Source organism: Phycodurus eques, chromosome 9 (genome assembly GCF_024500275.1).
Source record: "Phycodurus eques isolate BA_2022a chromosome 9, UOR_Pequ_1.1, whole genome shotgun sequence".
NCBI lineage: Eukaryota > Metazoa > Chordata > Actinopteri > Syngnathiformes > Syngnathidae > Phycodurus > Phycodurus eques.
In genome coordinates, this window is record NC_084533.1 from 4,330,676 (window position 1) to 4,474,854 (window position 144,179).

General features: G+C 40.7%; 3 protein-coding genes across 8 annotated transcripts in view; 2 read left to right on the plus strand and 1 right to left on the minus strand.

The window, feature by feature from the left end:
* Positions 1–14,902, plus strand: part of csnk1a1 (casein kinase 1, alpha 1) — a 64,065-nt gene extending 49,163 nt beyond the window's left edge. For 4 of the 6 annotated variants that reach the window (XM_061686071.1, XM_061686074.1, XM_061686075.1 and 1 more), the window contains 6 exons: positions 1–65; positions 303–381; positions 7,999–8,073; positions 8,185–8,291; positions 8,474–8,622; positions 14,165–14,902. The exon at positions 1–65 is cut by the window's left edge and continues 75 nt beyond it. In XM_061686071.1, coding sequence (XP_061542055.1) covers positions 1–65; positions 303–381; positions 7,999–8,073; positions 8,185–8,291; positions 8,474–8,622; positions 14,165–14,172 — 483 coding nt within the window. In that variant the 3' untranslated portion in view covers positions 14,173–14,902. Of the gene's footprint in view, positions 66–302; positions 382–7,998; positions 8,074–8,184; positions 8,292–8,473; positions 8,628–14,164 lie in introns of those variants that run through there. The other 2 variants (XM_061686073.1, XM_061686072.1) reach the window with 2 other exon arrangements.
* A 34,986-nt stretch (positions 14,903–49,888) lies between these two features.
* Positions 49,889–118,744, minus strand: fbxo38 (F-box protein 38). The gene is given in 22 exon segments (XM_061685696.1): positions 49,889–51,220; positions 51,307–51,420; positions 51,550–51,653; positions 64,513–64,658; positions 65,854–66,020; positions 66,239–66,341; positions 75,699–75,799; positions 77,194–77,832; positions 78,072–78,233; positions 78,704–78,874; positions 87,873–88,119; positions 89,135–89,277; positions 89,356–89,526; positions 92,774–92,904; positions 93,123–93,216; positions 93,687–93,962; positions 104,705–104,870; positions 106,538–106,564; positions 106,566–106,702; positions 112,351–112,484; positions 116,955–117,179; positions 118,609–118,744. Coding segments are annotated over 21 exon segments (3,582 nt in total). The 5' UTR covers positions 117,125–117,179; positions 118,609–118,744; the 3' UTR covers positions 49,889–51,041.
* Positions 118,745–129,183: 10,439 nt separating this feature from the next.
* The window catches only part of magt1 (magnesium transporter 1), a 16,314-nt gene continuing 1,318 nt past the window's right edge, over positions 129,184–144,179 (plus strand). The window contains exons 1-9 of the mRNA XM_061686234.1: positions 129,184–129,375; positions 130,129–130,298; positions 130,488–130,605; positions 130,702–130,842; positions 132,440–132,580; positions 142,049–142,138; positions 142,236–142,299; positions 142,525–142,599; positions 142,882–142,972. Of these exons, the coding sequence (XP_061542218.1) occupies positions 129,295–129,375; positions 130,129–130,298; positions 130,488–130,605; positions 130,702–130,842; positions 132,440–132,580; positions 142,049–142,138; positions 142,236–142,299; positions 142,525–142,599; positions 142,882–142,972 (971 nt within the window). The 5' untranslated portion in view covers positions 129,184–129,294. The remainder of the gene's footprint in view (positions 129,376–130,128; positions 130,299–130,487; positions 130,606–130,701; positions 130,843–132,439; positions 132,581–142,048; positions 142,139–142,235; positions 142,300–142,524; positions 142,600–142,881; positions 142,973–144,179) is intronic.

A 144,179-nucleotide genomic window follows, 5' to 3' on the forward strand; every position in this document is an offset into this window, starting at 1 on the left:
GACAAGAACCTGACCGGCACAGCACGTTATGCCTCCATCAATGCACACCTGGGCATTGAACAAAGGTCTGTTCACACAGTAACTCAAATGAGATTCCATTGTAAGAGGGGCCTGCTTTTTTCAATAATGTGGCGTAACATAAATTAAAATATGGGTTTGCTATTAGAGGAAAGTTTTGCAACACCAGCTTTTCATGTAGGATTTCAATCTCCAAGAAAAGGATGAATTATCACCTCCATCTACTTGCACTTGTTTGTTAAATAATGCTTCATCTTATACTAAAGTCAAATTGTTGTTTACAGTCGCCGTGATGACATGGAGTCACTAGGCTATGTGCTGATGTACTTCAACAGAACCAGTCTACCATGGCAAGGACTGAAGGTATGAAAATGTAGCGAACACCTTCCTCAGCATACGATTAGGGATATTTGGCTTTCGGGTGAAATGCCAGGATTAACCTACACCATGTGCAGAATTATCTGGCAGCTATTTTGACCATCTGATCACGTTTAGGCATATTTCCTCTATAAAGGTGGGTGTAATTATAAGGTGTTAAGTTGTATAAGTTGTTGTATTATATAACCTATTCTTTAGGTGAAAATGGGCCAAAAAGGAGATTTAAATGACTGAAAAGTCTAATTATCAAGTCTGTCAGAGGGATGCAGTACTCTTGAACTATCTAGGAAATTGGGGAGTGATCACGGAACCATCAAACATTTTGCTGCGAGAAGTCAACAGGATTGCAAGAAACGTGTTGAGAGAGAAAGATGCAAATTAACCGCCAAAGATTTGAAAAGAATCAAGCGTGAAAATACCAGGAACCCATTATCTTCTGTGATATTTCAGAACTGCAACATACCTGAAATACCTTGAAGTATAAAATATTCAGTGTTCAGAGACCTGACCAAGGTGTAAGAAAGGCTGGAAAAAAGACCACCATTGAACAAAACATAAGCTGAAATGTCTAGACTGGGCCAAGAAATATCTGAAGACAGGTTTCTCAAAGGTTTTATGGACTGATGAAATGAGAGTGACTTGACGGACCAAATGGATGGGCCGGTGGCTGGATCACTAACGGGCATGGAGTGCCACTTCGACTCAGATGCCAGCAAAGTGGAGAGTGGGGAGCTGGTATTATTAAAGATGAGCTGGTTGGACCTTTACGGGTTAAAGATGCACTCAAAATGAATTCCCAAACATACTATCAGTTTTTAGAAGACACATCAGTCAGTGGTACAGGAAGAAGTAAGCATCTTTCAAAAAGACAATGATTCTGATGCAGGACATTGTTCCATCACATGCATCCAAGTACTCCTGCGTGGCTGCCCAGGAAAGGCTTGAAAGACGAAAAACTGATGACATGACCCCTTCCTCACCTGACCTGAGCCCATTCGAGAACTTGTGGGCAGTTCTTAAATGGGGAAATAGACAGTGAAGGAAAACGGTGCACTTCTCGGAACATTTTCTGGGAGGCTGTGGTTTCTGCTGCACAAAATTTTAATTGACTACAAATCAAGAAACTGACAGAATCCATGGATGGAAGGCTTATCACAGTTATTGAAAACAAGGGTGGATATATATATAGGTCACTATCTCAGTTTGTATTGGAAAGTTTTGTTTGTTTTATAATTCTCACTTTAAAAAAAATGAAAATTAAAAAAAATGTGACTGCAAATGTTTTTCATTTAGTTGCATAATAATTCTGCACACTAATAGTTACCTCAGAATTCTCCACTTATTGATATTCTCCTAAGAGCCTAAACCTCACTTGTTTAAAGATTCTTGTTTGAGGTTTAACATTTTGGATTAACCTAAAATACTGTGGTTGGTGATTAATAAAAAATAACCCTCAAAAATGAGATTTGTCGAATAATTCTGCGCACGGTGTAAAATGCAGTTAGCAATGTGACAGTTGTCTGTCATCTTGGAATTTTCTTTAAAAAATGTAAAGAGAACTTCGGACTCCTAAAACCCTCCATAACAAATTTATTAAAAAAAAATATTAGTGACTAAATACATGACCAATTCTACTGCCTATCCTGCTCTTCTGACAAATAATGTTCCATTTGCGCTATTTAAATTCTTTTTAGGGCAAAATGTGACACAGAAAGGTCACGATCATTTTCAGGGTGTCAGCTTAGAGAACGCTTTGGAGTATGACCTTAATGTTGGATACTATATGGATATGACTGAAACTTGTCAACCAATCGGGGAAGGGATCCGAGTAGTAAACGAAACAAAAAAATCGATTGTCGCTGTGGAAATCTGTACAATGACACAAAAGACGACGTAAATTTTCTTTTCTGAGTGAGTACGGACATTCCGTGCCCATTTAGTATATTCCCTTAAACTGATAGCCACTGTTAATATTCAAAAAGTCAAGTATCAAGTTTTTAGGCCGTAATTGATAGTAGAAACAAGTGCTTTTGCAAGCAGACGTGTGTGCAACACGTATTTGACTACAAAACTTTGCTCGTGCTTTCTCGGGGTGAGTTAAAAGAAAAAAAAAGCACTTAAACTGAGTGATTGATTTTTTCCTCAGTTTGTTTGCCTCTTACACTAACAAAGCACACAATCCTTTTTAATACGGAAAATAACATACGTGATCCTCCTCACTGTCCCTAATGAAATGGCCATCCCACGTTTGCTACTTGAAGGAAAAAAGCAAGATTTTTGCCTGATGTACTGTAGTTTGCTTTGCGGTTGCTGGTAAATTGTCAATGATAGTGTAATCTTTTAGTTTTTACCAATGATTAAACATGAAGTAACATTAGCTGTAAGCTATGAGGGTCCACATTGAAGGCCGAAAACAGAAATGATCAAACTTTATTTGTAAGCGCTTTTCATACAAAAAAATTCAACATAAAGTGCTTTTCATTAATGAAAATACAGAAAAAAAATCTAATCCCCCAATTATTAATTATAAAACTATACCAATTTTTGTAAAATTGCATATATGGCTATGAGTGCAAAGCTGCCAACCTAAAGAAATTCACTTTCAGGACAATTTTTCTGAATTTCCAAATTTTTAAAATTGTCAAGAACATTACCACATCACATCCATCATTGCCATCTTTACTGTGCAATACACCATTTACAAAAAACAAACAAAAACAATAACAGTCACAAACACCTCACAATTAAAACACTATGTATTTAAAAAAAATGTGTACTGTTGAATTTCACAACATAATTATTACTCAATAATCGTTAAATTATGGGTTCAATATTTATTTTAATGCAGTTATTGCAGCTGGCACATTTGCAGCCCTATGCCTTATCTTGCATGCTCTTTGTATTTACTCTATCCACCATTGCTGCTAAACTTATGCAGATTTCCACATTGTGCAACTAATAAAGGGTATATAAAAAGATCTATTAATGTACTTTTAAATTATAGGTCCTTCCCCCCTCTCTCTCAAGTGACGTAGCCGAGGCAACATACTAAATCGTTTCCGATTCCCGATCCCTGTACAGCTGTCTAGCATTGTATATAACAATATTTTCCTCTATAAACACGTACTAATTTGCCTGCTATTTATTAGTTGGCTAATCTCCTCTATAATGCTTTTCCAGCCAGACCAATGTGACAAGTGTAGTGTAGGACCCAATCACTTTTGTTTGGCATCATGTGATAGCTTAGCAATTTGCATGGTGTTCCTGTCTTTCTCTTGTCTTATCCTCCGCCTGTCCTTCGTTATTACAATACATGTCTAAAAGTGTAGTTTATTCGCTGTCATGTAGGCGATTATTAGTGAGTAATGTTGCCCTTGGACGTGAGGCACACGTTTGCCTCTGCAGCTCGGCATCATATTTACCTGCATTAGTTGTAGCTTGTAGGTAGCTGGGGCGGCTGCCTCAAAACGGCATGCAACAAGCATTCCACCCCTGAATAACGGAAAGCAGCGACATTGGGCAACTATAGGGACGATGACGACTGAAGAGCCACGCTTCCCATAATTCATCACAACATGCAAATTTTAATTATTACAGTGAAAAAAGACGTTCATCTTTGTTAGTGTTTGTTACCAGTAGTTTATTCAATGCATGTTATTTAACATTTATGCTTATATTGCTGTGAAAATGTATTGGCCCCCTTCTCAAATTCTTGTATTTTTGCATAGTTTCCCCACTTAATGTTTAAGATCATCAAACAAATGTAAATATCAGACAAATACAACCCAAGTGAAGTTAAAATGCTGTTTTTAAATGGTGATTTAATTTATTCAGGGGGAAAAAACTATGGAGTTACCTGGCCCTGTGTGAGTCATCCTCAGCAGTAACAACTGATATTAAGCATTTTGCTATAATTGGCAATGAGTCTTTCACATTTCTCTTGAAATATTTTCGTCACTGTTCCAGAGTTTCTCACTTTGAAGTTAATGGCTCTCCTTGTGGTTCACTGGAATATTAAAGCTTTAGAAATGGCTTTTGTTACACTTTCCAGAGAGACAGATGTCAGTTTCATTTTTTGTTAACTGTTCTGGAATTTCTTTCGATCGTGTCATTTTATTGCACCTTTTTTAAATCTTATGTCAGACTTGATTTTGTTGGGATATATTCTGTTTGATTTCTTGATTGAACAGGGCTGGAGGTAATCATGCTTGGGTGTGAGTAGTGAAATTTAACAACAAATTAATTCATGATGTCATAAGGGGGTAATTACTTTTTCACATAAGGCCAGGTTAAGTTGGGTAATTTTTTCCCCCTTAATAAATGAAGTCACCATTTAAAAACAGCATTTTAAGTTCACTTGTTATATTTGTCTATTTACATTTGTTTGATCTTAAACATCAAAGTGGGGAAAATATAAGAATTTGAGAAGGGGCCCAATACTTTTTCATGGATTGTGGTTCACATTTATGGTTGGTTGATTGGCAATATGTCATTATCAAAACGTGAGTGGAGGGTGTGTACAATAAAGTGACCTCCCAGTCAATTCAACTGGATATTCAGCAAAGCTCTTTATGGCATTTCTTGTTAAGAGTAAATGATTCATTACTCTGTAGTTTGTACACACTTGCGTGCGCCGGCCATCCGTCTCAACATGTGACATCAGGGGTGTTCCTCAAAGTTAAAAGGGGGGCACATGGAACAAGAGTTTGTAATGCCTTAGCAGAATATTGCAGGCTATTTATGAAAATCAAATAAGACTTGCCCTAAGGACGCCAGGAATTGCAGTTTTTTGCAAAGGTGCGAACCGTTTGCTTGGTTGTTGATGGGAATGATAATAAACCTACAATTTGTTTGTGCCCAAATTGCACCTTTTTGTGGTCACACATTAGTATTTTGTGTGAATGTCACAACTATATTGTGGGCACAATAAAAGTCTCATGTCATGCCAGGAGCTCTTCAGATGTTCGTGGATTTATTCTCTAAAACTGTTTTGTTTTCAACGAAACAGTTGATAAATTGTTAGAATGTGGTCCACCTCACATTCTCCAGCCATAGCATTGCTTCTCTACCTTTTAATTTTGACTATAATAGCTATGCAGATGACACACGGGTATATCTAGCAGTCTCCAGATGACTACAGTTCAATGGAGGTGTTGTGTCACTGTTTAAAACAGATGAATAACTGGATGAGCCAAAATGTTCTTCAATTAAACCACAATAAAACTGAGCAAATTTTTTTGGGCAATAAAGAAAAGAGGATTGTTGTTAGTAAATACCTGGAGTCACTCTCTTTAAAAACCAAAGCCCAAGTCTTAAACCTTGATGTTCTGATAGATTCCGACCTGACTTTAAACAGTCATATTAAATCAACTACTAAATCTGCCTTCTCCCATCTGAAGAACATATCCAGAGTGAAGGCTTGCATGTGTCAAGCAGACCAGGAGAAGCTCATCCATGCTTTTATCTCAAGTAGTCTTGAGTATTGTAATGGTCTTCTGACTGGACTCCCCAGAAAGACCATTAAACAGCTGCAGCTCATTCAGAATGCTGAAGCTCGGGTTCTGACCAGAACAAAGAAGTCAGAGCATATTACTCCAATTCTTTGTCTTTACACTGGCTTCCAGTCAGCTTTAGAATAGATTTTAAAGTTCTGCTACTGGTCTATAAATCACTAAATGGTTTAGGTCCTGAATATATGAAATAAATGCTAATAGAATATAAACCCAGTAGGGCTCTGAAATCGACAAACTCAGATCGAATAGTGGAGCACAGAGTCCAAAGCAAACATAGTGAAGCAGCATTTAGCTTTTATGCTGCACATAAATGGAATAAGTTGCCAACACAAGTGACGCCAGCCCCAAGTGTGCTTTTAAATCCAGGTTCAAAACTCTTCTGTTTTCCCATGCTTTTTAGAGCATTTCCACTTTTAAACATTTATTTCACTGTACGCTGGTTTAATTATATATTTATTTTCTTTGTTTTACGTTTATAAGCCGTTTTCTTTTTCAGTGTTTTTAAATGCTTTTAATCATGTAAAGCACATTGAGTTAACTTGTGTATGAAATGCGCTATATAAATACATTTTCTTTGCTTTACCTTGAATTACTTTGTAATTATATTATTTTGTTTCACACTGCAAAGTGAGACACATCAATGAAGCACCTTCTGCAGGTAAATAAAATATATCAATACATTGATAGTACTCCTGACCTCGACTGAATTTACCAACTCATTATAAAGGAAAAATTAATTAATGAGGGTTTCACGTCTACGGAGTTAGAATACAATGACATTAAATCAGAACTGGCCAGATAAATTTCCCATGATGACACAAGATGGTAAGAACGTGAAAATGTATTGAGGCATTTTAAAAATATAATTTAAAAATCCAAATCCTCAGATTTTCAGGCCAACTCGGTTATGTTCTGATTTTCTAAGTCCTCCATAAAAGCAAACAAATTACCTTTTTTTTTTTAAGCAAAAAAGACATTAATGGGTTTCAGCTTTTGGAAAAGTGATCGCCAGTTTTCCCTATTTTCTGATGTTTTGAATCAAACACTAACCCAGTCATTCCCAAAAAGTGCCGGCTCAGAACCCAATTAATAATCCTGAGGCCCATCAAAACCTTTTAAGAGGCTGTAGCATTAATCATATTCATAACAATGCTACATAAATAGGTATCTGCAAAGCAATGAGTGGCTTTGCTTAATGTATGATTAAAATAGCTAGCAAGTAAGTTAATATACTGTAGGTAACAAGATCAGTCTTTCCTCAGGGCTCCGATTTGACTTTATGACACAAAATAGTGAATCAAAATGCTAACTTGATTTAAGAGCTGGATCACTTTGTCAGACATCTCCTTGTCGTTCGACATTTCACTCATTCAGCATTATCCACTCATTCAGCATTATCACTTAACGTTAACATGTCCTAATAATTTGTCATACACTGTCTACATTAGCATGTAAAAGTGTTCAACTTATATGGCTTGTTTGTTCTATTTTGATCAGCTCGTGCTCCCTCAAGTCCGCGCCATAGCTTATGATGCATTCAAGAGCAGCTCTAAAATGCGTGTAACGACATGTTAAAAATGAATTCAAGGTATATACATGTAGTGTGAAGAACGCCTCTGGATCCCCCCGGTAGAGCTGGATGAAGTGGCTGGGGAGAGGGAAGTCTGGGCTTCCCTCTCCCCAGCTACTACCCCTGCGACCTGACCTCAGATAAGCGGAAGAAAATGGATGGATGGATATGCTGCATTGTGCTCTGGTTACAGTGGCCATTCGAACAAGACTTTGAATTTTGACTGACTTTCGTTTTGGGGAAATCTTGTAACATTGCTTTTATAACATTCGCATGTGAAATTATTTTGACCTTTCTCTAATCTTTTGATATTCCTAACTTTTTGTGAGGCGTCTATATTCTTGTAGTGTTGATTGCTTGCTGTTTATCATGGTATGATGTTTGTACTGGAGTATGATTTAAGAACAGTGACACGCAGTATGAATTATTTTTTATGTAATTGTTATTCAGAATAGATAGTGCTTTCTTACTGCACAGTGTGATTATGCTTTTAGTCACACTGAACATTCTTTTTGCCAGGCTGCCACAAAGAAGCAGAAGTATGAGAAAATCTCAGAGAAGAAGATGTCTACCCCTGTTGAGATCCTGTGTAAGGTAAGAACATGATAAAGGTGGAACTGCTGAACATTCTTATCCTCAAAATACATTCTCATGTATTTTGCTATTTACATCAGGACACCTTACTGTAATAATACATGCTTCCAGGGTTTTCCAGCAGAATTTTCCATGTATCTGAATTATTGCCGTGGCTTACGCTTCGAGGAGGCTCCAGACTACATGTATCTGCGCCAACTCTTCCGCATCCTCTTCAGGTACTTTTGTTATCATGAAAGGAAAAAGTGATCTGAACCTTGCATACATATCCAGTACTGGTTCTTTGAACTTACGACCCTTATTCCCATATTCTTCCTCTTGACTGTGTAAGCTTGCTACTAAACTAGTTCAAAACTTAAGCTTTATGGAGTATTGAACAGCGTCTTTTACTGTGTTTTAGGACTTTGAATCACCAGTATGACTACACATTCGACTGGACCATGCTGAAACAGAAAGCAGTGCAGCAGGGGGCCTCCTCCGGGGGCCAAGGCCAACAGGCGCAAACCCCCACAGGCAAGCAAACTGACAAACCCAAGCCTAACATGAAAGGTTAGTAGCAAACAGCCAAGCGACGTTTTTTATAGACACCAATTGCTCCTTGTCTCAGTATTGTACCTAGGCCTTACCTATTGTTTTTCTACAACCCACACCCCATTGTCCCTTAAATCTCCAAAATATCCAAATTGGAAAAATGGCAACACTAAAATATTATTCCTTTTGGAATAATGATGCCATGGAGAACTTAGAGGAGGAACCTTTTTAAAAGAGCCAAAAGTCAAAGGAATGAGAGTGATACAATTGGTCTGTCTTGCTATAGCTAAGACGTCCTTGGGAATTTGACTACTAACTATGTCACATTGATATGTTCCTTTGTTGGGGCTGGACAATGGGCTCTCTTTCTCTGTTACTGTTGGCTAACTCATTCTGATGACTTTACTCTTGACTATTCCATTTGTCTCATTACCTATATTCTTTTTCAACATTTGTTTTCCTATTTGTGAAATTATCAACACCTGTAAAAATGGTGGACAGGTTTCTCATTAGCTATTGCAGAGCAATTCAGGTGCCATTTGGGGAATTTTTGAGTGATGTAAAAGTTCCAACGCAGTCACTGTCCACAGCCCTGAGGCATCCACAGCAGTGATTTCCAACCTTTATGGACCCAAGGGACATATTTTACAATTGAAAAATCTCACGGCACACCAACAAACAAAAATGTCACAAAAAGTGGATACATAAATTACTGTTTGTACTTCCTGCCATCTAATAGAATAGCGTTTATTTGTTCTTTCTGTCACTGTGCCTCACTGGCATAAATAGATCAACAAAGATACATTATTTCTTGTAAATAATGTTTTGAGCAATTACATAAAATTTTATAATTTCCCACAGCACACCGGAAGAGCACTCACAGCACACTGGTTGAGAATCACTGATCTACAGAGATAAGGCTTCAATCCTATGTAGCCGTTTTCCAAAGTTTTTTTTTTTTGCCATGGCATTTGAATAGTGCTGGATTAGGCACAGTTTCAGTCTTCATATACTTTCTATGCAAACTTTATTGTCATGTATAATGCTTTACCTGTCAATAGGGATGGGTGCCAAACTTCAGGTCTTTGATGGCACCAACCGAAATGCTACTAGTTAGGGATGGGTGAGAACTGGTGCCAGGTATCGGGCCAATACCGTCCTCATTTCTAAATATCGGGTACTTGTGAACGCTTCCGATACTTAAGGCAAAAGAAATCTGACGAGTGCGTGCTCCTCCCCAGTAGTTGGCATTAAACTACGGCGGTTTGAGACATCGGCAAATTATCATGTCAGAAAGAAAGAAAGCTCTTGGTTCACAATTATGTGATTGTGTTACTGAAATTGTACTTATCAAAATTACTCTCGTTATCGGTGAGTACTCATGAGTTAATAATTGCACTGGAAAAAAGTGGCATCGGACATCCCTACTAGTCGTACGAAGTATCAAAATATACCTCATCTCTCAGTGCCAAGTTTCGATCCTTAGAGGTTAATCACGTGCTCAAGCTCTGATAATGCTGCCAGTAATTGGCTGTAACATTACATGTATTTGGAGCATGCAGGGAATATAGACACTGTGTACGCTCACAGACTTGGGTACACAATTTGTGAACTATATCTTTAGTATAGTTGAGAGTCGTCAAACCAGTAAAAATAAAAATACCACTGAGGTCAAAATCGTGGCTCCTCTTTTGCGAAATGGATGCTACTAGGAGGGCGGTGCAATATATGGTGGGGAGGACAAAAAAAAAACTGTTCCTAAAGCTGTCATAATTTAATGAAGTAACTGAATGGAATAAATATAAGAGCAGAAAGTTGCTCTGTGTTTTACTGCAAGGGTAGCGGAACGTAGCCATCCACCACCTCTCAATATTCAAGTCCAGCTGTGGATGTTACCGAGCCAGAACGGCTTGATTCAAAATCTCCCACGCCGGATTCCGCTTCATCTGATTACAGAGGATGGCGCAGTGTCTTGAGATTTCAACAGGTAAGTTTACATTCTTTGAAATCTGGCCAACATATTTAACTTAATGTTACTGCAAGTGCATCGCGCCGTAAGGCAAACGGGTTCATGTAATGCGAACTTATTTGTGTACCTTTATTTTATGTGTATGTAACTAGCTAAAACAAAAGCTAACTAAAGATTGACAGTAACAGATAAGGCGTGTAAAAAAAAAAAAAAAAAAAAATTTGCTCATTCATTGGGTCTGCCAGTTTAGCACCTCACATTGTCCACTGTTATGTTGAACTTATCATTGTTGCCTCTGACTCTGGTAAACCCAAGAGGGCTCTGACATCAACAGACTCAGGTCAGATAGGGGAGCCCAGAGTTCAAACCAAACATGGTGAAGCAGCATTTAGTTGCTGGGCTGCACACAAATTGAACACACTTCCAACAGAAGTGAAGTTAGCCCTAAATTCAAATAAAAAATTTTTTAAATCGAAGTTAAAAAAACCTCTTTTTCTCATGCTTACGATTGAGCTCCTTCAAAGGATTTTAATCTTGCCTTGCACTGTATGTTCTTTTAGTAATTTTGGTTAGCTGTCATTTATTCCTGTACTTGGTTTATACATGTATTTTTCCTCATTCTTTTTAAATGATTTTAATAATGTAAAGCATTGTGTATGAAATGTGCTGTATAAATAAAAATGCTTTGCCTTGCTGGTGTGAGGAGGAAAAGGTCAGATTCACACTGGCTGAAAAATGACATGAGTTCCAGTCACAAGCTTTGTTGTTGAAGGTTTGCTGCCCTTTTCTACATTGAAGGCTCCATGATGGAGGTTAATGAGTTGTAAAGAATATTGTTGACCAGTTAAGACTCTTAGCAGAGATGGTTTTTTTGAGCAATACCCAATTAACACCTTATATCAGTCCCCCAGTAGAGACATGCTTTCAAATACACTGATGCTGGCATTGTAATGCAGTAGAGAAGGGAAATGTCGAGAATATTGCAAGATGTCAGAAATGTGGCTGTGACCTCAGATGGGTGAACCAGTATGGCACAGGGTTCCCACTACTTGTCTATTTTAGTCTTTTTTGTGCGAGAGGCTACTACGAAGGAGATAACCCTGCATACTAGTCTCCGGCACATTCATGGCATGCAATCTTGATTAATTCAATAAAGGAAAACATTGTGCCCACTGTAGATAACAGTGAATATATAGCAGTCAGAAATATGAGCCTTAGAAAAATGGGCTGTTTTACTTATACTCAACGTTGCTGTTCAAAATCTGTACAATACACAAGAGGGTAGCTCTTGGGCAGGCAGAATCCAAACTATGGTGGTGTGGCAAAGCGGTGTAGCTTGGCTAAACTAGGGTGACCCCAAAATTATACAAAATATGTTGCATACTCTCATATATTTCTGTTAATTTCTCAGTTCATTAGGTATGCTCAGAGATATAATGACCATTGTGGTTTTGTCTTGCAGGATGAAAGCATACTTCTACGACTGAGCACACCAGAAACGAGGTTTTCTGTCCTGAGAAAGCAGACATTTGTTGTTGTTTTTTTGACAAATTGCAAAGTGACAATGTATTCAGTGTTGTTATGTAAGAAAACTGCTTGCAATGGAAAAATAAAGCTGAAAAATAAAACTCAAACTTTGTACCATAAATATGTAATGAAATTATCTTTTTGTTAGAATTAATCTTATAAAATTGGTGTCAGAAAAAAAAGTATTGTTTAGGAACTGGTATCAAAGTGAAGGTTATGTGTATTGGTACATGTGTAAAAAAAAATTTATGATTGCTACCCAGCCATTAGCAATACCTAGGTATCAACGCCTAGATATAGCTAAGCATCAATTTAGTTTTAATTCATTTTGAATTGTATAGTACCAATTATCTTCCAGTGTTAATCTTGATGTTCTCCGTATTTGTTTGAACCACCAGTTAAAAAATTTGTTGCATCTCCTGAAGGCAAAGATAATTCTGCAACAATTGAATTTGGATAAAGATAGCAAGCTCGGCAATCTTTGTTTCTTATTTTTTCTGAGGAGAGAAATTGGGGGGCCGAAACATGCTTGTTTTTAGTTGGTGATAGAACGTACATGTCAAATGGTTAAACATTTTGATACTGTTTTGATTATATAATTAATGGTTTAAATACATGGATGGCACTCCTGATGACAACACAAATCCAGTGCTGTGAAAAAGTATTTGCCCCCTTCAATTTTGATTTATTTTCCCTTAAATAGAATTATTTAGAAAATGCATTTTGTATTTTTCTCTTTGCAAGGTACTAAAATTGACTTGTTCGGAAACATTTACGTATATGTAAAAACTAAATTTAAAAACTAGGGATGTTCCACTTATTTTGGTAAGAATGGTCACTCGAGAACTCACCAATAGAGATACGGAGTTTTGATGCGTAAAATTTCAATTTACACAATGACAGATAATTGTGAACAAAGACCAGTTATTTCTTAACATGTTTGATTCGGCATCTGTAAATCCACCACAATGTATTGTCAGCCACTGGTGAGGACGGTGTACTCGCTCAGATTTTTTGAAATTTTTTTTTTTTTTTTTCCCGTTACGTATCGTGGCTGGTATTGGCAGCCATGAAGGGGCAAATACTTTTTTTTTATAGATTGTATATATCAATAGTCGACCTAAATGTTGAGTGATTTTAATCATATTAACTAAGCCAATACATGACCAATTGTCAAGGCAACAAAAACACAAAATCCGTCTTATCAATTAGTCATGTTTGGTTTTTAACTGTGGTTTGTCAGTCACGGTCAGTTTTTAACTTGCGCTGTGCTCACACTTGAAGCGGTAGGAGGGATCGATCACAGTTGACCTGCTGTGTAACACATGTAATGTGTTTTGAGTGCAGGGAACCTATACAGGAAAATGATCCAACTCTGGCCCCATTATTGACGAGTGGAGTTGGTCTCAAGTGACTTACCTCTTCAATTTTGAGCTGCTATTTTGTTTAGTTTTAGAGGCATTTATTTTTTGACTGGGGTGTTTCTGTTATAAAGTCTCTTAGCGTATTTGAACTGTAGTAAATGCAAATTCAAAGTCAGCCCCAGGTGGATTTCCAAAATAGGTTGCGTCTTAAATCTTTTGGAGTCGTACATAAAGTGACAAAAGATCTGTCACTTGGAGTGCATTTAGCTTTTTGAAATAGTTATTACTAGGGATGTGTGAGTACTGATACCAGGTATATGTATCGGGCTGTTACCGGCCTTATTTCAACCTATCAGGTACACGTGAAGGTTGCCGATACAGCCACCGATACTTACGGCAAAAAAATCTGACATCGGCTAAGTCCATCTCGCCAATAGTTGGCGCTACACTGCGGCGGTTTGACACATTGGCGAATCATGTGTGTCAGTAATAAAGAGGTCATTGTTCATAATTAGATTGTGTTAATTGAAGTTTTATTTATCAAAAGTACTAGTGATATCGGTACTCTGTATGAGTGACAGTCACCTTTGCATGTTAACTTTGCCGAAAGCTCCACAAAAGGGGCGCCTATCTGACTCACACTACGGTCTTCAGGTTGTCAGCATTGTACTAATAATGGGACTTGTGTGTGTGTCTACAGGTTTCTGAGTTGTCTCCTGCCAGAGCAGTCGGAGGACAAACGAAGCTGGCTTTCCCGGACAAGTGACAAAGAAAGTCTGTCCCCCCCCCCCCCCGCCCCCTTCCATCTGTCTGTGTAATGGAAATATATAGATTTACACACGTCGGCTGTGTTATCTCTATATTAAATGTGTATATAAAGAAATTCTCCACTCTGAAAGAAAAACGATGGAATCGAAGCTCCTTTGGATGTGGAGGCTGTAGTTCCTTGTCCTAACCATGACCCTACATAGCTTCTCATCCATCCCTGTCTGTCTTCCCTTTCACTGTTGACTTTTTGTAAGGTTTCGTTGGAAACAGAATTAAAACATTAGTCAGCTCTTGTTTTGCCTCACTGTGGGAACATCTCAAAGCATCTCTTCCGTTTTTCACTACTTATTTCACTCACTGCTTTTACCAAGCAAATGTTTCAACATGTAAATCTGAAAACTCTTCTCCTTTTTGTTTTTGAAGAGCTGAATGAGAAACCCATTGAACCCTTATTTACTGAAAGGTGAACTGTTGAAATTTTTTTCCCTATGGTGGTTAGGAGGTTGCCTGTTGACGTTATAAGCAGCTGATGGCAACAGTCTGTTGTAGATTGATACTCTGGCTCTCTCCCTCTCTTTAGAGCTATGACTTATTATTAAATCTGTTGTAAAAACCCATGGTCTTCTCCAGAAATACCAATAAAAACATTATACAACTCGGATATTGAAAAGTATTTTTAACCCACTCTGTAAACATGCCCTTCACATTCACTTCCATAAAAGTCACTTTCATAAATTCAACTGTTTTTGACAAAGGTATTCATCGCCATTCCACGATCATCAAATGCAGCACGAAACATTATGAGGGCAGATATTACTTTGTTTTAAAATCATAGAAACTTCAGTTTGTGTTTAAGCCACAATTGTCAGTTGTAGGTGGGTATGTTTTATTTATTAGGGTGTGGCTGTCATTTAGCTTTCCCTGGCATGTTTAATGACTGAGAACAATTTACAATCTGTTGAACAGACATGCTTTCAGTCGCTAAACAAAACTACTGTGCAAAAGTCACCAATTAGTTAGCTCTTTTAGCAATGCAACAATGACCATACTTTTCAGTTGTGCTCATAAATTTACCTATACTGGCAGAATTTAACTGGCTGAGAACTTAATGCATCTTTAGTACAAACAATTATGAACTCTGTAGTTGACACGGGCTATGACACACACATACACAGTCCAAAATAATAATAAAAAAAAACAAAACTGTCTTGTCACTCTGGAAATTTTTTTTCAGCCTTGAGTTACTAGCTATCCAACCGGTAGAACTGGCATGTTTAGATTGCCCTCCGTCGTATTGAGGAAACAGAATTAGTTTGAGGAATCCCTTGAATGCATGTAAACTTTGGACAATACTGTATGGTATTAGTGTCGGTTCATACCTTTAGTTGTATGATAGCCGGATTTAATAAAACAGACAGATTATTCTGTTTGGAAGACTATCCACGGATTTCTACCCATCGCATTTGACCATATTACTGTTTAATGTACACAAAGTCCCCTCAAAGTATTGGAATGGCAAGGTCAATTCCTTTTGTTTTTTGTTGTATACTGAAGACATTTGGGTTTCATATCAAAAGATGAATATGAGACACAAGTTCCTAATTCCATCTTTTATTTCATTGTATTTCTACCTAGATGTTACAGAACTCAGGACAGAGCACCTTTTGTTTGAAGCCACCCACTTTTCAAGTGAGCAAAAGTATTGAATTAAATTAACTTTTAATATTTGGTGCAATAACTGCATCAAGTCTGCGACCCATTGACTTCACCAAACTTTTGCCTTCTTTTTTAAAAAATGTTTTTCCAGGCCTCAACTGCAGCCTCTTTCAGTTCTTGTTTGGTTCTGGGGGTTTCTCCCTTCAGTCTCCTCTTCATGAGGTAAAATGTGTACGCTATTGGGTTAAAGTCCGGTGATTGACTTAGCCGGTCTAAGACCTTTGACTTTTCCCCCCGACAAAGTCCTTTGTTGTGTTGCCAGTGTGTTTTGGGTCATCGTCTTGTTGCATGATGAAGCCTCTCCCGATTAGTTTGGATGCATATTTCTGTAAATTGCCAGACAAAATGGTTTTGTAGACTTCAGAATACATTCTGCTGTTACCATCATGAGTTACATCATCAATTAAGACTCGTGAAGCCAGTTCCAGAAGCCATGCAAGTCCAAGCCATGAAATTACCTCCACCGTGCTTCACAGATGAGCTTGTGTGTTTTGGATCATAAGCAGATCCTTTCTTTATCCATGCTTTGTCCTTTCTATAACTTTGATTGACATTAATCTTGGTCTCATCAGTCCATAAAACTTTGTTCCAAAGGTTTCGTGGCTCATCGCTACTCCTTTGCAAGATACAATCTGGCCTTCCAACAACAGACCTGTTACAACAGGTCTGGACGCTGTTGTAACACGTGCAGAATGGGGTTTGGCATTGTCTTGCTGAAATAAGCAGGGGCGTCCATGAAAAAGACGTTGCTTGGATGGCAGCACATGTTTCTCCAAAACCTGTATGTACCTTTCAGCATTAATGGTGCCTTCACAGATGTGTAAGTTACCCATGCCATTGTCACTAACACAGCACCATACCATCACAGATGCTGGCTTTTGAACTTTGCGTCCATAACAGTTGGTTCTTTTCCTCTTTGGCCCGGAGGACACGACGTCCACAATTTTGAAAAACAATTTGAAAGGTGGACTCGTCGGACGACAACACTTTTCCACTTTTCATCAGTCCATCTTAGATGAGCTCGGGCCCAGAGCAGCCGGTGGCGTTTCTGGGTGTTGTTGATAATTGGCTTTTGCTTTGCATAGTAGGGTTTCATTTTGCACTTACGGATGTAGCGCTGAACTGTATTTACTGACATTGGTTTTTTTAAGTGTTCCTGAGCCCATGTGGTGATATCCTTTACACATTGTCGGTTTTTGATGCACTCCCGCCTGAGGGATCGAAGGTCACGGGCATTCAATGTTGGTTTTCGGCCTTGCCGCTTACATGCAGGGATTTCTCCAGATTCTCTGAACCTTTTGATGATGATATGGACCGTAGATGATGAAATCCCTCAATTCCTTGCAATTGTACGTTGAGGAACATTGTCCTTAAGCTGTTCAACTCTTTTCTCACGCACTTGTTCAGGGAAGCGCCTTATATACCCAGTCATGGCACCGATCTGTTCCCAATGAGCCTGTTCACCTGTGGGATGTTCCAAACAGGTATTTGATGAGCATTCCTCAACTTTCTGTCTTTTTTGCCACCTGTCCCAGCTTTTTTGGAATGTGTTGCAGCCATAAAATTCAAAGTTCATTATTACTTGCTAAAAACAATAGTTCATCAGTTTGAACATTAAATATCTTGTCTTTGTAGTGTATTCAATTAAATATAGGTTGAACATAGTTTGCAAATCATTGTATTCTGTTTTTATTTGTTTAACACACCGTCCCAACTTAATTGGAATTTGGGGTTGTATATTACATGGGATACATTCGATTTATAGTTGACACATGCTAATCTCTTTTCAAATTGTCATTTTTGCTGAAGATTTCTCATTCAAAAGACACCGGTTTCATTTGAACAGGGCTTAAAGGAACCTGACAAATATGGTGAATATACAGAACAGTTGCCAACAGTTTGAGGATGCTATGATGGGATACATTGTGCTGATCTAAAACTATATTTTTCGTTGTGTTCGGGCACATGCTTGGACCCCAGGTGGTACTTAAGTACCGGGGGGAAAAAATGCCCTTTTTGCTGTAGCGCCTGCCCTTCGGGCCAGGACGAACAAAGTGTCCTTTTATGCTACAGCTCATTTATTGCCCCAACCTGTCAGCCGTCATTTTATATCTATTATTATTATATTAGGAAGAGTTTTGACTTTGTGCTGCATAATGCTTACTCAGACAACAATGGCAGAAGAACACCGCGCCCCAGCCCCCATCAGGGCCTATACACTGGGAGTGGTAGAGCCAGCCCTGACATACCAGACACGAATAACAGGTTGAGATGGGAACAATGATGTTACCTTTAGTAGATCTGACTTACATTAGGGATTGGGCAAAAATATACGCTCATCACTTGCACACTGTAATGAGATCCAGTACAGGAAAATATCTTTGAAAAATTAAGCCATCAGACATTATAATGCTCTGTTTTGATGAATGTTGAAGTATTCATTGAATTTGGATTTTTTTTTTGGGTGTGGTTTCCAATCCTGTAGAGCTGCACTGCATCATATTGTTTCTAAAACGTGTCCTTATGTAGCTCTTTGAGATAACTTTGATTTCATGAAGTGTGCAAGTTTACCTAATGCTGTGATAGGTGGTCACCAAAAAACATTGACTTTTATTTGTCCTGCCTCTAAATTATGTTTTTGAATTAAATAGAAAATTAGGCGGTTCAGAAAATGGATGGATAGAGAATTTGAATATAAAAATGGTGTTGTCTGGAAAGAGACCTCAATACAACTAATTGGTGTAAATATCAATAGTGTAAGGGTTGTTGGTGGCTTGGTAGTTCTTTAAAATGTAACAGTACAATTCATATTTTCAGCAAACACAAGAGAACGCCTCAGGTGACTGTTGCACCCCCAACTAATTGAAAGACCTGTAGAAACCAGTTGAACAAGTGCAACCAGTCCTTCAACTTCAAAATCACGAAAGCACACTGGAGATGATAGATGGTGATAAAAAGTAATGTCCATTTATATCAGGGGTGGGAAATGTGTGCACGTTCTCCCCTGCACAAAGAATGTGCCTTGTTGACAGCAAGTAGCTTCAATACGCAACATATTGACCACTGAAGGACTGACTGAATGATGACAACTGACCTGGTCAGCAGTCAATGATAAAAAAAATATTCAAGGAACAATCAAATGACTATTCGGGAAATATATATACACACACACACTGGCTGAGATTAGTATTGAACACGTCACCATTTTTCTCATTAAATATATTTCCAATGGTGCTATTGACATAAATATTTCACCAGATGTTGGGAACAACCCAAGTAAACCATACATACAAAGAAAGTAGAACAACTTTGCTCAGAAACTTTGTGTAATAATGTGAAATGACACAGGGGAAAAGTATTGAACACACCGACTAGTATTAATACTTTGTACAAAAGCCTTTGTTTGCAATGACAGGTTCAAGACACCTCCTGTATGGGGAAACTAAAGCAAAGCAAATGTATTTATTTAGCACATTTCATACACAAGGTAACTCAATGTGCTTTATATGATTAAAAGCTTTTAAAAACAAAGAAAAAAGCTTTTTGACATTTAAATCAAATAATCAGAATCATCTTTATTTACCAAGTATGTCCAAAAAACACACAAGGAATTTGTCTCCGGTAGTTGGAGCCGCTCTAGTACGCCAACAGACAGTCAATTGACAGAGAACACTTTGGAGACATAAAGACATTGACAAAAAACAGTCACTGAGCAATAAAGGGTTGCTAGTTATCTGGTAATGCCGGTACATTTAAAAACAAATATATATATATATATTTTTTTTTTGGACAAAAAGATGCAGAGTCCTCTAGCACTTAGAGCAGTTTGAAAGACTAATATTGCAATAGTCCGGTGCAATGACCATTGTGCAAAGGGTGCCGAGACTTCAAGCGAGTAGTGCGATAATCTGGGACAATGTTAATTGTGCAAATGTTGCAGATACTCCTCAATCAGTGTGCAAATGGAGCAGATGCTACTGTGGCATGAGTGGCCAGTATTGGTCAACAACAGATATGCAAATAGTGCAGCGTGGCGAGACTACTCCAGTGAGTGGACGAGTAATGTATAATTGGCCCCACAGAAATGTGACAACAAACTCAAGTCAAAACATTGCCAGCATGTTGTAATGGAATTGTAGGTTAGGTGTTTAAGAAGTTGATTGCAAGAGGGAAGAAGCTGTTGGAATGTCTGCTAGTTCTAGTTTGCATTGATCGGTAGCGCCTACCTGAGGGAAGGATATGACTGTTTAAAGTCAGGTTCAAGACACCTCCTGTATGGAGAAACTAAAGCAAAGCAAATTTATTTATAGAGCACATTTCATACACAAGGTAACTGTCGCTACACCAAGGTTTCAGACTTGGTCTTTGGTTCTTAAAGAGAGTGACTCCAGGTATTTGCTAAGCGCAATCCTCTTTTTATTGCCAAAAACAATTCTCAGTTTTGTTGTGGTTTAATTGAAGAAAATGTTGGCTCATCCGGTTATCTTTTATGGACCTTGAGTTTCAGTTCTTTCCATAGATTTTCGATTGGATTCCAGTCAGGTGATTGGCTGGGCCATTCCATTGCTTTATTTTTTTTTCTTTGAAACCAATTGCGTTTCCTTGGCAGTATGTTTTGGATCATTATCCTGCTGCAATGTCGACCCTCGTTTCATTTTCATCATCCTCGTAGATGGCAGCAGATGTTTGTCAAGAATGTCTCGGTACATTTGCCCATTCATCCTTCCGTCAATTTGAAGTTTACCAGCACTTTTTGCTGATAAGCAGCCCCACACCATCATGTGACCACCTCTGAACTTCATTGTTGGTATGGTGTTTTTCGTGTGATTTGCAGTGCATTTCTCCTCCAAGCGTGGTGTGCATTATGGCAGCTAAACGATTAAATTTTTCTCTCATCCGACCAGACTATATTCCAATATTTAACTGGCTTGTCCAAATGTTATTTAGCAAACTTTAAACGAACTTTGATATGCCTTTTTATTTTTTATTTATTTTTTTTCTTTCTTTTCTTCCTTGTGACAACAGTACCTGCAAATTCCAGGTCTTTTTTAAGATCTCCAAAGGTGGTCCTGGGCTCTTGGACAACTTCTGATTATTCTTTGCACGCCTCTGTCAGAAATCTTGCGAGGATCACCTGATCGAGGCAAATTTATGATGGTATGATTGGTTTTCCTCTTACGTATTATGGCCCCAACCGTGCTCACTGGAACATTCAGAAGCTTAGATGTGCACCTGTAACCAATGCCATCATTATGTTTTGCAACAATTAGTTTCCGATCGTCTTAAGACAGCTGCATTGCATCACGTGACCGACGAATTGGCCCGTGCGGCCACTCTGCGTAGCTTGATGCGCACATGGCAAAAATTGTTGCTGAGCGTTGAACGCAGTGATATCTCTCGTGATTGGTCCCTTTTAGTCACATGCTTTGATGGTTCTACATACCATCTACGCCACCGCCTTCTCGATCGATTTTGCTGCGTAATTAAACGTATCATCTGGTCATCGAGGTCCATTTGTTCTAGCAGACACTGTTGCACGGTCGCCATTGTTGTTGCTTTGTTGCTTGTTACTGAAAGGAGAGGCAACTCCTAGCCAATACCAGCTGTAGCGACACCCCCGACTTGGAGGTGAACTGCAGTACATTTTCAAAACTGCAGGGGGTCGCGCTCGATTATAAAGGCAAACTACGCACGGGACAGCCGCGGTAACGTCAGCGCGGTCGATGCCCACGTGAGTATAAGGAAGCCTTTACCCATCATGAGATGTCTTGACTCACACCTTGGCAATGTGACCTATTTGTAGGCCATTAATTAGGACTGAACCAGTTGATACTCATTTGCACTGACGGGCTGAATTGCTGTTTGGTTATTGATAGATTTTAGGTGTTGTCTTGGCTTTCCATGCCTTTTTGCACCTCCCTTGATGTGTACAATACTATTTCTGTGTCATCTCACATTTTTATACACACCTTAATTTCTGAGTTTATTTGTTCTACTTTGTATGCATGGATCTGGTGAAATTTTCAGGTCAATAACACCTTTGGAAGTATATTTAGTGAGAAAATGTTCAGGTCTATTGCACTTTTGGAAGTATGGTGAGAAAAATGGTGACATTAAACTTATTTCGGCCATTTGTGCGTGTGTGTACAAATTCCAATAAAGTTGGGAAATCTTGTGAAACATGATTTGCAAATCATTTTCACCTTTATATTCAATTGTTCTTCAAAGACATTTAATGTTCAAACTGATGAACTTATTTATTTATTTATTTTTTTTGCAAATATTCACAAATTTCAAATTTGATGCCTGCAACATGTTTCAAAAAAGCTGGAAAAGGGGTATGTTTACCCACTGCGTTACACGACCTTTCCTTTGAACAACACCCAATAAGCATTTGGGAACTGAGGATACTAATTGTTGAAGGTGTAATTCTTTCCCAGTCTTGCTTGATGTGTACAACGTCAGATGCTCAACAGTTCAGGATCCCCGTTGTCGTATTTTGCACTTCATAATGCGCCACACATGTTCAATGGAAGGTCTGGACTGCTGTCAGGCCAGTCTTTCGCACTCTTACTATGAAGCCATGCTGTTGTAACACGTGCAGAATGTGACTTGGCATTGTCTTGCTGAAATAAGCAGCAATGTCCCTGAAAAACCAGCGTACAGACCATTTCCCAAACATTTGAATATCCATTTTATTTCCATAATTCCATTCAAAAAGTTACTTTCATTGATTTTAGATTCATGTCCCACAACAATTTGAAGTATTTATTTTTACATAATTTGGGCTTCCAGCTCATGAAACCTATGAAAGAAATTAGAATACTGTGAAGGAATCACCATTTACTTCTCAATTTTTGGAGGAAAAAAATAACACATGGTCACATGAAATCAATAAAAATATGGTACTTACTATGGTTACTTTCAAAACAATATGTTAATCTTCAATACTTGGTTGGGAATCCCTTTGCTTTAATCACTGGCTCGATGCGCCGTGGCATTGAGGCAATCAGCCTGTTGCATTGTCTGGGAGTTATGGAAGCCCAGATTTCCTTGCTGTCAGTTCTTCTTTGTTTTTGGGTCTGGTGCCCCTTATTTTCCTCTTGATAATACCCCATCGATTCTCAATGGGTTTTAGAGCTGGCGAGTTGGCTGACCAGTCAAGCACTGCGATGACATGGGCATCAAACCAGGTTTTGGAGCTTCTGGCAATATGGGAAGGGCCAGGTCCTGCCGGAAGATGAAATCTACATCTCCATACATAATAAGTCCTCTAAAACATTCTGGTAGACTGTTGTGATGATCTTGGCTTTAAGAAAGCAGAGTTTTATCAACATCTGCACTGGACATTGCATCCCAAATCATGACTGACTGTGGATATTTCACACTGGACCTCAAGCAGCTTGGGTTCTGTTCCCTCCAAACCCTTGGACCTTGATTCCCGAATGAAAGGCACATGTTACTTTCATCGGAAAAGTGGACCTCTGACCACGAGCCAACAGTCCAGTCCTCCTTCTCCTTGGCACAATTGAGACACCTCCTACTTTGGCTCAGGCTCAGAAGCGCCTTGACCCGAGGAACCCGACAGTTGTAACTCATCACCTGTATGCGTCTGAATGTTGTGGTAAGGAGAGAGGTAAAGAAGAATCACTGCGGCTGAGCTCAAGGGATGCAATCGGGAGATGGGCGAAAGTTCTAGAAAGTCAACCATCACTGCAGCCCTCCACCAGTCAGGGCTTTATGGCAGAGTGGCCCGACGGAAGCCTCTCCTCAGTGCAAGACACATGAAAGCCCACATGGAGTTTGGAAAAAAAAAAAAAAAGACCTGAAGGACTCCAAGATGGTGAGAAATAAGATTCTCTGGTCTGATGAGACCAAGGTAACTTAACTTTTTGGCCTTAATTCAAAGCGGTGTGTGTGGAGAAAACCAGGCACTGCTGTCCAATACAGTCCCAACAGTGAAACGTGGTGGTGGCAGCATCATGCTGTGGGGGTGTTTTTCAGGTGCAGGGACAGGATGACTGGTTGCAATCGAAGGAAAGATGAATGCGGCCAAGTACAGGGATATCCTGGACGAAAACCTTCTCCAGAGTGCTCAGGACCTCAGACTGGGCCGAAGGTTCACCTTCCAACACGACAATGACACTAAGCACATGGCTAAAATAACATAGGAGTGCCTTCATAACAACTCGTGACTGTTATTGAATGGCCCAGCCAGAGCCCTGACTTAAACCCAATTGAGCATCTCTGGAGAGACCTGAAAATGGATTTTCACCATCCAACCTGACAAACTGGAGAGGATCTGCAAGGAGGAATGGCAGCGGATTCCCAAATCCAGGTGTAAAAACCTATTGCATCATTCCCAAAAAGACTCATGGCTGTATGAGCCCAAAAGGGTGTTTCTACTAAATACTGAGTAAAGGGTTTGAATACTTATGGCTGTGTGATATTTCAGTTTTTCCATTTTCATAAATCTACACAAATTACGTTTTTTTTCTGTCAATATGGGGTGGCTGTGTGTACATGAGGAAAGAAAATACATTTTAGCAAAAGACTGCAATACAACAGAGTGAAAAATATAAGGTGGTCTGAGTACTTTCTGTACCCACTGTGGGTACTAAAATAAGATGAAAGTCTGCATTTCAGCACATCTTGTTTCATTTCAAATCCTTTGTGGTAGTGTTAAGAGTCCAAAAGATGAATTGTGTTGATGTCTCAATATTGGACACTTGGGCCACATGGTTACAGTGTGTACAGGAAGTGTAAATGGAAGAAAATCAGACTTTCTCCAAGTTGGACTGATAACAATTCCAAGAGGTGGTACTGTATGGCGTTATTTGTGGTATCCTTCACAATTTTTGTCAATGAAATCTCCACGTAATGGGCAAAATACCAAACTACCACTTCTTGGAAACGGGTGAACTGATTTTTATTTATTTTTTTCATTTTTTTATTGAAGCTTGTTGAGGAGCTGAGGTGGTGTAATTATTGTAGCGGGGAAGCCTTACACGGCATCGGTCCTGCCAAAGCCTCTGAGGTCAACGAACTTCATTGAGGTATACCTTGACACACACGAATACACTAAATGCACTAAACATGGAACAACTGTGCTATCCATCCGTTTTCTGAGCCGCTTCTCCTCACTTGGGTCGCGGGCATGCTGGAGCCTATCCCAGCTATCATCGGGCAGGAGGCGGGGTACACCGCGAACTGTATGCCAGGCAATCGCTGTGCTACCCACCCCTCACTTTTGTATTTCTTATTTGAGACAATTTCCCATGGGGAGATCCATAAGGTGCAATGCTACAACAGTGAAATACTGATGCAAGAATACTTCCCAAACCTGTTGTGGTGAGTGTCATGTCCAAGTATGTTCTGGTTCAACTTTACATAGGTGCGTCTAGGAAAAAAACATCGACTGCATGCATTGACAACATTATCACATTGAGTTATGTCTATAAATCAAATAACTAATATTTCAAAAGGAAATGAATCTAAATGTGTCCTGTGTGCTCTCACCCATGTGTGCGTACAACTTGGAACACCTCAGCAATTCTGTTCTTATCACACTGGGTGCGCAGTAACACAACTTAATAGCTGAGGAGTGAGTCATTTCAGTTCGCTGGAGACACACCCTGTAAAGTGTCATTGTACTTGTTTAAACACACGCAACACTGAAGCCGGATTAATGTGCCACTCCTTTCAGAGGTGAATGTGTGCTGCCGCAGGGGAATGACATTCCCAGCGCCCGTAGACAAACACTGATTGCAAAAACTCTTCCACTTCAACATTTATATGTATTAATGGGCACCTTTGACCTTTAATCATTGCGCAAATGAATCAGCATCGTCTCTCCTATCAGTGAGTAAAATGACAGTATGCTAAATTATTTGGATGGACGTTACTCATTTGACCTGGGTAGCTTTATTCTTATGTACTTAACTCAGCATGAACATAAAATATTTAAAAGAGCATCTTCATTCCTCACTATATAGTCAGAGCAAAGACTGACCTGAGGTTCCATTGAATTATTCATATTTGGAAAGTCAACCAAGTGGGGAGGACATGTGAAACTCAACCAGCAGGCAGTTTACTTGTGAGCATTACTGCTTGACTGTCGAGACCACAAATGTTCAATGCTGACATGTTGAACATACAAACATACAATGGCAATTGGTATTGTGAGTTTTTCATGATCGAATTTGCAAAGGGAACCTAGTTTAAGATACATGTGTTCATATCTAAAGTACGTAATTCAGACACAATAATCTCACCACCTTAAATTCCAGGAAAATGGGGGGGGGGGGGGGGGGAATAAATACATGACAAATTTGAAATAAATAATAATATAATACTAATAACGAGAGCTGCAAGCACCTATGACGCCGGGCCCTGGCACCCATTGGCACGTTGGGGCACTGGTGTATTGGGGATCCATTGTAAATGAAAGGAAATGGCAATTAATACATTCCAGGTCCCCAAAAAACAGCAACAAAAATTTGTGAAAGGTGTTTTGTATTAAGAAAAATATCACAGATTTGTACTTGCATACAGGAATAAACTAACAAACCACTGAGGCCTTCACAGAACAGGCGTATTATTTAAATTACACACAGGTGGACCCATTTACTCCTTTGGTGCCTTATGAGGGTCATTGATTTCACTTGAATTGTATTCTGGGTATTGGAGTACAGGGGGCTGAATGCAAATGCTCACCACACTTTTCAGATTCCTAGATTTCTAGACCATGAGTTGTTTTATAAAAGGTACATCAAGTATATAGATCCACTGTGATCTGCAAGTTGCATGTGCGTAAATGAAAGCTCTGATTCATAATATTGTTTCAATTGCACGCATTTGAAAGAAATGTCAGATTGCTCATATTTGAAACATATCAACAAATGTGAATATTTTCCAATTGTACTCCTAATTATTTCATGGTCTACTTCATTTATAACGTGAAAAATCGTAGTAATATTAGCAAGTCTTCATAAGTATCGTAGGACTAGTAAACTTCACTACTTTATTGTGCCGCCGCCTCCCCACCCTTTGGTTATATATATAAAAAATAATAATCATAATCCTTCTTCCTGGCTTTGTGAGAAAACGCACAGTTCTTACTGCTTTCTACTGGGGCGTGTGCCAGTGTGGTAATCTACCTGGAGGAGGAGGGGGGAGGCCGACATTTCTTTGTGTTGGCATGTGCTCTAGGTCATGACAAAAAGCTGAGTCAGCAGATGACTGTGTGGCACTTGAAGATACAACCACGCCACCTCGTGGCCAAAACAAGGACATTTATTTACACAGCTATACTGTTGTGGAGGGCTGTCAAACTCATTTTTCAGGGGGCACGTTCACCCCCGTTTGATCTCAAATGGGCCTTACCAGTATATTCATGGCCTAATAAGCTATAAATAATTCCCAAATTTTTGGGGTGCAAATAATTTGCAAAATATTCACATTTGTCTTGTTTCAAATCAAATCAAATCAGTGTTTTCATTTACACGTGCAAATTAAAGTAGTGGATCAATATAATCTATGTACCTTTTTGTAAAACAATCATTTTAAATTTACATACATTTCCACATCCATCTGGAAATATTGACAACAACTGACTCATCACGCCATGCAAACTAAAGTCGGAGCTTTACAGATATGCCTTGTAAATGTATACATACATAAATACAAGTTGTGGCAGTGCATGAAAAAACGTGTTCCACCAAATAATGAAGCTGTTGACTGATATTTTACAATATTCAGTCTCAACATATTCCTACAGGATGTATTCATTTTCACAGAACTGTAATCTTCACGGTGTAAAGTTGGCACATTTTATAGGAAATAGACTTGCTTTGATCCTGAAACATGGCATCTTTTCGCCTTCACATGTGTATGAATATCAGGCGTGAAATCTTGAGTAACAGCCAATTTCAGTCATTTAAGTGGTCGTCAGTGCACCCTCCAGGGGACAGAATTTGTGACAACAATTACTTTTATTGAAAAATTGCAGTTAATGTCTTCTATCGCCACAGGGCAGATTGGACCCCTGATGGGCCAGTTCTTGCTCGCATGTTGTACAACCCCTATTCCGATGAAGTTGGGATGTTGTGTTAAACATAAATATAAACAGAATACAATGATTTGCAAATCATGTTCGACATATATTTAATTCGAAGAAGTCGAAGCAGAGGTGGGGTTTGTTGGTTTTCTTCGGCAGAAAGGAAAGTAAAGCAGAGAGCCTAGAACTGAATGTGGGGACTGTGAATGTTGGGACTATGACAGGAAAATCTCGGGAGTTGGTTAACATGATGATTAGGAGAAAGGTTGATTATATTGTGTGTCCAGGAGACCAGGTGGATTAGTGGCTATGCCCTACAGGTAGGATGTGGCCTAGAGGTGAAAGAGAAATTCTGGAAGGAGCTAGAAGAAGTAGTTCTGAGCATCTCACACAGAGAGAGAGAGTTGTGATTGGTGCAGATTGTAATGGACATGTTGGTGAAGGTAATAGGGGTGATGAAGAAGTGATGGGTAAGTACGGCATCCAGGAAAGGAACTTGGAGGGACAGATGGTGGTAGACTTTGCAACAAGGATGCAAATGGCTGTAGTGAACACTTTTTTCCAGAAGAGGCACATACATAGGGTGACCTACAAGAGCAGAGGTAGAAGCACGCAGGTGGATTACATCTTGTGCAGACGATGTAATCTGAAGAAGGTTACCAACTGTAAGGTAGTGGTAGGGGAGAGTGTGGCTGGACAGCATAGGATGGTGATGTGTAAGATGACTCTGGTGGTGGGGAGGAAGATTAGGAAGACAAAGGCAGAGAAGAGAACCATGTGGTGGAAGCTGAGACAGGACGAGTGTTGTGCAGCTTTTCGGGAAGAGGTGAGACAGGCTCTCGGTGGACGGGAGGAGCTTCCAGAAGACTGGACCACTGCAACCAAGGTGATCAGAGAGGCAGGCAGGAGAGTACTTGGTGTATCTTCTGGCAGGAAAGGAGAGAAGGAGACTTGGTGGTGGAACCACAGAGTACAGGAAATCATACAAGGAGAATAGGATCTATACAGGCTGGCCAGACAGAGGGATAGAGATGGGAAGGATGTGCAGCAGGTTAGGGTGATTAAGGATAGAGATGGAAATGGGTTGCCCGTAGTGTGCTATATAGATGGAAAGAATACTTTCAGGAGTTGATGAATGAGGAACAAGGGTGATGTGCAGAGCTGTGGGAACTATCGAGGAATAAAGTTGATGAGCCACACAATAAAGTTATGGGAAAGAGTAGTGCAGATAGACTCAGGACAGAAGTGAGTATTTGCGAGCAACAGTATAGGTTCATGCTGAGAAAGAGTCAACCGTCCAGAGCAATGGTCAGTGTGGTCAGGAAGTGAAGAAACGGGTCCAAGCAGGTTGGGACGGGTGGAGGAAGGTGTTAGGTGTGTTATGTGACAGAAGAGTCTCTGCTACGATGAAGGGCAAAGTTTATAAAACAGTGGTGAGGCCAGCCATGATGTACGGATTAGAGACAGTGGCACTGAAGAGACAGCAGGAAGCAGAGTTGGAGGTGGCGGAAATGAAGATGTTGAGGTTCGCTCTTGGAGTGACCAGGTTGGATAAAATTACAAATGAGCTCATTAGAGGGCCGGTCAAGGTTCGATGTTTTGGAGACAAAGTTAGAGAGAGCAGACTTCGATGGTTTGGACACGTCCAGAGGAGAAATAGTGAGTATATTGGTAGAAGGATGATGAAGATGGAGCTGCCAGGCAAGAGAGTGAGAGGAAGACCAAAGAGAAGGTTGATGGATGTCGTGAGGGAAGACATGATGGCAGTTGGTGTTCGAGAGGAGGATGCAGGAGATAGGCTTACATGGAAAAGGATGACGCGCTGTGGCGACCCCTAACGGGACAAGCCGAAAGGAAAGAAGAAGAAGTTAATTGAACACACTACAAAGAAAATATATTGAATTTAATATTTAAATATTTAATCCAATGAAGTTGGGACATTGTGTTAAACAAATAAAAACAGAATACAATGATTTGCAAATCATGTTGAACCTATATTATATATTTAATTGAATACACTACAAAGAAACGATTATTTGATGTTCAAACTGATAAACTTTGTTTTTAGCAAATAATCATTAACTTAGAATTTTATGGCTGCACCATGTTCCAAAAAAGATGGGACAGGGTTACGTTTACCACTCTGTTACATCACCTTTTTTTTTTAACAGCACTCAATAATCATTTGGGAACTGAGGAAACTAATTGTTGAAGCTTTGGAGGTGAAATCCTTTCCCATTCTTGCTTGATGTACAGCTTCAGCTGTTCAACAGTCCGGGGTCTCCGTTGTCGTATTTTACTCTTCATAATGCACCACACATTTTCAATGGGAGACAGGTCTGGACTGCAGGCAGGCCAGTCTAGTACCCGCACTGTTTTACTACAAAGCCACGCTGTTGTAACACATGCAGAATGTGGTTTGTCATTGTCTTGCTGAAATAAGAAGGGGCGTCCATAAAAAAGACATTGCTTTGATGGCAGCATATGTTTCTCCAAAACCTGTATGTACCTTTCAGCATTCATGGTGCCTTCACAGACGTGCAAGTTACCCATTCCATTGGCAGGAACACAGCCCCATACCATCACAGATGCTGGCTTTTGAACTTTGCGTCCATAACAGTCCGGATGGTTCCTTTCCTCTTTGGCCCGGAGGACACGACATCCACAATTTCCAAAAACAATTTAGAATGTGGACTCATCGGAGCACAGAACACTTTTCCACTTTGCATCAGTCCATCTTAGATGAGCTCGGGCCCAGAGAAGCCGGGGGTGTTTCTGGGTGTTGTTGATAAATGGCTTTTGCTTTGCATAGTAGAGTTTTAAGTTGCACTTACGGATGTAGCGCCAAACTCTATTTACGTACATTAGTTTTCAGAAGTGTTCCTGAGTTCATGTGTTGATATCCTTTACACATTGATGTCGTTTTTTTGATGCAGTGCCACCTGAGGGATCGAAGGTCACGGGCATTCAATGTTGTTTTTCGGTATTCCTGCTTACATGCAGTGATTGCTCCAGATTCTACACAGTTCTACACAGCGGTCATCGAATCAGTCCTGTGTTCTTCCATCACAGTCTGGTTCGGCGCTGCTACAAAAAAGGACAAACTCCGACTGCAACGGACAATCAAAACTGCTGAAATGATTGTCGGTACCCCCCTACCCACCATTGAGGACTTGCACGCTGCCAGAACTAAGACAAGAGCGTGCAAAATCCTCTCGGACCCTCCGCACCCCGGTCACCGGCTCTTCCGGCTCCTTCCCTCAGGTAGGCGCTACCGATCAACGCAAACTAGAACTAGCAGACATTCCAACAGCTTCTTCCCTCTTGCGATCAACTTCTTAAACAGCTAACCTACAATTGCATTACAACATGCTGGCAATTTTTTGACTTGAGTTTGTTGTCACATTTCTGTGGGGCCAATTATGTATTACTCGTGCACTCACTGTAGTTGTCTCGCCATGCTGCACTATTTGCATATCTGTTGTTGACCAATACTGGCCACCCATGCCAGAGTAGCATCTGCTCCATTTGCACACTGATTGAGGAGTATCAGCAACATTTGCACAACCAACATTGTCCCAGATGATCGCACTACTCGTCACTTTAAACCGCATACACTCCTTGAAGTCTCTGCGCCCTTTGCCCAATGGTCATTTCACCGGACTATTGCAATATTAGTCATTCGAACTGCTCTAAGTGCTCGAAGACTCTGCATCTTTTGGCTTCAGTAAGACATTAAAAGCCTTTTCTCACTTCTGGGTGCACACCAGATTCATGTTATTTTGTGTTACTGGTGATCGCTAGTTACCTTTTAATCATGCGCTGAGACATTATCTTTGACAGACAAAATCAAAAAGTAAATAATCATCTTGAGAGTTTGTGAAACAATTTTTATTATTATTTTTTTTTTAAATGAAAGAACAACTGTATTTTGGACCATTTGTTTCAGTCTGTTTCAGTGCATGACATTGTTCTTATGGTGACAAAGAATAACAGTTTTAGGCACATTAGGCTAATTCCAACATCTTCTTCCCTCTCGCCATTAAACTGCTAGAGGCTAAGTGACTCTCTGTAGTTTGTTTTTATGTCTCAATTTATTTATTTCTTTTGTCAAAATGGCTGTCCATTGTCGTAGTGGACCGGCTCCAACTACCAGAGACAAATTCCTTGTGTGCTTTTGACATATTTGGCAATTAAAGCGGATGCTGATTATATTCCAGTCAGCACCGCATTCTTTCTTTTTTTTTTTAAATGCATGTCAATGCAAGTCTTGCGTGTTTGACCCTCATAGCACATGTCAATACTTAGCGGGTGTGTTTGAACTTACTCTCCTCAGGCATCATTAGCAGTCCCACAGCCCTGAAGCTTGACCTCTTACAGTAAATTGATCCTGGATTGTGACCCAAAACCAGATGTTACAGTTGTAAATATGGACTTAAATAGGCGGGCACATGGCCATTACCCCTACGAGATGTAAAAATATGATAGTCTGTTTATCCTTTGCAGCTATAGCAAAGTACGTTCTGGTAAAATGTTGCTTAATGCACAAGGCTTAGAATGAAAAGGGCCTTCCCCAAATCTTTCCCACAACATTGTAAATGGTCTAAAAGGCTTTGCTTTGCTGATTGAGTGATTGAAGGATGGACTATATTTCACCAACAAGTTGTCTTTGTATATTTTTTACTCAAGAAAATTAAACTAGCAGTAATTTCCAATCATATCAATATGTTTTGTATGTAAATAAGTATTGCCTTGGGAACGTTCCTTTTATTTTGCCCAAATCGATAAGCCGTGGTGGTGTGGCATCAGTGACGGAACTGGAGACCAACTTCGCTGCATAGCTGGTGTGGGAAAAGCACTATACTATAAAGTGGCAGTGTTTACTCATATTTTCCATATCGTCGCTGTTGGATGGAATTCTTGCACCTCCCCCAAAAAAAAGACATCTTGCTTGAGTTTGTCATCAGAAAACAAGCGTGGTTTTTAAGTCCAAACGATGCAATAAGTGCCAAATGTTCATAGCAATAGAGAGGTCCTTGAAGTGCAACTTAATATTTTGTCTGTGGAGTGTGAGTCTAGTCTGTCTAATTTAGTCTGTCTAAATTACGTCCAGACAGTTTGTTTGTTACAGTACAATGTAAACAGGTACAGTACTATATATTCTGTAGCCATTTTACCTTTCATTCTCACACTTGGAAGACTTTTGACACTCAAACAACCCAACACAATCCAAAAACATGACACAGACGCATGAGGTTCATCATCGTGTGGTTTATTATACAGTGTATTCTAACAACCTCGCCATAAAACATATAAAATATAAAAGTGCCATATCCCTTATATACATTATTCATTCACTCCACAGTCACACCCTAGTGGTGGTAAGCTACTTGTGCAGTCTGACGGAAGGGTGGCTGCCATTCTGTGCCTACGGCCCCCCACCACCACCACCAAACATCCAACCGCATTCATTCGTAGGCAATGTGGGTTAAGTGTCTTACCCAGGGGACACGATGACGACATGCGCTCAGGCGGGGCTACGACCGGGCGACCCTCTGGTTGAAGGGCGTACACTTGATTTGACCTTGATTTGATTTTGACACTAATATTTTATAAGCCTTCGGCTCTCGCACAATTGTCGCTTGGCCTCGCCCCTAAGAACAGTATTTCCAGGAATCCCCCTTTTGGACAGGTCAAGGGATTCCTGGGAAAACTGGACCCCAGGAGAGAGGAGAATTGGGGGGGGGGGGCATGGAAAATTCCAGACTACGTTCTTTCCATGGAATAAATGGCAAGGGACAAATTATGCAGTAAATAAAATTTAAATTGACAAAAAGGAAAGAAATTTGTAACACATTTATTGAGAGATATCTATCGGGGAAAAGTTCATTTATTTCAATAGTTAAATTCTAAAAGTGAACTATATTTGCGATGCACCTGTAAACTTTCTAAATGTCGCTACTCTTATACTCTCTTTGTCGCCCTTTAGTTCTTAAAGTAGTCCATGAGGCCTGTGAAGCAGTCCTCCGTCCCGAGCTACAGTGCTTCATCTCAGACTACCAACTGACCAGAGATGCAGCACTGCACCATGGGCCGCAGGGAGGGAGAGAGAGAGAGAGAGAGAGAGAGAGAGAGAGAGAGAGAGAGGGAGGGAGTCCTGCAAACACACTTTTACATGAGAGCGGTAAACAGGAAATGACATTAACCCTCTGTGGACATAATTCAAACTTCCTGTGCTGTTCCCTCTCATGTTACACACTCGGATACCTCCACACGCATACACAACGTTTGAGATGATCTTGCACAAATGCTGGGAGGATATTTTAAAAAAATCACACAATAGCGGACAGCAAAATGAATGGTTATTTCGGAGATATGTATACATTTGTGAAAGTGTCGGAACTATTGCATGTCTTTGCTGTTATTATGATTGTATAACGACAAGAGTGTTATGGGTGTAATGAGTAGTTAGGATCATTTCGGCACTTGCATCCGCAGAGTTTGAAGGTCAACACATACATTGTGCAACTCGCACAATTTCTATGAAGCTGTTTATGTCTTTACTGTTATGGAAGAAGTGTATGATAATTGGGCCACCGCGATTTGATCTGTCAATGAGGATTGCCTTTACTATGAATGCTTCAAATTTTAAATCATCAATACGCTTTTCAAAATAGGACTTTAAGTGTGGCCGTTTCCGCATGGGAGGCATTAACCCATATAAAAGCAAGGCAGCATAAAAAAATGCCTAAAATAGTTTTTTTTTTTTTTTTTTTTTTTTTTTACAGAAATGTCTTTACCGATCAAATTATATGAAAATGATCCATAACTTGGACACCGAAACACCTGCTAAAGTAAATGAATACTTCTCTGTCAGTGGCAAAGAAAACTGAGCATTGGTCATTTTGAAAAGGCAGATAAAGCTTTTGTTCAAGCCTAATGTTGTGGCCTATGATTGCACTGTATTAGAAAATGTCTCCCAAGTCACAAGCCTTACCCAAGCCAGAGTGAAGTGTCTATCAGTGAGCGGCATCGCCTCATCTCCGTGGCAACCCCTGAGAAAACAAAATAGCATTTTAAATATAGCCTGACCGTGGCGTTTCTAATAAATAGGCTAGTAGGACAGACAGAGGAAACATGGTGTTTTGCTGGAATATTCGAATAGACTGTGTTAGACTGGAAACTCTCTGCCGCCCCATATAAGGCCTTAGTGGCCCTTTTTATTTTTGGGATCATGGAAAATGGGATCACTGCACTGGATAAACATTCCCTCTTTTCAGACTGTGTGATTGCTCCCACAGATAGATTGTCACCCCTCCCTCCGACCCAACCTCCAACCCCACCCAACCCCCTTTTTCAGCTGCCATACATTCCCTTTTCTAGTCAGGGGGGGGGGGGGGGGGGGGGGGTCTCACTGGAAGGGCAGCAGAGGGAGGGGGAGCTTCATCTCCCGCTGCCCGGGCTCAACAAGTCCATATTAAGAAGAAAGGCCTCTCTCGCACTCTCTCATGGTAGGCCAAGTCTCAAAGTCTGTTCTCAGGAAGTGTGATCTACTGTACATGTACACACTACTAATAAACTACCCTCTAACAGCCTCTTTGAGTGTGTGCGCGCGTGTGTGTGAGACAAGTCAAAACCTGCATCCTGTTCCCAAGTGCTTGGGAAAATATGTGGAATGTGTGAAAATATAACATACTCATCGGGCATGTGCACACACAAAACTCCAAGAGGCGTCCAAGCACCTGCCCTTTTGCCCTTGATGAAAAAAGTGACCTTTTTGCGGCAGCCCACTTTTTTTTTTCTTCATTCATCAGTATTAAAAAAGGAAAGAAAAAAAAATACACTCTGTCATCAATTTCACCAGCTCAGTTTTGATACATAAAGCTGCATTTATTTGAGTCATTGGGAGAATTTTACATTTCGCTGCAACCTTGATTTATCTGGGGTTAATCAGAGGCACTTGAAATGGGGGCAGCTGTGTGCTGACCCCTATTTAACATGGGTTTGAATGCAATTGCTTAGTTCTGAACACATTTATAAGAGGGTATGAGCACCTGCCCCCCCAAAAATGTCTGTACAGGTGCCTGATACTCATCAATCTTGATGTTCTAACTTATTTCTGGAACAATTTCACAAGATATACATCTACAATACTGCTGTGCTATACGTGCGGCTAATAATGAGCAGAGCAAGCATAGATGCAAGGTAACTGAACCAAAACCTTTCGGTATTCATCTCAAACGTTTGCACAAGAACAACAGCACAGAGACAAGAGTCTGCAACCATCATAATTTATTTTATTTTTTTTTTAAAACACTGATTATCATTAATATTGAAATCATTTGAATTTTGTTAGAATAAGTGAATACAACTTTGTTTTACTAACATGAAAATAATGTACAGCAATGGTTCTCGAACGTTTTACACCAAGTGCCACCATTAAAATACACGTATTAGGTCAAAGCGAATTTAATTAAAAACTTAAATGAATTGCATATAAAAAGAAAATAAAAATGTATTTCTAATAAAACATTTAAGAGAAACCTTTAATGAATGAATGCAAATGCATCGTGCCTAAAGTTACAAACAACTGAATTGCACTTAAAAATATTACTGTACATGAACAGTAAAAACAAATTACTGTACTGAATATACTGTATGCAAGCTTCATATTATCTTTGATTGTATTTCGTTTTGAGTAATGCGGTTGAGTAACAAGCCCTCGACATAGCTTAATAGATGCTCGCGCACACATAAAAGCACAAACTGTATGTCACAGCAGTCATCCCACATCAGCATCCTATAACACCATTTAGTGTTGCTTTAATGAAATACCGTATAATAAAACTCCACATCGCCAATTTTGTACATGAATACTGGCACAAATCGAATGGGGTCAGCAATAGTAATGACGAACATCAATGGTGTTTCTGCATGAACGTCGAAATGGATTCCACTACTCTACATCATTCGACCACTAAAGTGGAAAAACACACTAAAGCACATTGACACATGACATTATAGTTAACCTGAATTTTCTGTGTGGAGGCAGACTCACGTCAGAGAGAGTGTTTGAGTGTGTTTATACAGGCCGTGATAACAACCAGAGAGCCATCTCTTCTGTTAAGCCAAACATTCCCTTATATGGTCGTATTTCCCCCTCCCCGTTCTGTAAATCTCACACACAGGAAAAACCCACTCCGCTTGACTTTATCCGCCTGTCGTACAAAGGGTCCGTTACACGCACAAGCACACGCGCACACACGCAGAGTTAAGTAGAGAAGAACAAAAGAGACCGTGGACCAAACATAAATGAATCTGAGTGACTTTAAATGTGTAAGTGCCACTGCCATTTTTGGAAGCTGAGGGGAGCACTGTGATGAGAATGGCTACAAAAGCGTCTGTTGGACATTCTTGATGACAGCAAGGGTCATTTTTGTACTTGTTTAAATTTAGATCTTTATTTTTTTTTTCATCCAGGGCAAAAGGCCAGGTGCTTGGACACCTCTTGGGGTCTATGTGTGCATGTGCCTGAGTGAGAGCCTGTTATTGATTTGCACACACCTTCTCATTCAATCCATGAGTCAGTATGCCCAGTATTTTGCCTGCTCCTATATGTGTATTTGGGCCACACTGAAAAGAAAAAAAAAAGAAAAGGAAAAAAAACTTTATATTTTACAAGGGATAGTCACATTATTATTATTATTTATGTTTTTTTTTTTAATTTTTATTTATTTATGTATTTTTACAAGAATAAAGGGGCGGCACGGTGGACGACTGGTTAGAGCGTCAGCCTCACAGTTCTGAGGACCCGGGTTCAATCCCCGGCCCCGCCTGTGTGGAGTTTGCATGTTCTCCCCGTGCCTGCGTGGGTTTTCTCCAGGCACTCCGGTTTCCTCCCACATCCCAAAAAACATGCATGAATTGGAGACTCTAAATTGCCCGTAGGCATGACTGTGAGTGCGAATGGTTGTTTGTTCCTATGTGCCCTGCGATTGGCTGGCAACCAGTTCAGGGTGCACCCTTCCTCCTGTCTGATGAGAGCTGGGATAGGCTCCAGCACGCCCGTGACCCTAGTGAGAAAAAGCGGCTCAGAAAATGGATGGATGGACGGATGGACAAGAATAAAGGTCTCGAGCATAAAACGTACAAGTAAATAAAACCATCAGCATGAACATCCATCCATCTATTTTCGATACCACTTGTTCCCATGAGGGTCGCTGTTGAGCTGGAGCCTCACATGAGTACAACAACACAACTAGTTTGACCTCAACAATAAACAAAAAACCCTTCATAAATAGACGTCAGGCAGAATGCGTGTGCGGCTTCCTCTTATGTGAAATTTACCCTGGGAATGATGCTCTTTTTGGTCCCTGAGGGGGACTGATGTGAGAGGGTGTGTGTGGGGGGAGGGGGGGGGGGGGGTCATGTGAAAGTTCTGTCAACCCAGTACTGCCCCTCACATCCCCAAGATGCTTTACTGCAAAGTAACTAAATCAAGCATTTCCTGCTCTCACTCTCTGACTTTTCTCAAGTACATTCCTCGACTGCGGCTGCCGTGACGTTCCTCACACCTTCTCTGAGAAGGTACCGTGACTTTAATGCGGCGACTGGCTCTGTGTGTGTGTGTGTGTGTGCGTGTGTCTCACCTCTCGGAAATCTCCTTCCATCATCCACCTGTGAGTGAATGAGCACAGGCAGAGTTGAATTGTAGAGAATGCATATTCAGGAGTAAGATATGTGATGATAAAAAAAAAAAACATATATATATATATATATATATATATATATATATATATATATATATATATATATATATATATTAGGGCTGTCAATCGATTAATTTTTTCATCAGATTAATCCCACTTTTGAATTTTGATTAATCACAAGCACCAAATATACCACACATCGTACCATATTTTGCTTGGAGATGGCATTTCAAACGTGTTGTGCTTCAATGAAAAGAGAGTTCAGCGTTGCACTATACGCAGATTAGCTTTGCTTTTCTCGAAAAGTTACAAGTTGCTTCAGAGCGACTTGAAGCAAAATTTACCGCCAATCAGACCAGTCAGAGTGACCTCACTTATCTTTTCACCGGCGTCGGCATTGACCTGATGGCAACCTGCACCACATTTCAGATATCCATCCGCAGTTAAGGTAAAGGTGCGTGTGTGGTCGGTACGGAAGCCGTTTCAAAAGTCTAGCTTTACAAAGACGAGAAGCTCAGTTTTCAGAGACGTATTAATTTTACAAAATATTCCTCATCGTGGTTGTAGTTTGCAGTGGTGTAAGATGTCATGTTCAGAATTGCGTGTCATGTTTTGGTATGAGAGTCCAAAGCTCAGCATTCTTATCTTTGTAATGGCACAACTTTGAATATGGATTTCAGTATATTATTATCATAGCTGTACCTATTGTTGTGGCCGGCAAGTGTGCTATGTCTTAGGAGCTGTGTCTCATTAATGTTGCACCAAGTTGAAAATCAATCGACTATTCACAGCAACAACAACACAAATCTAATTTTACTTCATTTGAAACAAGTCCACTGGTATCCTGAGTCATAGAAATAGTTCGTATTAAATGGATGAGCATAAGAAAGGAGGAAATTATGTTAAGGTTTGACTCTATATGACAGCTACCAAAATTCAACCACACAAAATCAACATTTTCACTATGGAATATTTGTTTATTGGTTTATTTAATATTGGTGTTAATGAACTTTCATTGGAGGCCCGATACCAGTTATGTCCCAATCAAAACAGTTTTATTACTATGGCCTCATCTATGCATTTTCTATAGTGTTTGTCCTCATTAGGATCACAAGTGAGCTGGAGCCCATCCTAGTTGACTTTGGGCGAGGGGCGGGGTATACCCTAGACTGGTCGCCAGCCAATTGCAGGGTCAGTCTGCAAAAATCCAAAATCTTACATCGGGACTTCATCTTATTTCTAATTAAAAAAAAAACATCTTTCTGTACTTATTCTCAGATTTGCTTTGACTTTTTTTTTTTCCAAAATTTACATCAAGACAAAAAGACTTAACGATACTAAGTCTTAGTTTAAGAATCTTATCAAGTCAGTTCATACTAGTTGGCAGATTTGTTTGACTTATTTTAGGGACAAAATGTCTCGTGCAAAGAGACAATTTGAAGATAGCATGAATTGACTTGAGATTCTTAAGACAAGATCTTGTCTCTTTTGAAAAATGTCAAATGGAAACCGTCTTAAAATAACTACAGTGAGATGTTTTCACTAGAAACGAGAGAAATTAACAAGGATGGATTTTGCCTTTTTGGAGCCCACAACGTGAGTAATGTTTTAAATTCACATAAAGATGGAAAGACAAAGATATGGATGGGCGGAAACTGGGCCTAGTAATGTTTCTATCGATGCCACATTGTGTAATACAATTTACAAACTGTTCCCATGTCAAACTCAAACCTGAGGAATTATCAGTGTGAAATGAGTGCTTGCGTAGATTTGGAACCAATTTAATTACTGTATGAGCAAAGGAGGTTGTGCCAGTCTACATCGGCACTCAGTGGACAGTTCATTAGGTACACCTGCCCAGTCTGATGGGATCGAATATAAAAGCTGTATGAAAAATCCCGCCTTTCTAACGGGATCATGTTCATATGTAAGAAACACCTTTATGTAAGACTTCGGTTGTATATATACTACACCGCACTACCTTTGTGAAGTTTCAATTTTTCATACAGCTTTCGTACTGGATTGTACCCAAATACGGTAGGCGTCCCGCGAAAAGATATTCAAAGGCTCAGCAAGCACTTTGCGAGGCTTGTAACTGCCATACAGAGACTGTGATCCAAATTAAGTCAAACCGGCGGTGTCGAGGACGTTCAAGCAGATTTAAAATAACTTGGAAGAAAATAAGGTTCTGTTGTTGTACCTTGTTGGAAGATGTCACGTCACGGTCACTCGTCAGGTCTCTGAGAGGAGGTCTCGTCTGTTTCTTTGAACGCTCCCCGAAAACACTGATCAGCATCAGTGTGGGACCCCTCTGGCCTCTTTGTGTTGTCTTTATGAAGCAGATGAACTTTCAAGCCAGCATTCCTCTGTTACCTTGTATGGTCACTGGAGGGCGGGTCCTGCGCCAGAGAATGGCCCCTCTACACATGACGGATGGTGCTGATGTCAGAAGACCCAAGAGCCTTCGACTGGTGACCTGCGAAGCTTGTCTGGGAAAAGACCGAGGACGACTGGGAGAAAAGCAGAGACGAAGAGGTTAATGGGGGGTTAGAGGAGGACTGGGAAGAGACAGGAGTTGAAAAAACATAGAATGTGAGAAGAAATGTGAGGAGGGAAAATATAGGAAAAGAAGGAGGAGTGAGTTTAGAGGGGATATAGTTCATTCAGTCAATGAGGAAAAAAACGTTTGACATTTTTCATATTTCTTCTAAATTTGGGCTTTTTCTGCTCGGGCAGCTAAGTGGACAGCAGACTCAAATAGCATGTGGAACTGATTACACCGAGAGAAGGAAGAGGGTCATTATTTAGACTATCAAAGCGGGCGCATACACACGCGCACGCACACATAAATGCACGCACGCGCACACACACATTCAAGAAGCATTTGCGCCTTTAATAGTTCCCATCAGGACATTAGTGCATTAAAGTCATTGTTGCGACTCGTGTGTTTGAAGTTCACCAAGCACACAAAGTTAAAAGTCAGCAAGGGTATTGATTTGAAACTTTAGAGACCTAATCCATAGACCTCATTTGCATAGGAAACCCAAATCCCCAAAGCATATTTTCGTGGCGTTTTGATTGTTCAGCTACTAAGCACTCGGCCCCTTGTCGTCGGTCAGCATGCGGCCACAACTATGCCGCAACCGTCTTTTGTTTTCATGACCTTCTCACAGCAGTCATATAAATAAAGGATACAAGTGTGAATGCAGGAATTTGTTTTCACTGTCTGAGTCAGTATGGCATCAAATGGAACACTCCAACCCTGATAATAATAAAGGTGTCCCGTGTCTGTTTGATAGCTGCTAACCAACAAACAGATGGGCAAATAAACACAAATACAACACTTTGTCAACAGTTTGACTTTGGTGGAGGTTTACACTCTACTGAGTGATGATATTAAAGTCATTATAGTATTGTGGGAAAAACAACAAATCTCATGGTGGTTTTGAGTTGCATTTGTTTTACAGTTACCTGCATTAATTTGGTGGATTTCTCATATCATTTGCTTGTTCAAGCTTTACGTCATCGCATCTTAAATGCATTTTGCGGGGTTTACACTGGCTAAACCATGCAATAGACTCGACTAGATTAGACTAGACTCCCTTTTTAAGGGAAAATAAATGTCTTTTAAATTTGACACACCACACGCAAGTGTCGTTTTCAAGCAAAAATGGTTGCGACTTCGTCTAGCATCTGTTTTATGCTGACGTTTGAGCCGTGGAAATGCATCATATTAAAGCCTGCAGTGACTGGAATATATCCCACCAGGTTGTCGCGTGGCTTTTCTAAGTGGCGACAACAAGGAGCTCTAAAGCTGCGACGCCACCCCGAAGACCCTGTCCACACACAAATCACTGAATTCACTTTACGGCGTCTTTACACTATGAAGGACTATTTATAACGAAAGTAGAAGACGTAGATCATTATCCTCTGCTCTCAACAAGCCACAACCCTAAATATTTTTATGGATAACTACGTTGTTTTTTAGCTAGTTCAAAGTTTTATTAATTGTACAAGACTGATGATATTTAAACCAACATGCTTAAGGTAGATGGTGTCAAAGGTCTGTTATTATTAATAACTTTCAACTTCCAATGTGACTGTGTGTATTTTCGGTTCCTTTCCTTCATTGCCAAATGCTGATATCCATCCATACATTTTCTAACCGCTTATCACAGGTGAGGTGGGGGCTATCCAGGTGATTCAAATAAACAAGCAATCGTTAACACACACATTGGAACATATGAACATTTTAGCTTCTTTAATTAACCTACATACAGATATCTGGAATGTGGGAGGAAGCCAAAGTACCAGGGGAAACACGCAAAGACCCGAGCCGAGATTAAAACTCAGAACCTCTTGACCTGAGGCCAACTACATGTGCAACCAATGAGGATCTCATCTTGGTCAAAATACATTGTATTTTTGTTGAAATGGTGCAAATGCAGTTTGAATTTCACGATTGAAGATTAAAAAAAAAAATGTGACAAATAACCTGAGAACACTTACAGCGCTCATGTATTGGGTCCAGCTCAAGATGTTATTCCAACAATAGTTCACACACAAAACATTGCCTTGTAAAATACATGGTGAACCTCTACTGTGTAGCACTGATCCAATATCAAACATAATTTCATAAGGGTTTCACAAAGAGTACAGTGAGTTTATTTTCTGGTAAGAGAAGACAAGCCGTGGAGTAGGAGAGGAACACTGTTCGATGAACATTCAGAAGAGGAGTGGCAATGAAGTGAGAAGGGTGAAGTGGGACTGGAGGTCTGCGTGTGAGGAGAGGGTTTGTGGAGAGGGAAATTCAAAAACAAAAGAGGGAGGATGTGAATAAGGTATGAAAACATTCAAAGAAGAAGACAAGGTATTGGTATCGGGCCGATGCCATCCTTATTTTAAGGTATCGGGTTCTTGTGGAGGTTGCTGATACCAGCTGCTGATACTGAAAGCAAAAAAATAATCTCATGTCAAGCAAGTCCTCCTCGCCAGGAGTTGGCGCTACAGTAGAGTGGTTTCATAATTCATAATTACTGTATCTATTATTGTGTGAATTAAAATTTGATGTATCAAAAGTACTAGTGGTATCAGTACTTGGTATCGGTGAGTGCTCAAAAGTGTTTTTCAGCTGCAAGGACAGGACGACTGGTTGCAATCAAAGGAAAGATGAATGCGGCCAAGTACAGGGATGTCCTGGACGAAAACCTTCTCCAGAGTGCTCAGGACCTCAGACTGGGCTGAAGGTTCACTTTCCAACAAAACAATGACCCTAAGTGCACAGCTAAAATAACGGACTGGCTTCAGAACAACTCCGTGACTGTTCTTGAATGGCCCAGCCAGAGCCCTGATTTAAACCCAATTGAGCATCTCTGGAGAGACCTGAAAATGGCTGCCCACCAACGTTCACCATCCAACCTGACAGAACTGGAGAGGATCTGCAAGGAGGAATGGCAGAGGAAACCCAAATCCAGGTGTGAAAAACCTCATCATGCATAATTACCAAAAAGACTCATGGCTGTATTAGCTCAGGGTGCTTCTACCAAACACTGAGCAAAGGGTCTGAATACTTATGGCTGTGTGATATTTCCATTTTTCATAAATCTGCAAAAATGTCAACAGTTTTGTTTTTGTCTGTCAATATGGGGTGCTGTGTGTATGGTGGCAATATAACAAAGAGTGAAAAATTTAAGGGGGTCTGAATACTTTCCGTACCCACCGTATATGTATATATATATAGATATATATATATCTATATATATATATATAGTTCATTTTAATTCATCTAAGCTTAGTGTGACATGTAGAAGTCAAAGGGGGCCAAGAAAGATGGATGAGGGAGAGCAGAACAAGCTCTTCTCCTCATCTGCTGTCTTTTGTGTCTTAATAAGGTAATGTTTGGACACGGTTCACTGTTTACAGCAGCTTACCAGACTGGGCCATTAGAGATGGCAACCAACCATGGACACACACACACACACACACAGACCTGCACACACACACATACACACACCCAGTCACAAAAAACTAACACACAATGCGGTCTTATCCCTCATATGGACAGAAGTCCAGCAAAAATTTAAGAACAAGGTAAACATGTTCATTCTGTTCATCTGCGACAGGACGAGTAAAAAGCTTCTGAGTCTGACTACTGACGACTCTAAATCCTTTTAGTAAAACAAGAGGAGGTTTTGTGTTTCTCTCAGCGACCTCCGTAAATGACACACTATTCGGAGCAAGGTCCAAAGTTCAAGGCCCTGGCTTGGATTTTGAAATTCTTAAAGGAAGAAAAGGGCCAGTTGGACAACATATTCCTTTAGTTTGATGTGATGGATGCCAAAAGTCACTTTGCAAGACGATACTGTAATCATGTTTCAGTCACAATGTCAGACAGCATAAACTATCCATCCAGTTTTGACTGTTTGTCGTGTTCGGGGTCACTGGTAAATTACAGTATGTTCCAGATGACTTTGGCCAAGTAGTGGGGCGCATCCTGGACTGGTCACTGGTTAAGCTGAAGGTACATCAAAGCACAACTCAGTATGACCTACGGATCTGAAAATTGGTACGCAAACATAGGAAACCCAGACGTACAAAAAAGTCAGTGCGGTCGATATCGTAACCCGAACAGGAAGTGACCTATGACCTTTTGAAGGAAAAAAGTGTGAAATCTTTGCATTTTTTCAGGGTTTATACTTTTGTTTGTTGTTTATACTTTACTCCTCCTACAGATTTCATCCGATTTGCTTCGAACTTGGTGTGTAGCATCTCAAGACATGGTACATTAAAAGTTATCAAAAGCTTTTTAATTGGACGAACTACGTGACGGGGGCGGGCCTGCAAACCTTTCGTTCCACATTTCGAATAAGCCGTAGAAGACAAAGGTAAAACTTATAAAATTGAGAACAAAAGATGCTGAAATGAAGTATAAGCTATCTAAAATCCATCCATCCATTTTCCGAACCGCTTATCCTCACTCGGGTCGCGAGCGTGCTGGAGCCTATCCCAGCTATCTTTGGGCGAGAGGCGGGTACACCCTGAACTGGTCACCAGCTAATCGGAGGGCACATATAAACAAACAACCATTCGCGCTCACATTCACACCTACGGGCAATTTATGGTCTGCAATTAACCTACCTAAAATGAAAATATTATTTTTGCTAAAATTATAGTCAGAGCTAACAAATTTAATTAATATTTTGCCCATGTCAGTACTGACCTCGCAAAAGAAATTCCTGAGCAAAGAAACAAATATGACATACATAAATATATTAAAACCAACTACTCCATGTTCCTTAGTAGGGTAAATGATAAGTATTAAAAATGTAAAAACACTAAGAAACAAAAAGTCGACTGATTGCTATATTGACACGGCATTAGTAAAAACCATAGAACTTTCACATTCAGTACATATGTAACCTCTCACTCCCATCAAAATTGAAAACAGCAAATGTTCTTATAAAGATGGAGAGAAATATCCATTTACCAATTATAGACCAATATCATTCCTTCCACATTTTTCAAAAATTCTAGAAAATATACGTGACAACTTTATTGAAAAACAGAATTTCTTAAGTACCAACTAATACAGCTTTAGAGCAACAAGGACCACCTCGATGGCAGTAACAGAAGTTGTGGAAGCAATAGCTATGAGTATGTATAATAAAGAATTTATTGTTGGGATTTTTATAGATCTAAACAAAGCTTTTGATGCTATTGATCATAGTATATTAATGCACAAATTAGAGAAATATGGAATGAGAGGTTTGGTATCTACTGTAAGTGAATAAAAAGTTACCTAGATGACAGATATTGGTATGTATAGTTTAACAATGTAGAATCAAACGCTTGAATGATCACGCTTGTGGTTCCCCAAGGGTCTGTGCTAGGCCCTAAACTATTCGTTTTGTATATCAACGATATTTGCATTATCAGTGATACTCGGTGATGACACAACGCTTTATTAAAATAGAAAAAAACCTGAAACAGCTTCAGATTATGGTGGAAAAAATAAATAAATACACAAACAAAGTGGTTTGACCTTTAACAAGTTATTGCTCAATCTAAAAAAAAGATAAAGTTGATAGTTTTTGGCACTAGACAAATCAAACACCAAGTCCAAATCATGGTAAATTCAATTGAAATAGAAAGAGTCTATGAAAATATATTTATTTGAGTAGTAATTGATGAAAAACTACAGTGGAAGTCTCACAAAGACAACATCAAAAGAAAAATGGAAAAAAAGATCGGTATCATCTAATAAAAAAAAAAAAAAAAAATAAAAAATAAAAAAAAAATCAAGGATCTCCTAAATGAGAAATCATTATATACTGTACATCCATCCATTTTCTGAGCCGCTTCTCCTCATTAGGGTCGCGGGCGTGCTGGAGCCTATCCCAGCTGTCATCGGGCAGGAGGCGGGGTACACCCTGAACTGGTTGCCAGCCAATCTATATACTGTACATTATATTCTTCATTGTTTCTGCCATACTTGACCTATTGTGTGAACATAAGGGGTAACACCTACGAAACAAATAGTCTGTTTTCAAGCTACAAAAAAGAGCTACCGGTATATGAATTATCAAGCAATCAAATTATATAGAACCAAACATATCCACTATTTATCAAATGAAATACTCTCAATTTCTACAATTTAGTTAAATTCAAAACAGCACAAATAATGTACCAAGTGCACAATAACCTTCGTTTGTACTTTGCCACAGTATTTAGAAGCTATTTGAAATCAGAGACAGTTGTTATAACTTGAGGGATGCAAGTGTCTCATAAAAGGGTAGGACTTTTTATTTTACTTTCCATTGCAATATCTTCTGTTACATTTGTATATGTTCAATAAAAAGCAATCAATCAAGAATCGGTACACCTTGCCACCAACAGAACTAAAAATGGAAGAAAATGTTTCTTATTTCTGGGAAGACTTTTGACATGATCTTGGAATTTCTGTCCGTTCATTGGGAATAATGTTGGCTTAGAGGGCCTGACTCGGTAAAAGTTCATCCCAAAGATGTTTGATGGGCTCGGAGTTGGGGCTCTCAAGTTCTTGTACACCAACCTCATTCAACCAATTCTGATGGAATCTTGCTTTGTGCACTGCACCACAGTCATGCTGGAAAAGTTGCAAACAATACTTGTTTACCCTATATTCTTATTTTCTGTATCGCTTTTGTATCATTTCTATTTAATGAAGGTTGCAGCTTCAATCGTGCTTTGTAAAAAATGATTATGCAGGTCAGATGAGGTGATGTTCAAACTGTGTAGAAATAAGGTGACTGTTTCGTGTCAAAGGAAGTTCAATGACAACCGAGCGCTGTGGGCAGTCTCACTCTGTTTACATTCACTGACAGCAGCGGACCAGTTTGCTACACTTGAGAATGTGTGTGTGTCTTGTCTGTCCTCCCAAATTGTCAAAGCAGGAAGAGCAGCGATGAGTGGCGTCGAAATTACAAAGTGCACAGGTGTCCTATCTCCGGCTGCCAGAGGCCTCATCTACTCTGCTCTGTAACTCGTCTGTCATTTCTGCTATTATTAGGCGTCCAACTTCCATGTTAATGTGCAAGTTCTGTTTGCAGTTTTTGTTCAGTTTGAGCACGTTCGGGTTCAAACCATCACGTCGTCAACCCATAGTTATGCTAGCTAGTTATCGCGGCATACGCGAGTGGTCCGCTAACCTGTTTTCCGGGTTTGAATGCGTGATGTCATCTCTATATCAACATTTGTTTTGTTTTTCAAATGACTTTTATTTAGGGTTTGACTTTTTATTTTAATATGTATAATGATGGCAAAAAACATTGGCACCGCTGTGTTTTTGTCAGATAATACCCCAATTCTCCCTGAAAACTGTAGCAATTACAAATGCTTTGGTATTCACGTTTATTTCTTTTGTTTGCGTTGCAACAATGAACAACAGTATTGCAAGCGTTCCATGCTCCTTTAATTTGTTATTAAACAAAAATGTGGAAAGTCACAGGTGCTGGCAATTTAGACATCACACTTGTAGCCAGTTAAAATGGGGAAAAAGGTGACTCGACCTTTGTGCTGTGTGTGCAAGCAACACCGAGCACGGAGAAAAGAAAGAAGAGCAAAGAATTGGCAGAGGACTTGAAAACCCAAACTGTGGAAATTCATGGACAATCTCAAGTCCATCTCCAGAGATCTGATTGTTTATGTGTCCACTGTCTGCAACATCAATAAGTTTACAGCCCATGGCACTGTAGCCAGGAGACAAAACTTGATGAAAGATTGCAGCGAAGGAACGTTCGAATGGTGGCTAAAGAACCTTGACGCACTTCCAAACAAATTCAAGCTCACCTGTAGACACAGAGTGTGACAGTGTCAGATCTGTCGTCATTGGAAAAGGAGGACCAGGCTTGCAGACATGAAAAATCCAGGCTGGAGTTTGCCAACACTTACACAGAGAAGCCAAAATCCCTCTAGGAGAATGTCCTGTGGACAGATGAGACCAAAGTAGAGCTTTTTAGTCAAGCACATCACTTTGCTGTTTACCTAAAAGGAAATGAAGCAAAGACCATCCTAAGATCAAACATGGTGTATGTTCACTGATGTTTTGGGGTTGCTTTTCTTGCTTCTGGTATGGTGCAAAGCAGGCACAGTGTCACAAAACTGGGTCACCGTTTGAGGTCATTGGTCTTACAGCAGGACAATGAGACAAATCACTGTAGAGTTCTGAGTCCAGATCAAAATTTTGTAGACACCTGTGGAGAGATCGCAAAACAACAGCTGGGAAGAGGAACCCTTCAAATCTGAGAGACCTGGGGCAGTTAGCAAAAGAAGTGTGGGCCAAACCCCCCCCCCCCCCCAGGCAGTGTTACCAAATATTGAGGTTGAAGGTTCATTATGTCCAGTCAGTTTTTGGAGTTCTGTGTGGAATCTTTTTTTTTTTCTTTTCTCCAGTGTAAACAAAATAAATCAACATTACACAACTATAGTTAGCATTGAAATCAAAGTATTGAAAATGCAGTATCATTTCTACTGTTTTTGGCAGAGTTGTTTTAAATGCGCTAGAAATCAGTTGATTTGGTGACAGTACAATAACTCAAAGGCAACAGAAGTACAGCAGAACAGCTAAAGTCAGTGGAAGAATCAATATGGAAGAGTCATAGTGACAAAGACAGAGGGCAAAAAGTTCATTTCCTGCTGATTTTTATTTTTTATAATGTGAAATAGCTTTTCTTATAAACATATAAACAGCATGAAATAACATGACTATCCACAACATCTGTACAATTGTTTAACAAAAGGAGGAGGAAAACAAAACAAAAACAAATCAGGTGGGTTTGGATTTTGTTACTCGGTCAGTTCATTGTTCATGAATTTGTTCACCTTTATCATCCCCCTGGCCTTCCACCCTAACCACAAAAACTAACAATCCATCCATTTTCCAAACCATATCTGACATATCCCATAATCTGACACGTTCGACTGGTTAGAGCAGTGTGCAGAACCAGTTACATGCCAACTTAATGTAAAATAATCTCTCGAAGCTGGAGTAGAATGTAACTTGACACCGACTGGCTAGTGATAATCAAGGTGCTGAAAGTACCTTGAAAAATTTGGGTTGGGAAAACAACAAATCAAATTAAAAACTGAGCCAACACTATTTCTAAATATACCCATTTGGATTAGAGAAACATTGAGGCACAGGACAGGCAGCAGTCAAGTTATGATGTGACGACTTAGTTGACTGTATGAACGCGATGCGCTTATATGCAGGAGTCCACAACTTTTCCCCCCTTTCTTATGCATGTAATACACCTTTTAATAGATCCTTGTCAAGCCACATTAAAAATGGCCACCTGGGTTATTTTCACCTGTAATTTCAGATTGGAACTGTATCTGTAAAGAGACCAAATAGACGATAGGAATCATCTAAGCTTATGAAACTTCCATTGGTTAAATCGCTTAAAAAAAAAACAAAAAAAAAAAACATATCTAATACATCCAAATACGTGGAAGCCATGATTTTAATACTTAAATATAGTCGTAAACATCTTTTTAGGGGTAATAGAATACTGAGGCTCAAATGAGATACGGGTGGGGTGGGGGCTGCAGCATGAACTTGATCCAAAATACTCCAAATTGCTTAATGAAAGCGAAAGGAAACAAGGCGATAAGACAAAAGGTTTCATTATTTGGAGTTGTGTTTCCTAAGGGCTCGTCTAGAGGTAAAATATTATTTGCCAGCGCCCCACAGTTGCAAGTCAAGTGCGCACTGCAGATCCTACCGACTCAGCCGGCCGACACAATTGACGGCACACTGTAATTGACAGTCAGATGTAAGACGGAGTGTCCTAAATGTAGTCGTCATCAACAGGTTCGCCTGGCGTATCACAGTGATGGAGGAAGAGAACCACAACTCTCTGAAACACTCCTCTTTTGCTTTGTCGGCGCTCTGAGATCTCCTCCCCGATGGTCTCCATGCAGATGTCGGCCGAGAGCTGACCCTTGCGCCTCGGGGCGTAGATGGTGGCTAACACACAACGGGAGAGAGTAATAGGCTGCGGTCATTTGGGCACAAATTTTCATTCCACTTAACATCGGAGAGATGACACTCACTGCTCTCGTCGTCCTCAAAGTCATAGCGGGCGTAGTTGTTGGGATCAGCTGCTCTCAGAGTCCTGAGCCAGGGGAAGTCTGTTATCATGCTGTAGGGGGCGCCATCCAACAGTCCTGAGCACGACATGGAGGTTAGTTAAAGCCAGGTGAACATATCGGTACTGGTCTAGGACCATTTTGAGCACGATTCCCCCGTTTCCATCTGTACTGATGCATTGAAGCATATATCTGAGTCCGTTTTACCCTCAAGCGTATAAATGTCTCGGCCCCAGGGGTATTTAGGATACTTCTTCACATCCGCTTCTGTCCTGGTGGCCTCTGGGAAGAACTCATATTTGATTAACTCCCTGCAAAACAGACACAAACATACTGGATATTCCGGCTACTATAAATCTTCTCGTGCGTTGAACATTTAGTTTTTCCAAGTGTGTTTGTTTCTGTACTGAGTCATATTTATATTATGCATTTGTGAGTGGATGTAAAACACAGTTGCGGTCAGACCTTTACAAACACTCACCAGTTACGTGTACGAGTTCAGTGTGCAAAGGTTTATTTAGGAATGTGTTCCACACAGTGCTGGGAAAAAGTATTGGCCCCTTCTGAAATGCTTTTATTTTTGCAGTTTCTCGACTTTGTTTAAAAATAAATGATCAAGCAAATGTTAATATCGGACAAATATAACGCAAGTGAACTGCTGCAGAACGTGCGCTTCAGCTTGAGGTCATGAACTGATGGCTGAACATTCTCCTTCAGGATTTTCTGTTAAAGAGCAGAATTCATTGGTTCCATCAATCACAGCAAGTTGTCCAGGTCCACACTACCACCACCCTGTTTGACTGTTGGTATGATTCAGAATCAGAATCCTTTTTATTTGCCAAGTATGTCAAAAACACACAAGGAATTTATCTCTGGTAATTGGTGCCGCTCGAGTCCGTCAATAAGACAGCCATTTTGACAATAAATACTTTTGATGCATAAAAAAACAATACATAACAACACACCACGGAGAGTCACTTAGCAATAAAAGGTTACCGGTAATGTGGTAATGCTGATACAATTGCAGTTGTGCAAATGATGCAAGCAATTTCATGGCTAGAGGGAAGAAGCTGTTGGAATGTGTGCTCGTTTTAGTTTGCATTGATCTATAGCGCCTACTTGAGGGAAGGAGCTGGAAGAGGTGGTGACCAGGATGTGGAGGGTTCAAGAGGATTTTGCATGCTCTTGTCTTAGTTCTGGCGGCGTAGAAGTCCTAAAAGGTGGGTAAGTCCTGATTGTCCGTTGCATTGGGTTCTTTTGCTGAAATCCTGTGCTACATTTACGGCAGATGTAACGAGACATGCACACCTTCCAAAAAGCTCAACTTTCATATCGTTAGTCCATATAAAATTCTCCCAAACTTCTTCATCATTTAGATTTTTTTTTTTTTTTTTTTTTTTTTGCAAAAGTAAGACGAGCCTTTGTGTTCTTTTTGGTTAGCAGTGGTTTGCGCCTTGTAACTCTGACACAGATGCCATTTTTGCCCAGTCGCCCATTGGTGTATGAATGTGTGTGTGTGGGTGGGTGAATGTGGGGCTTTGCAAAGCACTTCGGGCACTGTGATGATGGTGTAGATAAAGCGCTATATACAGTAAGTGCAGTCCATTTACCATATTTGACTGATATTTACATTGGTTTGATGATCTTAACCATTAAAGTGGGGAAACTACTGCAAAAATTTAATAACTGGAAAAGGGGGTCAATACTTTTTCACAGCACTGTATGTTTGAAGGTACTTTCCGAAATAACACATCGCCAAAAATCTACACAAGGGGGGTTTCGATTACGACCAGTTTACAGTATTGTGTGATAATCGGCATTTGACATTTTTATGGATGGATATATGAGAGTCAGTCAAAAAGTAATGAGCCCAATTTTTCCTCTAGCTTTATTTATTTATTTATTTTTAAATAGAAAGGCAATATACGCGCAGAAATAAAGCCCAAAAAATGGAGAATTAATTGCTACTTTTCTATACAATCTCCAACACCGACTGTCCATTGACGAACAAGGACATGCATGCTACCCTCATAAAATTCAGTAGGCTGCATCTTTAACCATTTATTTATTTACAGCTTGCTTAACTTGCCTTCTTTTAAAGGACCAAAAAGGTGATAAGTCTGATGGTGCCAGATCAGGTGACTTTGGGGGACAGGTTATGGTTGTCCAGCCAAAGGAACTGATGACTTCACGAGCTCCTTTTCTTGTCACGGAGGTTTCTCAAAGCAGGCTCTTGTTCTTTGTCTTTCATGCTGGACACCCACTATTTGACTGTGCTGTAGCCTATTGCAGCTTCGCCAAACACATTTTGCAACCTTCTGAAAATGTTTAGTGGTGGTTCTCCTTCCAAAACAAGTAATAGTAGTGACAGGCATCCAGCAATGGCATCATTTCCAAAATGACTGACAGGGAGAGGACAGACTTAAACAATACGTTTTTAAAATAAACCTTCAAACAAGTATTTCAACTACAAAACATAAATATTTCTGGAAAAAAAACAATTATTAGTAGGTTAAATTAAACTGGGCTCATTACTTTTTGACTGACCCTCATCAATTTGAGAGAGAAAGTTAGGCTATACATTACCATAGCAACTGCTGCAATGGTAATACACAAAGACCTTGACAGTTTCTAGCTTTTGGCTGAAAGTGCCACATATCTGATTTGCTTGTCTTTTCACTGACAGAACACATGAAACAACCCACATGAGCAGATGCCCAAATTGTGCGTAAACAACATCACAAGCGTCAACACCGAGCAGTGAAGTTAACAATAATACATAAATAATACAAATATTATACATTACATACATTTTAAATGGACTGGCCTGACTCTTCCCCGCCTTGATTTGAATAGGGTCAAACTCCACATTACTCCACTTAACACTTTTAATGTAGCATTTTAGGCTACGTTCACGCTGCAGGGCATAATGCCCAATTCCGATTTTGTTTTCTTAAATCCGATGTTTTAATGTAGTCGTTCACATTACAAAAACAAATGCAGCTTCTACTGTGGACAAAACGCCTCCGTGACATCACACGCATGTACAACAAACAGGACGTCACATTGCACATGCACGCAAATACTAGTCACCGGATAGAAGTAAACATGGCCCCTCAAGTAAGTCTTGTCATGACGCATTCGTGGCCATTTCAAGGATTTCGTGCAAACGGAGCCGAGGGTTGGGCATCGAGAATCGCGAAGCGATTGGAACCAGGACTAACATTCCAGGTCTCCTGGGATCGTTTGAATTTTAAAAAATCCGGTTCCTACTTTCGATGCCGACAGTGCGCCGACCCCGAATAAGAAAGTGGCTTGTGCCCAACGACGACAGGGAACAAACGTGTTAACTATGTTAAAATAAATGACCAGTCACCTCAGTGATTAAGATTATATTGTGCAAAGGAGGCTTTCACGATGTGTAGAAGTCTGACGCGTTCCCTCCCGTTCCGAGCCTCAGCCTACAACGCGCGAAACTTCAGTCGAGTCAATTGGGTGACTGAAACAATAAAATACATCTATGCCAACATTGAGGCAGTTGAAAAGTTAAACGCTGGGTTGCACTCTTGCACTGATGGTTTTTAGCGTTTATTTTAGTCTTCAAACCAACGTAAGAGCTGATGACAGACAAAAATAAAATAAATTACTTTACCATACTGGAAATAAAGTAGAAACAGTCGCATTACAAGCTTAACATTGAGCTAAAACTTCACCAAACGTCAAACTAGCAACTTTATATCAGTGAATTGGGGCAAAATTCACTAAAATGTTGTCTCACAGTATCACAAACACTAACCTTGTGTCTCATCGGTTGGTAGGTAAAGGAATCAACGTTTTATAGTGTTTGGTTCCATTACTTTCATTGTCAAAATTCACCGGTGTCACGTGAAGTTACTTTTTGTGCCAAAATGTTGGGTGCGTACCCTTCAAAATAAAAGGCTACATGCTTAAACAGGAAGTCAAGTTAGAACTTGCACATGTAAACCATTTGACATGATAAAACAGTCGCAAATAACTATTTTAACAATGCTGTATTCAACTTGTAGCTGAAACAATAATTAATAAATATTAAGTCAATTGGATTGGTTCCACACACATGGCCTTTTAGTTCACAGGTTTGATATTGATACTGGTTATAAAGAACGCCGAGTCAAATGTTCATTTTAGTTTAGGCTGCAGGCTGCTCAGAAAATGGATGCTCATACTTTGGACACCCTTTATTTAAACCATGCAAACATTTTTGAACCAGCCCCCTAAAAGAATCTGAATCGAGAATCGTTTTGAACCGGAAACAAAATGAAGAATCGGAATCGGAAACGGAATCGCTCAAATTCAAACGTTGCCCAACATTTTCTTATATTTATCAGTGTCTCCTTTTCGCCACTGACTGTTTTCTGGTCCTTCATCCGCCATTGCAGTTTTGTGGTGTGCAGCGATGCCGGTAACGCATTATTTTGTGTTACTTTGTAATGTGTTACTCCAAAATGCGTGACTGTATCCAGGAAAAGTAATTAGATTACAGTTACTTCATCAATCATAATGAGTCAACAATCATCCTTAACAATAGGGTTGGGCACCGAGAATAGAAAACCGATTAGAAGCTAAGTTCCCGGTTCTCCCAGAATCATTCAAATTTAAACATTTCGGTTCCCAGGCGGCACGGTGACCGACTGGTTAGAGCGTCAGCCTCACAGTTCTGAGGACCGGGGTTCAATCCCCGGCCCCGCCTGTGTGGAGTTTGCATGTTCTCCCCGTGCCTGCGTGGGTTTTCTCCGGGCACTCCGGTATACTCCCACATCCCACAAACATGCATGAATTGGAGACTCTAAAATTGCCCGTAGGTGTGAATGTGAGTGCGAATGGTTGTTTGTTTGTATGTGCCCTGCGATTGGCTGGCAACCAGTTCAGGGTGTACCCCGCCTCCTGCCCGATGATAGCTGGGATAGGCTCCAGCACGCCTGCGCCCCTAGTGAGGAGAAGCGGCTCAGAAAAAGGATGGATGGATGGATGGTTCCCAGTTTCGATGCCTACACCCCCCGAAGACGAAGTGGCAAAAACCAACGACGAAGTGGCGAAAACCAACGAAGAAGAACGCGCACGAAGACGTGCTTGTGCCCAACGCCAGTTGGCGCCGAACAAAAGTGCGTCTTAACTTTGTTAAAATGAATAACCAGTTGCTTCAGTGCAATACTTGAAATAAGATTATATTATGCAAAGGAGGCTTTCACAATGTGTAGCGTCTGACACGCTCTGAGCCTCAGCCTACATTGCGTGGAGCTTCAGTGAAGTCAACTCTGTCAATCGGGTGTGTGAAAGAATAAAATAAGTCTATGCCAACATTTGAGACAGCTAACAAGGTAAACGGTTGGTTGCACTTTTGCACTGATGGTTTTTAGTCTTTGTTTTACTCTTCAAACCAATGTAAGGGCCGTTGACAAAAAAAAAAAAAAAAGAAAAAAAGAAAAGAAAAGCTTAACATTGCGCTAAAACTTCACCGTACCAACTTTACGCCACGATGAATTGGGACAAAATTCAAATAGACTTCTCACAGTATCACAAACACTAACTTTGTGCCTCATCGGTGGGTAGGGAAAGGAATCAGCGTTTTATAGCATTTGGTTTCATCCATTAACAAAAACAAAATAAATCAATAAATAATCACTGGTGCACTTTTCGTGCCAACAATATGCTGAGTTCCGGTGGGTACCCTTCAAAATAAAAGACTACAAGCTTTAAACAGGAAGTCAAGTTAAAACTTGCACATATAAAGCACTTGTCGTGATCAAACAGTCCCATATAACAATTTTAACAATGATATATTTAACTTTTAGCTGAAACATTAATTAATGAATACTAAGTCAATTGGGTTAGTTCCACACACATTGCCTTGTGTGATAGTGATACTGGCTGTAAAGAACCGCGAGTCAAATGTTAATTTTAGTCTATGCTGCAGGCGGCTAAGAAAATGGATTCTCATAATTTGGACACCATTATTTAAACCATGCAAACTTTTCTGACCAAGCCCACTACAAGAATTGGAATCAATAATCGTTTGGAACCGGAATCGCTCAAATTCAGTCGATGCGCGACCCCACTTAACAAGTAATGTTTTGTGGCTGATGACTCAAAGAAGCAGCCGCCCATCTGTCTAATAGCACTTCACCAAACAGGCAGACTGCTCCCTTTCTAAAATATTCAGGAAAATGACTGGGAGGTCATTGTTTATCATACAATCCAAAGTGAAGGTGCGGTAAATATATATATATATAATATATAATTGTTGTTTCATTTTTATTTAGACAAAAAGAAGAGAGTTTTACTGGCATTTAGGCCCGCAATGCATTGTGGGTTAATTATTCATACCGTAGTGCATGGTCAGAAATCGTCATGGAGGTATGGACTGACTCAGTGAAGGACTTACAATACTCAGCTTAAATAATATTAACAATAAAAGGTGAGATCTTTCAACGTCGTCTGGAGTCCGGACTGCTCAGGAGCTGGTTTAATGCGCTGCACCACTGACGTTTACTCAACTCAGTGCTTCTCCCCCTGTCAATCACCCACAGCTTTGCTAGTTAAACAGTTGTGTAAACTTGTCACCGGGAACAAAAAAAGTTTTCTCACTCTTCGTCTCGAAATTACGATGGTGGGAGCAAGTGTGTCTGTGTGTGTGTGTGTGTGTGTGTGTGCACGCTGTGCGTGCCTATGTGCATGCGTGCGTGTGTGAGCAGTTGGGGGATGGAATCAGGAAAAGCTATCAACAACTCTATAATACAAACAAAATGAGTTCTGTTGGCCGCAATCACACTTTTAAAACAACATTAAGTGCAGTCCTGTCTGTTTCCCCCAAGCCCAGCATCCAACCACGACTCTCGCTCATGTTTACATAAACGCACGCACACACAGTTGCCTTCATGGACCCCCGCACAATTGGTAACCACAGAACTCGAACAATATGCAGGGTTGCTACAGTCCGTCCGTCTATCAGTTAAGAGTCTTTAGAGAAGTATACTTGAGAATTTTGCACTTGTTTACATGTTTAGGTACTTATTGTATTTGGCATGTCAACTCTGCACTAAGTAGCTCATTTAATGTGGCTTCGACTACACCAACATTTCAGTAATTGGTTCATGTTGATGATGTCATTCTGTAACCCATATATTACCAGGTAATGGGTACGGTTAAGCTAATGCTCTTTTTGTACTGTGAATAAGTGATATTCCTGTCTCTTGGCAGCTGGTAAAAGTCACTAAAAAGTTACTCATAATGTAACTTTAGTTACTTTTGAAACCAAGTAATCAGTAAAGTAACAAAGTTAGTTATTCAAGGTAACTGTGGCAACACTGGTGGCATGTCTGTTTTGTCGAACAATTGTGACATTTGTCGCCTTTTGATGACCCATAGGTTGGATGTGCGCCCCGTGAGCATCCATACTGCACACACGTCGGATACATATCCTATTTATATCCACATACTGTATGAAAGAGGCCTGGGTCGGATATGAGGTTGGGGTGGGGTGGGGTGCGGTGGGGGGGGACCCAAAAACATCGGAATTATACTTGTCACATTGGGCAAAAAAACTAAACAAAAAAATAAAATAAAATTATCGGAATTGACCTTCAGGGTTAACATACAGTGAGTAGCCTTAGCCATATTTGTCCATTAGCTGTTGTTTAAATTTACAGCAGGTGTTTTAAGTGTGTGGTATATACTTCAACAATCTGTGTATTCCGATGAAGTCAAGCTTGTACTGATGAGGTATATCCGATCTGCGCCTTTACGCTGCAGTCGCATTAACATGTATCCGATCACATGGAATTTTTATCCACATTTGGAAGAGGCCCAACTTCAATCTGAAGATACCTGATTCCATGTGCTTTTTTTTTTTTTTTTTTTTAACATTGCCATGACGCATATCTGAATTGTGCCACTTGAGAGCCAAAAAGGGAAATGTTTGACTTATATAATGCAATGTACACAGAACAAAAATATAAACGCAACACTTTTGTTTTTGCTCCCAATTTTCGTGAGCTGGACTCAAAGATCTGAAACATTTTCTACATGAACAAAAGGCCATTTACCTCAAATATTGTTCACAAATCTGTGTTAGTGAGCATTTCTCCTTCGTAGAGATACTCCATCGCACCTCACAGGTGTGGCATATCAAGATGCTGATTAGACAGCATGATTATTGCACAGGTGTGCCTGAGGCTGGCCACAATAAAAGGCCACTCTGAAATGTGCAGTTTTGCTTTATTGTGGGGATCTGGGGGGGTCAGAAATACCAGTCAGTATCTGGTGTGACCACCATTTAACTTACACAATGCAACACATCTCCTTCGCATAGAGTTGATCAGGTTGTTGATTGTGGCCTGTGGCCTTGGTCCACGCCTCTTCGTTGGCTGTGCGAAGTTGCTGGATATTGGCAGGAACTGGAACACGCTGTCGTATATGCCGATCCAGAGCATCCCAAACATGCTCAATGGGTGACATGTCCGGGGAGTATGCTAGCCATGCCAAAACTGGGATGTTTTCAGCTTCCAGGAATTGTGTACAGATCCTTGCAACATGGGGTCGTACAATATCATGCTGCGGCATAAGGTAATGGTCGTGGATGAATGGCACAACAATGGGCCCCATGATCTCGTCACGGTATCGCTGTGCATTCAACATGCCATCAATAAAATGCACCCATGTTCATTGCCCATAACATATGCCTGCCCAAACCATAACCCCACCGCCACCATGGGCCACATGGGTTGACATCAGCAAACCGCTCACCCACACGACGCCACACACGCTGTCTGCCATCTGCCCTGAACAGTGAAAACCGGGAAAATCCGTGAAGAGAACACCTGTCCAACGTGCCAGACGCCATCGAATGTGAGCATTCACCCACTCGAGTCGGTTACAACAACGAACTGCAGTCAGGTCGAGCCCCCGATGAGGACGACATGCACACAGATGAGCTTCCCTGAGACGGTTACTGACAGTTTGCGCAGAAATTCTTTGGTTATGCAAACCGATTGTTGCAGAAGCTGTCCAGGTGGCTGGTCTCAGACGATCTTGGAGGTGAACATGCTGGATGTCGAGGTCCTGGGCTGGTGTAGTTACACGTGGTCTGCGGTTGTGAGGCCGGTTGGATGTCCTGCCAAATTGTCTGAAACGCCTTTGGAGACGGCTTACGGTAAAGAAATTAACATTCAATTCACGGGCGACAGCTCTGGTGGACATTCCTGCAGTCAGCATGGCAATTACACGCTCCCTCAGAACTTGCAACATCTGTGGCATTGTGCTGTGTGATAAAACTGCACACTTCAGAGTAGCCTTTTATTGTGGCCAGCCTATGGCACACCTGTGCAATAATCATACTGTTTAATCAGCATCTTGATATGCCACACCTGTGAGGAGGGATGGGTTATCTCGACAAAGGAGAAACGCTCACTAACACAGATTTAGACAGATTTGTGAACAATATTTGAAGGAAATGGCCTTTTTCGCCTAAAACCACCATCCACTAAGTTGCGAAAGGCCCCTCCTCCACCCATGAAGAACCTTATCTGCGAATCTGACTGATATCTGCGGGGTCTTTTCCAGAATAGGTCAGACCCCTATGGAGATCAGGCATCCCTGTAATTACAAGGGACATAAAGTTGGTCAAAGAAATATGGCACAAAAAAAGTAGAACTACAAACTTAGTGATGATAAAATGTGAATCTATCAAACCAGTGTCTCCAGTTACTGGGTAATAACTCAATGTTGATTAATGACATCATTACAACCTATGATCTGGACTTTTTGTTACTAAATGAAACGTGGTTAACAGAAAGTAGCTATAATGCCATTTTAAATGAGGCAACACCAGTATTTTTTTATTTTATGAACAAGTGTCGAATAGGGAAAAAAGGCAGTGGTATTGCTGTTATTTTTAAGTCATTATTTCATCCATCCATCCATTTTCTGAGCCGCTTATCCTCACTAGGGTCGCGGGCGCGCTGGAGCCTATCCCAGGCTGTCATCGGGCAGGAGGCGGGGTAGACCCTGAACTGGTTGCCAGCCAATCGCAGGGCACATACAAACAGACAACCATTCGCACTCACAGTCATGCCTACGGGCAATTTAGAGTCTCCAATTAATGCATGTTTTTGGGATGTGGGAGGAAACCGGAGTGCCCGGAGAAAACCCACGCAGGCACGGGGAGAACATGCAAACTCCACACAGTCGGGGCCGGGGATTGAACCCGGGTCCTCAGAACTGTGAGGCTGACGCTCTAACCAGTCGGCCACCGTGCCGCCCAGTCATTATTTCAGTGTAAAGAAATTATACTGGGTGATTTTAGCTCTTTTGAATATCTCTGTTTTGCAGTTAAAGGTGACCCAAAGGTTATTGTTTTAATAATTTATAGACCTCCGAGATAAAATAGAATGACTTTTCAGAACTGCTGTCAGTTATTTGTACTGACGACAACTATTTTGTCATAACGGGAGACTTTAAAATTAATGTTGACAATAAAATTAAAAAAAAAAAAAAATCTAAAGAACGCTCTGCTATACTAGACACATTTGACCTCTCAACATATTTAGAGTCCAACCCACACTCAAGGTCACATCTTAGACCTGGTCATCTCTAAGGATGTTGAAATTCTATCAATTGACATTAAGGATATGGCTATTTCTGACCATTTTTGTGTATTCTTTGAATTGCAGATTCTTCCAAAAGTACAGACAACCTCTATATCTGTTAAGAAAAGGTACATAAATGAGAGCCACTAAGTTTATGGAGACCATTGCTGTGCTACAAACTGGGAATGCTGAGACAGTTGAAGAACTTTTGGTTAATTTCACCTGTAAAATCTCAAATGTCATGAATGCTATCGCTCCTATTAAAACTAAGACAATCCTGAGGCGACCTATAACACCGTGGAGGAGCACAATGATGGTAAAGACCTAAGTGTAGGAAAGCAGAACGTAAGTGGAGAAAAACTTAACTCCAAATTGACCATGACCGCTACAGACAAAGTCTTTGTAATTTTAACCAAGAGTTAGTCAGGGCTAGACACTTTTCTGAAATCATCAGTCATAACTGCAACAATACTCGCACTCTGTTTGCTGTGGTTGACAAGCTCACAATCCCCCCCCCCCGAATTAGCTAGCTCAAAAATTCCTAACAGCAGATAAATGCAATGAATTTGCTTGTTATTTTAGTGAAAAAATACAATCCATCAGGTTAAGTATTAGCACAAATCAGCAAAATGATAATACATCTGAAGCCACCCAGGAAAAACTCTATTAATGTCATAATTTGATACAGTTGACCAAAATTGGAGAGAAAACAGTTCAGCAGCTGAAACCATCAACGACCTGTCTTGACTCAATACCATCTGACTTTTTCAAAGCTATTGCGAAGTCTGTGCTAGGTGATTTGCAGCAAATAATCAATTGCTCACTTCAGTCAGCAGTTTCCTAAAGCTCTAAAAGTAGCTGCCATTAAGCTTCTCCTAAAAAATAGAGCACTAGACGCTTCCATGTTAGCAAGCTAAAGACCCATCTCAAATCTCCCTTTCATAGCCAAGATTGTTGAGAAAGTTATTTTTAATCAACTCAGCAATTTCTTGAACTTAAATTGACTTTTTGACAAATTTCAATCAGGTTTCCGAACTCATCACAGTACAGAATCTGATCTTATCACAATGCAAAATTATATAAGGTTGAATACTGACTCGGGAAAGGTGTCAATTCTGGTCTTGTTGGACCTCAGTGCGGCTTTTGATACAGTGGATCATAATATACTGCTGAACAGGTTAGAAACGTGGGTAGGAGTAAATGGAACAGTCCTTAAATGGTTCAGGTCCAACATGGAGGAAAGGAGTTACTTTGTAACCAATGGTAGTGTTCAATCTCATCGAATGGCAATGACCTATGGGGTCCCTCAAGCACCTCCTGTTCAGCTTGTACATGCTACCCTTGGGTCAAATCCGTCAGAGCTTTAATTTTGACTATCATAGCTATGCAGATGACACACAGTTATATCTAGCAGTGTCTACAGATGACTACAGTTCAATGGAGGTGTTGTGTCACTGTTTAAAACAGATGAATAACTGGATGAGCCAAACTTTTCTTCAATTAAACCACAATAAAACTGAGCTAATTGTTTTTGGCAATAATGAAAAGAGGATTGTTGTTCGTAAATACCTGGAGTCACTCTCTTTAAAAACCAAAGACCAAGTCTGAAACCTTGGTGTTCTGATAGATTCCGACCTGACTTTCAACAGTCATATTAAATCAACTACTACAACTGCCTTCTACCATCTGAAGAACATATCCAGAGTGAAGGCTTATATGTGTCAAGCAGACCAGGAGAAGCTCATCCATGCTTTTATCTCAAGTAGTCTTGAGTATTGTAATGGTCTTCTGACTGGACTTGCTAAAAAGAGCATTAAACAGCTACAGCTCATTCAGAATGCTGCAGCTCGGGTTCTGACCAGAACAAAGAAGTCAGAGCATATTAGTCAAATTCTAAAGTCTTTACACTGGCTTCCAGCCAGCTTTAGAATAGATTTTAAAGTTCTGCTACTGGTCTATAAATAACTAAACGGTTTAGGTCCTGAATACATGAATTAAATGCTCATGGAATATAAACCCAGTAGTTCTCTGAGATCGACAGACTCAGGTCAAATAGTGGAGCACAGAGTCCAACGCAAACATGGTGAAGCATCATTTAGCTATTATGTTGCACAGAAATGGAATAAGTTGCCAACAGAAGTCACCTCAGCCCCAGGTGTGCATGTTTTGAAGTCCAGGTTAAAAACTTATTTTTTCCCATGCTTTTTAGAGCATTTCCACTTTTAAATGATATTTCTTGCACTGTATGCTGTTTTAATTCTATTTTTATTTATTTATTTCCTCTTTGTTTTAAATGTTTATAAGCTGTTTTTCTTTGTTTTAAAATGTTTTAATAATGTAAAACACATAGACTTACCTTGTGTATGAAATGCACTATATAAATAAATTTGGTTTGCTTTGCTTTTGTGTAAGTAGAAAAAGTTTTAGATCTTAAGAGTCCAGCTCACAAAAAAATGGGAGCAAAAACAAAAGTGTTGCGTTTATATTTTTGTTCAGTGTAAACCTATCTTTTAACACCATTTCAGAATATATCAGGGATACTACTCACTGGCTGATGTTGGCTATGGTGTCCATCCAGCTGCGAATGCGGACCTTGTTGCGTATATTTGGTGGATTGCTGAATTCGTGAACTATAGCGATGTGATAGGGATAGGGACCCTGGAAGAGCTGACGTTCCAATGCTACAGAGTCAATCTGAAGAAAAAGAGTCAAAAAATCAAGTCTAGCTAGAATACCAGCTCTATAAAACACAGGAGCAAAAACTTAAGTAAATGACAACAACTACTTAAAATGTTGTCTGTGTACATTCTCAGTGATTCAGGTCATGATAATCTGTAAAGATTGAATCAAGGCAACTGGACTGTTCTTGCTTGTTGAAGACATTTCATCCTTAACACAAAAGGCTTCTTCAGTTCAAGATTTTCAGTGTGGAGTCCCTCTAGTTATGCCTCAGTGTGTGTTCCTAGGGGGTGGTCAACCATAGGGTGTTGCTGTTGTTGCCCAGTGTTGTTTGTTGAGTACAATGACCTCTACATTGGAGAGACTGCACAGCATTGACAGGATCCTTCTTCTGATGCAGAATAAGCAGTTAATTCGCATCTCAAGGAGAAGCGACATTCCTTGGAGGACAACATTCTGGGTAGGGAAGGACCGCTGCTTTGAAAGAGGTGTAAAAGAAGCCATCTATGTTAAACTAAAAAAGCCGTCTCTAAACAGAGGGGGAAGTTTGAGACATCACCTATCGTCTGCCTACAACAATGCAACCTGTAACACATCTCTCCCCCCAAAGATCATGACAATCAACGGGGAAGAGTGGTCCTAATGAGCCACAAGATGAGTGAATGACCGACTGGTATGTAGGACGGTCGATCGACAACAACAACAAAAATACAACAAAAATACACACCCACCGAGACATAAATACTCCAAACAAAAAAATTTTGAACTGAAGAAGCCTTTTGCATTAAAGGTGAACCTTCAACAAACAAGAACAATCCAGGTGCCTTGATTCAACCTTTGTGGATTAATTACTAACAGGTTGAATAGACATTGGGGTATAAAGTACAAAAACAAAGGTAGAGATCCAAAAAAGGTTTATAATTGTCCATAGATGCCACAAGACTTTTATATTAGACAGGGCTATGGTTTGACTAAATGAAACACCTCTCCTCACTTCAACATAGTTTTTTTGGCACCAAGATTACACCAAAGCAAAACTTTTACGTTGGCCAGAGTTTTGGCATTATCACAAAAACAGCAAACCTAGAGAATAACAGAGGACTAATTCAAATGTAAGCAAAAAAAACCACCCTGAAAAATCGACTATAAACACTGTGCATCTAAAGCACAGTGCATATGACAGAACTTGGAGACACCCCAAAATACGGACCTGGTGCATTGGACGCATGTAGATGATGCGGTTGCGCTCGGGAGGCATTCTCAGAATCTGATCCAGGACCTGTTCCATGTTCAGCTTCTTACATTGTGCATAGTCAAACCTGTTCACAATAGGAGCACTTTCCACTCGCAGCTGCTTTAACACTCGACATCTGGTAGCTTTACTCACAAAAGGAAAAAGGAATTTTTTTTACTGAACATGAAAAGCATACAAATATCACATATGTATCAGAGGAGCCTAACGGAAAAAACAACTTTTCTTCAGCTGGTATTCATGACATTCAAAATGATGAGCACTTATATTACTGTATTGTAGCAAGTTAAACCCTTGCTAGTGTTATTGTCAAATAAACACAATATCCATGTCTGTGCAGTACCGTGAATGAACATCATCTTTGGGCAGTCTTTAATGACTAAGTCGGTGATTCCGCAGTTGGTCAGAGTGATGCCCACCAGGTTCTTACTCTTCAGAGACAATACCTAAAAGAGGCGTAACGGTAACATTTTAAAAACTTGTTTGTGGAATGCATTTACTTACACTTGTATGGTCATTCTGCTGAAAGAGCAATTAACACCTGACATGTCAGTCAACCTTTTGGTGGAAGAGGAAACAAATGGGTGGACGTGTGTGGGAAAGGAAAGCCTATATGTTAGATAAGATAATTAAATACCTTGTCAGTTTGAATTTTTGTTAGGTTTAACTTTGTAGAGCTGGAGAAGATATGTTGTGTGTATGACTGGGACCATTTGCAAATAATCCTTGAGCTAATTTCTAAATAACATTAACATGCTGCTTTAACCGCACTTAGTCAAGAAGTCTTGTTTAAAGATACAAATCAAGACCAGATTCTGTGTCCAATGCTACTACACCTACTGTTACAATATAATACACTTTTGGCCAGAACCTTCACTGTTCAAACAAATACATTAAAATCACTTGAAATATTTTTAAAATTTTTAAATAATATAGCATGACCAAGTAAATTGGTATTTTTGTTACATGACAATGCACTCTGGGCCGATGAAAAATGGTTGTTGCTAATGCTACCACAGGTGCATCTCAGTAAATAAGAACAGGGGTGTCAAACTCGTTTTAGTTTGTGGGCTGTATCGACCCCAATTTGATCTCAAGTGGGCCGACCAGTATATTCATGGCTTAATAACCTATAAATAACAATTATTCAAAAATGTCCTCATTGTTTTGGTGTGATTAATTCGAAGTACATTTGGAAAATATTCACATTAATTATTATTTTGTTGCAAATATTGCAAATTATATGAGCAATCTGAAATTTCTTAACGTAAACGATTGCAATTTCAAAAGTATTTTGTCATTTTTTTCATACACACTTGTGCAACTTAGAGATAAGAGGATATATATATATATATATGTTCTATTTATAACAACTTAATTTCTAGAAATAATTATAAATGTACTTAAATTTCCACATCCATCTAAAAATCCCAACTGACTCATCGAACCATACAAAATAAAGTGGTAACTATTCAGAAAGAGTGTGCTGCCACCCACCTTGTAAATGTAGACAAAAAGATATAAAAGCTGTGGCAGTGTATTTTAAAAACAAAAAGGGTTCCACGAAACAAGCCTCTTCTGAACTGAAGCTGTTGACTGACATTTTGCAATATTCAATGTCTTAAAATATTTCTACATGAGGTATTCATTTTCACAGAACTGTATTCGTCACGTAGGTTGATTGAAGACTCTAAATTACCCATTGGTGTGAATGTGAGTGTGAATGGTTGTTTGTGTCTGTGTGCCCTGCGATTGACTGGTGACCGGTTCAGGGTGTACCCCGCCTCCCGCCCAAAGATAGCTGGGATAGGGTCCAGCAGCCCGTGACCCTAGTGAGGATAAGCGGTAAAGAAAATGGATGGATGGATTCTTCACAAGGTGGCAAAACGTTTTATATCACGTAGGCTTACTTTGCTCCGGAAATGCTTTGCTTCTTTTTTGTGCATCAATATCAGGTGTTAAATTGTGAGTAGCAGCCAATTTCAGAATGTCAATTAGACCCCCTGACGGGCCAGTTCTGGCCCGCAGGCCATATGTTTGACCCCAATGGAATTTATTTCATTTATTTAGTTGTTCAATTATAAATTTGAAAATGGCATATTTAATACATTCACTAACACACAGTGTATAATATTTCAAGATTGTATATCAACATTTTTATGACTTTAGCTTACATCTATAAAAACTTTCACCCTGTCAGAAATTTTGACAACAACATAAGAACCAAACCAAGAGTTTAACTGAAATAATGGGCTTCTGAAAAGTATCTTCATTCATATGCGGTCAATACTTGGTTGAAGTTCCTTTCCCATGAATTACACTGTGGCAAAAAAGTATTAAAAAAGTACAGTCAGTCACCAATTCAGTCACCAATTGTTCTCCCGCTTAAAAAGATGAGAGAGGCCTGTAATTTTCATCATAGGTATACCGCTCTTCTTCTTTTCCTTTCGGCTTGTCCCGTTAGGGGTCGCCACAGCGCGTCATCCTGTTCCATGTAAGCCTATCTCCTGCATCCTCCTCTCGAACACCAACTGCCATCATGTCTTCCCTCACGACATCCATCAACCTTCTCTTTGGTCTTCCTCTAGCTCTCTTGCCTGGCAGCTCCATCTTCATCATCCTTCAACCAATATACTCACTATTTCTCCTCTGGACGTGTCCAAACCATCGAAGTCTGCTCTCTCTAACTTGTCTCCAAAACATCGAACCTTGGCTGTCCATCTGATGAGCTCATTTCTAATTTTATCTAACCTGGTCACTCCGAAAGCGAACCTCAACATCTTCATTTCCGCCACCTCCAACTCTGCTTCCTCCTGTCTCTTCAGTGCCAGTGTCTCTAATCCGTACATCATGGCTGGCCTCACCACTGTTTTATAAACTTTGCCCTTCATCGTAGCAGAGACTCTTATTCACAGAACACACCTGACACCTTCCTCCACCCGTTCCAACCTGCTTGGACACGTTTCTTCACTTCCTGACCACACTCACCATTGCTCTGGACGGTTGACCCCAAGTATTTAAAGTCCTCCACCCTTGCTATCTCTTCTCCCTGTAGCCTCGCTCTTCCCCCACAACCCCTCTCATTCATGCACATATATTCTTTTACTTCAGCTAATCTTCATTCATCTTCTTTCCAGTGCATGCCTCCATCTTTCTAACTGTTCCTCCAGCTGCTCCCTGCTTTGACTGTAGATCACAATGTCATCTGCAAACATCATGGTCCACGGGGATTCCAGTCTAACCTCATCTGTCAGCCTATCCATCATCACTGCAAAAAGGAAGGGGTTCAGGGCTGATCCCTGATGCAGTCGCACGTCCACGTTAAATTCGTCTGTCACACTGTCCTTCTGACATTCTCTGTACTTTTCCATCAACATCCTCAAGGCAAATAATGCATCTGTGGTACTCTTTCTAGGCATGAAACCATACTGTTGCTCGCAGATACTCACTTCTGTCCTGAGTCTAATCCACTACTCTGTCCCATAACTTCATTGTGTGGCTCATCATCTTTATTCCTCTATAGTTCCCACAGCTCTGCACATCACCTTTGTTCTTAAAAATGGGCACCAGTACACTTTTCCTCCATTCCTCAGGCATCTTCTCACACACTAGAATTCTATTGAACAAGCTGGTCAAAAACTCCACAGCCACCTCTCCTAGATGCTTCCATACCTCCACAGGAATCTCATCAGGACCAACTGCCTTTCCATTTTTCATCCTCTTTAAGTGCCTTCCCCCTGACTAATCATTGCCACTTCCTGGTCCACCACACTTGCCTCTTCTACTCTCCCTGCTCTCTCATTTTCCTCATTCATCAACTCAAAGTATTCTTTCCATCCAGCTAGCACACTGCTGGCACCAGTCAACATATTTCCATCTCTATCCTTAATCACCCTAACCTGCTGCACATCCTTCCCATCTCTATCCCTCTGTCTGGCCAACCTGTATAGATCCTTTTCTCCTTCTTTAGTGTCCAACCTGCCAAACATGTCATCATATGCCTCTTGTTTGGCCTTTGCCACCTCTACCTTTGCCCTGTGTCGCATCTCAATGTATTCCTTTCGCCTCTCCTCGGTCCTCTCGGTGTCCCACTTCTTCTTAGCTAACCTTTTTTCTTGTATGATTTCCTGTACTGTGAGGTTCCACCACCAAGTCTCCTTCTCTCCTTTCCTGCCAGAAGATACACCAAGTACTCTCCTGCCTGCCTCTCTGATCACCTTGGTTGCAGTGGTCCAGTCTTCTGGAAGCTCCTCCCGTCCACCGAGAGCCTGTCTCACCTCTTCCCGAAAAGCTGCACAACACTCGTCCTGTCTCAGCTTCCACCACATGGTTCTCTTCTCTGCCTTTGTCTTCCTAATCTTCCTCCCCACCACCAGTCATCTTACACACCACCATCCTATGCTGTCTAGCCACACTCTCCCCTACCACTACCTTACAGTTGGTAACCTCCTTCAGATTACGTCGTCTGCACAAGATGTAATCTACCTGCGTGCTTCTACCTCCGCTCTTGTAGGTCTCCCTATGTTCGTGCCTCTTCTGGAAAAAAGTGTTCACTACAGCAATTTGCATCCTTGTTGCAAAGTCTACCACCATCTGTCCCTCCAAGTTCCTTTCCTGGATGCTGTACTTACCCATCACTTCTTCATCACCCCTATTATCTTCACCAACATGTCTATTACAATCTGCACCAATTACGACTCTCTCTCTGTCTGGGATGCTCAGAACTACTTCGTCTAGCTCCTTCCAGAATTTCTCTTTCACCTCTAGGCCACATCCTACCTGTAGGGCATAGCCACTAATCACATTACACACAACACCCTCAATTTCAAGTTTCAGCCTCATCACTCGATCTGATACTCTTTTCACCTCCAAGACATTCTTAGCCAACTCTTCTTTTAAAATAACCCCGACTCCATTTCTCTTCCCATCTACACCATGGTAAAATAATTTAAACCGTGCCCCTAAACTTCTAGCCGTACTGCCTTTCCACCTGGTCTCCTGGACACACAATATATCAACCTTTCTCCTAATCATCATGTCAACCAACTCCCGAGAGTTTCCTGTGATAGTCCCAACATTCACAGTCCCCACATTCAGTTCTAGGCTCTGTGCTTTCCTCTTCTCTTTCTGCCGAAGAACCCGCTTTCCACCTCTTCTTCTTCTGTGACTTCGACCCACAGTAGCTAATTTTCCAACGGCGCCCTGCAGGTTGACGGTGGGGGTGGCGGACGTTGTTAACCTGGGCCACGACCGATCCAGTATGGAATTCTTTGGATGAACGCTCATATTTGTTTGGCAAAGTTTTAAGCTGGATGCCCTTCCTGACGCAACCCTCTGCATTTATCCGGGCTTGGGACCGGCCTACAGTTTGCACTGACTTGTGCCCCCCATAGGGCTGCATTATCATAGGTATACCGCACGTATGAGACAAAATGAGGGGGAGAAAAAAAAAAAAAAAAAAAAAGTCCAGAAAATCACATTGTCTGATTTTTAAAGATTTAGCAAATTATGGTGTAAAATAATTATTTGGTCAATAACAAAAGTTCATCTGAATACTTTGTTATATACCCTTAGTTAGCAATGACATAGGTCAAACGTTTTCTGTAAGTCTTCATAAGGTTTTCACACACTGTTGCTGGTCTTTTGTCCCATTCCTCTATGCAGATATCAAGAGCAGTGATGTTTTGGGCCTGTCGCTGGGCAACACAAACTTTCAACTCCCTCCAAGCCAGATCTGGAGACTGGCTAGGTCACTCCAGGACCTTGAAATGCTTCTTACAAAGCCACGCCTTCGTTTCCCGGGTGGTGTGTTTTGGATCATTGTCATGCTGAAAGACCCAACCACGTTTCATCTTCCTTGCTGATTGAAGGAGGTTTTCACTCAAAATCTCACAATATATGGCCCCATTCATTCTTTCCTTTACGTTGATCAGTCGTCCTGGTCCCTTTGCAGAAAAAACCGCCCAAAAGCACCACCCCCATGCTTCACAGTAGGTATGGTAATCTTTGGATGGAACTCAGCATTCTTTCTCCTCCAAACACGACAAGTTGAGTTTTTACCAAAGAGTTCTATTTTGTTTTCATCTGACCATATGATATTCTCCCAATCCTCTTTTTGATCATCCAAATGCTCTCTAGCAAACTTCAGACAGGCCTGGATATGTACTGGCTTAAGCATGGAGATACGTCTGGCAGTGCAAGATTTGAGTCCCTGGTGGCGCAGTGTGTTACTGATGGTAGCCTTTGTTACTTTGGTCCCAGGTCTTTGCAGGTCATTCACAAGGTCCCCACGTGTGGTTCTGGGATTTTTTTTCAGCGTTCTTGTGATCATTTTGACCCCACGAGGTGAGATCTTGCGTGGAGCCCCAGATCGAGGGGAGATTATCAGTGGTCTCGTATGCCTTCCATTTTCTAATAATTGCTCCCACAGTTGATTTCTTCATACTAAACTGCTTATCTATGGCAGATTCAGTCTTCCTAGCCTGGAGCAGGTCTACAATTGTGTTTCTGGTGTCCTTTGACAGCTCTTTGGCACAATTGGTGGCTGACTAAATACTTTTTTTCCCCACTGCACTTTTCGCCCTCCCCTGCCACGCCTGACCGCACGTCCCTGAGGTGAACGCAGATTATTATTATTATTTAAATTTTTTTTTGCTCAACATACAGTGGCTTGCAAAAGTAATCATTTACCTTTAGTACTTCTTGAACTTTTCAACATTTTGTCACATTATAACCACGTGTAAATATATTTCATTGGGATTCCATGCGTTAGACCAACACAAAGTGGCAAACAATTCTGAAGTGGGGAAAAAAAATAATAATAGAAACTATGTACCGACAAGTTGCAATGTAAAGAAGCAAAACAAAGCAAATTTATTCATATAGCGCATTGCATAGACAAGATAACTCAATGTGCTTTACATGTTTAAAAGCATTTAAAAACAAATAAAAAAACAGCTTATAAACATTTAAAACAAAGAGGAAAAAAAAATAGAATTAAAACAGCGTACAGTGCAAGAAATATCATTTAAAAGTCGAAATGCTCTAAAAAGCATGGGGGGAAAGAAGAGTTTTTAACCTGGATTTAAAAACATGCACACTTGGGGCTGATGTCACTTCTGTTGGCAACTTATTCCATTTTTGTGCAGCATACTAGCTAAATGCTGCTTCACCATGTTTGCTTTGGACTCTGTGCTCCACTATTTGACCTGAGTCTGTCGATCTCAGAGCCCTAATGGGTTTATATTCCATGAGCATTTCATTCATGTATTCAGGACCTAAACCAGTAGCAGAACTTTAAAATCTATTCTAAAGCCGACTGGACGCCAGTGTAAAGACTTTAGAATTGAAGTAATATGTTCTGACCTCTTTGTTCTGGTCAGAACCCGAGCTGGAGTATTCTGAATGAGCTGCAGCTGTCTCATGCTCTTTTTAGGGAGTCCAGTGAGAGGACCATTACAATAGTCAAGTCTACTTGAGATAAAAGCATGGATGAGCTTCTCCTGGTCTGCTTGACACATGCAAGCCTTCACTCTGGAAATGTTCTTCAGATGGTAGAAGCCAGTTTTAGTAATTTATTTGATATGAAAGTTGAAAGTCAGGTCGGAATCTACCAGAACACCAAGGTTTCGGACTTGGTCTTTGGTTTTTAAGGAGAGTGACTCCAGGTATTTACTAACAGTAATCCTCTTTTCTATATTGCCAAAAACAATTATCTCAGTTTTGTTGTAGTTTAATTGAAGAAAAATTTGGCTCATCCAGATATTTATCAGTTTTAGACAGCGAAACAGCACCTCAATTGAACTGTAGTCATCTGGAGAAACTGCTAGATATATCTGTATGTCATCTGCATAGCTATGATAGTCAAAATTAAAGTTCTGAATAACAAAATAATTAAAATGTAAACGACAAAAGGTGACATATAATGTCATGATATTTCATTTATGACAGACTTCCTACACTACGGTGCATCTAGAAAAGCAGTTCACTTTTTCATATTTTATGTTACAGCCTGATTCTAAAATGGACTAAATTATTTTTTTCCTCAAAATTCTACACACAACACCCTATAATGACAACGTGAAAACATTTTTTGGGGAAATTTTTGCAAATGTATTAAAAATATGAAACTGAGAAACCTTTGCCACAAAGCTTAAAATTGAGCTCAAGTGCATCATGTTTCCACTGATCATCCTTGAGCGGTTCCTACAGCTTAAATGGAGTCCACCTGTGGTAAATTCAGTTAATTGGACATGATTTGGAAACACACCTGTCTATATAAGGTCCCACAGTTGACAGTGGATGTCAGAACACAAACCAAGAATGAAGTCAAAGGAATTGTCTGTAGACCTCCGAGACAGGATTATCTCGAGGCACAAATCTGGGGAAGGGTACATAAAAATTTCTGCACCTTTGAAGGTTCCTATGAGTACAGTGGCCTTCATCATCCGTAAATGGAAGAATTTCCGAACCACCAGGACTCTTTCTAGAGCTGGCCGCCCGTCTAAACTGAGCAATCAGGGGAAAAGGGCCTTGGTCAGGGAAGTGACATAGAACCAGATGGTCACTCTGTCAGAGTTCAGGTGGTCTTCTGTGGAGGAAGGAGAACCTTCCACAAGGACAATCTTCTCTGCAGAACTCCACCAATCAGGCCTGTATGGTAGAGTGGCCAGACAGAAGCCACTCCTAAGTAAAAGCCACATGGCAGCCCGTCTGGAGTTTGCCAAAAGGCACCTGAAGGACTCTCAGACCATGAGAAAGAAAATTCTCTGGTCTGATGAGACAAAGACTGAACTCTTTGGTGTGCTTGGCGTCATGTTTGGAGAAGCCAGGCACCGCTCATCACCTGACCAATACCATCCCTACAGTGAAGCATGGTGGTGGCAGTATCATGCTGTGGGGATGTTTTCAGCAATAGGAACTGGGAGACTAGTGAAGATTGGGAAAAAGATTAATGTAGCAATGTACAGAGACATCCTGGATGAAAACCTGCTCCAAGTGCTCAGGACCTCAGACTGGGACTAAGCTTTACCTTCCAACAGGACAAGGACTCTATGCACACAGCCAAGACAACGGAGGTGTGGTTTTCGGACAACTCTGTTAATGTCCTTGAGTGGCCCAGCCAAAGCCCAGAGTTGGAATCCAATCAAACATCTCTGGCGAGATCTGAAAATGGCTGTGCACCAAAGCTCTCCATCTGACCTCATGAAGCTTGAGAGGTGCTGCAAAGAGGAATGGGCAAAACTGGCCAAAGATAGGTGTGCCAACCTCGTGGCATCATAGTCAAAAAGACTTGAGGCTGTAATTCCTGCCAAAGGTGCATCAACAAAGTACTGAGCAAAGGCTGTGAATACTTATGTACATGTGATTTGTTTTTTTATTTTTAACAAATTTGCAAAAAATAAAAACAAAAACTTTTTTCGCAATCTCATTCTTTGGTGCTGTGTGTAGAAATTTGAGTAAAAAAATTAATGTATTCCATTTTGGGATGAGGCTGTAACAACAAAATGTGGAAAAAGTGAAACGTTGTAAATACTTTCCGGATGTGTGTATGGTGGTGCATAACCCGAATTTGTATGCAAGCCGAAACCGTCCCGTCATCTATCACTAACCTACGCTAGCGCGGACGTAAAGTCATAATTACAGTAATATTTATATGAAAATCACTTCTAGGCCATAAATATGTGAAAAGTAGTTAAAAAAAAACAACAACTAATGAATTGTGCTCCATTTGTAAAATGTCGGTACCGTCATAAACTAAGGACCTCCTGTATTGAGTAAAAGTGGTGTGTATGTGTGTTTACCTGTACGTGGTCATCCTCTGTTACTGGGTCTGAAGTACTAGTTGATTTGTCAGCCATTCTTCTCCTCCTTGTTGCTACCCGAGGCCTGGTTCTTGGAAGATCTACTCATAAATAAAAATCAGTTAAAAAAATAGATCATACCCCTACCAACATATATCAGTTGAAAATTTGACTTGACCATTGACCTCAGATAACCACGATCAGTGCTTCTCAAACTTTTTACAGCAAGTACCACGTATTAAAATACTTTGCTCTCCCAGTGCCACCATAACGTCTAAGTTTAAAATATAGTGGCATAGTAGGCCGAAGGGTTCATCAAACGCAAGATAGGAATTTTACTCCTAAAACCTATATTTAATATTATTGTAACCCAATGAACTGCACAGTCTGACCATTAACACTGTGCGGAAATAGGACAATATAAAATGTGTACTTTATTGATTCATTGAAAATGTATTTCACATAAGTTAAATAAAAATTGTACCAAAGTGTAAAAAAGATTAAATGGAAATGTACTTTTAAGTTAAATACAAATCAACTGTAACTGCACTTTATTTGTATCTCCAATTTCTTGGCATTGGTGATATTTTCATTCATTTTATCTTTTATTGTGTTTAATGTTTTAAAATGCATTTTAATTTGTTAAGTGATTCTTTGGGGTACCACGAGAGGAAGTCGTTGTACCACTAGTGGTACCCATACCAAACTTTGACAATCAGTGACTTTGATGCAGAGGTGGGTCGTAACGCGCTAAATTTACTCCGTTACATTTACTCAAGTAACATTTTCGATACACTGTACTTGTCAGAGTACTTTAAATGCAGTGTACTTTTTACTTTTACTTGACTATTTATGTGAAGAAGGAACAATACTTTTATTTATCCATTCTTGCGTGTGCGTCTATTTCTAGACTGCATCTTCGACTTCCGCATTGGGACACCTGTTGCGTCAATTGAACGTTACCACAGTGACGTTTGACCCAAGTCCACCAATCAAACGACAAAAGGCAGTCACATGACTGTGCACGTTGCCTTCGCGAGCCAATCAAAATGACTCATTTTGGAGGAGAAAACGCAAGTGCGTTTACGCGAGTGCGTTTACTGTACAGACGAAAAAAAACAACAGCTTCAGCATGCAGCTCTTAAAGTGTGACTGCCCAAACTGATATTTCAGCCCACTCCTAACTTGAGAAAAGACCTTGCTGGGCAGTTAAAATTTTAAATGGTGGCAGGTGTGTGTTGACTCCCATATATTATTATTATTTTATTTTATTTGATGTTCTCTGATTTAAAAAACAACACCAACGTTACTATTTACTTGAGTAGTTTCTTTAATTGAGGACTTTCTTACTCTTACTCAAGTAAATATTTGGATGACTACTTTTACTTGAGTCATATTATTCTAAAGTCACAGTACTCTTACTTGAGCACAATATTTGGCTACTCTACCCACCTCTGCTTAAATGTATCTTTTTCAATTATTTATATAACATTACCCGTCTCAGGCACCAGTGGTACAGAGGACATACGAGTGCAAGACCGGGTCAAAGGTCTTCTCGGTATGGAGGCGTTGTCATCACTGGCCAGAGTTCGCTTCTGCGTACAACTTGAACAGCGAGCAACAGGTGCTCGTCTTTTTCTCTGACCAGCCAGTTGTCCTGAAGTCAGGCTTTCAGCTGAACCTCTGGATTCGAGATGTTCGACACTCGCAGTACTGGAGGTCTGCCTTACCCCAGCTTCACTTACGCCACTGTCGCCCATATGTGTTCCATAGTGGTGTTCTGTGGTCCCATTAGTCCTGCCCCTTCCAGTATCCACCCTTTCACGTCCAGGGGCCACCCTAGGTTCAATCATGCCTGCACATTCGGTCACAGACCTTTCTGCCGCCCTACTGACACTGGGGCCCCGCACTGTGCTGTCTGGCCCCGGCCTTGCTGAGGTTTCCCCTGAGTCCGCATCAACTCCTCTACTGCTAGTCCTGCGGCTGTTTTCAGATGCAGCCTTCATGTCCGCCTTGATCTGTTCACTGGTCACCTGACAGCTCTTTTCACAGCTGCCCTCTGACACAAGAGGCTTCACCTGATTCACTGATGCAGGTAAGTTATTGGTCCGCCGCAGAGGAGTCTTCCCTTTACCTGGAAACACACAGATACATCATGACTATTGTACACCTACAGACACAAATAAGACAACTGAGTGTTGATGCGACACTCTTCCTTAGGTTGTGTGATGCAAGACAAAATATAACGTTCTACTTGAATTGGCCAGAGGTTGATGGTATATGATCCAGACCATTATTACCACAACCAATGTGAGATATCCACATGACAAACACACTACAATGACTGATGAGTTATCTGTATTGTGTGGACACCTTCTGTGCATGAAATAGGTTGCTGCAAACAGGAAGCTGCTGGAGTTAGTCTTGAAACTAGGCCTTCGTCCTCCTCCTCACTGTCTGAGTCAGAGAGGACCAGTGAGGGTTTGGGAATGGCAACACCAGGTGGTCTACTCTGCTGGACCAAACCACTGGGACCTAGGAAGGGCACAACATGTTACAATTGCCAATAGAAATTAATAGTTCATCCATCCATCCATTTTCCATACCGCTTTTCCTCACTAGGGTCACGGCCGTGCTGGAGCCTGTCCCAGCTGACTCTAGGCGAGAGGCGGGGTACACCCTGAACCGGTCGCCAGCCAATCGCAGGGCACATAGAAACAGACAACCATTCGCACTCACATTCACACCTACGGGCAATTAAGAGTTTTCAATTAACCTACCATGCACGTTTTTGGGATGTGGGAGGAAACAGAAGAACCCAGAGAAAACCCACACAGGCACAGGGAGAACATGCAAACTCCACACAGGCGAGGCCGGATTTGAACTTGAGTCCTCAGAATTGTGGGGCTGATTGTTAACCAGTCATACACCGTGCTGCCTTAACAGTTCATGAATAAATAAGTGAATTTGGCTTATGCTGGTGACAAAAAATAGCAAATTCAAACCTGCTTGCTCTTCATCAGCATCAGGAGGCTGTGGTGAACCAGCAGGGCGACTAGGCCCTGCAACCTCGTCACGATCTACTGTCACTGCCCTTCCAGCTCCTTTCGCCTCGATTTCTGGCTCTGCCTGCATGTTCTCTTCTTCATCCTCGATCCCGTTGACCTCCAATGGGGCTGTGAGAACAAATGACTCAAGTTATGTTTTCAAGTTTTACTTTAATTGATAGCTTGGTAAGTACTTCGGGCCAGATTCTACGGTCAACTGTTTCGTGATACCAACGTCATGCCGTGGCTCTTCTAGAGAAGTACTACTTCTGATCTGTTGTCATTAATTGTCTAAAGCGTACTGCATCGTTTAATATTTTCCATTCCACGCATGCCACCTGTATTAATTCTCACACCTCTGTCTGTCTTCCTGCTCTGCTTGTTCCCACACACACTAAACACACACGTTGCACAAAACACTCTTTGTACAATAAAAACTTAACTACCACACACCATATTATCCCCTTATCACTAATGTTTGTTTTCTGTGTTCTGTTTGTTTCCCACCCTCCTATGTACCCTGGCTTTGCTGTACTTAAATATATCATCTTTATCACCCTCTTTAAATAACATTTGTCAACACAATACCAAAATAAATCCAGAAAACTGTCAAAAAAAACAACAACAAGGAATACATATTACCCAGGCTATTTAAAATTACTATACACGTACCCATAATATGTCACACTTCACTTTTGTGTCATGGAATGTCAATGGCATGCGATCGTAGGCAAAGAGAATTATTATGGATTATATCACTAAATTTAAAACAGACCTCCTCTTATTACAAGAAACTCACCTTATTGAGTCAGAAGAAAAATGCCTCATTGACTAATTTAACTCAGGCTATCTCAGCTTTTTATAACTGTAGACAGAGGAGTCTCAATACTAGTTCATAAAATACTACTTTTTACAATAAATAGTCCAGTAGCTGATCCAGAAGGCCGATACATAACTATGCAGGCTACAATATTTAACAAACTATACACAATTGTCAATGTCTACGGTCCTTTTTCACACGGTGTTTTCACACTTGCTTAACTTGTCGGCTAATTCTACAATTATCATCCCCTTATAGATCGCTCAAATCTCAAAAATAGTCACAATGCGCCAACATATTAGAGCAGTATGTGGACGACTTTGGAATTGTTGCTATATGGAGGCTAAAAAAAATCAATACAAAAAGAGAATACACATTTTTTCATCGGTTCACTACTCATTCTCAAGAATAGATTTTTTTCTATCAAACAATTCGTCAGCTCAAAGAATTACCTCCAAAATACATCTAATCATCATCGGTGACTACGCACCAATATCCCTCAACCTAAAAATTAACTCAAATCTGGGACCTCCACCAACGTGGCGCTTTAACACGTCCCTTTGGAAGGACCCGGACTTTGATTCTCTTGTGAGGAAAGAATGGGACGATTTTTTTACATTCAATGACTCGCCAACCATATCCCCATCTCTGCTGTGGGAAACCGGGAAATCTGTATGAGGGATGGAATCATATAATACTCTTCATAAAAGAAAAAACAAGAACTAAAATTAGAAAATGAAATTGAGGAAAAAATTAAACATCTCACAGAAGAATATGCAATTAATCCGACAGATATGCTGAGAAACCAACCTCAAAAGGCAAAACATCAATTAGACATCGCATCAAAAAGAACAGATTTTCTTCAACCACAGTTAAGCTACACTAACTTTGAGTACAATAATAAATCAGGCAAATTTCTTGCGAACCAACTTCAGTGCAATAAAGAAAAAACAATTACAGCCATTTCAAGATTCAAACGGCAGCTGTACACAGTCACCGCTAGAAATGCATGAAATATTTCACAATTATTATAGCAGCTTATACACATCTTCGAACAAGCCAGACCAAAAATAAATTGAAACTTTTATTAAAGACCAAAACATTCCTCAATTACAGAAATTAAAGACAGTCTTGATGCTCCTTTACCCATCACAGAATTAGATAATGCATTAAAAAAAATATGCAATCGGGACGAGCGCCAGGCCCGGACGGAAGCTCCGTCGAATTCATTTATGGCCAATACTAGCAAAGCAAATTAATTTATATAGCGCATTTCATACACAAGGTAACGCAATGTGCTTTAAATGATTAAACACATTTAAAAAGGAAGAAAATAAAAACTTATAAACATTTAAAACAAAAAGAAAAACAAATAAAAGTACAATTAAAACAACGTACAATGCAAGAAATATATTTAAAAAGTGGAAATGCTCTAAAAGAAGAGCTTTTAACCTGGATTTAAACAAATTCCCACTTGGGGCTGAGGTCACTTTTGTTGGCAACTTATTCCATTTGTATGCAGCATAATAGCAAAATACTGCTTCACCATGTTTGCTTTAGACTTTGTGCTCCACTATTTGACCCGAGTCTGTCGATCTCAGAGCCCTATCGGGTATATATACCATTTGCATTTGTTTCATGTATTCAGGACCGAAACCATTTAGTGATTTATAGACCAGTAGCAGAACTTTAAAATCTATCCTGAAGCTGACTGGGAGCCAGTGTAAATAATTTAGAATTGGAGTAATATGCTCTGACCTCTTTGTTCTGGTCAAAACCCAAGCTGCAGGATTCTAGCGATTACAAGGACCTCTATTTTTCAGAATAGTCGAGGTCAAACAATAAAAGGTCAAATAAGTAGCCATATGTCATCTTCAATTAAATGACTACTGAAGTCAGGCAAAGACCCCTCTCTACCGGCTAATTATCGGCCTTTATCACTGATTAATGTAGATATCAAGATTATCTCAAAAGCCCTTGCAGCGAGACTTGAAAATGTACTCCCGTCGATGATCCACGATGACCAGACAGGTTTCATTAAAGGTAGAAGTTCCACAAATAATGTCAGACGTCTATTAAATTTAATAAGCATGTCACAGGGTAAAAATCTAAATGCAATCATCATGTCACTTGACGTAGAGAAAGCTTTCGAAAAAGTTAACTGGGCTTTCCTGTTTGCAGCACTTCGCAAATTTGGCTTTGGAGACCTATTCATACATTGGATCGCAACTTTATACAACTCGCCAAAAGCAACAGTCACCACGAATGGGATCACATCAAAGTTTTAGTCTACAAAGAGGAACCAGACAAGAATGTCCACTCTCACCAATGCTATTTTTAATGTTCACTGAACCTCTTGCTACAGTTATACTGTAAGTCAGAATGCTAATATTAAAGGTATCTGCTTGCCAGTGACAGAACCCAAAATCAATCTATATGGTGATGATATTCTTCTTTATTTACAGGAACCCAAGTCATCTGTTCAGGCAGTCTTCAATCTCAAATCATTTTCACAAATATCAGATTACTCTATCAACTGGACAAACTCAACAATACTCCCAATAACAGCAAACTCATGGAATCCTGCAGCTCAAATCCCAAATTACATCATTCCTATAGGAAACAAGTATTTAGGTATTAATATTTCACCAATACTCACAGAGCTAACCAATTTAAATTGCATACGACTTCTGGAAAAAAAAAATCTCACTTCTGGAAAAAATTTCATCTGATTTAATACGCTGGAATAATTTACCTATATCACTACTGGGAAGAATAGCCACAATAAAAATGAAAATCTTACCTCAAATAAATTATTCTCAATGATTCCATTTAAGCCCACATTTAAAATGGTTCCAAACATTAGATTCTGCCGTAATAAATAAATAAATAAATTATTATTTTTAAATTAGAAAATGTCTTCCCCGTGCCTGTGTGGGTTTTCTCCGGGTACTCCGGTTTCCTCCCACATCCCAAAAACATGCACGGTAGGTTAATTGAAGACCCTAAATTGTCCGTAGGTATGAATGTGAGTGTTTATATGTGCCCTGCGATTGGCTGGCAACCAGTTCAGGGTGTACCCCGCCTCCTGCCAGCAGTTAGCTGGGATAGGCTCCATCCAGCATACCCACGAACCTAGTGAGGATAAGCGGTGTAGATAATGGATGGATGGATGAATTAGTCTATCCACTCTTCAGAAAAGTAAACAGGAGGGAGGGCTAAATGCTCCCAACTTCAAACACTATTATTTAGCTAGCCAATTACAATACCTCATCAAATGGATGCACTACAATGAGGAGCATTATTCTTGGCTAGAATTGAAACCGATAGACTGAAACAACATCAAACTCTCAAAACTCCCATTTATTAAACGCTATAAAAGTTTCAAGAACCCAATAATCGCATCCACCTGAACGGCTTGGTGGAAAGGTTTAGAAGCTACAGGATCTCAGTTAGCTCCCAGTATACTCTCCCCAATCTGGCACAATCCAGATTTCAAAATTAACAATATACCCCTTTTTTATACACATGGGAACAACGTGGAATTGACCACCTTCAACAACTATTTAACAATAATATTTTTAGGACACGTGATGAACTGTTCCAAGAATTTCAAATAACAGGCGGAAACTTCCTTCAATACAGTCAATTAAAAGCGGCAATAATAAAAAAAAGAATACCAATACTCCAGAGCACCCACGAACCGCCGGAGTTTGTTCAGCAAATAGTGACACTTCTCCCACAAAGGAAAAAAAAAATCTCTCAAAAGTTTGTAAATTAATCTCATGCACTAAATCAATGCACTTACCAATCACTAAATGGGAAGAAGACTTATGTGTGCTGACCGTAATTACTGGATACAGATATGTAACAACACATTTAGAATGACAAAAAACACAAATTTACATCTTATACAATATAAAGTACTCTATAAAACACACTTTACTCAACACATTATGCATAAAATGGGCTTTTTTCCATCTAATATATGCGCACAATGCACCAGAAATACCCCAGACACCTATTTTTATGCTATATGGGAACACAAATTCAATGTTTTTGGACTTCGGTTACGCAGAAACTATGGAATATTTTGAACTACAGGATTCCACTTTCCCCGACATTATGCATACTTGGCGATTTAAGCATAATCGACCTCCCAAATAAATATTCACGATCATTGCTCGTTGCGTGAGGTACCACTAAGAAAACAATTTTATTAAACTGGAAAAAGAAACAATTAACACCAATCACTGGCTAAATCTCATCATAGAATATATTGCGTTAGAAAAAATATCAGCTGAACTAAAATAATCGATCATATATATAGATATGGCAGCACGGTGGACGACTGGTTAGAGCGTCAGCCTCACAGTTTTGAGGACCGGGGTTCAATCCCCGGCCCCGCCTGTGTGGAGTTTGCATGTTCTCCCCGTGCCTGCGTGGGTTTTCTCCGGGCACTCCGGTTTCCTCCCACATCCCAAAAACATGCATGGTAGGTTAATTGAAAACTCTAAATGGGCCGTAGGTGTGAATGTGAGTGCGAATGGTTGTTTGTATGTGCCCTGCGATTGGCTGGCAACCAGTTCAGGGTGTACCCCGTCTCCTGCCCGATGATAGCTGGGATAGGCTCCAAGCACGCCCGCAGCCCTAGTGAGGAGAAGCGGCTCAGAAAATGGACGGATGGGATGGATATATATATATATATATATATATATATATATATATATATACACACACACACACACACACACACACACACACACACACAGATAGCTGGTCATCCTTCAACATGCTTAATCTTAATAGATTTTTTATTCCTTTGCCTGGGTAGAGTGCCATCTGAGAATAAGACTACATTGTAAGTGTAAAAGTAAACTTTTGATTTCTGTATTCTTTGTTTTCAAGGTTGGTGGTTTTTCATTATTACTTTTTAATTCACAAATTTTTTTTCTTATTCATTTATGTACTTTTTTTTTTCTCTCTCAAACCTCAGACTGATTTGCACGATGAAAGGACACATGCATGGAGTGGGAATGGGGTGGGGTGGTGGGTGGTTTGGCATCCCCCCACCACATCCCTGTGGCATCCTCCGGGTGGGCAGTTTGGGGCCGGTGGACCGCCCTGGGTCCCTCTGTGTGGGACGTGTCCCGTCCACCGGGCTGCTCTCGGGTGGGCTCCTGGGCCTGACTCCGCCTCTTGATTAATTGGGTGGGGTTCTCAGACTCCGTGGTGCAGGCACAGCAATTACAGGACACTTCTGTCAGTCATTGTGGATGCGAAACGGTGTCAATTCACTTGCATGTGTCCACAGACACACATCCCTGGAACTTATTCGCTGGGTGTTGGGCCACTCACTCATTGAGACAAATAACTTATGAATGTTCAAATTGCTTGGGTATCGCCTCACTCACACTCTGATCCTATAGACGTTTAGAATTTACCTAGCCACTCCCACCACACTTCAGTTGTGCAGTCGGGTTCACGACCCTTGTCCTACATGATTCCCCTTCTGTCCTGTCCTATCTTGTCCTGTCCTTCCCTCACAGGGCTTAGCACTACTGCCCCATACAACACTAATATATAATGTGTCATTGTTCTACATATATAATTATTTACTTTCCTTTACAGTTAGTGCTTAGTCTTTTGTTGTTTTCTTTTCTCACTCCCTTCTAGAAACCTTGTTCTGTTCGACTGATTCTCAATAAATATCCATTACAATACTAAGAAACCACAGCGGCAGCTTAAAAAGTCCACTTGACACAGTAAAACTGTTCAGGCATAATAAGGATACAGATCCTCCTTTCTGCTTGACCTAACAGCTGAACAGGACACACAAAGAAAAAAAAAAAAAAAGAGTGGACTTGCGCACTTTCCAAAGACACGTAACCTCTTGTCCAGACTTCCCACACACCCACCATGCGTAGGCTGTGAATGAGCACGTAACACCAAACAAGTGTGATTCACTAACAAGTGCAGACTGCCTTAATAATGGAATTCAAGGATTTTTCCTAAGAGTTGTAAATGTCATTGAAATCTGTGAAAAAGATAAAGCACACTTTAAATTTGAAAATGCCTTATGTATCGGTAATGTGTGGTTGGGACGTGCTGACCAGTCTAGCTACACTCACACTTTGAAAGAGAGCATTTTTTTTTTTTTTTTAATTCTGTATGTCATGAATCCAATAAAAGTAATTTAATCAGAATACACTGCTTTTGACTGAATGCATTTTTGGAGGTCCGTCAATACAAAAGGCCTCTTGATCAGCAACTCCAGCCTTTATTGCGCCACAGACTACTTTTATGTAAATATTCTGACAAACCAGCATAGAAACAGATAAAAACTAATTATTAAATATACAACTGACCATTAAGATACATGCAGTTGTTCTAATTAGTGGGAGGCTGGAGCCGTACCTGTTCTTGTTTCCCTATAACGAGCCACTCCTATCTTGCGGTAAACGTTTTTTTCTTTTCAAATTATTACAAAGGCTTGTCGTTTAATGCCAGCCAACACCTTGTTTAAAGCATTGTCGCTCCTCGCTGTTCTGGGTGAGCATCATAAACAAACAGCGGAAAAAAGGTCAGCTTGTGCCGATATTGTTCGTCAATAAATGTCATGGCTAAAATGTGACAAGATTTACCAAAACTGACAGTCTTTATATGCTGTATAATATGCTGAGTCTGGTTGGAATGACCACTTCAACCTGTGTACAATGCACCAAGAACTTTGAAAATTGGATTATGGGTTCCGGAAAAATTTAGTGCTTTGTGTGGGAACATTTTTGCTGTTTGGGGAATGTTTTTGTATGATATCGCCTGTAGAAAATCTGGTAAAAATAACGCATTAAAATTAGAGTAAAACAGTACAACTTGATTTTTTTCCCCCTCAACATATCCTCTCAACCGTTTCGTTTCGTCTGCTACTTGGGGAACCCCATCTCTGATTGGCTGACAAGTTTAAAAATACGGGCCGAAATTCCCAGGGTTTCTACAAGTCGACGCGTCGAAATTACTGTGCTGTGTCAAACCGTGTCTCTTGCCTTAAAAACCCCATTTAAATAGCACAAATTGATTTTTTTTTTTTGGTGAGAAGAGCAATCAAATAGGTCATGTACTTTAGCAATAAACAGGTTGTTTATTTGTCAATTTATTTGTTATGGAAGATTTTAGAGCCATTTCAAGTGCTCAATCCATGTTTTTTTTATTCCCCTCCCCCCCACAAAGGTGTCAGATACTTGTCATGTTGCTACTAAAATGCTGTAATATATGATTCACAGTGCCTCTTTTGAGCAACTCAATAAAACATTTTTATTTCAGTCTCTCTGTGCGGCCACAGTAGTTGGGGGATTATTGAAATTAATTCACTGGTTACTTTAACAGGCATGGGAGTGATTGTTCTGGCTGGAGAGCTGAGCCTCCAGTTCTGTATATCTGTATGAAAACGCCGGCATACAACATGTGACTGCAGGGAAAAACAATAAAGAAAAAAAATAAACAAAATAAAACGAAGAAAGACTGCATTTGATAGCTTTGTGGAAGTATCTTTTACAATATTATTAATACATGTAGCATATACTGTAATCACATCTAAGCTTCATGTACAATATGATGTTTCATCAACTTGAGAAGAAATGTACTTAAGTCAACGGAGGAAAACGCACAAGATCAGACTAAAGAAGGAACAGCCACATTTTAGGGTTAGTTTACCCAGAGCACTTATCTCACTTAAGTCGAGAAGAGTATATGCCGTAGCCAGTAAAGTGCACAGCTGAATGCCTTTTCCCGCTTTTCCACATGGAGAATATGGGCCTTAATATCTTAAAAAATATGGACTGACCACTGACAGTACAGTGTTACATTTGTAAATATACAGTGGTACCTTACGAGTTTAAAGTCAAACTGCAATCCAGAACCCGAACAAAAAATGTGGCGAAACAAAACGGGCTGGGAAAAGGAAAGGAAAAGATGAAAATTGTTATGATGACAATAAAACTAAAAGAGAAACTTGAATTACCAAAAGAAGTACTCATCAAGGCTAAGACCTGCTACATGCATTTGCACTGACATTAGAATTCACTATGCTACAGTATATGTTACTTGAAGCTTTAACTGTAAAATATTTTAAGTTTAAGGATGCTGTCAAGTTTGACCATTATATGGTCATAATTTTATGTAGGGACAAAATCTGAAAATGAATCATCTTCCAGCAAGAGACCACTGTATACTGCAAAATAAAACAGTGTATGACATTGATAAACTGGTATGACTGTTTCTCCACTTACTGGGAATGCTGATGGGACTTACCATTGTGCTGCTGCTGCTGTTGTCTTTGAATGTTGTAAAGAGGTGGAGGTGGTGGAGGCGGAGGAGGCGGAGGAGGAGGGGGTGGGTGCGGAGGAGGTGGAGGAGGAGGTAGGTTGGCCTCGTTGTTGTTGTGGTGGTGGTGGTGGTGGTTGTTATTGTTGTTGTCATTGTTAGAGTTCTGGTTGCTGACCAGAGCCGAAGACACACCAATACCAGTTCCTGCACTCAGGCCCACTCTGGCACAGCCCTGACATACACAACAAACAATGACACTGGTGTGTTTCTTTCATTAAGGAGACCAAAATAATTCTAATACAGATTCAAGATTTTCCCATTTTATTTATTAGTTAACGTCATTGTGTAGTGTTTTTACCACATTGGCAGTGTTTCATTTCTTATTACTCGCCAGTTATCTATAATCAAAGAATATTTAAAAGACTTATATTTTCTCTAATCAATGCAATAATCAAGTCAGTCAAGTCATCATGTCACGTCAAGTCCCGTGTCTTAGATTCCCAAGTCCAAGTTGTCCATGTTTTTGTCAAGTCCAAGTCATGAAAAAGGTTACTAGTCTAAGTTGCAATAACTATGGTCTTCATCTCTGCTACAGTAATGTATTTTTACACTGGCTCAAAAGTAGGGCACTAAAATGTCCTTAAAATATCAACAAAAATATCAAACAAGTGTTAAACATGAAACTTCAAGTACTCTCCTTGTATTGTATGTTCTATTAAAGCACTTATACTACACATTTATTTAGTATGTACCTCCATAGTTTATGTTGTACAGTATATATTGACTACTAAAATCCCAAATTCACACCTTCGCAAATCAAAGCAGTAGGATTAAGTGTGTGGGAATATTAGTGACAGGTGAGGTATCGGTATCAGGTCGATACGACCTTATTTCCAGGTATCAGGTATGCAAGAAGCCTGCTGATACCAGCCACCGATACTTAAGGTAAAAAAAAATGAAAAAAAATCTGACATCAAGTCCTCCTCGCCAATAGTGGGTGCTACACTGCGACGGTTTGAGTCATCTGCGAAGAATCATGTGCGTCAGAGACAAAGAAAGGTCTTTGTTCACAATTACTGTATACGTCATTGTGTTAATTTAAATTTTATACATCAAAAGGAGTAGTGATATCGGTATTCGATATCAATGAGTAGTCAAGAGTGAATACTCGTACTGGTATCGGTCTGAGAAAGTTGTTGTTATTGAAAATCCCTCATGAATATGTTCTTCTAAATAAACAGGATTACCTTAGGTGGTTCTCGAAACATCTGGTCCAGACATATGAACTCTAAACTGGGCAGTGCTTCTATGAATTGTGAGAAGGACTCCAGTTTGATAGCATGACAGCGTACCAGTGTGAGATCAACAAGTCGGCTCCATCTAGACTGATCTGAGGAAACAAAACGTAGCACAGAATATTTTACTTACGAGTACATTGGCCATGTGTGTACGTTTAATTATTGATTACCTGTAATCCAATGGTGAGGGTTATGAAGGTGAGGGCAATTGTAGATAAGCAGGAATTTTATATTACTGAACACCTCATTCACCACTTTTATGCCAATATCAGTGATGATGCCTGGGTTCTCTACCACATCAGCCAGACCATACTTCACCAGCTGTGAATGACTCATCTTACCTATATTTGAAGACACCAACAAATTTTAATTACCCAAAAAGTATACATATAAAAAGTTTTATTTCCTTGTGATGGTTATTAAAGTGGAAATTCTGTGGCTGAATGTAAATTAAAATTTCGAAATTTGATAACCATCTTTCCACTTTACTGTTGGGAGTATTAAACAATTGAATTAAAAAAAAGCTATGCTGACTCAAATGAACAATTGTGATTATTTCTGCATAACTGAAGAGTTTATTATCTATTGTTAAAGTTGTTTTACAGGTCAGATTTTAAGAACTACAACGATTTTGAACGGGACATTATGGAAAAATGACTTTACAGTTTTTTGTATGTAAAGAGTTGTATATGAGGAGAACCTGTCCAACCACCAAGCTTGAAATCAAACAACCACGTCGTCAATCTTTAGTCATCTGCGAAGTTCTGAAAATGTGTCCATCAGCACGCCATTGTGCACTCTTTCACCAATGACATGATCAGCTAGTCTGGCAAAAGTTTCAGAGCAAAAGAACCGCTAAGTGGCCGATGAAGCAGGATCATGTCAAAACCAAAGAGTAAGCAGAAGACCCCTTGAACTTTTTCACATTTTGCTAACTTACAACCACAAACTTTGTGTTTTATTGTGATTTTGTGTGATCTAAACAAAGTAACACAAAAAGTAGCACATACATAATTGTAAAGTAGAATGGAAATGATACAGTTTTCACAATTTTAAGCAAATAAAAATCTGAAAAATGTGGCACGCATTTGAAATTCAGCCCCACTGCGTCAATACCTTGTAGAGCCACCTTTTGCTGCAATTACAGCTGCAAGTCTTTTGGGGTATGCCTCACTCAGCTTTGCAGATCTAGACACTGAAATGTTTGCCTATTATTCTTTGAAAAACAGCTCAAGCTCAGTCAGATTGGATGGAGAGCATCTACAATTTTCGAGTGTTGCCACAGATGGTCAAAGTGATTTAGGTCTGGACTTTGCCTGCGCCATTCTAACGCATGAATATTATTTGATCTAAACTATTTCATTCTAGCTCTGGCTTTATGTTTAGGGTCATTGTCTTGCTGGAAGATGAATCACCTTCAAAGTCTTTTGCAACCACCAACAGATTTTCTTTCAGGATTGCCCTGTATTTCCGTAGCTCAATCAGTCTTCTCATCAACGCAGACCAGCTTCCCTGTCCCTGCTGAAGAAAAGCATCCCCACAGCATGAGATTGCCACTACCGTGTTTTACAGTGGGGATGGTGTGTTCAGGGTAATGAGCAGTGTTAGTTTTCCCGCCACACATAGGGCTTTGCAGTTTGGCCCACAAAATTATACTTTGGTCTTATTTGACCAAAGCACCTTCTTCCACATGTTTGCAGTGTCCCCAACATGGTTTGTGGCAAACTGCAAACGAAAAAAACTTATGTCTTTCTTTCAACAATGGCTTTCTTCTTGCCACTCTTCCATAAAGGCCAGATTTGCAGAGTGTACGACTTTCAGTTGTCCTCCCTGTGGACAGATTCTCCCACCTGAGATTTCTACAGCTCCTCCAGCGTGACCATGGGCCTCTTTGCTGCTTCTCTGACCAGTGCTCTCCTCACTCGCTCGCTTAGTTTAGGTGGAGGGCCATGCCTTGGTAGGTCTGCAGTTGTACCATATGTTTCCATTTAAAGATGTTGATTGAATGGTGCTCTTTGAGATGTTCAAAGCTTGGGATATTTAATTATAACCTAGCCCTGCTTTGAACCACTACACAATTTTATCCCTGACCTGTCTGGCGAGTTCCTTGGTCTTCAGTATGCTGCTGTGCACCAGTGTTCTCTAACAAAACCATAGAGGTCTTCACAGAACAGGTGTATTCATACTCAGAGTTAATTAGACACAGGTGGACTCTATTTACTAATAAGGTGACTTCTGGAGGCAATTGATTGCACTGGATTGTATTTAGGTGTATCAGAGTACAGGGGGCTGGATACACCACACATTTCAGATTTACATTCGCTTAAAATTTTTAAAACTATCATTTTTGTTCCACTTCACAATTATATACTAGTTAGTGTTGCTCTATCTATCCAGGGTCAGATTACGGACCGCCACATCATTTTATGTGGCCTGCGAAAGCAAATCAAAATGGCAATTGGGTTTTCTGGTGTAATACCATTCAGATATTTGCAATAATTTCTTTGTGACCAATCCCCCTTTGAAAAGAAATGTAATAGTTGAAAAACATGTTTATATAGGCTTCTGATTTCAAAACTGGTTATTTATCAATGTGTTGTGCAAACTGTAATTACAGTATATGAGGTAATCTTTCATTTATATGGGTCCACAGTCGTACGGCCCTCTGAGGTAAGTCATAACTGCGATGTGGCCCGCGACAAAAATGAGTTTGACACCCCTGGTCTATCACATAAAATCTCAACAAGTACATTTAAGTTTGTGAATGTAAGATCACAAAGTGTGAAGTACTTTTTCGAGGCAGGGTAACAGTGTTATCAGCATTAGCTTCAGATAATGTCACGATAATGTCCGGGTTGTCGAGGTGGGGATTATTCATGTTTAGGCGATGTCATGGGCCACATCGTTACACTCATCTAGGAGATCACAAAAGAACCCAGAATGACATTGAAAGAAAAGAAGGCCTCACTGGCCTTTTTCAAGAGGCCCATTCGACCTGGTGTCAAAATAACACAGTATTTCATAAAAATAACATGAATCTACCAGTCAAACGCAATGATCTAGGCCTGCTTTGCTTTGCTCATTAATGGAACAATTAATTCTGCTACTATAAAATCCTACAGATGAACGTCCGGCAATCAGTTCTTGCCCTCAGGTTAGAGCGCTCGTGGGTTATGCAGCAGGACGACGACCAACATAGTCGCCACTAACCTGTTAATAAAGTACTTTATGTGTTGCGTGCCAATGTATTCTTACGCAGCGCGCCGTTTGTAACATCAAAATGTCATATGTTGTTACCCTTGTAAACAGATGACCCCCTGTATAGATAACTATTTCCACTCACATTTACACCCATGGACAATTTAGAGTCTTCAATATTTGTGGAATGTGGGAGGAAGCCTGAGTACCCAGAGAAAACCCAGACAAGCACAGGGAGAACATGCAAGATCCACACAGGAGACCCTGAGCCAAGATTCAATACGGTACATCTCGACCGTGTGGCAGACATGCCTTTGACATACAATAAAATAAAATTATATCCACATTAATTTCTCAGAATGGAGATTACATTAGAAAGTATGAACTAACATTGGAGCAGGAACTCATCCACGTATCCAAGATGAAGAGTATCAAACTGAGGAAACTCTAGTTCAGCCATCTTGAGAGCTGAGAACACTCCATCTTTAGTCAGTGATGGCTGGATACGTAGCTCATGAAGTCTGTTAAAACACATTGCGGGATTGGGAATGCAGTGACTGGTGTTAAGTCATACATTTTTCAGTTCAGAAATGATGTTTCACAGACGACTGTATTTGCAAACCAGATAAATAAATATCACAGGCTTGTTCAAAACTGAACACGGGCTGTACTCAAGATGGAGCTGAAGATGTGTACAGTACTGACAAGTGTTTATTCTGTTAGGTGTGTGAGTAAGGACCTGCGAGCAGCAGTGATGACAAGGTAACCCAAGTCCACTTCCAGGGCATTTTTACAGGCTCCAAACACAATGGTGTGAAGGTTCCGAAATCCTCCTGCAAGAACACATCAGAATCAGCTTTGTTGTCCAAGTACTGTCAGAACAAAAACAGCATATTTTTTTCTTCACCTGGTGTTACTGCATTACCCAACAAATGGTGCATACATAATACCATTAATGTTATCAGCAACTACACAAGACCACTTGTACAATATACTGATGTCCAATACTACGTCATACTGAGAGCTATTCTTAACATCTTTGACTCTCTCATGTTACTGAGGTAACAAAAGATATTAAATATGAGTCCAGGTATGATGCAGCACAGTTATCCACCACTGCAAGCTACAACAATAATAATAAACATTTTGTTACATTAATACCTACTTAAAAGAGTCAACCAATTCTTTGACTGGATATCATTATATTGTAAGTTGTGGATGTTTGGTGAATATTTATCAACTCTATGTTTTCCTTTTAAGACTTCAGTGGTTATGTTGTGTGCGTGGAAAACATTTTCCTCACCTGATCTCCAGCTGTCCTCCACCACATGTTGGATGAGCCCTCCAAGGAAGGGAACTCTCACCAACTCCAGCTGCTCGAGATTTCGGGCTGAAGCTAAACCAGTAACCAGTGGAACATATTTGAGGGAGTTGGTTGGACCTGCACAGTTCCGCATGACAAAGGATCTCAGGCTCACACAGAGGAACTCTTTAAATGGCTGAGGTTTGGTGAGACGGACCCACTTTAGGTAAAGGTGGCGCAGCATGGACACACAAGGGATCTCTGGGACATTTACACCTATAACAACCAAAGAAAAAAACAAAGTAAATACACCAGTACAAAACAAAAAATGCCGCTACAGAATATTTTAACAGTACTGATGGAGCAACACTCTATGGTTGTTGCTTGACGTGTACTCAAAGGAATTAACAATACTAACGCTCATAGAGGAGGTTGTTTTTTTAGGCCTGTCTCTTGTTGGTAATGTTGTGTGCGGGTGTGTATGTGCGTGTTTGTGGGCGTGCGCTTATGTGTGCGCGCGCGCGCTTGTGTGCTTGTGTGTGCGTGTGTGTGTGTGCACGCGTGTGTGCGTACGCACGCGCGCTTTTGTGTTTGTGTGTGTGCGTATTCAGCGAATTTTGGGGGCAGACGGTATATCTGTTTCCAGTCAACGAAAAGAAAAAGACATGAGGACCAAAAACGCAGGTTCTCATAAGGGAACGCAGTGTTGATATGGCACTGTGGCATTTCAAAGATTCTATTTATCACCATGTATGCTCGCTGAGTCAACACAAACATTTTGGAAAGAGTCAACTGTGATACACAAGCTAAACACCATCATTATATAGTGGAAGGACAAAGTATGTGAACTTTTTGGGATTTCTTACAACCCGAATTCCAATGAAGTTGGGACGTTGTGTTATAAAAATAAAATAAGAATACAATGATTTGCAAATCATGTTCAACCTGTATTTAACTGAATACACGACAAAGACAAGCTATTTAATGTTCAAACTGATAAACTATTTAGCAAATAATCATTAACTTAGAATTTTATGGCTGCAACACGTTCCAAAAAAAGCTGGGACAGGTGGCAAAAATGACTGTCAAAGTTGAGGAATGCTCATCAAACACCTGTTTGGAACATCCCACAGGTGAACAAGCTAATAGGGAACAGGTGGGTGCCATGATTGGGTATAAAAGGAGCTTCCCTGAATTGCTCAGTCATTCACAAGCGAAGATGGGGCGAGGTTCACCTCTTTGTGAACTAGTGCATGAGAAAATAGTCAAACAGTTTAAGGACAATGTTCCTCAACGTACAATTGCAAGGAATTCAGGAATTTCATCATCTACGGTCCATATCATCATCAAAAGGTTCAGAGAATCTGGAGAAATCACTGCATGCAAGCGGCAAGGACGAAAACCAACATTGAATGCCCGTGACCTTCGATCCCTCAGGCGGCACTGCATCTAAAACCGACATCAATGTGTAAAGGATATCACCACAGGGGCTCAGGAACACTTCAGAAAACCAATGTCAGTAAATACAGTTTGGCGCTACATCCGTAAGTGCAACTTGAAACTCTACTATGCAAAGCAAAAGCCAGTTATTAACAACACCCAGAAACGCCGCCGGCTTCTCTGGGCCCCAGCTCATCTAAGATGGACTGATGCAAAGTGGAAAAGTGTTCTGTGGTCCGACGAGTCCACATTTCAAATTGTTTTGGAAAATTGTGGACATCGTGTACTCCGGGCCAAAGAGGAAAAGAACCATCCGGACTGTTATGGATGTTCAAAAGCCATCATTTGTGATGGTATGGGACTGTGTTAGTGCCAATGGCATTGACAACTTACACATCTGTGAAGGCACCATGAATGCTGAAAGGTACATACAGGTTTTGGAGAAACATAAAACATATGCTGCCATCCAAGCAACGTCTTTTTCATGGACACCCCTGCTTTTTTCAGCAAGACAATGCCAAACCACATTCTGCATGTGTTACAACAGAGTGGCTTCGTAGTAGTGCGGGTACTAGACTGGCCTGCCTGCAGTCCAGACCTGTCTCCCATTGAAAATGTGTGGCGCATTATGAAGCGTAAAATACGACAACGGAGACCCTGGACTGTTGAACAGCTGAAGCTGCACATCAAACATGAATGGGAAAGAATTCCACCTACAAAGCTTCAACAATTAGTGTCCTCAGTTCCCAAACATTTATTGAATGTTATTAAAAGGTGATGTAACACAGTGGTAAACATGACCCTCTCCCAGCTTTTTTGGAACGTGTTACAGCCATAAAATTCTAATTTAATGATTATTTGCTAAAAACAATCAAGTTTATCAGTTTGAACATTAAATGTCTTTGTAGTGTATTCAATTAAATATAGATTGAACATGATTTGCAAATCACTGTATTCTGTTTTTATTTATGTTTAACAACGTCCCAACTTAATTGAAAATTGAGTTGTATATTTCTGCATAATTTGCTCATAAAATGTGGTCTGCTCTTTATCTAAAATCACAATAACAAACAAAAAGACTAAACTAATACCACACAAACAATTCCGTTTTCATATTTTCCATTGAAAACAACAGAAACATTCACAGGACAGAGAGGAGATAGTAAGTGAACCTCTAGGCTATGGATTCTACAACAGTTAATCAGAGTCAGGTGTGAGCCAACCTGGAGTCCAATAAATGAGCCAAGATTGGAGGTGTGGATTCAAGCTGTTTAGGCTACTAGAAAACACACACCAGATTACAACTGTCTCCTGTCAAGAAGCATTGTTTGATGTGTGCCATGCCTGGTTCAAAAGAGCTTTCAGAAGATCTACAATTAAGAGTTGTTGACCTGTATGAAGCTGGGAAAGGTTACAAAAGCATTTCTAAAAGTCTTGATGCTCATCAGTTCATGGTTAGACAAATTGTCTATAAATGGAGAAAGTTCAGCACTGTTGCTTCTCTTCCAAGGAGTTGCCATCCTTTAAAGATGACTGCAAGAGCACAGCGCAGAATGCTCAATAGGGTAAAAGAGAACTCTAGAGTGTCAGCTGATGATTTACGGCCTTTTCATACTGCACTCTCTCAGGATGAAAGGTCTGCATGGCAAAGTGCAAAAACAACGGCCGCTTGGTGCGACCAATGTGGACGATGTCCATATTTGGAAGTACTGACGTAGCAGTCTACAAGGAAGTCGGGAGGCTTTCCCCGCTGAGTGGACCACAACTCGGCAATATGCATTTGGCATAGTTGTGAAAGAAAGCCCTAACTTTTCTTATTTTAAGGAGGAGGAGGTGATGCAGCAGCGGAATGGTGAAAACTGGTTAGCACATTCGCCTCACAGTTCTGATGACCCGGGTTCAAATCTGGCCTCGTCTGTTTGGAGTTTGCATGTTCTCCCCATGCCTGCATGGGTTTTCTCTGGGTACTCCGGTTTCCTCCCACATCCCCAAAACATGCGTGGTAGGTTAATTGAAGGCTCTAAATTGCCTGTAGGTGTGAATGTGAGTGCGAACAGTAGTTTATGTGTGTCCTGTGATTGTCCAGTTCAGGGGGTACCCCGTCTCTCACCCGAAGATAGCTGGGATAGGTTCCAGCATACCCGTAACCCTAGTAAGGATAAGCGGTGTAGAAAATGGATGGATGGAGGTGATGCAGCAGGGAAAAAAAACTGAAAAAAGGAAATGATTGTATCAGTCCGCCAGCCCCTCTCTTATTGGAGGAGCTTTCTGCCGTTGACGAAAAAGAAATTTTTTCTATTTTAGGGCGCGTTACGTCAGCCGCCCTCTGCTCTTGCCGCGGCATTCCGTGCTGCTGCCCCCTCAGTACATACGCAATGAATGGTGAAGTCGGCAGCGGCTTGCGTGTTGCCAAGTGCAGTGTGAAAAGGCCTTTACAGAAATCAGTGGCACATGCCAACATATCTGTTGACAAATCTAGCATATATTAGACATTAAACAAGATTAATGTGGTCCACCAAATAAATCAAATCAAAACCCAACTGTGAAGTAAGGTGGAGGGAGCATCATGGTATGGGTGTGCTTTTCTTCCTCAGTGCCTGGACAGCTTGCTATCATCAATGGAAAAAAATATTAATGAAGTATCAAGATATTTTGCAAAAAACTTGAGGCCATCGGTCCAACAGTTGACGCTCAAAAGAGGATGGGTGATCCAAAACACAGAAGCAAATCAACAACACAATAGCTTCAGAAAAATAAATGTGTTCTGGAACGGCCCAGCGGCACGGTGGGCGACTGGTTAGAGCGTCAGCCTCACAGTTCTGAGGACCCGGGTTCAATCCCCGGTCCCGCCTGTGTGGAGTTTGCATGTTCTCCCCGTGTCTGCGTGGGTTTTCTCCGGGCACTCCGGTTTCCTCCCACATCCCAAAAACATGCATTAATTGGAGACTCTAAATTGCCCATAGGTGTGAATGTGAGTGCGAATGGTTGTTTGTTTGTGTGTGCCCTGCGATTGGCTGGCAACCAGTTCAGGGTGTACCCCGCCTCCTGCCCAATGACAGCTGGGAAAGGCTTCAGCACGCCCGCGACCCTTGTGAGGAGAAGCGGCTAAGAAAATGGATGAATAGATGGATGGAGCGGCCCAGTCAAAGTCCTGACCTCAACCCGATTGAGATGCTGTGGTATGACTTCAAGAGAGCTATTCACAGCAGACATCCCAAGAATCTTGCTGAACTACAACAGTTTTGATCTTGATCGTTGTGCACGTGATCTGATCTGCAACTAAAGGAAACGTAAAATGGAGGTTATCACTGTCGAAGGAGGGTCAACCTGTTATTAAATCCAAGGATTAACTTACTTTTTCCTCCCTGTCCTGTTTGCATGTTATTTTCCATAAAAATATGTGAAAATATAATTGTTTGTGTGGTATTAGTTTAAACAGACTTTTTATTCTTGTGATTTAGATTAAGATCAGACTACATTTTATGACCAATTTATGCAGAAATTTAAGAAATTCCAAAAGGGTTCACACTCTCTTTCCTCCGCTGTACCTTAGTAGCGTGGTCAAGTGATTCCCAGGACAAAATGCATTCAAGTACTACAATAAAATGAATGTGTATTTGTTTGTGCATACGAAAAAAGAAGCACAAAACTAATGTACATTTTACAGCATGCTAGATTATTGCTCCTATTGCTCGATGCCTTATATAGATACCTAATACCTAGAATGTGCACATTAGGACAAATGTGATGTCACTAAAGCCCTAAGCTTTCCAAAATAGTCAACTGAGCAAAAAGAGCAGCTACCGTATATCACATTTGCATAGGGAACATTTTGCACACAATGCTGCTGTTATGGAGTCAGGAGAGGGTGATCTGTTGCCATTTAAGCAACAACCAGATGATGACAGATGAAGGGAAGTGACTTCATCATGCACTGTGCCAACTATCAAGGTCTTTTTACAAAAAAGGTCTTGTGGCGACATATGGTCAGTTGTGGGTTTAAATAACCTGTAGAGCAAAAATGAATATGTAAATTTGACAGACAAGGATCTTCTTAAGATCACTGCCAAATTTGAATGACAATAATCATAATAAATTTAAAAAATAAAATCGGTATGCTTGTAAAATGAGGCTTCAAAATCTTTAAAAATCAAGTTGTGACCGCTCTCAAATACTGTGGGCATGTCCGCTGAATATGCTGAATTCAGCCCTGCTCAACTGTTAACGGTCAATCAAATACCACTACTGCAGACAACACTTCATAAAAGCACTACAAAAACGATTTTAGCTTACGCGATGTAAGATCACGTTAGGAGGTTCATCCTCAAAACTGAATAGTTACTGTAATCATAAATAAGCAGACAAGCCAACTTACAATCATTGGTGGGGAAATGTGATTGCCAACAGGTCGTCAACTACATCATTGGGCAGTCAGGTTCTTAAATTAGTGGGGGAGGGGCAGCTCATGCCAGATGCCCAAGTGGGTGACTGGGTGCTGTTTTAGTCATGCCCACCCCCTCCCTCCAGAAAAAAATACATAAAAGTAAATCAGGAAAAATAATTGGAAAGAAAAAATGTCTAACGCTATATTCTCAGACCTGCAGAAACCAAATTCTCTGGTCCAGACATGCAAACACCAAAGGCATGAAAAAGGTCACCAAGAAAAAAAAAAACAAAAGGCCCCCGTAGAGACTTTTTTAAATTTTAACATAAATTAATGTAAGACTCTGAAGAGTACAATAAGGCAAAATACATTTATTTACACCGCTCAAGTACATGTTGATGTACAAATTTAAGATAAAAATTTAATTTGCCTAACTTCTTTGTTCTGTCCTCCAACTTGAGCCAGGCCCATCTCCACCTGCACCTGATGCTTGCTTCAAGCTGTGCCACATAAATAGCATCCTCCTCTTTAAGGACTCTCATTCTGGAAAATAATTTATTAAAATCATTGTCTGTTTCACTTAATTTTTCACTATTACCAACTTCAAAGGCTAATCGCAAATGGATCCTCCAGGAAAATATTAAGTACAATATTTTTCTGGTTTGATTGGGCATTTTTTAATTTGAAGTTAGTTAATTCTGTGGTGTGACATAATCCCTAACATCACTCCATTGCTTAATACATTTAACATTAACATCCGAAAACTAATTAGATAATTGTAGGTGCATTTCCTAATTAATACTAGGTGTACTAGCGGATCAGCTCTTGTCGTTGATGTTGCATGTGCTTCGCGGTTCCGTTGGGACCACAACCAGGGCCACGACCCGCAGCACCTCAGCGTGAAAATACAAAAGACCAGTGCAACAAATATGACACTTGCTGATCTGATGAGCAAAAATGTTGCTTAAATGTAAGAGTACCAATAGAGGATGTCCGCTCCAGAGGTGGGTACAGTAGTCTAATATTGTACTCAAGTAAGAGTACTGTTACTTGACAATAATGTGACTCAACGAAAAGTAGTCCTCCAAAAAATTAGTTGAGTAAGAGTAAAAAGTACCCAGTGAAATAATTACAAGTACGGAGTAAATATGTAGTAACCTCTGATTTTTTTTTAACCACAGCATGAACATCATCCATCCATCCATCCATCCATCCATTTTCTGAGCCGCTTCTCCTCACTAGGGTCGCGGGCGTGCTGGAACCTATCCCAGCTATCATCGGGCAGGAGGCGGGGTACACCCTGAACTGGTTGGCAGCCAATCGCAGGGAACATACAAACTAACAACCATTCGCACTCACAGTCACACCTACGGGCAATTTAGAGTTGTCAATTAACCTACCACGCATGTTTTTTGGGATGTGGGATGAAACCAGAGTGCCCGGAGAAAACCCACGCAGGCACGGGGAGAAAATGCAAACTCCACACAGGCGGGGCCAGGGATTGAACCACAGCATGAACATCAATAAAATAAAAATAACAAAATAAAATGTCAAAGTGCAAATTCTGATACTGTGTGTGTGTGTGTGTATGCACAGCCAAAACTACAACATCTGCAATTTACTGCTAGGTGTTTTCTCAAGTTATAAGTGGGCTGAAATAGCCACATTTGGGTAGACAGTGCCAGACAAATACTACAATACATGAAACCTTTGTGTTCGTCTAAATGTAAACACGAGTAGCGCGCCGTTGCTTTCATGGTAACGACGACCTTCCCAACATGATGGCCACTTAGGCACGATGACCAGCCGGGCTGGCTTATCTAGTGTTAATACTTATGCCAGAGAAGCCCAACAGAAGACGTGAGGTCATGTGACTTTGTGTCGTTTGATTGGTGTACTAGACTTAAACGTCACCAGCACTTAAATTGGATTGGAGCAAACAGCACCCAATGCGGAAGTCGAAGTCGTAGTCTCGTGCGCGAAACAGTTGATAAATAAGCAATAATTGATGAATAAAAGTAGAGAACAACATTTAGATCATTGTAACGGAGTAAAAGTACAGTTACTTCTTAACAGCAGAAGCGGAGGAAGTGTTTTCTCTGGTCTCGTCAACTCCTGTGACTTATCCAAAGCAGGTCCCGAGTGCACAGGCGGAACCTCAGGCCGATGTGCTCACATATTAGTCCGCTGCGGAGTAATATTCAGAAATTACATCTGTGTGTAGATGGTGGATGTGTGGAATGGATCTAGCTGCCAGCGTTCAAGGAGTACGAAACAGCCTATGACGACAGTGACAGACAACCCCCCACCCAGGAAAAACTTAGCGGATCTGTACGATTCACGTAAATGGCCTATTTTGAGTTCAAAACGGTGAATTTCGCCAAAAGGCGACTGATTTGCATGTATGCTGGCTTGATGAAACCAAAATATAACTTTTTGGCCTGAATTGCTATGCTACGTCATATTTGGAGAAGAAGAGGCACTGCTCATCACCTGGCTAACACCATCCCTACTGTTAAGCATTGTGGTGGAACCATCATGCTGTGTGGCTGTTTTTCTCCTGCAGGAACTGGGCGACTAGTCCACACAGAGGGTAAGATGACAGCTGCAAAATATAGAGAACTACTTCAAGAGAACTTGCTCCAGAGTGCTCTGGAACTCAGACTAGGGCGTTGATTCTTCTTCCAACATGACAATGACACAAAGCACACAGCCAAGACAACAAGGAGTGGCTTCAGGAGCACCCTGTGGATGTCTTTGAGTGGCCCAGCCAGAGCCCGGACTTGAATTCAATCGAACATCTCTTGAAAGACCTAAAAATGACTGCCCACCGACACTGCCCATCGAACTGGGTGACCTTGAAAGGATCTGCAGAGAGGAATGGGAGAAAAGGCCCCAAAACAGGTGTGCCAAGCTCGTACAGACAAACCCAAGAAGACTTTAGGCTGTGATTGCTGCCAAAGGTGCTTCAACAAAATATTAAGCCGAGGCTGTGAATACTTATGTACCTATTATGTTTAAATGTTTACATTTTCAGTAAATTTGCTCAACTGTCTGAAAATGTTTTTACTTTGTCAATATGGGATATTTTACGCAGACTTTTTTTTTTTTAATAAAAGAAAACTACTCAAATCAGCTTTAGAATAAGTCTGTAAAATAGCAAAATGTGGAAAAAGTCAAGGGGTGTGAATACTTTCTGGTGCCACTGTATGTAACAGTTTACACTTCTTGCTGCTGTCGACCCCACCTGGGGTTCTATCGTAAACTGCCACCACATCATGCATTGGGAGATGAGTGCGCTGACCGCTGAGCTAAAAACCTATGCCAAGGTCTCTCAATATACAATGGGTACGCAAAGAATTCAGACCCCCTTAAATTTTACACTCCTTTATTGCAGCCACTTGCTAAAATCATTTAAGGTCATTAAAAAGAAAAACTGAAATATCAGACAGCCATATGTATTCAGACCCTTTGCTGTGACACTCATATTTAACTTGGGTGCTGTCCATTTCTTCAGATCATCCTTGAGATGGTTCTAGACTTTCATGGCGTCCAGCTGTGTTTGATTATGCTGATTGGACTTGATTAAGAAAGCCACACCCCTGTCTATAAAAGACCTTACAGCTCACAGTGCATGTCAGAGCAAATAAGAATCATGAGGTCAAAGGAACTGCCTGATGAGCTAAGTGCGGCAAGGCACAGATCTGGCCAAGGTTACAAAAATAATTTATGCTGCACTTAAGGTGCCTAAGAGCACAGTGGCCTCCCTAATCCTTACATAGGCTTCATGGCAGAGCCTGCATGGAGTTTGCTAAAAAAAACAACTGAAGGACTCCAAGATGGTGAGAAATAAGATTCTCTGTTCTGATGAGATCAAGATAGAACTTCTAAGCAGTATGTGTGGAGAAAGCCAGGCACTGCTGTCCAATACAGTCCCAACAGTGAAGCATGGTGGTGGCAGCATCATGCTGTGGGGATGTTTTTAAGCTGCAGGGACAGGACTAATGGTTGCAATCGAAGGAAAGATGGATGCAGCCAAGTACAGGGATATTCTGGACGAAACCCTCCAGAGTGCTCAGGACCTCTGACTGGGCCAAAGGTTCAGCTTCCAACAAGACAATGACCCTAAGCACACAGCTAAAATAAAGGAGTGGCTTCATAACAACTCAGTGATTGTTCTTGAATGGCCTAGCCAGAGCCCTGACTTAAACCCAATTGAGCATCTCTGGAGAAACCTGAAAATGGCTGCCCACCAATGTTCACCATCCAAACTGACAGAACTGGAGAACATCTGCAAGGAGAAATGGCAGAGCATCCCAAAATCCAGGTGTGAAAAACTTGTTCCATAATTCCCAAAAAGACTCATGGCTGTATTAGCTCAAAAGGGTGCTTCTACTAAATACTGAGCAAAGAGTCTGAATACTTATGGCTGTGTAATATTTCAGTCTTTCTTTTTTAATAAATCTGCAAAAATCTTAACAATTCAATTTTTTTCTGTCAATATGGGGTGCTGTGTGTACATTAATGAGGGGAAAAAATGAACTTAAATGATTTTAGCAAATGGCTGAAATATAACAAATAGTGAAACATTTAAGGGGGTCTGAATACTTTCCGTACCCACTGTACATCCACAAAGCTATCTTGCTACTGTTACACATGTAGGGCCAATGCCTTCCCACATTAGTACGCAACTTTGGAGTGTCATCAGTGCCATGAATCCTGACTAGGGATGGGAATCGAGAACCGGTGCCAAAGTTAACGATTCCTTGGAATTGTTTGCTGAATTTCCAAACGGTTATCGATTCTAGTAGGGGAGAAGGATGTAATCGCACACCTTATGCAGTTCACACCACTTGTGGACCAGCTAACATTCATCGGAAGGCTTCGCCTGCAAGTGGTATTAATAGGCTATATCATGCTAACCATTCTCAGGGTACCAGATTGCCACCAAAAGCAGCAGTAATTAAATGATAAAACCAACACCAATTTAACGATACACTACTAAAACGATGTCGTTATTAACTCTTAGAAATAGAAATCGCTTAACAGATTTCCAAAGAAAATTGAGGAGAGGTGGGGCATGGGTGACAGAAAAAAACAGAGGGCCTGCCTGTCTAGTGTATTATAGCATTTTCAGTCATTTTGGCAAACTTTACTGTTTTACTCAAACATTGTCGTGGAACACCATACTCACCCACAAGGTGAAGCGTCTGGATTTTTGCAGTAACGGGGATGATTAGCTTATTCTCAGCAGGAATTGGGAACGCCCCATTACGATTGCGGAACTTCCCAAGTATGTGAACCTGTGGCATGTAGTTCCAAATGGCTTCCACCAGTTCAAGGTGGGATGTCTCAACACCCTGAAATACAGTTAAACATAACACCTTTATTTTTAAAATTTAGAACAGTACAACTTTTGTACCCATACAGTCAGGTCCATAAATATTGGGAAGTCAACACAATTCTCATCTGCTTGGCTCTAAAACCACCATAGTGGATTTGAAATGAAACAAACAAGATGTGCTTTAACTGCAGACTTTCAGCTTCAATCAGGTGAACGGTGTAGGAATTACAACAGCTTGTTGTGCAGCTTATATATGCCTCCCACTTTTTAAAATGACAAAAAGTAATGGGACAAATTAACACTCATAAATCAAAATTACACCTTTTAATACTTTGCTGCATATCCTTTGCAGTCAATTACACCCTTAAGTCTGGAACGCAGACATTACCAGACACTCGACTGCATCCCTGGTGATGCTCTACCAGGCCTCTACTGCAACTGTCTTCAGTTCTTGCTTGTTCTTGGGGCATTTTCCTTCGATTTTTGTCCTCAGCAAGTGAAATGCATGCTCATTCGGATTCAGGTCAGGAGATTGAGTTTGGCCATTGCATAACATTACACTTCTTTGCCTTAAAAAACTCTTTAGTTTTGCAGTCACAGAATGCTTTGGGTTACTGTCTATCTGCACTGTGAAGCGTCGTCCAATGAGCTGTGAAGCATTTGGCTGAGTATGAGCAGATATTGCCAGAAACAAATTCATCTTGATGCTTTTTTCAGCAGTCAAATCATCAATAAATACAAGGGACTATCTTTGTTGTCGGCATCAGCGACGCTTATGTGGTGTGTCAGGAAGGTTCCAGGACTGGTGTCACAAAAGATACATTTCGTATCCAAACCACAACCTAGTAATCCCCCTGGAGTCCAACACACTTTCCCAGCCTTCTCTGACATGCCTTCATGCACTCCTGAAAGCAACTCCTTCGGCGTCACAGTCATCTGGATGTTGTCCACGTCTTGAAAACGGGTCCATTGTTGATGCCCTTGATCTTTGGAGAGAGGGAAAAAAAGGAGCCAGGTAGGATAAGTAGGACGGTTGCTCCAGCACGGGAATATTCTTCTTGGCCATGTACTGTCAGATGCTCAGGGCATTGTGAGCATGTGTATTGTCATGATAAAACAGCCACGAGTTGACCTGGGCCAACTTTTCTTGCAAACTGTTTACAAAGCTAACGCGGCATTATCTGTTTGTAAACGTGCTGGTTGATCGTTTGGCCCACATTGAAGGGAAAACGTAGTTTGGGTTTGAAATATAGCGTTTGTGACACCAGTCCTGGGAGTTTTCTGACACTTACACGGTGAGGAACAATTGAAATGCTGTATTTTGGAGGTCATCTTTTTCCATTTGTGGAAACCCCTATGGGTTGGGCTCAAAATGCTGCGTAGGACATGCCAAGACACATGTTCACAATACATCCTCTATGGCTAATAATGACTGGGTGAATGGCCGTAGAATTACAGCCAATTTGCTCTAACCCAAAGACAGACAATGGGAGATGTTTTTCCACTGATTTTAATCAAAACTTATTGACATGAATATGTCCTGCCCTTAAGATTCATTTCGAACTTTAGTAATTATATTTCAAAATTCCAAAAGGAAATTTTACCCGATCAGTTTATGCAAATTAGAGCTTGGCACTGCCTCCAGAAGTAGGGGTCAGTCACAGTCATACACTGTATACTGACCAGAAGACTGGGACATGCTTGTAGTGCCTTCCACGACACCGGGTATACTGAACGCCTCATAACCTCGGACTCGTCTCCTCTCGAGGTATCGGGGGTGGAGGCCATATAGCTGCTCCAAGTCAGGCATCTTTTTCAAAAGGAGCAAGAAGCTGCTATCTGTAAAACCTGAAGCAGAAAACACAATAAAATTAATCTAAATCTTTTCTCAAGCTGCTTGTCTGTTTAGTAATACCTACTGAATTTTACAAGAGGACAACTAACAAAGGATTCTGGATGAACAGTTTGAAATATCAGGCCCATTAAAGTTTCATTTGTTGGAAATTTTTTTGGTTTAATGAGTTCATGTCCGGCGGCACGGTGAAGACTGGTTAGCACATCCGCCTCACAGTTCTGAGGACCAGGGTTCAAATCCCAGTTGCACACTGATTGAGGAGTATCTGTAACATTTGCACAACCAACATTGTCCCAGATGATCGCACTACTCGTCACTTTAAACCGCATACACTCCTTGAAGTCTCAGCGCCCTTTGCACAATGGTCATTGCACCGGACTATTGCAATATTAGTCGTTCGAACTGCTCTAAGTGCTAGAGGACTCTGCATCTTTTTGCACAATTGTTTTTTGTCAATGTCTTTATGTCCCCAAAGTGTTCTGTAAATTGACTGTCTGTTGTACTAGAGCGGCTCCAACTACCGGAGACAAATTCCTTGTGTGTTTTGGACATACTTGGCAAATAAAGATTATTCTGATTCTGATTCAGATTTAGCGGAAACATTAATTAATGAATATTGGGTTAGTGCCACACACATTGCCTTTTAGTTCATAGGTCTATTGACAATGGTTATAAAAAAAACTCGAGTCAAATGTAATGTAAAAAAAAAAAACTCGAGTCAAATGTTCATTTTAGTCCATGCTGCGGGTTGCTAAGAAAATGGATGTTCATAATTTGGATACTCTTTATTTAAACCATGCAAACCTTTTTGACCCAGCCCCATAAAAGAATCGGAATCGAGAATAGTTTGGAATCGGAATCGAACAAAGGAATCGGAACCAGAATCGCTCAAATTCAAACGATGCCCAACCCTAGTTATTAATAAACAATGTTTTTTTGGTTCATTTTGTAATTTGATTATTGCTCAACATTTTAGGGATGTTTTGTTTTGTGCACAATTGCAGAAAGCACAAGGCTACAGCTAAGAAAGGCCAGGGAAGGTTGGCTTTGTTGAGTTTGAGTGAAAACTCTGCAAGAAAATGTAACACTTCTTTTGATTTGTTACCTACCAGATTTCTTGTTGAAGTAAGCAATTATATTTTTATTGAAATTTCCTTTAAGTTATTATGAAGTGTTTGACACTACAGTTTACATTAATTTATTGGTAGTAATTTAAGTTGGCGATTGTAATTTTTTATTGAATTTATGTTATTCAGTGTTTGTTTAAACTCAACATTAATTTCTAACCATCCATTTTCTGAACCGATTCTCCTCACTAGGGTCGTGGCGTGCTGGAGCCTATCCCAGCTATCATCGGGCAGGAGGCGGGGTACACCCTGCCAGCCAATCGCAGGGCACATTCAATTGTTGAAATTTTGTACAACTTTATGAAAAAAGAAAAACTGAAATATCACACAGCCATAAGTATTCAGATCCTTTCCTCAGTATATCGTAGAAGCACCCTTTTGAGATAATACAGCGATGAGTCTCCTTGCAGATCCTCTCCAGTTCTGTCAGGTTGGATGGTGAACGTCGGTGGACAGCCATTTTCAGGTCTTTCCAGAGATGCTCAATTGGGTTTAAGTCGGGACTCTGGCTGGGCTATTCAAGAACAGTCACGGAGTTGTTCTTAAGCCACTCCTTCGTTATTTTACCTGTGTGCTTAGGGTCATTGTCTTGTTGGAAGGTGAACCTTCGGCCCAGTCCGAGGTCCTGAGCACTCTGGAAAAGTTTTTTTGTCGAGGATATCCATGTACTTGGCCGCATTCATCTTTCCTTCGATTGTGCACCAGATGTTTTTATTTATAACCTTGGCCAGATTTGTGCCTTGCCACAATTCTGTCTCTGAGCTCTTCAGTTCCTTTGACCTCATGATTCTCATTTGCTCTGACATGCACTGTGAGGTATAAGGTCTTATATAGACAGGTGTGTGGGTTTCCTAATCAATTCCAAGCAGTATAATCAAACACAGCTGGACTCCAATGAAGGTGAAGAACCATCTCAAGGATGATTAGAAGTTAAAAAAAGTTAAATATGAGTGTCACAGCAAATGGTCTGAATACTTATGGCTGTGATATTTCAGTTTTTCTTTTTCAATCAACTTTTTTTAATGAACGGATTTTAGCAAATGGCTTCAATATAACATCCGTGCCATCCATTTTCTGAGCCGCTTGTCCTCACTAGGGTCACGGGCGTGCTGGAGCCTATCGCTGGACTACAATGAAGGTGTAGAACCATGTTAAGAATTATCAGAAGAAAAGGACAGCACCCGAGTTAAATGTATGAGTGTTATAGCAGAGGGTCTGAATACTTATGGCGGTGTGATATTTCAGTTTGATTTTTTCAATCAACTTTTTCAATTCACTTAAATGATTTCAGCAAATGGGGGCAATATAACAAAGAGTGAAAAATTAAAGGGGGTCTGAATAGTTTCCGTACCCACTGTATCTCAGTTCAAGGAGGAGTTCAAGGTTTTTCTTTTTACTCAATCTGCACCCCTCCTTGAGCTGTCACCTTATCGTGGTGGAGGGGTTTGTGTGTCCCAATGATCCTAGGAGCTAAGTTGTCTGGGGGTTTAAGCCCCTGGCAAACAGGTCCTAGGTGAGGCACCAGACAAAGCACAGCTCCAAATACCCCTATGATGAAAACAGAGGAAAACGTTTTCCCTCGCCCGGACGCGGGTCACCGGGGTCCCACTTTGGAGCCAGGCCTGGAGGTGGGGCTCGAAGGCAAGCGCCTGGTGGGTAGGCCTGCACCCATGGGGTGTCTGAAAGGGTAACATAGGTCTCCCTTCCCATGGGCTCACCACCTGTGGGAGGGGCCATCGGGGTCGGTGCAATGTGAGCTGGGCGGTGGCCGAAGGCAGGGAACTTGGCAAGCCGATCCCCGGCTACAGAAGCTGGCTATAGGGACGTGGAATGTCACCTCTCTGGAAGGGAAGGAGCCCGAGCAGGTGTGTGAGTTTGAGAAGTTCCGACTAGATATAGTCGGGCTCACCTCCACACACGGCTTGGGCTCTGGTACCAGTCCCCGTAAGAGGGGTTGGACTCTCTTCCAATCTGGAGTTGCCCATGGTGAGAGGTGGCAAGCAGGTGTGGGTACACTTATTGCCCCCCGGCTCGGCGCATGTACATTGGGGTTCACCCCGGTGGACGAGATGGTAGCCTCCCTCCACCTTCGGGTGGGGATACGGGTCTTGACTGTTTTTTGTGCTGATGCACCAAACAGCAGTTCAGAGTACCCACGCTTTTTGGAGTCCTTAGAGGGGGTGCTGGTGCCCCCCTGTCAGAACCCAAGCGGTTTTCTGTTATTGTACTTCTGTGCTCATCACAGATTATCCATAACGAACACCATGCTCAAGCAGAAGGGTCTCCACATGTGCACCTGGCACCAGGACACCATTGGTCGCAGTTTGATGATCGACTTTGTGGTCATGTCATCGGACTTGCGGCCACATGTCTTGGACACTCTGGTGAAGAGAGGGGCGGACTTGTCAACTGATCACCACCTGGTGGTGAGTTGGCTCCAATGGTGGGGGAAGATGCAGGTCCGACCTGGCAGGCCCAAACGTATTGTGAGGGTCTACGGGGAACGTCTGGCAGAATCCCCTGTCAAAAGGAGTTTCAACTCCCACATCCAGCAGAACTTCACCCACATCCCGGGGGTGGTGGGGGACATTGAGTCCCGAGTGGACCATGTTCCGCGCCTCCATTGCTGAGGCGGCCAACCAGAGCTGTGGCCGTAAGGTGGTCGGTGCCTGACGTGGCGGCAATTCCCGAACCCGTTGGTGGACACCAGCGGTGAGGGATGCCGTCAAGCTGAAGGAGGAGTCCTATCGGGTCTTTTTGGCTTGTGGGACTCTTGAGGCAGCTGATGGCCAAGCGGAATGCAGCTTTGGTGGTCGCTGAGGCAAAAACTCAGGCATGGGAGGAGTTCGGTGAGGCCGTAGAGAAAGGACTTCGAGAAAATTCTGGTCCACCATCCGGCATCTCAGGAGGGGGAAGCAGTGCACCATCAACACTGTGTATAGTGGGGATGGGGCACTGCTGACGGGACGTTGTGAGTCGGTGGGGAGAATACTTCAAAGACTTCCTCAATTCGAACAACACGCCTTCCTGGCCGTGGAACAGTGGACCAGCTCTACACCCACAGCAAGGTCCTCGAGGGTGCATGGGAGTTCGCCCAACCAGTCTACATGTGTTTTGGGGAATTGGAGAAGGCGTTCAACCGTGTCCCTCAGGGAGTCCTGTGGGGGTGCTTCGGGAGTATGGGGTACCAAACCCCCTGATACGGGCTTTTCGGTCCCTGTATGCCCAGTGTCACAGTTGTGGTCCGCATTGCCGGCAGTAAGACCGACTCGTTTCCGGTGAGGGTTGGACTCCGCCAAGGTTGCCCTTTGTCACCGATTCTGTTCATAATTTTTAAGGAAATAAGTCATAGGCGCAGGCGAGGCGTAGAGGGGGTCCGGTTTGGTGTCCTCAGTATCGCATCTCTTCTTTTTGCAGATGATGTGGTTCTGTTGGCTTCATCAAGCCGTGATCTCCAACTCTCACTGGAGCGGTTCGCAGCAGTGTGTGAAGCGGCTGGGGTGAAAATCAGCACCTCCAAATCTGAGACCATGATCCTCAGTCTGAAAAAGGTGGCGTGCCCTCTCCAGGTCGGGGATGAGATCCTGCCCCAAGTGGAGGAGTTCAAATATCTTGTGGTCTTGTTCATGAGTGAGGACGGATGAAATTGAACGGGAGCTCGACAGGGAGATGCACCATCTCCAGTGATGCAGACTTTGTATCGGCCCGTTGTGGTGAAGAAGGAGCAAAACCGCAAGGTGAAGGTCTCAATTTACCGGTCGATCTACGTTCCTACCCTCACCTCTGGTCACAAGCTGTGGGTCGTGACTGAAAGAACAAGATCCCGGATACAAGCGGCCGTAATAAGCCACTCTCTCTCCCTTAGAGATCGGGTGAGAAGCTTGGTCGTCCACGAGTGGCTCAGAGTAGAGCCACTGCTCCTCCACATTGAGAGGAACCAGATGAGGTGGATCAGGCATCTGATTAGGATGCCTTATGGATGCCTCCCTGGTGAGATGTTCCAGGTATGTCCCACCGGGAGGAGACCCCAGGGACGACCCAGGACACGCTGGAGAGACTCTGTCTCCCGGCTGACCCGAGAATGCCTCGGGATCCCCGCTGAAGAGCTGGATGAAGTGGCGAGGGAGAGGGAAGTCTGGACTTCCCTGCTAATGCTACTGCCCCCACGACCCAACCTTGGATAAACGGAAGAAATTGATGGATGAATAAATCTGCAAAAATTTCAAGAATTACGTTTTTTTACTGTCAATATGAGGTGCTGTGTGTACATTGATAAAAAAATTAACTTTAATGAGTTTAGCAAATGGCTGCAATATAACAAAGAGTGAACAATTTAACGGGGTCTAAATACTTTCCGTACCCACTGTACTTCTTCCTCAGCCACCCACTGGATAATAGAAATAATAGAAATCAAATGATGAATCTTTGTTGTCAATAGCTGTTAAAAAATCTCAACAGTCAGTTTTACCATTCCAATGAACATCCCTTTTATGACTTCGCTTGGAGGGGCTTACCTGAGGGCATATATTCCCACCAGTGACCAGCACAAAGATCCACTACTTTGATCACTCGTAAGTAGAGGGTGACAGCTTCTCTGAGCTTTCTGGACAGACACTCCATGCATATGATGTCCTTCATTGGAAGGTACCTAGAAAATAAGGCATGTCTTTCAAATTCATGGCAATGCTTGAGAAGGGTCCCAATTACAAACACTGCATAACCAAACCTAAAACGGCTGATCATTAGGCTCATCAGCCATCATTAATGATTTTCACTAAGTTTCATTTGTTAAATGCTACAAGCTCGTCTACACCTCCATTTTTCTGTTGTTTCTAAAGGTTGCAGGCTTCTGTAAGAGGATTAGTAAATAGGATTCTTTGGTGTTTGACATTTCAAGCCTGTTTTTTTTAATATAATGTGCACGGTAGCCGACTGGTTCGAGCATCTGCCTCACAGTTCTGAGGACCGGGGTTCAATCCATGGCCCCGCCTGTGTGGAGTTTGCATGTTCTCCCCGTGCCTGCGTGGGTTTTCTCCGGGCACTCCGGTTTCCACCCACATCCCAAAATCATGCATGGTAGGTTAATTGAAGTCTCTAAATTGCCCCTAGGTGTGAAAGTGAGTGCGAATGGTTGTTTGTTTATGTGCGCCCTGCGATTGGCTAGCAATCAGTTCAGGGTGTACCCCGCCTCCTGCCCGATGATGGCTGGGATAGGCTCCATCGCTCCCCTTGTGGGGATAAGCGGCTCAGAAAATGGATGGCTGGATGGAATGTGCGTACATTGTTAGGATTGATCTAGTACAGGAGCATCTTGACTTGTCAGGCACATTTGTCAATTATCTCAAGAAAAAAGTAAGTGAAAATGTCTGCAGCCGTATCTCTTATTTGCGCCACTATATTAGATATGTTTTTTTCAGGGCCGATACCCATTATTAGTGGTCAAGGAGGGAAATAACCGATAATTAGAGGCGATATACAATCCCCTCCAAAAGTATTGAAACAGCAAGGTAAATTCCTTTGTTTTTGTTGTATACTGAAGACATTTGGGTTTCAAATCAAAAGATGCATATGAGCCAAAAGTTCCGAATTCCATCTTTCATTTCATAGTATTTACATTGAGATGTGTTAAACCATACATGTCAAACTCGGGCCCGGGGGCCAAATTTGGCCCACGATGTAATTATATTTGGCCCACAAGACCATATCAAATGTGTATTAGAGCTGGCCGGCCAGTATATAGCACATGCGCCACTAATATTGCAAATCCCAGAATACTTTGCTAGTGTGTTGGCCCATCAGTCTAGATGAGCGAGAGCCCCTTCCCTTTCTGTTGCAGATGTTAGCAACTATGCTACCAGTCTCCTCGAGCAAATTTACACTTCCACTTCCCAAAAATAGGCCAAACGGAAGATGGAAAACGGTTAACTTCCAAGACAGGTGGGAGGCAGATTGTTTGTTCACTAAAGTAAAGTGTTTGTCGTGTGCGGAGCAACGTGGCTGTAACAAAGAATATAACATATTTGAAATTTTTTTTAATGGCCTATTTCGGCAGGGACTGTTAATAGTTTGAAGTTAGGATTTTTATTGAAGAATATTCTTATTTTTTGGGGTTGCTTTGTTGTTGGCCTTTGAAAAAAGATCCATCCATCCATTTTCTGAGCCGCTTATCATCACAGGGGTTGCAGGAGTGCGCTCAAGCCTATCCCAGCTATCATCGGGCAGGAGGCGGGGTACACCCTGAACTGGTTGCCAGCAAATCGCAGTGCACACATAAACAAGCAACCATACACACTCACATTCACACCTGGGGGAAATTTAGAGACTTCAATTAACCTACCATGCATGTTTTTTGGGATGTGGGAGGAAACCGGAGTGCCCGGAGAAAACCCACGCAGGTACAGGGAGAACATGCAAACTACACACAGGCGGGGCCAGGGATTGAACCCCTGTCCTCAGACTGTGAGGTAGCACGCTCTAACCAGTCGTCCACCATGCCACCCTTTAAAAAATATTTACATAAAAAAGAAAGGTAGTTGGAGATAGATAAAAGAAGACAGAAGAATTCATGTTATCTATTTAAATACAAAACAACAACCAAATACCACTGATGTCTTTTATCGCAAATTTCATTTCTCGTGTTTATAATATTAAAGTTTGTTTATTTCAGAATCAGTGCTTAAGCAAAATATAGTTTGTTGTCATATGATAAACTTTAACACTACATTTCTGGAGAGAAGGGAAATATGCACATCGCAGTGATTTTTCATTAAATATTGAGTTTTGCCCGCGACGTCCCAATTTTTTATTTTGGCCCACCGTGAATTTGAGTTTGAATTTGACTCCCCTGTGTTAAACAACTCAGGACAGAGCACCTTTTGTTTGTACCCACCCACTTTTCAAGTGAGCAAAAGTATTGGAACAGCCGTAAGTCAATTAAGTTAAAGTGAATAACATTGAATATTTGGTGACATAACCCTTACTTGCAATAACTGCATCAAGCCTGCGACCCATTGACTTCACCATACTGTTGCATTTGAAATGCTTTTCCAGGCCTTTACTGCAGCCTCTTTCAGTTCTTGTTTGTTTCTGGGGGTTTCTCCCTTCAGTCTCCTCATCAGGAGGTAAAATGCGTGCTCTATTGGGTTAAGTTCTGGTGATTGGCTTGGCCAGTCGAAGACCTACCACTTTTTCCCCTGACGAAGTCCTTCGTTGTGCTTGCAGCGTACTTTGAGTCATTGTCTTGTTGCATGATGAAGCTTCTCCCAATTAGTTTGGATGCGTTTTTCTTTAAATTACCAGACAAAATGGTTTACCAACCTCCAACAGGGCAGGGGTGAAGGTATCACAATCCACTCTTCAAAGAAGACTTCGAGAGAAGAAATATAGAGGCCGTATCACAAGATGCAAACCACTCATCAGCAAAAAGAATCGGAAGGCCAAATTATATTTTGCAAAGTACAGAGATGAGCGACATACGTCTTGGAACCAAGTTTGATGGACTGATGAGTCCAAGATTAACCTCTAACAAAGTGATGTAAAGGCCAATGTATGGAGAAAGAAAGGATCTGCTTATGATCCAAAACACAGAAGCTCATCTGTGAAGCATGGTGTTGGAAATGTCATGACTTGGGTTTGCATGGCTACTGCTGGAACGGGTTCACTAGTCTTTATTGATGATGTAACTCATGATGGTAGCAGCAGAATGAATTCTACAACACCATTTTGTCTGGCAATTTGCAGAAAAATCATCCAAACGAATCGGGACAAGCTTCAACATGCAACAAGACAATGACCCAAAACACACTGCCAACACAACAAAGGACTTCATCAGGGGGGAAAAGTGGAAGGTCTTCGACTGGCCAAGTCAATCACCGGACCGTAACCCAACAGAGCAGGCATTTTATCTCCTGGGGAGGAGACTGAAGGGAGAAACTCCCAGAAAAAAAACATTTACAGAAAGAGGCTGCAGAAAAAGGCCTAGAAAAGCATTTCAAATGAAGAATGCAACAGTTTGGTCAATGGGTCGCAGGCTCGATGCACTTTTAGTAAGTAAGGGTTATGCCACCAAATATTAAATATTATTCACTTTAAGTTAATTTAATTATTTCTGTTCCAATACTTTTGCTCACTTGAAAAGTGAGGTGGGTTTAAACAAAAAGGGGCTCTCCCCTGAGTTGTTTAACACACCTAGATGTAAATACCATAAAATGAAAGCTGGAATTCAGAACTTTTGTCTCATATTCATCTTTTGACCTGAAACCCAAATGTCTTCAGTAGACAACAAAAACAAAGGAATTAACCGTTGCCGTTCAAATACCTTTGGAGGGGACTGTATTTATTTGCAGTAAAATGGAAAATCTTGTTGCCAAAATTTTGGATAATACAAACTCCGACACTTTAGTTGCGCGGATTAAAGCAACATTTGAAGAGAATTGTGCAAATTATGACACAAGCATGAAAGTTGGTACAATTGCTCTCCAGAGACTTTCTGTCCGTGGGACCACTTGAAAATCCAAGATGGCAGCCATTTTTTTCGAGATGGCTGCCAAATGACCCTCCAAAATCCCATTTTCTATATTATTGTGTGTACTTTTTCTAATATGATTTACATTGGTGACCAAAGCTACTTAGTTAACGTTTTTTTCTTATCTTAAATGATAGAGATTTGATTTAAAATTCTAAGAAAAAATGTAGGGAACGTCCAGGCTCAGCAGCATGTCTTAAAAAGTTAAATGAAAACTTAAACAAATAAACAGTTCCATAAAGTTTTCCACAGTAAATAAAGTTTTCCAAAATTTCAATATAACTGAAATCTTTCTGTTTGAAGTTCAAACAAAAACAAAAAGTGCAGGGAGTTGCCAGGGTCAGCAGAATCTCTTACAAAGATAACTGAATTTGAAGTAAATAGTTCCCTGTAATTTGCCCATTTTAAATTGATCCCTTATTGGCTGTCTGATTTGTAGAAAAGGCTGATGCAGATATGCGTAAAAAAAACGAATATCGGCGGCAATAATCAGCCAGGTCGATAATCGGTCTATCCCTGCCCTTTATAATGCAGCAGTCAGGAATATACAAAATACGACAATAACTGTACAGTGTAAGTGACCAGGAAGCCTACCTGAATATATGACAGAGAACTTCATGGGACAGTTCATTGATGTAGTCCTTCGGCTCAATGGGCCTCAAAGGAATGCCCCCTCCACTGCTGCTGGCCCCCAAAGTTTGGAGTTTAGAGGCCTTTCTCCTTGGACCCATTGCTTCAGTGTTACTGGTAAGTCTCAAAGGCATCAAATTTCCTCCCTTCCACAGCCTGGAGATTATTTTTCAGGCATCACTCCAAGTTCTAATTACCAAATCACAGAACAATAAAACGTGACACAGAGACAAAAGTACACTTGTTTTTTCCCTATTAAATAACATTTCAAAAAGTTATTAATTACGGTAAAACAGTTTCACAAAATGCACAACAAGAGTGGCCCTGTTACAACGCATGGATTGATACTGACGCGAGTTATAAATGCTAAAGAGAGATCGACTGCACATTTCCAGTTCCTAGGTGTAACGCCTGGTGTCCAATATTTACATCCATACAGTGTATATTGTTTTTGTTGCCACAAGGATTAACACGGAAGCATTTACAGTTCAATTGGCAATGTTCTCTTTGCAAAGGCCCTTTCAAGGAAAAAATATTAACACTGGTGAGGGATTAAAATCATAAAAAGAAGAACCTCTAAAAACATATACAGTACGTTTCTTCACCTTTATTTATCCGGGTAAGGAGAATGAGAACAGATTGTCATTAGCAATTTGGTGAACTCATTCAATACAGTAATACTGTATTGTACATCTTATGTTGGCAATTCACACAAGAGTTCCCTGTCCAGCAGAGTTTCATGTTATCGTGTTCATATTCCAATAATTTGTTTAACTGATGGTTAAAAAAAATACTAATCATAAAATATTCATTATTATATGGGTGGGGAAAAAACATTCCTTCGTATTTTCCTGATCAAAAATAAATACCAAAGCAATATTTAGTTAGTTAGAAACTACTGTTGAGTTGAAGATTCTCTCATTGTTGTTTACATCTTCATTTTGTCTGCACACATGATTCTGCTAATTTGTCCGTCTTTTCATTATCTTCACAATACTTTTAGGGCGTATTTCAAGTCATGGAATGGGGTTGGCTCCCTTTGTTGAGTTCAAATATCACCAAGTCACAGCAACAACACATTTTATATGGAGCTGGTTTAAAACTGTGCTTCTTTTACGTTGCTACATTGTTGTAATAATGTCTAAATAGTCTCAGGAATAAGTTCTGCGATCTGTCTCAAATCGACATAAACGTATAGTTTCTGCAAATATATGTAAACAGCACACAATAGCAGCTTGACGGAGGTGTGGAGCCGTTTCGCCAATGTTTTACGGATGACGGATGAAGTGGGATACCGAAACCAAACGTAAACACATGTTCAAGCATAGCTGAGGTGTGCCTCAAACATCAAGTCTTGCTAGCTGAACCGACAAAGGACACTACATTAGACGCACACAGCATTTAAAGATCCAGTTATAACGCGGGGAACAAAAGTAAACGGAGAATGTCCCTGTTTTCAATAACTGTCAGGGTAATTCAAGTTATCTGTCTATCAAAATCAACCTTGGTCTTTGTCAAAGCTAGCTTACGAGTTAGCATACCCACAGCTCAAATTGTACACACAAGCAAAAGCAGCTTGGCTCACCGGTGTCACGTTTGCATTATTTGGATGACATACCTGTTTTATTGCTATCCATCGCACGATTGTATTGCTGTTCAGTCATCGCGTGAGCATATCAGAGATGATCGTATCACTGGCTGATCGAGAGCAAGCCCAACTTAACTTCCCATGCGACTGTGGAGTGGACGGTTGTCATTTCCTGGATCTGGATCACTTGGGACCCATCACGCCCCTCCCCCCTTGTACGTAATTACATACTATACAGCGCTAAAGGGTCATTTTCATATAATTTGATCAATCAAGGTAAATACATGGCCCACTGAAATTCCTTTTGAAAATCTATACATTTTACTGATACGGGTATTTGAATTATTGGTAGTTGCTATCATTAAAAAGGTAAGGAAAAACATGTTCTTAAAGTAATATTTTGACACTTGTAATGCCAAAATGTCTTTGTCGTTATGTGTCCCAAATGAAATTTCATGATTTTGCAACATATTTTCTGAAGATCCTAATTACATTTTTAATATACGATTTTTCTCCGACTGCTTTTCCATGTAAACTAACACAAAAGCATTGTAGTGTCTTCAGAGTTCCTTTTTTTACGGGGGTTCTTTTACAAATGGTTCTTCTATGTCAGTCAAGCTGTCATTACCATAAATTCCACTGACGCCAAGGCTTATATTGTAAGGTTTATTTATATTGTCTACCCTTTTAACATAACATCAACGAGTCACAACAGTGCAAAAGAAAATATGAGAGAATGAAACAAACAAACTAAAAGGTAAGTTGTAGCTTAAACTGGTCTTGGTTTAAGCAACATTGAAGTTCATACATAGATTTATCCATGCAAACATACATCCATATATATGCCCACTGATATTATTATATACTGTACATACAAGTGCACTTATTTAGACTTGCATATGTAGTACATATACTTGCATGTATAAACCAGCACACATCCATAGACATAAACACATGGTTATATCCATAATTTTGCAATCATTATACTGACAATGAAAGGACTTATACCACTGCTTTATAGTTATTTATAACCTTGCGTTTATACATCCAGTACTTTTGAAAATGTTTGAGTTACACAGTTTCAATTGACAATCAAAATTGTTCCACAGATTAATTCCTTGAACTGAGATAGTGGGTACGGAAAGTATTCAGACCCCCTTTAACTTTTCACTCTTTGTTATATTGCAGGCGGTTAGAGCGTCTGCCTCACAGTTCTGAGGACCGGGGTTCAATCTCCGGCCCCGCCTGTGTTTACCTGTTCTCCCCCGTGCCTGTGTGGGTTTTCTCTGGGCACTCTGGTTTCCTCCCACATCCCAAAAACATGCATGGTAGCTTAATTGACGACTCTAAAAATTGTCCGGAGGTGTGAATGTGAGTGCGAATGGTTGTTTGTTTGTATGTGCCCTGCTACTGTACCCCGCCTCCTGCCTGATGATAGCTGCGATAGGCTCCAGCACGCCCGCGACCCTAGTGAGGACAAGCGGCTCAGAAAATGGATGGCATGAATGTTATATTGCAGCAATTTGCTAAAATCCGTTCATTTAAAAAAGTTGATTGAAAAAGAAAAACTGAATTATCACAGCCATAAGTATTCAGACCATTTGCTGTGACACTCATATTTAACTTTTTTTAACTTCTAATCATCCTTGAGATGGTTCTTCACCTTCACTGGAGTCCAGCTGTGTTTGATTATACTGATTGGAATTGATTTGGAAAGCCACACACCTGTCTATATAAGACCTTATACCTCACAGTGCATGTCAGAGCAAATGAGAATCATGAGGTCAAAAGAACTGTCTGAAGAGTTGTGGCAAGGCACAGATCTGGCCAAGGTTAGAAAAACATTTTGGCTGCACTTAAGGTTCATAAGAGCACAGTGGACTCCATAATTCTTAAATGGAAGACGTTTGGGACGACCAGAACCCTTCCTAGAGCTGGCCGTCCGGCCAAACTGAGCAATCAGGGGAGAAGAGCCTTAGTGAGAGAGGTAAAGAAGAACCCAAAGATCACTGTGGCTGAGCTCCAGAGATGCAGTCAGGAGATGGGAGAAAGTTCTAGAAAGTCAACCATCACTGCAGCTCTCCACCAGTCGGGGCTTTATGGCAGAGTGGCCCGACGGAAGCCTCCCCGCAGTGCAAGACATATGAAAGCCCGCATGGAGCTTGCTAAAAAACACCTGGAGGACTCCAAGATGGTGAGAAATAAGATTATGTGGTCTGATGAGACCAAGATAGAACTTTTTGGCCTTAATTCTAAGCGGTATGTGTGGAGAAAACCACGCACTGCTCATCACATGGCCAATACATTCCCAACAGTGAAACTTGGTGGTGGCAGCATCATGGTGTGGTGGTGTTTTTCAGCTGCAGGGACAGTGCGACTGGTTGCAATCGAAGGAAAGATGAATGCGGCCAAGTACAGGGATACAGGACAAAAAACCTCTCCATAGGGCTCAGGACCTCAGACTGGGCTGAAGGTCCACCTTCCAACAACACAATGACCCTAACTAAGCACACAGCTAAAATAACGGTGTGGCTTCAGAACAACTCCGTGACTGTTCTTGAATGGCCCAGCCATAGCCCTGACTTAGACCCAATTGAGCATCTCTGGAGAGACGTGAAGATGGCTGTACACCAACGTTCACCATCCAACCTGACAAAACTGGAGAGGATCCCCAAATCCAGGTGTGAAAAACTTGTTGCATCATTCCCAGAAAGATTCATGGTTGTATTAGCTCAAAAGGGTGCTTCTACTAAATACTGAGCACAGGGTCTGAATACTTATGTCTGTGTGATATTTCAGTTTTTCTTTCTTAACAAATCTGAAAAAATATCAACAATTCCGTTTTTCTGTCAATATGGGCTGCTGTGTGTACATTAATGAGGAAAAAATGAACTTAAATTATTTTAGCAAAGAGCTGCAATATAACAAAGAGTGAAAAATTTAAGGTGGTCTGAATACCTTCCGTACCCACTGTACATCTGTTTCACATTTATTTATTTATTTAGTTTTCATAAACATAGATGTTCCTCTCATCATAATGACTGACTCTGCATTTGAAGAGCCTCTGAAGTCTGAATACAGTTGGGAAGCATCTTATTATTTACTTAAACTGAATGAACCAGGTCATAGAATTTAAGAATATCTGATTTTATGAATCAATTATTGGTTGATTTTGTTGCAATACACCAGAGGGATCTGTAATGCAGCCCTATGGGTGGCACAAGTCAGTGCAAACTGTAGGCCGGTCCCAAGCCCGGATAAATGCAGAGGGTTGCGTCAGGAAGGGCATCCGGCTTAAAACCTTGCCAAACAAATATGAGCGTTCATCCAAAGAATTCCATACCGGATCGGTCGTGGCCCGGGTTAACAACGTCCGCCACCGGCGCCGTCAACCTGCGGGGCGCCGTTGGAAATTCAGCTACTGTGGGTCGAAGTCAAAGAAGAAGAGGAGGTGGAAAGCGGGTTCTTCGGCAGAAAGAGAAGAGGAAAACACAGAGCCTAGAACTGAATGTGGGGACTTTGAATGTTGGGACTATGACAGGAAAATCTCGGGAGTTGGTTGACATGATGATGAGGAGAAAGGTTGATATATTGTGTGTCCAGGAGACCAGGTGGAAAGGCAGTAAGGCTAGAAGTTTAGGGGCAGGGTTTAAATTATTTTACCATGGTGTCGATGGGAAGAGAAATGGAGTCGGGGTTATTTTAAAAGAAGAGTTGGCTAAGAATGTCTTGGAGGTGAAAAGAGTATCAGATCGAGTGATGAGGCTGAAATTTGTAATTGAGGGTGTTATGTGTAATGTGATTAGTGGCTATGCCCCACAGGTAGGATGTGACCTAGAGGTGAAAGAGAAATTCTGGAAGGAGCTAGATGATGTAGTTCTTAGCATCCCAGTCAGAGAGAGAGTCGTAATTGGTGCAGATTGTAATGGACATGTTGGTGAAGGTAATAGGGGTGATGAAGAAGTGATGGGTAAATACGGCATCCAGGAAAGGAACTTGGAGGGACAGATGGTGGTAGACTTTGCAACAAGGATGCAAATGGCTGTAGTGAACACTTTTTTCCAGAAGAGGCACGAACATAGGGTGACCTATAAGAGCGGAGGTAGAAGCACACAGGTGGATTACATCTTGTGCAGACGATGTAATCTGAAAGAGGTTACCAACTGTAAGGTAGTGGTAGGGGAGAGTGTGGCTAGACAGCATAGGATGGTGGTGTGTAAGATGACTCTGGTGGTGGGGAGGAAAATTAGGAAGACAAAGGCAGAGAAGAGAACCATGTGGTGGAAGCTGAGACAGGACGAGTGTTGTGCAGCTTTTCGGGAAGAGGTGATACAGGCTCTCGGTGGACGGCAGGAGCTTCCAGAAGACTGGACCACTGCAGCCAAGGTGATCAGAGAAGCAGGCAGGAGAGTACTTGGTGTATCTTCTGGCAGGAAAGGAGAGAAGGAGACTTGGTGGTGGAACCTCACAGTACAGGAAATCATACAAGGAAAGAGGTTAGCTAAGAAGAAGTGGGACACTGAGAGGACCGAGGAGAGGCGAAAGGAATACATTGAGATGCGACACAGGGCAAAGGTAGAGGTGGCAAAGGCAAAACAAGAGGCATATGATGACATGTATGGCAGGTTGGACACTAAAGAAGGAGAAAAGGATCTATACAGGCTGGCCAGACAGAGGGACAGAGATGGGAAGGATGTGCAGCAGGTTAGGGTGATTAAGGATAGAGATGGAAATATGTTGACTGGTGCCAGCAGTGTGCTTGCTAGATGGAAAGAATACTTCGAGGAGTTGATGAATGAGGAAAATGATAGAGAAGGGAGAGTAGAAGAGTTAAGTGTGGTGGACCAAGAAGTGGCAATGATTAGTAAGGGGGAAGTTAGAAAGGCATTAAAGAGGATGAAAAATGGAAAGGCAGTTGGTCCTGATGACATTCCTGTGGAGGTATGGAAGCATCTAGGAGAGGTGGCTGTGAAGTTTTTGACCAGCTTGTTCAATAGAATTCTAGTGCGTGAGAAGATGCCTGAGGAATGGAGGAAAAGTGTACTGGTGCCCATTTTTAAGAACAAAGGTGATGTGCAGAGCTGTGGCAACTATAGAGGAATAAAGTTGATGAGCCACACAATGAAGTTATGGGAAAGAGTAGTGGAGGATAGACTCAGGACAGAAGTGAGTATTTGCGAGCAACAGTATGGTTTCATGCCTAGAAAGAGTACCACAGATGCATTATTTGCCTTGAGGATGTTGATGGAAAAGTACAGAGAAGGTCAGAAGGAGCTACATTGTGTCTTTGTAGATCTAGAGAAAGCCTATGACAGAGTACCCAGAGAAGAACTGTGGTACTGCATGCGGAAGTCTGGAGTGGCAGAGAAGTATGTTAGAATAATACAGGACATGTACGAGGGCAGCAGAACAGCGGTGAGGTGTGCTGTAGGTGTGACAGAAGAATTTAAGGTGGACGTGGGACTGCATCAGGGATCAGCCCTGAGCCCCTTCCTTTTTGCAGTGGTGATGGATAGGCTGACAGATGAGGTTAGACTGGAATCCCCGTGGACCATGATGTTTGCAGATGACATTGTGATCTGCAGTGAAAGCAGGGAGCAGCTGGAGGAACAGTTAGAGAGATGGAGGCATGCACTGGAAAGAAGAGGAATGAAGATTAGCCGAAGTAAAACAGAATATATGTGCATGAATGAGAGGGCTGGTGGGGGAAGAATGAGGCTACAGGGAGAAGCGATAGCAAGGGTGGAGGACTTTAAATACTTGGGGTCAACCGTCCAGAGCAATGGTGAGTGTGGTCAGGAAGTGAAGAAACGGGTCAAAGCAGGTTGGAACGGGTGGAGGAAGGTGTCAGGTGTGTTATGTGACAGAAGAGTCTCTGCTAGGATGAAGGGCAAAGTTTATAAAACAGTAGTGAGGCCAGCCATGATGTACGGATTAGAGACAGTGGCACTGAAGAGACAACAGGAAGCAGAGCTGGAGGTGGCGGAAATGAAGATGTTGAGGTTCGCTCTTGGAGTGACCAGGTTGGATAAAATTAGAAATGAGCTCATCAGAGGGACAGCCAAGGTTCGATGTTTTGGAGACAAAGTTAGAGAGCGCAGACTTCAATGGTTTGGACACGTCCAGAGGAGAAATAGTGAGTATATTGGAAGAAGGATGATGAGGATGGAGCTGCCAGGCAAGAGAGCTCGAGGAAGACCAAAGAGAAAGTTGATGGATGTCGTGAGGGAAGACATGATGGCAGTTGGTGTTCGAGAGGAGGATGCAGGAGATAGGCTTACATGGAAAAGGATGACGCGCTGTGGCGACCCCTAACGGGACAAGCCGAAAGGAAAAGAAGAAGAAGAAGAAGACACCAGAGGGATCTGTGATCTGAAGTGCCAGGATGTGTCAGCCATTTTGCATTCACATAATAGCAGACAGCAAAATAGATGGTGTTATTTCTGAGGTATGTATGAATTCATGAAAGTGTCAGAACAATTGCAAGTTTTGATCATTATTATGAATTTATGAAGACAAGGGTGTAATGGGTTTAATGAGTAGTTAAAATCATTTATGCACTTGTATCAGCAGAGTTTGAAGGGAAACATGTAAATTGTGCAATGCACATTTGCTATAAAGCTGTTTATCTTTACCATGATGCACTTTCATCTTTACGTTTATGCAAGAAGTGTATTTTAGTTGACCACCAACATTTGGTCTTGCCATGAGTTCTTGCAACAAAGTTGTGACAAAATTTAAGTCATTATCATTATTTATGATTTTACCCATATGTTTAAGAAATGTTGTTGTTCAGATCACAGTTGCATTGGACAGCCATGAAATTTGTGAATTTATTACCTGATTGTCTTTACTTTCATAAGCTCAATTTTTCAATCACCAATAACCTAAAATAGGACTTTAGGCATGGCTGTTTCGGCATGGAAGACATTTACACACACACACACAAAATTATAATAATTCATCCAAAAACATGCATTAATTGGAGACTCTAAATTGCCCGTAGGCATGACTGTGAGTGCGAATGGTTGTTTGTTTCTATGTGCTCTGCGATTGGCTGGCAACCAGTTCAGGGTGTACCCCGCCGCCTGCCCGATGACAGCTGGGATGGGCTCCAGCACGCCCGCGACCCTAGTGAGGAGAAGCGGCTCAGAAAATGGATGGATGGACAAATAACATTTGTTTACGAGTTTCTTTACTGTTATTAATAGAATTATATGAAAATGACCATGTATATAAAGGTCATGTTATGCAGTTTCATTGAAATTAAAAATCCAATCAAGAAGACGGTGGCAATTGCATGCAACAACCAAAAACAAACTAATTAGATTGACTCTGATTGGATGATATCACCGATATGCGACCAATAGATTTGAGGGGATGAGAAAGGAGACCATGCTGGTGCATCAGAAAAGGAGGAAGTAATTAGTTTTTACTATACAAGCTTTATTGATAAATTCGTTACATACATACAGTCAAAAGAAAACACTGCAGTAAGTACACAATATGATGAGTAATAAGCAAGGCAATACAAGCCACGGGTACATACAGTGCTGGGAATAGTACTTTGGAAATGTAGTTGGTTACAATGAAAAGTTACCCTGCTGAAAATGTAATGGTAGAGTAACTATATCAATTACAGTACTTTCTGAAAGTAATATAACTAATACATTTGATTATATTCTGATTGATTTTCTTAATTTTGAATGAATGCATCAAGAGGACCCTTGGTTGTGTCCTCTAAAAAGTAGATTAAAAACCATAGATTATTTTGAAATTAACCACACATTTTGTCTTTATACAAATAATAAACTGATAACAAAACACGATGAAATGTAAATACATAATAGATCATGTGTTTGTGGCATTTTACATGTACAGCATGCAGAAAACCAACATACAGTGTTAGACATTCCATATCTTTTTTCCAGTGATTTACTGGCAACACTCTGTCGCCACACACACTGCCACAATAAAAACGGTAGCTTTTTTGTCTTGCAGAAGAAGTAGGCCAACGTGAACAACCACAATGAAGTTCACACTTGTATTGAACAACTCACCAAGTAACAACTAACTTAATGTAAATCTGTACCGACATGGATGTCACTCTATCGCGCACAGCCCACAGTCAGGGTTTCAAGAAAACAAAGTGCAACATAAATGTAATGCAAGAGTTGAATAAGACACAGATTCAACGAAGTATGGGTAACATAAACACACATTCATATTACGTTAATCATGATCATTCATTAACATTAAGAATTCATATCTTTATTACAGTAACAGTGCAATATTACATGGTGCAATGCATGCCTGGAGCCACACAGCTTCTGTTCCAAAGTACAGTCACTCTCTGTGTGATATCAACCAAAATCCAACGATGCAGTGGAAACTGTAGCTAATTTTTGTATAATTATTTTAAAGTATTTTACTGTATGGTATGTGTGTCTAATAGTGTATCATGTTGACCTATATGACAAATGTGCACAATTTAAACAATACTGTTTTATGTGACAACCCAGAAAAGTGAATGTTCTATAAAAAAAAAAGTGTCAAAAATTATAAACATGAAACTGTTCAAAAGACAATGTTCAAAAAGTAAAAATAAATAAATCAATAAATCTCTGCAACTAATTTTCAATGTCCAATCATTTATAACCTTTTAACTCAACTGTGCACTTTTTAATTGCCCTTATTTAACATTGCACTGTTGTGGAAGACTGGTCAAATGTGTATATGTGTGTTTTTAGCATATTTTGAGAGACTACGGGAGCACGGTGGCCAACTGGTTAGAGCGTCAGCCTCACAGTTCTGAGGCTTCAATCCCCGGCCCCGCCTGTGTGGAGTTTGCATGTTCTCCCCGTGCCTGCGTGGGTTTTCTCCGGGCACTCCGGTTTCCTCCCACATCCCCCCAAAAAAAACATGCATTAATTGGAGACTCTAAATTGCCCATAGGTGTGACTGTGAGTGCGAATGGTTGTTTGTTTGTATGTGCCCTGCGAATGGCTGGCAACCAGTTCAGAGTGTACCTCGCCTCCTGCCCGATGATAGCTGGGATAGGCTCCAGCGCGTCCGCGACCTTAGTGAGGAGAAGCGGCTCAGAAAATGGATGGATGGATGGATGTAATGTTTGAGAAAGTGGCAGAATGGCACATTACCAGAGAGAGCCAATCACAAGCGTTGGCTTTAGAAGGAGGAAGTGATATGACAAAAAATGTGAGCTTTTGCGCTATTTCCAACTCAACTTCATGTAACTAAAATTGTAATCATCACCCTCAAAAGCAACTGTAATTTAATTATACATTATCTGCCAGTGGCGGCACGGTGGACAACTGTTAAGCACATCAGCCTCACAGTTCTGAGGACCACGGGTTCAAATCCAGCCTCGCCTGGGTGGAGTTTGCATGTTTTCCCCGTGCCTGCGTGGATTTTCTCCGGGTACTCCTGTTTCCTCCCATATTCCAAAAACATGCATGTTAGGTTAATTGAAGACTCTAAATTGCCCGTAGGTGTGAATGGTTGTTTGTTTTATGTGCCCTGCGATTGGCTGGCAACCAGTTCAGGGTGTTCTCGCCCGAAGATAGTTGGGATAGGCACCAGCACGCCCATGACCCGAGTGAGGAAAAGCAGTACAGAAAACGAATGAATGACCAAATTATCTCCCAGTTATGTTATGGATTACAACTACAGAAATTTTGTAATTAAATTACATCATCTCGTTACATATAATTATACTCCCCAACAATTAGTCATTAAACATTTATTTTAAAGTACTTACACACATTGTTATTACAACCTTTTTGTTAGTAGTCTGTAATTCACGTTAAACGTTGCTCAACATCATTCAAAAAAAAACTGATTTTATTGGTAATCTATTTTTGTGAATTTGTCAAAAGTCTAAGCAGGCTTAAGAGGAAATAACATGTATGTCACTCACTATGATTGAAGACTCCAAATTGCCCGTAGGTGTGAATGTGAGTGCGAATGGTTGTGCCCTGCGATTTGCGACCAGTTCAGGGTGTACCCCGCCTCTCGCCCGAAGATAGCTGGGATAGGCTCCAGCACGCCCGCGACACTAGTGAGGATAAGCGGTACAGAAAATGGATGGATGGACCATGCAATTATATAGATAAGATGCCTTTGTGTTGTGCTAGGTATGAACAAACATTATTGACACGTCATCGCAACCAACACGGAAGTACTTCCAGTACGAGTTAATTGACACGCTAAAACAAAAATCTAAAACAATTGAATGAGACCAATATTTGACAGCAACTCGAGACCACTTACCGTAAACAATTAGCCTCACGTTTAAAAAAGAAATAGGCACTTAATTTTCTTTTTAAAAATAATACGTGTCTTGTGGAAGAGCCTAATGATTATCTGTGTGGCAACACAGAAAACCATTGGGACAAAAATCCACTTACAAAACGGCAAACTCTGGGCAACGTCACCGCTTTTAACAGCACGTATGGGAGAAATGGAGACGCTGCGTAACTACTTGGTGCCTGAAAAACATGTGACGCCGATTGCACCAATAACCGAGCAGTGCGGTGAATTCAGAGAGTGTCCAGACTTACTGGTTGGAGTGAACCGAAAAGATGGCGTTAATACAATACCAATCCCCTTAAACACCATAGAAGAAAAAGCAGAACACGAAGAAGAAAAACAACCAATAGAAAGTTGACAGGAGTCCTTTGGTGATACTGTCGCAGAATGTGTGGAAAACTTTTATTTTCCTTGTTTATCCTTTTTATATTCTACCATGACTCAATTGACGCACAGAAGAAAAAAGAGGTATTCCGATTTTTTTCATCAATCTTTTGTGGGAAATGTTCATACAATATATGGGACAGTTTCATGTAATATCTAACTTCTGGCTTTCTTCCTGTCTATTTAGCGGTTAAGCTAGCAGGGATCAGAATAAAGCTAACGTGTGGATTATGTATAATGAGGCGAGCCAGTTTATGTTGTGTTGTCAGTTAAGTTGCCTTTATATTATTGCTTCTTCGACCATATCAAAGACATTTATTTGAGGATCAGAATTTCGGGTACATTTGTCACCAGTTAAGTAAGCCCCTAAACACAGTGGCCCCTAAACACAGTGGGGAAAACAAATAAATTGAATTGATTAAATTTTACTTTCAGATCTAACGGTAAAACGAGGGGGGAAAAGATAAAAACATATTAAGTTTTTCAGTTAACATCGCTGTGTCAATCAAAATTGAGTTGCCTTGTTTTTAAAGGAACAATTTTTCATACGGTACTTGTACCGTATTGGATATCATAGTTCATAATTATGCAAAATTGAACATTATACACCACACTACAAAGGTAACTGATCAAAGGATTTCACCATATGTTTAAAATATTTTGACCATATACAATACTGTATCCTTTTTGTATTTTTTATATTGGATGTGCTATACTTTTTGACCTGGACCCCAAAGCCGACTTGGACTCCAAAACCAACCAGGAGGTTAACCTGTGTCGTCGATTGGTAGTCTGCAATATCAGTTTCTGTCTTGTCTGTCTGTCTGCTCTGTGTAGACTCTCCTGTCAGAGAAAGTAACCCAGATGATGGAGTGGACCTCTAGGCGTTCCGTCATTCGACTGAACGGGGATAAATTTCGCCGCTTTGTAAAGGCTCCTCCCAGAAACTACTCAGTTGTCATCATGTTTACAGCGTTGCAGCCACAAAGGCAGTGTGCTGTCTGTAGGTATGGAGCATGCAACTTAACATGACCTTCATGAATACATTCTCCTTGTTTCAGGCATTTGTCAAGAAAACAATTCAATATTACTGCATGTGAAACTGTGAACAGTGATTTTTCACACACTGTAATGTTAACGCGATAGAAGATGGATAAATGGATGTAATTCAAATGCATGTTTTGTTTTCATTTTAGACAAGCAGATGAAGAGTTTCAAGTGTTGGCTAACTCCTGGCGTTATTCCTCTGCCTTCACAAACAAGGTCTTCTTTGCGTCTGTCGATTTTGATGAAGGATCTGATGTCTTTCAGATGGTAAGACTAGAGATTGATAGGTTGTGAACTATGCTGTTTATCAGCCTTCCTCATGCCAGCTGTAGCTACTTGCAAATGTTATTATTTTTGTTGCAGCTTAATATGAACTCTGCCCCAACATTTCTCAATTTCCCTGCCAAAGGGAAGCCTCGTAAGTCTGATACCTACGAGCTCCAGGTCAAAGGCTTTGCAGCTGAGCAACTGGCGAGGTGGGTGGCAGACCGGACTAATGTGCAGGTATGTGTAAAACTTTAACATTGAAACTAATAGGGGGGAAAAAAAGAACTATAAATTGTGTCCATTTTTGGACCGATGAACTTAGTTCAACATTTTGTATTATGAGCTATGAACTGAACTAGTTCATTTTTTAAACGTTGAATTGAAATTTTAACGAGTTCGTTTAGAAAATGAACTTTCCCAACACTTTCCTGTATTATTTCACATCGCAATATGTATCGCAATTTAAAAAAAATATATTTTTTTGCAATATCGTGCAGCCCTAATATATGTATAGAGTCCCGTTCAAAGGTATTGCAGCGGTAAGGTCAATTCCTTTGTTTTTGTTTTATACTGAAGACATTTGGGTTTCAGATCAAAAGATGACTATGAGACAAAAGACTTTTGTTTGAGGCCATCCACTTTTCAAGTGAGAAAACATATTGGAACAGACATGATTAAATTAACTTAAAGTAAATAACATTTTATAGTTGTTGGCATAACCCTTACTTGCAATAACTGTATCAAGCCTGCAGCCCATTGACTGCACCAGACTGTTGCATTCTTCATTAAAAATGCTTTTCAAGGCCTTTTTCTGCAGCCTCTTGCTCTATTGGGTTAAGGTCCTGTGATTGACTTGGCCAGTCTAAAACCTTCTGCTTTTTCCCCCTGATGAAGTCTTTTGTTGTGTTGGCAGTGTGTTTTGGGTCATTGTCTTGTTGCATGATGAAGCTTCTCCCCATTATTTTGGATGCATATTTCTGTAAATTGCCAGACAAAATGGTTTTGTAGACTTCAGAATTCATTCTGCTGCTACCATCATGAGTTACGTCATCAATAAAGACTAGTGAGCCTGTTCCAGAAGCAGCCATGCAAGCCCCAACCATGACATTAACTTCACCATGCTTCACAGATGAGCTTGCGTGTTTTCATAAGCATAAGATCATAAGCAGATCCTTTCTTTCTCCATACTTTCCATCACTTTGGTAAAGGTTAATCTTGTGCTCATCAGTCCATAAAACTTTGTTCCAAAACCTATGTCGCTAATCTCTGTACTTCTTTGCAAAATATAATCTGGGCTTCCGATTCTTTTTGCTGTTGAGTGGTTTGCATCTTGTGGTATGCCCTAGCTCTGATTGATTTTCCCTCTTCTCTCAGCTTCAAAATGGTTTGCTTTTCTCCCATAGACAGCTCGCTGGTCTTCATGTTTGCTGAACAGCAAATGCAGTGTTCACAGGTGAAACCTAATGCCAAAAACAAGCACTATCTTATGTTTAAACAATCAATCTAAAAGGCCACACCTGAGCAACTAGAAACACCCATCAGCCACATGTTGCAATACTTTTGCTCACTTGAAAAGTGTGTGGCTTCAAAAAGAAGGTGCTCTGTCCTGAGTTGTTTAACACATCTAAAGGTAAATACCATAAAGTAAAAGCTGGAATTCTAAACTTTTGTCTCATAGTCTTCTTTTGATCCGAAACCCAAATGTCCAATACAACAAAAACAAAGAAATTGACCTTCCCGTTTCAATACCTTTTGTAGGGGACTGTATACCATTGTCTTATTTGTCTGCTTTTGTATTCTGGCTTTTGTTTCAATGTTAAATGTTTGTTTTTAGATACGAGTCATTCGTCCTCCAAACTACGCTGGGCCTCTTCTTCTTGGCTTTCTCCTGGCTGTTATTGGTGGACTGGCATATCTACGAAGAAATAATTTGGAGTTTCTCTTTAACAACAAAGTTTGGGCCATCTCAGCACTGGTAACTATGAATAGAACGCAATAAGAGCACAGACCTCTGCCAGGGCAAACTTGGACACCTTTATAAATTGTGGGGATATTGTAGCAGTTTGCAGAATCCTGTTAACACACAAAAATCGGAGAAACAACTAGAACATGAGGGGGGACCAGGGGCGACTCTTGGTCGAGTACTTCGGTTGGGCTGATACCCTTCTGTATTTGATCGAACTTTTAGACCTTAAAAAATACATTTGGTGGACGACCCAAAATAGGGCTAGCCTCACCACTAATAATAATAATACTACTACTACTACTAATAATAATAATAATTTATTATTATTATTGTCTATTTTGTGAATACATTATAAAGGTCTGGTTTGATGTCAGAAAAGCACAGACCTTTTTTTAACAGTATGAGTCCAATAAGAGTATTTCATCTCAGAGGAAAATAATATTAACATTTTGGCTAGTCTCTAGCTCTATTAAAGAAGAAATAAGTTGTTTATAAGGTCGGCTTTTGAGTTGAGTAATGGACAACACTGAAAATGTAGTAGATAGAGTATAACAACTACACCAAAAAAAACAAAGACAAACTCATTATCATACAATCATGTATTTTTTAAAGTCTCTCACTTACACCTGGTAAAAATAGCGTATCTCCCATCTTTTGAAAAGCAGACATTTATAGAATATATATTTTTTATATCTCCATCCATCCATCCATTTTCCGAACCGTTTATCCCAATAGGGTCGAGGCTGACTTTGGGCAGAGTACACCCTGAACTGGTCGCCAGCCAATTTCAGAGCACATACAAACAAGCAACCATTCGCACTCACATTCACACCCATGAGCAATTTTGAGTCTTCAAATGACCTACCATGCATGTTTTTGGAATGTGGGAGGAAACCAGAGTACCCGGAGAAAACCCACACAGCGACAGGGAGAACAGGCAAACTACACACTGGCGAGGCTGGATTTGAACCCGGCCCGGGGTCCTCAGAACTGTGAGGCAGATATGCTAACCAGGTGTCCCCACTGTGCCGCCATATATATACAGTGGGGGAAAAAATACATATATATACAGTGGGGCAAAAAATATTTAGTCAGTCACCAACAGTTCTCCACTTAAAAATATGAGAGAGGCCTGTAATTTTCATCATAGGTATACCTTTCCTATGAGAGACAAAATAAGTGAAAAAATCCAGAAAATCAAGTCTGATTTTAAAATAATTTATTAACCAGTTATGGTGTAATATTTGTATTTGGTCAATAACAAAAGTTCATCTCAATACTTTATTATATACCCTTTGTTGGCAATGACAAGGTCAAACGTTTTTCTGTAAGTCTTCACAAGATTTTCACACACTGTTGCTGGTAGTGCAAGTTCTCCACTTAAAAATATGAGAGAGGCCTGTAATTTTCATCATAGGTATACCTTTCCTATGAGAGACAAAATTAGTGAAAAAATCCAGAAAATCAAGTCTGATTTTAAAATAATTTATTAGCCAGTTATGGTGTAATATTTGTATTTGGTCAAGAACAAAAGTTAATCTCAATACTTTATTATATACGCTTTGTTGGGAATGACAAGGTCAAACGTTTTTCTGTAAGTCTTCACAAGATTTTCACACACTGTTGCTGGTATTTTGGCCCATTCTGCCATGCAGATCTTCTCCAGAGCAGTGTTTTGGGGCTGTCGCTGGGCAACACAGACTTTCAACTCCCCCCCCAAGATTTTCTTTGGGGTTTAGATCTGGAGACTGGCTAGGGCACTCAAGGACATTGAAATGCTTCTTACGAAGCCACTCCTTCGTTGCCGGGTGGTATGTTTGGGATCATTGTCATGCTGAAAGACCCAGCCACGTTTTATCTTCAATGCCCTTGCTGATGGAAGGAGGTTTTCACTCAAAATCTCCCGATACATGTACTGGTTTAAGCAGGGGGACACGTCTGGCACTGCAGAGTCCCTGGCGGCATAGTGTGTTACTGATGGTAGCCTCTGTTACTTTGGTCCCAGCTCTCTGCAGGTCATTCACTAGGTGTTGTTCTGGGATTTTTGCTCACCGTTCTTGTGATCATTTTGACCCCACAGGGTGAGATCTTGCGTGGAGCCCCAGATTGAGGGAGATTATCAGTGGTTTTGTATGTCTTCCATTTTCTAATAATTTCTCCCACAGTTGATTTACTCACACCAAGCTGCTTACCTATTGCAGATTCAGTCTTCCCAGCCTGGTGCAGGGCTACAGTTTTGTTCCTGGTGTCCTTTGACAACTCTTTGGTCTTGGCCATAGTGGAGTTTGGAGTGTGACTGTTTGAGGTTGTGGACAGATGTCTTTTATACTGATAACGTGTTCAAACAGGTGCCATTAATACAGGTAATGAGTGGAGAACAGAGGAGCCTCTTAAAGAAGAGGTTACAGGTCTGTGAGAGCTTGGAGGTGATCAAATAGCGTAATTTCTCGTGTATAATGCGCACCCATGTATACTACGCACCCACAAAGTTGACCCCAAAATTCTGGAAAACCCTTCTACCTATGTATAATGCATTTTTACAATGCATGATTTTGCTTCTACCCATATGATCAAAACATGAAGTATTATCTGTATTTTTTTTTTTTTTTTCAAAGAATTATTCTGAAGTTAAGCACTAATAACATTCTTTTTTTATTTACTTGCTCTTATTTTTAAATTCACAGCCCTACTTTTATTTAGTAAATTCGAAAACACAGTTGTGCTCATATGTTTGATCACCCAGGCAGAATTTGTAAGATGAAGGACCAGGCGAAACACATTTAATTTTATTTTAATGGGATTCAAATTAAACGGTCAAGCATTTCAGAAACGCATTATCATTAAATAAAACATAACCATAAAGAAATTGATGGTTGTTGTTCAGTCATATTTAAAAAATAAATAAATAAATAAATAAATACATTTCACAAATTCTGCCACGGTATCTAAGTTTATGAGCACAACTGTACATATATTTAGTCACATGTACCCCTGTCATATTGGAATGAGGCTACATCTTTTTCATAACCACTAGGTGGCGGTGGCATATGGGTCATTCCACTGAGTTGGTACACAATTTGTGACAGGTAAGAAAAATTTAAGAACGTGAATCATTTTGTTGAAAACACGTGAGCAAAATGTCTTTGAAGTATACCAGTTGCATTTAGGGGTTCATGGGATAAAGACATATAGTTTACTTAATATGACCATTATTTGACCAGTGGTCGCTTGTAACACTGACTCTAGATATGAACATGGAAAGCTGTTTATTGTATGAAAACCTTGGGAATTTTTCACACAAATACTTGGGTTAGAGTAGGTTCACAAACTAATTTATGTCCAAATTGTTAATGCACCACAAAGTATGCACCACAAACAAATTTACTTAGGGCAAAAATAGATGTGTGTAACATTAACTAAAAATACAACATGGAAAATGAAGGACCTGATTACTAACAGGTGTAAGTGAATGAATTCAGTGGATATCAGAACTTAATAGGACTAGGGAATTTTTCAATATCAGTTTCCTTACTTGGTATGATACCCTTCACAGTTAGACCATCAACTTGAAGCTTGAATGTTGACATGTTACATCACTTGCCATTTCATTTCTCCTTCAAAGAATCAAACAAGAAACCATCTAATTCTAAACAAACTCGCTTTTCATCATTGCTAGTAACTTGACCATTTGAGATCGAAGCTTGTAACATTTTGACATAATTTTCTTGAAAACACTTACCAGGTTCCCATCAAGCTCAAATGCTGCCGTATGCTGGTCGTATGTAAGCTGAAAATGATTCTGGGTGATCGATGTCGCAAAATAGTCGACCGTTTTTGTTATTTTGTCCAAGTCGCTTGAACGAAAATATGACCGACACTCAAAAATTTAAGTCAATATTGTCTCCTACTCCTGAAGCAAATGATTGATCCTTCTATGATTATTTTTGGAGATTATTGTATCAATTCCAAATAGCCGTCGTAAAATTGTTATTGTTTGTTTACAGTTATGAAATTGAGTGGTCGCTTGCTCGTAACGCGTTTTGACTGACAAAGTTATGAGCACGATGCCTATTTGTAATAAGTGCCTCTAAGAAATCTCGCCGTGGAATGTCATTAACTTCTCTTGAGTGGTAGACGCACCCTTTTAGCAGATATTGGCGAAGTGGTTGCATGATTTTGCTGATATTCTTCACTCTGTGCCTATTTCCTTTAATGACTGCTAAAATGTCACACTTCGGTGCTGGTCAAAAACCACAAAAATGCGTTTGACATGGTTTATTGAAAAATATTTGGAGGTGGAAAATTCTTGATACAATATTATTTTCTATCTACATGTTGATACCTGATTACTGACAATACTGTTGTGTGTTAATATTTGATGCCTTTTAATTTATTTTGCCCTCAATAATTGGTTGTAACATTTCACCACATCCATGGAATGACCCATATTAGAATGAAAGTGTACACCTTTCTCATAACCACTAGGTGGCGATGGCATTTTGGAATGAAAGTGTACAGCTTTTTCATAACCTCTAGATGGTGGCATACATTTATAAAATGTGAGTTTTTTTCATTTCCCCCTATACCGATGTATAATGCGCACTATTGACTTTTGACAATTTTTGGGGGAGAAAAATGCGCGTTATACACGAGAAATGACGGTACTTATTTTCCACCATAATGTGATAAATATAAATTCTTTAAAAATCAGACTGTGAGTTTCTGGATTTTTTTTTTTTCCCCTCATTTTGTCTCTCATAGGTGAGGTATACCTATGATGAAAATTACAGGCCTCTCTCATATTTTTAAGCGGGAGAACTTTCACAATTGGTGGCTGACTATATACCTTTTTTCCCCACTGTGTGTGTGTGTGTGTGTGTGCGTGCGTGCGTGCGTGCGTGCGTGTAAACCACCTGTGGTAGGAAGTGAATGTCAACTTATAGACAATGTTTTGTACCATATGTGCAAGTGGGTTTTTTTCTTCAAATTTTTAGTCTATAACCTGAGCTGCTCAAAAAAGAAGACAAAAAGTTTTAAAAGCAGGTAACTGCTAACTTTAGACAAGCTCTTAAAAAAGTACTATACTAATATAATACAAGGCTTGGAATATATATATATTTTTAAGGAGCGGTTTTGCTAATCATTTCTTCATTTGAAGAGCAACTTTCTAATTTTGAGGAGCAATTTTTTTCAAGGTTCATCGCACAAGGACCCGACGCGTTTTATTCAACAATAAAAATATGACAGTAAAACGGGAGAGTTGAATGTAGGGCTGCAGCTATTGAATATTGTAGTACTTGAGTATCCTACTGAAAATTTCATCGAACCATTGAGTATTTGGATGAACTATAGTTCTGCTTGGTATAAAGAGCAATAATGAATACAAAAGAGAGAAAAATATTTTCACTTAATAACATGACTAATTGGTTTCCATTTTCATATAAATAACAGTTTTTCTTTCTTCACATTTTACATAAAAGATAAAACTTTTTAACAGCCTATGTGCATCTCAGGCAACTAGCATTTTGTGATATTAATATATTGGGTTCACGGCTGTGCATTTATGAGTTGACACAAGCTGACTAGGAATATGACAAATATTCTTTGTACTACTACACATTTTGGAAGTGTTGAATTTGTTCAAGCTAAAATGAAGAAACCTGCAGAGAAAACAATTATTTCCTTCATCTCACTTCACCAAAACCCATATTATTTTTATTCATAGCTGGCTAATTTCTGTGTTTTTCACCTGCATTACTCAAAGGTTTTACCACTTCCAGACCAATGTGAGTATCGATTTGTGGGGAAAGGAAAAAAATAAATAAATGAAATTGACCAAATTTGGACAGAGGTTTGTGCCTGATATATACATATATATTATGTACTGTAATTTCTCGTGTATAATGCACTTTTTCCCCCCCAAAACAATTGTCAAAAGTAAATAGTGCACATTATACATAGGTATAAGAGAAAATGAAAGACTTTCACATTTTATAAATGTATACCGCCATCTAGAGGTTATAAAAAGCTGTACACTTTCATTCTAATAAGCCACCGCCCCCAAGAGGTTATGAAAAAGTTGTACACTTTCATTCCAGTATGCCACCTTGTGGTTATGAAAAAGGTGCTGCCTACACTGGCATTCCATATGGTACATTTGACTACATATATGTATAATTGTGCTCATAGGTTAGCATACCAAGGCAAAATTTGTAAATGTTTTTTTAAATTTTTTTTATTATTATTATTTTTTTAATAAATATGACTGATGACTGAACAACAACCATCATTAATTTGTGTTGTAATATTATGTTTAATGATAATGCTTTTCTGAAATGCTTGACAATTTAATTTGAATCCCATTAAAATAAAATTAAATGTTTTGCCTGGCGCTGCTGACCTCGACTCAGGACGTTGTGAGCCGGTGGAGAGAATACTCCGAAGACCTCCTCAATTCCACCGACATGCCTTCCCATGAGGGAGCAAAGTCTGGGTTCTCTGAGGCGGGCTCTCCTATCTCTGGGGTTGAGGTCACCGAGGTGGTTAAAAAGCTCCTCGGTGGCAGGGCCCCGGGGGTGGATGAGATTTGCCCAGAGTTCCTCAAGGCTCTGGATGTTGTAGGGCTGTCCTGGTTGACACGCCTCTGCAACATCGCGTGGAGATCGGGGACAGTGCCTCTGGATTGGCACACTGGGGTGGTGGTCCCCCTTTTTAAGAAGTGGGACCGGAGGGTGTGTTCCAACTACAGGGGGATCGCACTCCTCAGCCTCCCTGGTAAGGTCTATTCAGGGGTGCTGGAGAGGAGGGTCCGTCGGTAAGTTGAATCCCAGATTCAGGAGTAGCAGTGTGGTTTTCGTCCTGGCCGTGGAACAGTGGACCAGCTCTTCACCCTTGCCAGGGTTCTTGAGGGTGCATGGGAGTTCGCCCAACCAGTCTACATGTGATTTGTGGACTTGGAGAAGGCGTTCGACCATGTCCCTCGGGTGGTCCTGTGGGGGGTGCTTTGGGAGTATGGGGTACTGAACCCCCTGATACGGGCTGTTCGGTCCCTGTACGACCGGAGTCAGAGTTTGGTCTGCATATCCGGCAGTAAGTCGGATTCGTTTCCGGTGAGGGTTGGACTCCGCCAAGGCTGCCCTTTGTCACCGATTCTGTTCACAACTTTGATGGACAGAATTTCTAGGCGCAGCCGAGGCCTGGTTTGGTGGACTCAGTATTGCATCTCTGCTTTTTGCAAATGATGTGGTTCCGTTGGCTTCATCAAGCCGTGACCTCCAACTCTCATTGGAGCGGTTCGCAGCCGAGTGTGAAGCGACTGGGATGAGAATCAGCACTTCCAAATCTGAGACCATGGTCCTCAGTCGGAAAAGGGTGGCATGCCCCCTCCAGTTCGCGGATGAGATCCTGGCCCAAGTGGAGGAGTTCATGTATCTTGGGATCTTGTTCACGAGTGGGGAAGAATGGAACGGGAGATGGACAGGCGGATCGGTGCAGCGTCTGCAGTGATGCAGACTTTGTATCGATCCGTTGTGGTAAAGAAGGAGCTAAGCCGAAAGGCGAATCTCTCGATTTCCCGGTCGATCTACGTTCCTACCCTCACCTATGGTCACGAGCTGTGGGTCGTGACCGAAAGAACAAGATCCTGGATTCAAGCGGCCGAAATGAGTTTCCTCCGCAGGGTATCCGGGCTCTCCCTTAGAGAGAGGGTGAGAAGCTCGGTCATCCGGGAGGATCTCAAGAGTAGAGCCGTTGCTCCTTCACATTGAGAGGAGCCAGATGAGGTGGCTGGGGCATCTGATTCGGATGCCTCCCTGGTGAGGTGTTCCGGGCACATCCCACCGGGAAGAGACCCCGGGGACGACCCAGGACACGCTGGAGAGACTACATCCTTCGGCTGGCCTGGGAACGCCTCGGGATCCCCCCGGAAGAGATGGATGAAGTGGCTGGGGAAAGGGAAGTCTGGGCATCCCTGCTAAAGCTACTGCCCCCGCGACCCGACCTCGGATAAGCGGTAGAAGATGGATGGATGGACGGATGTTTCGCCTGGACCTTTGTTTTCTTTAAAGAATTGTACCCACCTTAGAAATTCTGCCTGGGTAATCAAACGTATGAGCACAACTGTGTATTTTCTTATTTACGAAATAAAAGTAGGGCTGTGAATTTCAAAAGAAGAGCAAGTAGATAAAAAAAAAAAAAAAGAAATAATTCAAATAACGTGCTTAACTTCAGAATAATTATTTGAAAAAACTAACACAATACAGATAATACTTCGTTTTGATCATATGGTAGAAGCAAAATCATGCATTGTAAAAGGGCATTATACATAGGTACAAGGGTTTTCCAGAATTTTGAGGTCAACTTTAGAGGTGTGCATTTTATATATGGTTGCGCCTTATACAACCCCAATTCCAATGAAGTTGGGACGTTGTGTTAAACATAACAGAATACAATGATTTGAAAATCATGTTCAACCTATATTTAATTGAATACACTACAAAGACGGTATTTAATGTTCAAACTGACAAACTTTATTGTTTTTAGCAAATAATCATTAATTTATCATTTTATGGCTGCAACACGTTCCAAAAAAGCTGGAGGACAGGTGGCAAAAAAAACTGAGAAAGTTGAGGAATGCTCATCAAACACCTGTTTGGAACATCCCACAGGTGAATTTGGAACAGGTAGGTGCCATGATTGGGTATAAAAGGAGCTTCCCTGAATTGCTCAGTCATTCACAAGCAAAGATGGGGTCGCGGTTCACCTCTTGTGAACAAGTGCGTGAGAAAATAGTCGAACAGTTAAAGGACAATGTTCCTCAACGTACAATTGCAAGGAATTTAGAGATTTCATCATTTCTTAGTAAAAGAGACTGGCCTGCCTGCAGTCCAGACCTGTCTCCCATTGAAAATCTGTGGCGCATTATGAAGCGTAAAATACGACAACGGAGACCCCGGACTGTTGAACAGCTGAAGCTGTACATCAAGCAAGAATGGGAAAGGATTTCACCTACAAAGCTTCAACAATTAGTGTCCTCAGTTCCCAAACGTTTATTAAAAGAAAAGGTGATGTAACACTGTGGACTTTTTTTGGAACGTGGAGCAGCCATAAAATTCTAAGTTAATGATTATTTCCTAAAAAAAAGTTAATCAGTTTGAACATTAAATATCTTGTCTTTGTAGTGTATTCAATTAAATATAGGTTGAACATGATTTGCAAATCATTGTATTCTGTTTTTATTTGTTTAACACAACATCCCAACTTCATTGGAATTGGGGGTTATAAATGAGAAATTAAGGTATATGCACAAAAATAAACATACAGTCGACGGGGTCCAGAAAGGCCTGGATCAATATGAAAGATTTGTTGCTGCAATTTGTGGTGAAACTGCTATAATATGTAAAACAGTATGCCCGAGTTTACACGACTTTGAGCTTTGAGCACTGAACAGACTGAATTAAAGAAATTTGTGTATTTCAGTGCTTTGTCCTGATCATGATCTCTGGCCAGATGTGGAATCACATCAGAGGACCCCCATATGCACACAAGAACCCTAACACTGGCCAGATCGTAAGACCCCACAAACTACTTATAATTAATAATAATTTCTAAGCTTAACCAATTCAGTATCAAGTAATTGTTTAAAGGATGTTGTCTTTTTTTCCAGAGTTATATCCACGGCAGTAGTCAGGCCCAATTTGTGGCTGAGACTCATATCGTCCTCCTCTTCAGTATCCTTCACCTGTGTGCATGCATATTTACAGTTTGTAGTTATCATTTTCAAAAGTAGCAGCTTATTAAAACAATACAATTTCATGCTTTCAATAACTACATTAATATGTGAAACACAATGGAGATTTGTATGTCTGCATGGCCCTCGTCAACCATTCCAGTTTGGAAAATGAATTGCCCACTCTTGGAATACACTGACTAAACCTTGACCTCCAACCTGTCAGATGCTGCAGTTACCATGGGAATAGTGCTGTTGTGTGAGGCTGCTACCTCTGATGTAGACATTGGGAAAAGGAAGAGTATGTATACGCTTCTTTTTGTTAACCAAAGCTTTTTGGTCTATTCAATTCCATTGTACTGTATAGTATGAAAGCACAACGCAACAGTCATCTCAAAGCTCTTTTCGTGCAAAACAAGTTAAGTGCTTCTCTCTCCCTCACTCCAGTGTGTGGGCTAACTTCCCTCTTCCCCCTTCTGCTTAGAATCTACAATCAACGAATCTAATGTTGGCTTATGTTTTTGCACTTTACTGTGTTTTTAAACATCCATAAATACATTGGTTTCATTTGTTTGTGTGTCAGTTATGTGTGTTGCAGGTATTGCTCTGGTGGTGCTGTTCTTCAGCTGGCTGCTGTCTATTTTCAGAGCAAAGTATCACGGATACCCATATAGGTAGGCATTTGTGTACAGTGCCGGGAGAAAGTATTTGCCCCCTTTTCAAATTCTCATTTATTGTATTTTTATTTTTTATTTTTTTGCACTTTCCCCACTTTAATGTTCAAGATCATCAAAGAAATGTAAATGTCAGGCAAAGATAACACAAGTACCAGTAAACATACTGTAAACATCTGTTTTTATATGATTTTATTTATTAAGGAAAAAATGTTTTTTAACATGCATGCAAATCGGTCACTTTTTGGCAAAATTCGCCGTCGCTGACGTCATAGGCTGTTTCGTACTCCTTGAATGGTGGCAGCTAGAGCCATTCCACACATCCACAGACAGATGTAATTGTGAATATTACTCCGCGGTGGACTAATATGCGGCCTGGGTTTCCGCTTGTGCGCTCGGACCTGCTTTGGGTCAGTCACAGGAGTTGACGAGACCAGAAAAATAAACTTTCACCGCTTCTGCTGTTAATAGGTATAATAATAATGGTACTTTTACTCCGTTACAATGATCTAAATGTCGCTTGCTACTTTTATTTATCAATTATTGCTTATTTATCAATTATTTCGTACGCGTGACTACGACTTCCGCATTGGGCGCTGTTTGCGTCAATCCAATTTAAGCGCGAGTGACGTTTAAGTCTAGTTCACTAATCAAACGACACGTCTTCCATTGGGCTTCCTGGACATAGGTGTTCACACTCGATAAGCGTGCCCCGCCAATCGTTGTTCATACGTGGCGGCCATGTTGGGAAGGTCATCGTTACCATGAAGGTAACGGCGCGACTCTTGTTGCTACTCTTGTTTACATTTAGACGAACAAAAACAACAGCTTTACAGTACATGAGTAAACATTTCACTGTGTACTTTTTACTCTAAAGTAATTATTTTGGAGGACTACTTTTTACTTGAGTCACATTATTGTCAAGTAACAGTACTCTTACTTGAGGGCAATGTTTGGCTACTCTACCCACCTCTGGAGCGGACATCATCTATTGCTAATGTTTGTTGTTGTTGTTGTTTTTTGTCACCTTTTTCATGCCTTTGGTGTTTGCGTGTCTGATTCAAAGCTACCTGCCACTGTGTGAAAAAGCAATGTCCCCCTAAACCTAGTTTGCCACCCTCCGCAGCAGAAACTGAAATCAAGTGTTTCATATAACTGGCAATGAGTCTTTCACATCTGTGGAGATATTTTGGCCCACTCTTCCTTG